This window comes from Triticum aestivum, chromosome 1D (assembly GCF_018294505.1).
Source record: "Triticum aestivum cultivar Chinese Spring chromosome 1D, IWGSC CS RefSeq v2.1, whole genome shotgun sequence".
Taxonomy (NCBI): Eukaryota; Viridiplantae; Streptophyta; class Magnoliopsida; order Poales; family Poaceae; genus Triticum; species Triticum aestivum.
Window position 1 is genome coordinate 476,677,142 of NC_057796.1, and position 144,179 is coordinate 476,821,320.

Genomic DNA, 144,179 nt, shown 5'->3' on the forward strand with positions numbered 1-144,179 from the left:
AGGCCGTGTGCTTTGTGTTTCGTGCACATGCCGTATTGGCGTATTACTGGGCCTCAAGCATTATGGGCTTTCAGGCTTTCTATTTTATTGCTGGGTTTATGCACCCAAATGTTAATGAAGTAATTAGACAGAAAACCATCCGGTTAGATTAATTAGTCCCACACCGCTTGCACTGCTCAGCGGAGTCGGTCGTACGTGTATAAGAGGAGGGGAAGGCGCCGGTTCAACTCATACCTTTCTTGGCCTTTTGGCTAAGATCAAGTGTAGTATCTTTTCTTATCAGTTTAATATATCTGATATGTGGATTACATGTTCACAACGATATTAAATTTATTTTTTGGTGGAGGATCCACCATAGTGGCTTGCCACTAGGGTCCTCAACTGTTCCTCGGGCATTGCACTATTGCCCGGGTGTAACGCACCCCAACCAAATCTAAATTAATATTTTCTTTACTTGGTATGTGATTTTTATCAAGACTAACCGTGGCTTAAAATATGTATAGTGAGCTGTTACAGTATTTGACGTTCGTGATTGTCGGCGTGAAGATGTATGAGGTGAGTACAAACTTCCTTTTGTATCACAACTGAATAATGAGCCGAAAGCTAGCTCACAAAAAATTGAATCAACATGAGTCAAACTAGATTGGTAGGTATGTTTTGATTGATGCATATAATGACGATGAAAATTATAATGATTTGTTATCTTTATATGTTTTGGAATTAAAAGTTAGTTCCCTTTTGCTCCCTCCGTCCCTAATATAAAAACGTTGTAGTGTAAAAAAATGCTTTTATATTATGAAACGGAGGGAGTAATAGGCAGACGTGAAATTGCCACAATTTGGGCAATCATGACACCGCATAGCGTGATCTTTTAGGACTTTTTATGTGCTATGAGATTGAGGCGAGTATGAGAGAATTATGCCACTCGAACTCTAGCCCAAGTCAAACCGAGCTCGCTCGCTTTGTAATATGAGTTGCATCGCATTTCTTCTCATTTTGGTAGCATAGCGGCACCAAATGATGTCCTAAAACCTACTAACTACAAATTGGGACCGTAGATCCGAAGACCCACATCGGGGGCGATTTTTAAAGACTTCTATCCTATTTGATCACCATTAGTAGAAAACAGGGCTTTGGTCCAGGCCTGGCCAGCCCATTAGTCTCGGTTCAGTCACGAACCGGGACCCATGGGGGCATAAGTTCCGGTTCGTGAGCCCAGGGGGCCAGTCGGGCCGCGTGGGGTATTGGTCCTGGTTCATCTGATTCCTTTGGTCCCGGTTCCAGACACGAACCGGGACCAATGGGCCTCGTTCCTGGCCCACAACCATTGATCCCGGTTCGTGGCTGTAACCGGGACGTACCGGGACTGGTCCCGGTTCCAGCCACGAACCGGGACCAATGAGGTGCCTATATATACTCCCTCGCCCGCGAGCAGAGCACTCCACTGCTCTGTTTTTCTGGCCGGCAAGGGGAGAGCTTTGTGGTGCTCTAGCTCACCTTCTATGCACATGAGGTGTTCGATGAAATGTCTGAGCCACACTACTTAAGCTTTCTCCTCTCCAAGCTCGACCTCCAAGCTCCATTTTTCTCAAGATTTGTCTAGATTTAGCCGTCCGTCACGTCACGTCCCCGTCTTCACCGCCGTCGATCGCCCGCGCCGATCTCGTCGCCGGTACCACCGTGGTGAGCCTCTTGTTCTTATCTTCTTTCCAAAAGAAAAAAAATCTTACTTGTATGGTTTAGATAGATACTTGTATAATTTTCTTACTTTTATTATTCTTTGTTATTATATAGTGCGATGGTTTTTGACACACTTAATTATATATAATGCACGCAGATGAACCGACAATGGATGTACGGTGACAGACGCACCTCCGAGTACATTAAGGGCGTGCATAATTTTCTCGAAGTGGCTGAGGCGAACAAGCAGAATGGTTTTATGTGTTGTCCATGCCCTATATATGAGAATAGGAAGTCTTACTCTGACCGAAAAATCCTTCACAGCCACCTGCTTTATAAGGGTTTCATGCCACACTATAATGTTTGGACCAAGCACAGAGAAAGAGGGGTTATGATGAAAGACAACAAAGAAGAAGAGGATGATGACAACTATGTGCCCCCTGAATACGGTGATGCTGCAACGGGGAAAGCTGAAGATCAAGAGGAACCAGACGATGTGCCCGATGATGATCTTCGCCGGGTCATTGTTGATGCAAAGAGACAGTGCGAAAGTCAAAAGGAGAAGCCGAAGTTCGATCGCATGTTAGAGGATCACAAAAAAGGGTTGTACCCCAATTGCGAAGATGGAAACACAAAGCAGCAAAGAAGGTTGTATGCCCTCTAGGATTGGAGGTGCAGAAGATACATGCATGCCCTAATGACTGTATCCTCTACCGCGGTGCGTACGAGGATTTGAACGCATGCCCGGTATGCGGTGCATTGCGGTATAAGATCAGACGAGATGACCCTAGTGATGTTGACGACGAGCGCCCCAGGAAGAGGGTTCCTGCCAAGGTGATGTGGTATGCTCCTATAATACCACGGTTGAAATGTCTGTTCAGAAACAAAGAGCATGCCAAGTTGATGCGATGGCACAGAGAGGACCGTAAGCAAGACGGGAAGTTGAGAGCACCCGCTGACGGGTCACAGTGGAGAAAAATTGAGAGAAAGTACTGGAAGGAGTTTGCAGGTGACGCAAGGAACATATAGTTTGGTTTAAGCACGGATGGCATTAATCCTTTTCGGGAGCAGAGCAGCAATCACAGCACCTGGCCCGTGACTCTATGTAACTATAACCTTCCTCCTTGGCTGTGCATGAAGTAGAAGTTCATTATAATGCCAATTCTCATCCAAGGCCCTAAGCAACCCGGCAATGACATTGATGTGTACCTAAGGCCACTAGTTGAAGAACGTTTACAGCTGTGGAATGGAAAAGGTGTACGTGTGTGGGATGAGCACAGACAAGAGGAATTTGACCTACATGCGTTGCTGTTTGTAACCATCAATGATTGGCCTGCTCTCAGTAACCTTTCAGGACAAACAAACAAGGGATACCACGCATGCACGCACTATTTAGATGACACCGAAAGTATATACTTGGACAAATGTAGGAAGAATGTGTACCTGGGGCATCGTCGATTTCTTCCGACCAACCATCAATGTCGAAAGAAAGGCAAGCATTTTAAAGGTGAGGCAGATCACCGGAAGAAGCCTGTCATGCGTACCGGTGATCACGTACTTGCTATGGTCAATGATTTACAGATAATTGATGTCTACTACGCAACCTTCTTCTTGTAGACGTTGTTGGGCCTTCAAGTGCAGCGGTTTGTAGGACAGTAGCAAATTTCCTCAAGTGGATGACCTAAGGTTTATCAATCCGTGGGAGGCGTAGGTTGAAGATGGTCTCTCTCAAGCAACCCTGCAACCAAATAACAAAGAGTCTCTTGTGTCCCCAACACACCCAATACAATGGTAAATTGTATAGGTGCACTAGTTCGGCGAAGAGATGGTGATACAAGTGCAATATGGATGGTAGATATAGGTTTTTGTAATCTGAAATTATAAAAACAGCAAGGTAACTAATGATAAAAGTGAGCGTAAACGGTATTGCAATGCTAGGAAACAAGGCCTAGGGTTTATACTTTCACTACTGCAAGTTCTCTCGACAATAATAACATAATTGGATCATATAACTATCCCTCAACATGCAACAAAGAGTCACTCCAAAGTCACTAATAGCGGAGAACAAACGAAGAGATTATGGTAGGGTACGAAACCACCTCAAAGTTATTCTTTCTGCTCGATTTATTCAAGAGTCCGTAGTTGAATAACACGAAGCTATTCTTTCCGTTCAATCTATCATAGAGTTCGTACTAGAATAACACCTTAAGATACAAATCAACCAAAACCCTAATGTCACCTAGATACTCCAATGTCATCTCAAGTATCCATGGATATGATTATACGATATGCATCACACAATCTCAGATTCATCTATTCAAACCAACACAAAGTACTTCAAAGATTGCCCCAAAGTTTCTACCGGAGAGTCAAGACAAAAACGTGTGACAACCCTTATGCATAAGTTCATGGAACTAGCAAGTTGATCACCAAAACATACATCAAGTGGATCACGTGATATCCCATTGTCACCACAGATAAGCACATGCAAGAAATACATCAAGTGTTCTCAAATCCTTAAAGACTCAATCCGATAAGATAACTTCAAAGGGAAAACTCAATCCATTACAAGAGAGTAGAGGGGGAGAAACATCATAAGATCCAACTATAATAGCAAAGCTCGCAATACATCAAGATCGTACCACCTCAAGAACACGAGAGAGAGAGAGAGAGAGATCAAACACATAGCTACTGGTACATACCCTCAGCCCCGAGGGTGAACTACTCCCTCCTCGTCATGGAGAGCGCCGGGATGATGAAGATGGCCACCGGTGAGGGTTCCCCCCCCTCCGGCAGGGTGCCGGAACAGGGTCCCGATTGGTTTTTGGTGGCTACAGAGGCTTGCCTTGGCGGAACTCCCGATCTATTCTGTCCCCCGATGTTTTCAGGGTATATGGATATATATACGCGAAAGAAGTCGGTCAGGGGAGCCACAAGGGGCCCATGAGGGTGGGGGGCGCCCGGGGGGTAGGGCGCGCCTCCCTGCCTCGTGGCTGATGTCTACTATGCAACCTTCTTCTTGTAGACGTTGTTGGGCCTCCAAGTGCAGAGGTTTGTAGGACAGTAGCAAATTTCCCTCAAGTGGATGACCTAAGGTTTATCAATCCGTGGGAGGCGTAGGTTGAAGATGGTCTCTCTTAAGCAACCCTGCAACCAAATAACAAAGAGTCTCTTGTGTCCCCAACACACCCAATACAATGATAAATTGTATAGGTGCACTAGTTCGGCGAAGAGATGGTGATACAAGTGCAATATGGATGGTAGATATAGGTTTTTGTAATCTGAAATTATAAAAACAGCAAGGTAACTAATGATAAAAGTGAGCGTAAACGGTATTGCAATGCTAGGAAACAAGGCCTAGGGTTCATACTTTTGATACGTCTCCAACGTATCTATAATTTTTGATTGTTCCTGTTGGAAATATGCCCTAGAGGCAATAGTAAAATGGTTATTATTATATTTCCTTGTTCATGATAATTGTCTATTGTTCATGCTATAATTGTATTAACTGGAAACCGTAATACATGTGTGAATACATAGACCACAACATGTCCCTAGTAAGCCTCTAGTTGACTAGCTCGTTGATCAATAGATGGTTATGGTTTCCTGACCATGGACATTGGATGTTATTGATAACGAGATCACATCATTAGGAGAATGATGTGATGGACAAGACCCAATCCTAAGCATAGCACAAGATCGTGTAGTTCGTTTGCTAAGAGCTTTTCTAATGTCAAGTATCGTTTCCTTAGACCATGAGATTGTGCAACTCCCGGATACCGTAGGAATGCTTTGGGTGTACCAAACGTCACAACGTAACTGGGTGGCTATAAAGGTGCACTACAGGTATCTCCGAAAGTGTCTGTTGGGTTGGCACGAATCGAGACTGAGATTTGTCACTCCGTATGACGGAGAGGTATCTCTGGGCCCACTCGGTAATGCATCATCATAATGAGCTCCAATGTGACTAATGAGTTAGCCACGGGATCATGCGTTACGGAACGAGTAAAGAGACTTGCCGGTAACGAGATTGAACGAGGTATTGGGATACCGACGATCGAATCTCGGGCAAGTAACATACCGATAGACAAAGGGAATTGTATACGAGATTGATTGAATCCCCGACATCGTGGTTCATCCGATGAGATCATCGTGGAACATGTGGGAGCCAATATGGGTATCCAGATCCCGCTATTGGTTATTGGCCGGAGAGGTGTCTCGGTCATGTCTGCATGGTTCCCGAACCCGTAGGGTCTACACACTTAAGGTTCGGTGACGCTAGAGTTGTTATGGGAAATAGTATGTGGTTACCAAAGGTTGTTCGGAGTACCGGATGAGATCCCGGACATGACGAGGAGCTCCGGAATGGTCCGGAGGTGAAGATCGGTATATTGGACGAAGGGTATTGGAGTCCGGAATTGTTTCGGGGGTACCAGGCTATGGCCAGCATGTCCGAAAGGGGTTTCGGAGGCCCCGGCAAGCGTTGGGGGGCCTTATGGGCCAAGGGGAAGGGGCAAACCAGCCCACTAAGGGGTTGTGCGCCCCTCCCAACCCCTCTCACGTAACCAGAGAGGTGGGGGCGCCACCCCTAGGGCAGCCGCCCCTCTCGGCTTGGGGGCAAGTTTCCTAGGGGGTGGGGGCGCCCAAACCCATCTAGGGTTTCCCCTGGCCGCCGCCTCCTCCTCTAGATCCATCTAGAGGGGTCGGCCCCCCCTCCCCTACCCCCTATATATAGTGAGGGGTGGGAGGGCAGCCGCACCCCCTGGCCTGGCGCAGCCCTCTCCTCCTCCAACTCCTCCTCCTCCGTAGTGCTTAGCGAAGCTCTGCCGGAGAACCACGAGCTCCATCGCCACCACGCCGTCGTGCTGCTGGAGTTCTCCCTCAACTTCTCCTCTCCCCTTGCTGGATCAAGAAGGAGGAGACGTCCCCGGGCTGTATGTGTGTTGAACGCGGAGGCGCCGTCCGTTCGGCGCTAGATCGGATCTTCCGCGATTTGAATCGCCGCGAGTACGACTCCATCAACCACGTTCTTGTAACGCTTCCGCTTAGCGATCTTCAAGGGTATGAAGATGCACTCCCTCTCTCTCGTTGCTAGCATCTCCTAGATTGATCTTGGTGACACGTAGGAAAATTTTGAATTATCACTACGTTACCCAACAGTGGCATCATGAGTGAGCTAGGTCTATGCGTAGATTCTATGCACGAGTAGAACACAAAGTAGTTGTGGGCGATGATTTGTTCAATTTGCTTACCGTTACTAGTCTTATCTTGATTCGGCGGCATTGTGGGATGAAGCGGCCCGGACCGACCTTACACGTACTCTTACGTGAGACAGGTTCCACCGACTGACATGCACTTGATGCATAAGGTGGCTAGCGGGTGTCTGTCTGTCCCACTTTAGTCGGATCGGATTCGATGAAGAGGGTCCTTATGAAGGGTAAATAGAAATTGGCATATCACTGTTGTGGCTTTTGCGTAGGTAAGAAACGTTCTTGCTAGAAACCCATAGCAGCCACGTAAAACATGCAACAACAATTAGAGGACGTCTAACTTGTTTTTGCAGGGTATGCTATGTGATGTGATATGGCCAAAAGGATGTGATGAATTATATATATGTGATGTATGAGATTGATCATGTTCTTGTAATAGGAATCACGACTTGCATGTCGATGAGTATGACAACCGGCAGGAGCCATAGGAGTTGTCTTAATTTATTGTATGACCTGCGTGTCAATGAAACGCCATGTAATTACTTTACTTTATTGCTAACCGTTAGCCATAGTAGTAGAAGTAATAGTTGGCGAGACAACTTCATGAAGACACGATGATGGAGATCATGGTGTCATGCCGGTGACGAAGGTGATCATGCCGCGCCTCGAAGATGGAGATCAAAAGGCGCAAGATGATATTGGCCATATCATGTCACTTTATGATTTGCATGTGATGTTTGTCATGTTTACATCTTATTTGCTTAGAACGACGGTAGCATAAATAAGATGATCCCTCACTAAAATTTCAAGAGATGTGTTCCCCCTAACTGTGCACCGTTGCGAAGGTTCGTTGTTTCGAAGCACCACGTGATGATCGGGTGTGATAGATTCTAACGTTCGCATACAACGGGTGTAAGCCAGGTTTACACATGCGAAACACTTAGGTTGACTTGACGAGCCTAGCATGTACAGACATGGCCTGGGAACACAAGAGACCGAAAGGTCGAACATGAGTCGTATAGTAGATACGATCAACATGGAGATGTTCACCGTTGATGACTAGTCCGTCTCACGTGATGATCGGACACGGTCTAGTCGATCCGGATCATGTATCACTTAGATGACTAGAGGGATGTCTATCTAAGTGGGAGTTCATTAAATAATCAGATGAACTTAATTATCATGAACATAGTCAAAAGGTCTTTGCAAATTATGTCGTAGCTTACGCTTTGGTTCTACCGTTTAAGATATGTTCCTAGAGAAAATTTAGTTAAAAGTTGATAGTAGAAATTATGCGGACTGGGTCCGTAAACTGAGGATTATCCTCATTGCTGCGCATAAGGCTTATGTCCTTAATGCACCGCTCGGTGTGTGAACCTCGAGCGTCGTCTGTGGATGTTGCGAACATCTGACATACACGTTTTGATGACTACGTGATAGTTCAGTGCGTAATGCTAACGATTTAGAATTGAGGCGCCAAAGACGTTTTTGAAACGTCGCAGAACATATGAGATGTTCCAAAGACTGAAATTGGGATTTCAGACTAGTGCCCACGTCAAGAGGTATGAGACCTCTGACAAGTTTCTTAAGCCTGCAAACTAAGGGAGAAAAGCTCAATCGTTGAGAATGTGCTCAGATTGTCTGAGTACTACAATCGCTTGAATCGAGTGGGAGTTAATCTTCCAGATGAGATAGTGATGGTTCTCCATAGTCACTGCCACCAAGCTATTAGAGCTTCGTGATGAACTATAACATATCAGGGATAGACATGATGATCCTTGAGCAACTCACGACGTTTGACACCGCGAAAGTAGAAATCAAGTAGGAGCATCAATTGTTGATGGTTAGTAAAACCACTAGTTTCAAGAAGGGCAAGGGAAAGAAGGGATACTTCATGAAACGGCAAATCAGTTGCTGCTCTAGTGAAGAAACCCAAGGTTGAACCCAAACCCGAGACTAAGTGCTTCTGTAATGAGGGGAACGGTCACTGAAGCAGAACTACCCTAGATACTTGGTAGATGAGAAGGCAGGCAAGGTCGACAGAAGTATATTGGACATACATTATATTAATGTGTACTTTACTAGTACTCCTAGTAGCACCAGGGTATTAGATACCGGTTCGGTTGCTAAGTGTTGGTAACTCGAAATAAAAGGCTACGGAATAAACGGAGACTAGCTAAAGGTGAGATGACGATATGTGTTGGAAGTGTTTCCAAGGTTGATGTGATCAAGCATCGCATGCTCCCTCTACCATCGAGATTGGTGTTAAACCTAAATAATTGTTATTTGGTGTTTGCGTTGAGCATAGACATGATTGGATTATGTTTATCGCAATACGGTTATTCATTTAAGGAGAATAATGGTTACTCTGTCTATTTGAATAATACCTTCAATGGTCTTGCACCTAAAATGAATGGTTTATTGAATCTCGATCGTAGTGATACACATGTTCATGCCAAAAGATATAAGATAGTAATGATAGTACCACATACTTGTGGCACTGCCATTTGAGTCATATTGGTATAAAACGCATGAAGAAGCTCCATGTTGATGGATCTTTGGACTCACTCGTTTTTGAAAAGATTGAGACATGCGAACCATGTCTATTGGTAGATATGCATGAAGAAACTCCATACAGATGGATCGTTTGGACTCACTTGATTTTGAATCACTTGAGACATGCAAATCATAACACATGGGCAAGATGACTGAAAGGCCTCGTTTTCAGTAAGATGGAACAAGAGAGCAACTTGTTGGAAGTAATACATTTGATGTGTGCAATCCAATGAGTGCTGAGGCACGCAGTGGATATCGTTATGTTCTTACTTCACAGATGATTTGAGTAGATGCTGAGTATATTTACTTGATGAAACACAAGTCTGAATTATTGAAAGGTTCAAGTAATTTCAGAGTGAAGTTGAAGATCGTCGTGACAAGAGGATAAAATGTCTATGATATGATCATAGAGATGAATATCTGAGTTACGAGTTTGGCACACAATTAAGACATTGTGGAAATTGTTTCACAACTAATACCGCCTGGAACACCATAGTGTGATGGTGTGTCCGAACATCATAACTGCACCCTATTGGATATGGTGCATACCATGATGTCTCTTATCGAATTACCACTATCGTTTATGGGTTAGGCATTAGAGACAACCGCATTCACTTTAAATAGGGCACCACGCAATTCCGTTGAGAGGACACCGTATGAACTACGGTTTGGAGAAACCTAAGTTGTCGTTTCTTAAAAGTTTGTGGCTGCGACGCTTATGTGAAAAAGTTTCAGGCTGATAAGCTCGAACCCAAAGCGGATAAATGCATCTTCATAGAATACCCAAAACAGTTGGGTATACCTCCTATTTCAGATCCGGAAGCAAAAGTGATTGTTTCTAGAAACGGGTCCTTTCTCGAGGAAAAGTTTCTCTCGAAAGAATTGAGTGGGAGGATGGTGGAGACTTGATGAGGTTATTGAACCGTCACTTCAACTAGTGTGTGTAGCAGGGCACAGGAAGTTGTTCCTGTGGCACCTACAGCAATTGAAGTGGAAGCTTATGATAGTGATCATGAAACTTCGGATCAAGTCACTACCAAACCTCGTAGGTCGACAAGGATGCGTACTACTTCAGAGTGGTACGTAATCCTGTCTTGGAAGTCATGTTGCTAGACAACAATGAACCTACGAGCTATGGAGAAGCGATGGTGGGCCCGGATTCCGACGAATGGCTCGAGGCCATAAAATCCGAGAGAGGATCCATGTATAAAACCAAAGTATAGACTTTGGAAGAACTACTTGATGGTCGTAAGGCTGTTGGGTGCAGATGGATTTTAAAAGGAAGACGGACAATGATGGTAAGTGTCACCATTAAGAAAGCTCGACTTGTCGTTAAGATGTTTTCCGACAAGTTCAAGGAGTTGACTACGATGAGACTTTCTCACTCGTAGCGATGCTAAGAGTCTGTTGGAATTATATTAGCAGTTACTGCATTATTTATGAAATCTTGCAGATAGGATGTCAAAACATTGTTTCCTCGACGATTTTCTTGAGGAAAGGTTGTATGTGATACAACCAGAAGGTTTTGTCAATCCTGAAATATGCTAACAAGTATGCAAAGCTCCAGCAATCCTTCTAAGGACTGGAGTAAGCATCTCGGAGTTGGAATGTACGCTTTGATGAGATGATCAAAGATTTTGGGTTTATACAAAGTTTATGAGAAACTTGTATTTCCAAAGAAGTGAGTGGGAGCACTATAGATTTTTGATGAGTATATGTTGTTAACATATTGTTGATCAGAAATGATGTAGAATTTCTGGAAAGCATACAGGGTTATTTGAAAAGTGTTTTTCAATGGAAAACCTGGATTAAGCTACTTGAACATTGAGCATCAAGATCTATAAGGATAGATCAAAAATGCTTAATAGTACTTTCAAATGAATACATACCGTGACAAGATTTTGAAGGAGTTCAAAATAGATCAGCAAAGAAGGAGTTCTTGGCTGTGTTACAAGGTGTGAGTATTGAGTAAGACTCAAGACCTGACCACGGCAGAAGAGAGAGAAAGGACGAAGGTCGTCCCCTATGCTTTAGACGTAGGCTCTACAGTATGCTATGCTGTGTACCGCACCTGAAGTGTGCCTTGCCATGAATTAGTCAAGGGGTACAAGAGTGATCCAGGAATGGATCACATGACAGCGGTCGAACTTATCCTTAGTAACTAGTGGACTAAGGAATTTTCTCGATTATGGAGGTGGTAAAAGAGTTCGTCGTAAAGGTTACGTCGATGCAAACTTTGACACTAATCCGGATGACTCTGAGTAGTAAACCGGATTCGTATAGTAGAGCAGTTATTTGGAATAGCTCCAAGTAGCGCGTGGTAGCTGCATCTACAAGATGACATAGAGATTTGTAAAGCACACACGGATCTGAAAGGTTCAGACCCGTTGACTAATAACCTCTCTCACAAGCGAGATATGAACAAACCCCATGGGTGTTGGATTCATTACAATCACATAGTGATGTGAACTAGATTATTGACTCTAGTGCAAGTGGGAGACTGTTGGAAATATGCCCTAGAGGCAATAATAAAATGGTTATTATTATATTTCCTTGTTCATGATAATTGTCTATTGTTCATGCTATAATTGTATTAACTGGAAACCGTAATACATGTGTGAATACATAGACCACAACATGTCCCTAGTAAGCCTCTAGTTGACTAGCTCGTTGATCAATAGATGGTCATGGTTTCCTGACCATGGACATTGGATGTCATTGATAACGGGATCACATCATTAGGAGAATGATGTGATGGACAAGACCCAATCCTAAGCATAGCACAAGATCGTGTAGTTCGTTTGCTAAGAGCTTTTCTAATGTCAAGTATCGTTTCCTTAGACCATGAGATTGTGCAACTCCCGGATACGTAGGAATGCTTTGGGTGTACCAAACGTCACAACGTAACTGGGTCGCTATAAAGGTGCACTACAGGTATCTCTGAAAGTGTCTGTTGGGTTGGCACGAATCGAGACTGGGATTTGTCACTCCGTATGACGGAAAGGTATCTCTGGGCCCACTCGGTAATGCATCATCATAATGAGCTCAATGTGACTAATGAATTAGCCACGGGATCATGCGTTATGGAACGAGTAAAGAGACTTGCCGGTAACGAGATTGAACGAGGTATTGGGATACAGACGATCGAATCTCGGGCAAGTAACATACCGATAGACAAAGGGAATTGTATACGGGATTGATCGAATCCCCGACATCGTGGTTCATCCGATGAGATCATCGTGGAACATGTGGGAGCCAATATGGGTATCCAGATCCCGCTATTGGTTATTGGCCGGAGAGGTGTCTCGGTCATGTCTGCATGGTTCCCGAACCCGTAGGGTCTACACACTTAAGGTTCGGTGACGCTAGAGTTGTTATGGGAAATAGTATGTGGTTACCGAAGGTTGTTCGGAGTCCCGGATGAGATCCCGGACATGACGAGGAGCTCCGGAATGGTCCGGAGGTGAAGATCGTTATATTGGACGAAGGGTATTGGAGTCCGGAATTGTTCCGGGGGTACCAGGCTATGGCCAGCATGTCCGAAAGGGGTTTCGGAGGCCCCGGCAAGCGTTGGGGGGCCTTATGGGCCAAGGGGAAGGGGCAAACCAGCCCACTAAGGAGAGGTGGGGGCGCCACCCCTAGGGCAGCCGCCCCTCCCGGCTTGGGGGCAAGTTTCCTAGGGGGTGGGGGCGCCCAAACCCATCTAGGGTTTCCCCTGGCCGCCGCCTCCTCCTCTAGATCCATCTAGAGGGGCCGGCCCCCTCTCCCCTTCCCCCTATATATAGTGAGGGGGTGGGAGGGCAGCCGCACCCCCTGGCCTGGCGCAGCCCTCTCCTCCTCCAACTCCGCCTCCTCCTCCTCCGTAGTGCTTAGCGAAGCTCTGCCGGAGAACCACGAGCTCCATCGCCACCACGCCGTCGTGCTGCTGGAGTTCTCCCTCAACTTCTCCTCTCCCCTTGCTGGATCAAGAAGGAGGAGACGTCCCCGGGCTGTACGTGTGTTGAACGCAGAGGCGCCGTCCGTTCGGCGCTAGATCGGATCTTCCGCGATTTGAATCGCTGCGAGTACGACTCCATCAACCGCGTTCTTGTAACGCTTCCGCTTAGCAATCTTCAAGGGTATGAAGATGCACTCCCTCTCTCTCGTTGCTAGCATCTCCTAGATTGATCTTTGTGACACGTAGGAAAATTTTGAATTATCACTACGTTACCCAACAGTTCCATGCTATTATATTATGTGTTTTGGATGTTTATGGGCTTTACTATGCACTTTTATATTATTTTTGGGACTAACCTATTGACCCAGAGCCCAGTGCCAGTTCCTGTTTTTTCCCTTGTTTCAGTGTTTCAAAGAAAAGGAATATCAAACGGAGTCGAAACGGAATGAAACCTTCTGGAGAAGTTATTTTTGGAAGGAAAGCAACCTGATAGACTTGGAGTGCACGTCAGGAAAGAAACGAGGGAGCCACGAGGTAGGGGGGCGCGCCCACCCCTCTAGGGCGCGCCCTCCACCCTCGTGGCTCCCCTGACGTATTTCTTCCTCCTATATATACCCATATACCCTAAAACGATCGGAAAACAGAATAGATCTGGAGTTCCGCCGCCGCAAGCCTCTGTAGCAACCAAAAACCTCTCGGGAGCCCGTTCCGGCACCCTGCCGGAGGGGGGGAACCCTCACCGGTGGCCATCTTCATCATCCCGACGCTCTCCATGACGAGGAGGGAGTAGTTCACCCTCGGGGCTGAGGGTATGTACCAGTAGCTATGTGTTTGATCTCTCTCTCTCTCTCTCGTGTTCTTGATTTGGCACGATCTTGATGTATTGCGAGCTTTGCTATTATAGTTGGATCTTATGTTTCTTCTCCCCCTCTACTCTCTTGTAATGGATTGAGTTTTCCCTTTGAAGTTATCTTATCGGATTGAGTCTTTAATGATTTGAGAACACTTGATGTATGTCTTGCCGTGCTTATCTATGGTGACAATGGGATATCACGTGATCCACTTGATGTATGTTTTGGTGATCAACTTGCGGGTTCCGCCCATGAACCTATGCATAGGGGTTGGCACACGTTTTCGTCTTGATTCTCCGGTAGAAACTTTGGGGCACTCTTTGAGGTTCTATGTGTTGGTTGAATAGATGAATCTGAGATTGTGTGATGCATATCGTATAATCATACCCACGGATACTTGAGGTGACATTGGAGTATCTAGGTGACATTAGGGTTTTGGTTGATTCGTGTCTTAAGGTGTTATTCTAGTACGATAATACATCTTAAGTTGATCACCAAAACATACATCAAGTGGATCACGTGATATCCCATTGTCACCATAGATAAGCACATGCAAGACATACATCAAGTGTTCTCAAATCCTTAAAGACTCAATCCGATAAGATAACTTCAAAAGGGAAAACTCAATCCATTACAAGAGAGTAGAGAGGGAGAAACATCATAAGATCCAAGTATAATAGCAAAGCTCGCGATACATCTAGATCGTACCACCTCAAGAACACGAGAGAGAGAGAGAGAGAGAGAGAGAGAGAGAGATATCAAACACATAGCTACTGGTACATACCCTCAGCCCCAAGGGTGAACTACTCCCTCCTCGTCATGGAGAGCGCCGGGATGATGAAGATGGCCACCGGTGAGGGTTCCCCCCCTCTGGCAGGGTGCCAGAACAGGGTCCCGATTGGTTTTTGGTGGCTATAGAGGCTTGCGGCGGCGGAACTCCCGATCTATTCTGTCCCCCGATGTTTTTAGGGTATATGGATATATATATAGGCGAAAGAAGTCGGCCAGGGGAGCCACGAGGGGCCCACGAGGGTGGGGGGCGCGCCCAGGGGGGTAGGGCTCGCCTCCCTGCCTCGTAGCTTCCTCGAAGCTTCCCTGACGTCTACTCCAAGTCTCCTGGATTGCTTCCGTTTCAAAAATAACTCTCCCGAAGGTTTCATTCCGTTTGGACTCCGTTTGATATTCCTTTTCTTCGAAAAACTGAAATAGGCAAGAAAACAACAATTTGGGTTGGGCCTCCGGTTAATAGGTTAGTCCCAAAAAATAATATAAAAGTGTTTAATAAAGCCCATTAAACATCCAAAACAGATAATATAATAGCATGAATACTTCATAAATTATAGATACGTTGGAGACGTATCAATAATCTTTGGAAAGGGTCCTGGCGGACTATCTGTTCCGAATGACGCTGAGGGACGCGCACCCATGTGGAAGAAGAAATCTATATTTTGGGACCTACCCTATTGGAAAGACCTAGAGGCCCGCTCTTCAATCGACGTGATGCACGTGACGAAGAACCTTTGCGTGAACCTGCTAGGCTTCTTGGGCTTGTATGGGAAGACAAAAGATACACCGGAGGCACGGGAGGACCTGCAATGTTGGCACGATAAAGAAGGCATGCCTCCAAAGCAGTATGAAGGTCCTGCCAGCTACGCTCTTGCCAAAGAAGAGAAGGAAATCTTCTTTGAATGCCTGCTCAGTATGAAGGTCCCGTCTGGATTCTCGTCGAATATAAAGGGAATAATAAATATGCCAGAGAAAAAGTTCCAGAACCTAAAGTCTCATGACTGTCACGTGATTATTACGCAACTGCTTCCGGTTGCCTGAGGGGGCTTCTAGCGGAAAACATTCGATTAGCCATTGTGAAGCTATGTGCATTCCTCAATGCAATCTCTCAGAAGGTGATCGATCCAGAAATCCTACCAAGGTTAAGGAGTGATGTGGCGCAATGTCTTGTTAGTTTCGAGCTGGTGTTCCCACCATCCTTCTTCAATATCATGACACACGTCCTAGTTCATCTAGTCGACGAGGTTGTCGTTCTAGGCCCCGTATTTCTACACAATATGTTCCCCTTTGAGAGTTTCATGGGAGTCCTAAAGAAATATGTCCGTAACCGCGCCATTTTGTTAAATCCCTTGTTTGACATTCATGAGAGAGGCGGTCCGGACGTCGGACATTCATCAGAGAACTCCGGTAACTCTTCAACATGAGGGGGACGTCGATCAACCCCCTCTAGCCCAACCAAAATAAGGAAAAAGAAGAAAAGAGGAAGAAGGAAGAAGGAAGAAGAAGAAAAAGAAGCATACATCATCTTTGCAATGATTTTCATAGCATTTTGTCTTTTTCATAGCATTTTGTGTGATTTTCTTTTGAGCAACATGCCTACTTAATTATCTTTCTGCCATGTCCAGTAAATTCCACTAAGTCCATGGTACCCAAGAAGAGGCCGACTGCAAGAGCTTTTCACCGTGCTCAAGAGCGATGGGAGGAGACTGTCAGCAAGTTCTGCAAGGGAGATGTAGAGAAAAGGGCGGACGTAGAGGAGATCTGCAATAGGTGTCACAGCTTGCAGATGTGCATCGACCATGCTAGGGGCCTCATCGCCGTGGCTACGGATGATGAGAAGAAGACGATGTTCCCCGGCGGCCGTGGAATTCCTCATGTCGCTGTTTTCCTTTGGGCTATGAATGAAGCGGAGAACTCACCAGATCCGCGTCAGCGTGCTAGGTGGTACGAGTACCGCTCCCGCCGTCGCGCCCCTCCAGCTCCAGTGGAAGGTCTCGTCGGCGTCGTGGTCGCTGTACCAGCTGCAGTGGAGCAGGTGATTGTCCACTCTGACAACGAGGGAGAGAGCAGTGAAGATGAGGAGCAGGAGGAGGAGGGGCATGAGTAGGAGGAGGATGAGGAGGAGGAAGAGTCCGGCGAGGGGGGGGGGAGGAGCCAGGTGCGGACGTGGTGGTGGAGGTGGAGGACGACAGCGAGCAGGAGAAGATGGTGGTGGAGGTGGAGGACGACAGCGAGGGGGAGGGGTGGCGCAACAGCTACAGCTGCCTGCCAACGGTGACCTATACATGGTGGCGCCGGGGATCCCGCAGCTCGGCGACAGTAGGATGCCAATCGAGGCGGAGACCTATGTCCGCGTTGGCATTCGCCACTCTGACCGCATCAAGAAGATGAAGGAGATGCAGAAATGAAGAAATGCAGAGTGTCGGTTAGTTAAGTGTCAGTGTTTAAATTGAGTATGCTTTTGCAGACAATGTTTAAGTTAAGTTATGTACTGAAGAACTGCATGTGATGTACTGAAGCAATGCTTGCCTTTTGCAGTCTGTTAAGTTAACTCAGATGGTTTGCCTCTTGCTGTTATGCAATGAGATGTTTAAGCAGAAATGTTTTCCTCTCTGTTGCATTCCACAAAATTATAGTAGCAGAAGAGAGGACACTTCTCTCTATACATATAGTAGCTAGTGTCGACCAAGCACGGAGATAAGAGAGGTCACAAAATTAGCTAGCTAACACAATATATGAAACCCCTAATTAAATTAACCCTCCAAAACCCCCAAACCCTCCCCCTTTAAAAAAAATCCAGCTCCTGAGCTGCTGACGCGTGGATGCTCTTTGGTCCCGGTTGGTGTTACCAACCGGGACTAAAGGCCCTCCTGTCTGGGCTCGCCGCAGCGGTCACGTGGAGCCACACCTGTCCCGGTTCGTAAGCGAACCGAGACTAAAGGTCATGGACTTTAGTCCCGGTTCCAGAACCGGGACAAATGGGCCTCTGGAACCGGAACAAATGGGTCTTTTTCTACTGGTGCACCTCTTGGCGTGCATTCCAATCTTCTTCCAGCGATATACTGGAGTATCTCCACCCCTGTCGGTGGAGCCATTCTCATGCACTCCGAAGGACAAATTATGGTTGAACCGTAGTTTCCATTTCTCGAACTGCGGTTCCCATTTCGATTCAGAATGTTGTGAGGTGGCGAACCAACCTGTGGTTGGATGGTTAGAGGGACAGTGGTATCCCCAGTCGACCAGGTTTCAAGTCCTGGTGTTCACATTATTCCTGAATTTATTTTAGGATTTCCGGCGATGCGCTTTCAGTGGGAGGCGTCTGTATTGATGTTTAAAAAAAGAGAATGTTGCGAGGTGATTGGTACACAATTATGTCCATGTTGAATTGTTGGATGATTTTTAGAGGCCATTCCTAATAACAACCTAAAGCGGGGTACATAATGGCACGGAGTTTGTACGTCCTCATTTCGGCAGCATGTCTCTTTCTCACAAAGGAGGCACCACTTCTCGATCGATGATTAATTAGTTAACTAGTACTCCACGATAAACACAAAGGCCATCACATCAAGGCATGATTGCACGAGATCGCTCCCCTGATCCAATGTGATACCCACCAACCATATATGTCGATGTGGATCCCTCTTGGCACCAACGTGCGCTGCATTTTCGGTAGTAGTATTCTATCAAACACACAACTGGACGCTGGACTTTTTCTCTTTCTTTTGAGACAGCTAGGCGGTTCATTTCTCAGTTTTGTGCCAGAGAAGAAAAACAAATCTTTTGATACTAGATAAAATTGTCCGTGTGTTGCATTTGGGTTATTTAAAAGTAAGATGTGCGACAGTTAAAGCATTTTTTAAGGGGAATCCCATACAAAATCAACAGTACCGAAAAGGAGGTGGAGTGAGGAAGGAGAGGGCAAACGGAAGAAAGTAACATAAGGGGAAATTACATATACTTCAAATAGGAGAGATTTTTTTTTGTGCATCTACATAGGAGAGATTTGACAGAAGACAAACAATTCATCATCTGCGTGGATGTAAACATTCTCAAAGTTAGCAAGGCTTTGCTCCCAACACAACGATAGAGAATGCAGGAGGAAAAAGACTTCGACACTCTAAGAATTTCGATGCATTTCTTAATTTCTATACGAGCGTTTTGGTATGTGTTTTTTCTCCTCATTGTTTACATTGCTTACCACATGTGTTATGTGGTTTTTGTAGGTGTTTATGCTACATATGCCTTTGGCCTTTAGCAAAAAAAAATACCTCTGTAAGCAAATATAAGACGTTTTATATTTAGTAAGATTTGTTAACACAATTATGGACATCGATTGATATACGGAGTATATGTATCGACCCACGAGTAGTCGTCGCTCAGAAAAATATACAGACGAGACAGGGAGATGTCGTAAGATAAGCACAAGTTGGGCCCACCACCTCTTCGTCCAGCTCAGCAGACCCCGGACCCGCCCGAGTGGCCGCCAAGTGGGCCCGCCCCAGAGCACGACCGGCGAGACAACCCACGTCTCTCTCCTCTTCCCCATTTCAACGGGAGGCGCAGCGCAGGGTCGCATCATCGTCTTCCTCCGATCTTCTCCCCCTCTTCTTCCTCCATCCCTCTCTCGCTCACCCATCCGGCGAGGCCGCGACCGACACGAGGAGAGCGCGCGAGGAGGGCGAGGCGCCATGAACGGCGGCAGCAGCGGCAGGGCCGGGGGAGGCGGAGGGGGAGGGTACGAGAGCGGGAGCGACCATGACACGCGGAAGCAGCCGCTGCTGGTGAACACGGGGAGCTGGTACCGGATGGGGTCGCGCCAGTCCAGCCTCACGGCGGGGACCTCCTCCATGGCCATCATGCGGGAGTCCCACGTCTCGGCCTTCCTCTGCACCATGATCGTCGCGCTCGGCCCCATCCAGTTCGGCTTCACCGGCGGCTTCTCCTCCCCCACCCAGGCCGCCATCATCCGCGACCTCAACCTCTCCATCTCCGAGGTGCGCCGTTTGTTCTCCGTTCATTCATTGCCCCTCTGTCTGGCTTGGCTCGGTATCTTGGATTCTTGGTACTAATTGACGCTCCCCGCGCGCGCTGCAGTTCTCGGTGTTCGGCTCGCTCTCCAACGTCGGCGCCATGGTCGGGGCCATCGCCAGCGGCCAGATGGCCGAGCACATTGGCCGGAAAGGGGTGAGATTTTTCTTTCTTTCTTTCTTTCTTTGACCTGCTTGGTCACTCCTCTATGCGGTTGCTGTTAGCTGTCAGTAGTATATCGTTGCCAGATGGATCAGTTTGCTGCTGCTTGTGGCCTGAAAGTTCAGAAGGGTCAACGTCAATGCTTGGTGGATTGATGCCCCCCTACAACCAATAGCAATGCAATCTTTTGGTTAATTCAAATCAAATCATATAAAGTGGGTGTGATTTTGTACTCTATCAAATGCTGATCATTTCATTTCGGTGACTTGAAATTATGCGCTCCAGAATCGCTGCCTTGCTGGCTTAATCTGCTACATTGGGGGTTTGACCTTATCATGTCCATGAGTCAGCACTTGATTCTGTATCTGTTTGGTATTCAAGGAATTGAAATGAACCAAATGTGGGGGGTGGAGCATTACTGATGTGCCAAACTTCTGAATTTTGGGCGTATCTTCGCAATGTTTCAGTAGCTAACTGAGCTAATGCTCTTCTCTTTACCTCTAACAAGCTTGCTCATGCATTTTACAGTCACTGATGATTGCTGCTATTCCTAACATCATCGGCTGGCTTGCCATCTCCTTCGCAAAAGTATGACAGTACATTTCTTTTTTCAAAGACTTAGTTTCACCATTTGCTGCTTCAGAACCTGTTGCTAGCCGGCGTTTTTTTACAGGACACTTCTTTTCTGTATATGGGACGATTGCTTGAAGGATTTGGGGTCGGTGTCATATCCTACACGGTTAGTATAAGAACACTTTGTGCTTGCTTTTTTTCTTTTCTTTTTTTTTTGCATTGAAGATCTATGTTTCCATATGTCTATCTAGTTAAGTTATTCAGAAAAAAAAAGGATCAACAGGGTGTCAGTAGTATGGGACAAAATGGATCATCGTCAGTATGATGTTTATTTGTTGTTAGAAGAATCTTGGACTAGTTACAAGACATAGTCCTGATCTGTTATTAACAGGTGCCAGTATACATAGCAGAGATTTCTCCTCAGAACATGAGAGGCGCCCTAGGCTCTGTGAACCAGGTCTGCTTATCCTCACAAGCAACTTGTCCTTTTCGTCAGACCAAGACTTCAGTTTATTTTTTTGTTGGACTCATTATGCAATTGTTTGCTCCGCAGTTGTCGGTAACGATTGGTATCGTGTTGGCCTATATTCTCGGCATGTTTGTTCCTTGGAGGATGCTTGCAGTGATAGGTAAAATGACTTGATGCTGACGCAGTACTGAACTTTGTTGTTTCCACTGTCAGTTTTCACTTAACCTCTGACATTTCAGTTCACAAGTTCAGTAAGAGTAAAATCCTGAGAAATCCTAAGCAAAAAATTTGATTTCACCTTTTAAAAGAAAATTTACTTGTGTTAGTAACATTAAACAATGCTGATTTCGCTAGTTCTTTATGGACTCAGAGCGAGTTTCAAAGCCTCTGACTGTTTCTGATTCAAATCTCTGGGATGACATTCCTCCAGGAATCTTGCCATGCACAATATTGATACCTGGCCTATTCTTCATTCCCGAATCCCCAAGATGGCTGGTTTGTATACCTAAATGTTGATACAAAGTGCTGCATCATTCTGATTTTTATTATTAACCACTTTTTTGCATCAATCTTTAGGCAAAGATGAACAAGATGGAGGACTTTGAAACCTCGCTACAAGTTTTGAGGGGATTTGAGACTGACATCACCTCAGAAGTGAATGATATAAAGGCAAGCACCTGCCCTTTTCCTTCTGGACTGACTAACTGCAAAAATCTATGTGCAGTACTTTTAGCTTAGGCACCAATGTTAATATTTGCGAACATTATGCAGAGAGCAGTAACATCAGCAAACAAAAGGGCGGCGATCCGTTTCCAAGAGTTAAACCAAAAGAAGTTCCGCATGCCCCTGATTGTAACCTCCTTACCTTGCCGGTTTGTATTTCATACCAAAATTCATAATGCATCCTGTAATAATGGTGATTGTGGTACAATTTGGCAGCTAGGAATCGGCCTGCTTGTTCTACAACAGCTAAGCGGAATCAACGCTATACTGTTCTATGCAAGTAGTATCTTCAAAGCTGCAGGCAAGTTGAACAATTTGTTAGACTGTTTTTTCAGAGTTACATTATAGCCAATTTTAGCTGCTAGATTTAACATGAAAAGCTCTTCAGGTATTACAAACAGTGACTTGGCCACATCTGGACTTGGAGGTATTCAGGTGTGTAACTCGACAGATTTTTTCTTGTCTCTTACTCCCTCCGTTCCGATTTACTCGTCGTGGTTTTAGTTCAAATTTGAACTAAAACCACGACAAGTAAATCGGAACGGAGGGAGTAGTACTGTACTTTACATTATGCTGCTGACAGCATTTGTCATCAGGTTCTTGCCACTCTAGTTACAACCTGGTTACTAGACAGGGCTGGCCGGCGCATCCTACTCATTGTAACTTCCTCCTCCCTGTGAAACTAATTTGTTACTGTAGCTGTCTGTAACTATAATCTAGCTCTCACTTCAACTACCAGATATCTTCTGCTGGGATGACTATAAGCCTTCTTGCGGTTGCCGTCATATTTTTTATCAAGGTATGTTCAGGTTTCTGTACTACAGGGTAACACAATAAATCACAGGGCCTCTACTGTCAATCTGCTGAACATTTTCTCATATTATCACGGTTTATTTTTTCCAGGACACTGTTTCACAAGACTCTCACTTGTATTACATATTGAGCATGGTCTCCTTGCTTGCTATTGTGGTACGTTCATCCGTCAGTTAAATTGTTTGGTCTGAAAAATCACATCGCAAATTCACAAGCTGTGCCTGAAATACTGCTAACTTGACACTTCATTCAGGCTTATGTTATCGCCTTCTCCTTTGGTATGGGCGCCATTCCATGGGTCATAATGTCCGAGGTACAGTGAACCTGCACACTGTATATAGCACCATAGCTCATCAAATGGTTTTGCCATGTCACCGGAGCATTCGCATAACCATACTTTGTGGACTGATTATGTCTGTAGATCCTCCCGGTCAGCATCAAGAGTCTGGCGGGGAGCTTTGCGACGCTCGCCAACTGGCTGACTTCATTTGGGATAACAATGACAGCAAACTTGCTGCTCAGCTGGAGTGCTGGAGGTTCATATTCTTACATGCTTTTCCCTCTTCTTTGAGAGTAGGATTATGTTATGAGCCCATGAACCTGACGAAAGTTATTTCTTTTTACAATGATCACAACAGGTACATTTGTGTCCTACATGCTCGTGAGCGCCTTCACGCTCGTGTTCGTCATCCTCTGGGTGCCGGAGACCAAGGGAAGAACGCTGGAGGAGATACAGTGGTCGTTCCGCTGAGCCCCGTAGTAATTCTTCCTGAATGGCATTGCATTGCAAGTTGGGCAATGTTTTTCTTTTGTGCAAGTCCAAGACGATTCTTCCTCGATGAAGGCCAAGCATTTTTTTTCCTGTCCATATCCATACAACGTTGTGTATATTCTTGTACAACATTGTTTCAGGCTTTGAGTTGGCTTGGTAAAGGGGGGCGGTGTAGTGACTCTCAACAGATTATACTTCGGTTTTGTGTTTCCTGTAGCGTCTCAAAAATAAAATGTAAGCGAGAATACTACTGAGATGGGTAAAAGAAACAGGAGACACATTCTTCTTGTGACATTTCCATCAGTGTGGTTGTAAGGCATTCTGACTTGGTTTTCAGATCGAGGGCATTGGAGATTGAAGACAGATGACGAAAGTTGATAAGATGCTGGCGCCGGGGGCGTGTGGGACAGCAGACGGCAGGACGGGGAGCAGGCGAGCAGCCGCGACGTGCCTTTTTGGTGCCGGTGGAAGGGAGTCAGCGACGACGGACGGACCAATGGAGCTGGATGGAGGGAAGTTCCCTCAGGGAAGGCAGCGACGACCAATGGGCCGAGGGTGCCATACTAAGGGCCAGTTCTTTTGAGCTGTGCTGTGAAAATAAGCTCATGTGGAAATAAGCTCAAGATAAGCTGCTGTGGAAATAAGCTCCAGATAATAAGCTAGCCAGTTCTTTTCAGTGCCAGTTTTTTCAGCTTCTGTGATATGATCAGTGAAAAGTCTGTAATACCCTTGGACTATACTATTGTTCAGATCAAACGATATTGCGCTATATTTTTTTTATCATTGTTGCCCATATGAACATAAATTTGACTGTAAAACACCACAACATGTTATAATCAAACGTAAGGAAGATCATTTTGTCGCATACGAATGCCATACATGCATCACTGTCTCATGTAGTACGAGTTCTTGAGAATAAGTACTGAATAAAAAAGATCTATAAATTATTACATGGTTATCCCAACAAAAGCGTACACCCTAGAGCTAACCATCAAGGGAAAACACTTGTAGCAATCGCATCACGGATGGAACCCATAGTACCATCATCAATGGGTGCATGGTGATGAGAAAAGCTCTCTTCATGAGCATAAGATCCACTCTCAACCATGTCAAAATGTTGATCACTTAGTTTGCTCTCACGAATGAAGTTATGAAGACACGCGCATGCAGTAATGATCTTTGTTTGCGTAGCAGGTTTGTACCGTGTGATGCCGAGGAGGATTCTCCATTTCATCTTTAGAACACCGAACGATCGTTCGATGACGTTCCGTAGTGATGAATGTATATGATTGAAGGTCTCATATCTTCCTCGCGGCGGTACTTGTTGGAAATCTGGTACATGGTAGCGTTGTCCTTTGTATGGTGCTAGATATCCAACTTTGTTTGGATATCCAGAGTCAACAAGATAATATTTTCCTGCATTGATAATAAAGATGGCCAAAACTAATTAGTTCACGCAAAACATTAGAGGAGAAGAATGCATGTACATACCGTCCGGAGGGTGTGGAAAATAGGAATATTCAGCTTGTGCATCATTGAGTACACGTGTGTCATGAACAGATCCAGGCCATCCAGCAACAACAAATGTAAATCTCATATCAAAATCGCAAATTGCCATGACATTCTGAGTTGTCGAACCTTTCCTGTTGCGATACTTGGGTTGCTCACTTGCAGGCACAACACATTCAATGTGTGTTCCATCTATTGCCCCAATGGCATCCTTGAAGTGAGGCCAAAATCTTGTTTTTTTAAGCGAGTCATGAACTTGGGTGAAAGATCGATCTTTCGGTTGAATGTAATCTCCGGCCATACGGTAGACACAGAACAAGACCTCCTTAAATTTTTTGTTGATGGTAGACCGACTGTGTTCAAATCGATCGGCGACATTGTCGGTGGTCTGGCGTGACCCCAAAGTCCACAAGAACTGTGCTAATGCCTCCTTGCTTGTCATGTTGCAGGTTGACTTTAAACCATACTTTTCAACTAAAATGTCATGTAGTGAGTAGAACACAGACCTTCGCATCCTGAACATAGAGTAGAATATTTGTGGTTGCTTCTCCTTCTCTTCCACCCACTGCAATCCTGTCATCATTGGTGCTCCCCTAGGTCCATATGGCAGTCTTTCTTTGTTTAGAAGATAATATGCCATTGCAACAACGAAAAATCAAGTTCCTCCTCCTCATCCTCCTGAACAGAGATGTCCATCTGTGATATAGAAATAGAAATATCATAAACATTTGTCCACAAGACAACAAATCACAGCTCCATCAGTACAAATTGGTTCACAGGAATACAATTAAGTTCACAACAAAGATTTATAGCAAGTAGATTCACAACAGTACAAATTAGTTCAAATCAATACACATGAGTTGACAACAAAGCAAATAAGTTCACAACACTACAAATGAGTTCCCAACAAAGCAAATAAGTTCTAATTTTTTTCATAAATGTTTCCCATGCCCTGTTGATCCATTCAAGCCTCACAGTTGAATCTTCCTCCTTTAGTGCACTGAAGACATCACGATGTTCCTTCTTCGTAAAGAGTTCTAGAGCATGAAAATACACTTCACTTCCAGGTTTACCTCCATCATTCACCACCATGTCCTTCATCTCCTTAATCTCATATCTCACAGGATCCTCCTTCATTTCAGATGTCGCCGAATTGCGGCTAGTCTCCCTCTTTTCCCAAAGGTCAGCAATACGCTTAAATTGCATTCTATCATCACTATCTTTTGCAATCTTTTGCACCATCGCAGGACTAGGTGAATAAGGACATGATCTCTTCTTTCGACCTTTAGCTTTGTTAGGTGTCACAAAAGTAGCATCTATTTCACATCCTGAACCAGCCACATCATCATCATCAATGTGAATTTGAGATGCATCAACTTGAGACGAGGGAGGTGCCGCCCTCGCGTACTCATTTGTCACACTAATATCATCAAATATAGCAATCAGTTTGATCTCATCCTCTAGTGGAGCAAATCGAAACTTGGCGGCAAGTTCATTTCTCTGGAAAAAAAAGCATATCAAAAATTAGTGCAAGAATTGGTAGACAAAGAAAAGTAAAAACAAATGGAATTGATATGACGATATGTATACATGTATCTCATTTGCCCACCATTCATCACTAGCCGCAATGGTCTTGGTAACAGGATCAAACCCAATGCCTGATGCCTTTTGGGTTAATGTCTTCCAAACAACATACTCTTTTTTCAGCACATCCCACTTATTCTTGAATTGCTTTTTGGTATATTCTCTCCTCGTGCGCTCAAAAAACTTTCTGACCACATTTTCATATCCAAGTGGTGACAATGTTCCTTCTTTGCCACGGTTATTGGCATTCACTTCTTCCACACAAATATCAATGAAAGTTCTAAGACCCACATTATCCCATTGTGCTTTCATCTATTTTTCATCATGTCAATAAAAAAGAATTGGAAGAATTAATAACAATATCTAGAATGCTTTTATGGTAGAAGTAGCTCGTTTAGATCAACATGAAATCATCACACTTCAGCAGTAGTACAATCAAGATGAAATCATCATCCTTCAGCAGTAGCTTACAACTAATATACATGAATTTTTTTACAAAAAAATTCACAGGAGCTGCTCACCTTGGTGGCTCACGGCCAGGAGGAGGGCAGGGGGAAAGGGGGTCGCCGACCGCCGGAGATGGGCGCCGTTTGCCGGAGAGGGGCCCTGGGCAGACCTGGCCAGGCGCTGCTCCTGGACAAAGGGGACGGAGGGGATGCGGCCGAGGGAGGGGTCGCGCCCGTGGGAGTTGGGGGGTGGAAGATGCAGCCCTATCCACATGCCATCTCGCTGGCCTCGTCGTGGTCCAGAGGATTGGAGGACCGGCGGCGACGGCGGCGGCGGTGATGGGAGGAACCCTAGGCGGAGCGGAGAACAGAGCAGGAGGAGTCGAGCGGGGGGAGGGAGGGGATCGAGCGCTGCTGTCTTTTGCGACCGGTGGTTCTGTGCGGGACTGGGGGTGGCAATATTGATGTAATAAGATCAAACTAAAGGGGCACGTCCCTATACCCTTTCGTTTTTAAGTCAGAAGCTGCGGGAAGCTGCCGGAAGCCACCCGACCCCAGCTTTTTCTCATTGTGAAGGAGGAGGAGGTAGAAATAAGCTGAGCTGGCTTCTCTAAAATGAGTTCTTTTCAGCTTATAGCTTTTTTTGACAATAAGCTGAAATAAGCTGCAAAAAGAACTGGCCCTAAAAGTCCAACTTCTGGATGTTTTTTTTTCATTTCATACCATACTCTATACTATCTTTTCTTTTTAATTTCCACTGTCATTTTTTCAAATTAGCGAATATTTTTTTCTAAATCGTGCACATTTATTAGTCATCAAACTCAAAAATTGTACACTGAATAAAAAAACCTAAAATCTAAAAAGTGCATACGCACTTTTTTGATGAACCGAGCGGCCGGCTCCTGGCCACTTGCTTTCGTGCGTACGTAGTCCAAGTGTCACCTGGTCTGAATCATATAGAATTGTTTTGGACTGTTGCGCTCTCGTATAGTGGACCAAGGAATATAATTAGAAGGAAAGGTAGCCCGTGATGTCCATTCTCTCTCTCCGCGCATGTGACTGATTTAGCTACCTTTTACAATAATTCAAAAAGTCATAACTTTTTAACCGCGCGTCGGAATTCAAATCCGTTTTCACCGTTGGAACCCTCGCGACGAGATCTTCAAAACTAGATCCCACATGGGTATGTTTTGATGAATTTTTTTGACGCCAACTTTGATGCTATATGGTGCAACTTTAGTAGTGCGTTTACTGCATGGTGCAACTTTTTTGAAAACAAAATTTTAGAGCTGCATGATTCAACTTCCTATGTGGTTGCAACCTAGCAACCATGACAACCTGATTTGCAACTAGTCTACTGCTCTGGTCAACTACCTAGTAGTAGATGTGCAACCACGACAACTTTGATGTTTACCTACACACATTGATGTTTAGTTGGCAGGACACTAGTTGCTCAGTTGGCTTGTAATTTAGTCTAGTTGCACACACATTGATGTTTAGTCGGCAGGACACTAGTTGCACACACATATGCTCAGTTGACGCGGCAATATTGTCTAGTTGCACAGACATTGGTGTTTAGTTGGCAGGACTATTTGGCACACACATATGCTCAGTTGGCGCGGCAATCTAGTCTAGTTGCACACACATTGATGTTTAGTTGGCAGGACACTAGTTGCACTCATATGCTCAGTTGGTGCGGCAATGTAGTCTAGTTGCACACACATTGATGTTTAGTTGGCAGGACTATTGGCACACACATATGCTCAGTTGGCGCGACAATCTAGTCTAGTTGCACACACATTGATGTTTAGTTGGCAGGAAGACTAGTTCGTCAAAACATCCCATGCGGGATCTACTTTTGAAGAGCACGTCACGAGGGTTTCAATGGTGAAAACGGATCTGAATTTCAACATGTGGTTTAGAAGATATGTCTTTTATAATTTGGAAAACCAAAAAATAATGCACAAGGAGCAGACATGACGAACATTAATACAATGGCATGCAGGTATCCATCACGTGAGAAGAGACAACATATGATAGGGACTAGACGTGTTGCCTTTTTTGAACCAGGCGACAGGCGCTTACCTTTTTTACCCGGTCGCTCGCGAGCGCTAACGGGCCGCCGGCCGCCAGCTAGACGCATCCATAAAAAAATCATCAATTTTCTAAAGATGTTCATCAAATTCAACAAATGTTTGTGGAGTACAAATGTGTTTGTGGATACAATTCAAATATATCATTTTTTTTCTTGGAAATGTTCATGAATTTAAAAAATGTTCATCCAATTCAAAATTTATTCATCAAATACAAAATTTATTCATTTTTATATGAATTTGTAAACATTATTTTTGAACTGGAGAACATTTCATGAAATGCATGAATATGTTTTCCAAATTAGTGAACATTTTCTCGAATTTAGTAAGAAAATAAAATTTTGTGAACATTTTTTGAAATTTAATGAATATTTTTTTAAATCCATGAAACTTTATTAAATTCAGGAACAGTTTCAAAATATGAGGAATTTTCAAAATTTATGAACATTTTTTCAAAGTCATGAACATTTTTTTGAAAATCTCCAATTTGATTCAAAGAAGCAAAATAAGGAAAATAATAAATAAAAGAGAAAAATGGAAAAGGGGCGCCTTGCACACAGATGGGCCGCCCCAAAAAGGTGCACACGTGGGTGGGGGTGGGTGAGGGGGTGCACGTCTTAGCGCTTGGCATCGCGCTGATCGGGCAATAGGGGCTCCCCTCTTATAACATGAATGTCAGCAGCGTAGCCTAGGCCCCCCGTTGTCTAGGCCTCCTATAGTTAGGTTGCAGAAGGCCTACACATATGGTACAGACCACAGATAGGAATTTCCCACCCATTTCGGGCTATGGTTTCATTTGGCCACAATTTAGATCTTGATTTTTCGGTATTAAAACCCTACAAATGCATTTAATGCCCTGAATATAGTAGGCTGACCCCGAAAAAGACAGGACCTTGCATGTGTCATGTAATGGTGTGTGTTGAGTGTAGAAAAATATTCAAAACCAATAGAGGAAGGGACCCGACACTTCGTGTGCAAACCTGGCACTTTCTCGCCATGATTTCATGTGTTCGGGTCCTTTTGCTATATTTACTAATACACATAACAAATAAAGAAAAGAAGAGACAGTGAAAATAAGAAATAGAGTAATATGAAAGAAAGAGGTAATAGGAAAATAAAGAAGAAAGGGAAAATAGAAGAAAGAAAAGAAGTAAGGAAAAAAAAGTAGAAAGAAAAGAACAAAGATAGAAAAACACAAGAAAGGAAACAAAGGAAAGAAATACACTTAGTTGCAGAGATAAAAGCACACATGCTTATCTGGGAGTTTGTTCCTGAGAAGTTTACGAGCGAGCAAAATAAGGTAGCAGATCGTTTGGCATTATATAGTCGTGATGAACAGGCCACGGCTATGTGGCTTGGTCAATGACCTCCTTATATACAGCAATTACTGCCTCTGGATTGTAACCATGTCAATATGAAATAAAACTCCCTTTTCCTTGCAAAAAATACAATGAAAATAATAAACAAACCAAAAATAAAATAAAGAATTTTTTTGCCGTCGCGTGCCATTTCATGGGTTCTCAACAAAGCTTTAGGGCACAAAAAACAGAGTGCACGCGTTTACCGAGCTCCTAACAGCCAGCAATCGGCAAATTGCCCCCGTCATAAAGGCTTCATCAAATGCGGCCGCGAGGGGCACATGGCAAACTCTTTGCCGAGCACTGGTTGTTTGCCGAGTACTTTTTCCTCATTTTACCAAGTGCAGATGGTTTCTCGAGCATGTTTTTCATGGTTCTCTGCAAAGTATGCTCTTTGTCGTATGTTGCGCATTAATCGAGTGTTTTTCAAATGATACTAGGCAAAGGAGTAAATTGCAGAAAACCACCACTTTAAAAACTAGGTTTGCAGAAAACACTATGTTACATTTTTAACACCATGTTTAGCGTAATCTTTTGGCAAATAACACTGATCGGCGTATTAGGGTCGTTTGAGCGCGCTTATGACAGGTGGGGCTCACTCGTCAGGAGCTGACTTAGCAAAAAAATGCCACATAGGCGTGTTAACTCTTCCTCCTCTCTCTCCCCTCTCTTGAGCATTACGTCAAACAAGTCGTGTGCGCTCACAGCGACGGCAGCCTTCGCCGGAGTCCGGCGAGGCTGCTGAGCCACGAGCTCCAAAGTGCTGCAGATCCGCACCCCGTTGTCCTCCGTCGCCCCACAGCAATAGGTTTGCCGCACGCCGCCTCCGCTGCATCCGTCCGGGGACGACGCAGAGCCACCGCAGGACCAGGTTGACATGCGCCGCCGCTGCGTCCAGCTGCTTCTCCCCGTCCCACACAGTCCGTCGACCGCCTGGCCGCGCTGGCGGCGACCAGCGGTGGTACGAGCATGCTCACGGACACGCTGCTCATCCTGGCGGCGGTGCTCTGCTTCATGCTCCGCATGGTCGGGCTGGCCATGGTGGCCCAGTGCTCCCGCGTGTGCAATCCCTCCGCCTTCTTCATCGACGCGTCGGGGCAGTCGCGACGTCGTGCAAGGGGATCAAGAAGAAGGCGCTGCAGTCGCTGCCCACGGACGAGCGCATCCGGCGGAGTTCGCATGCGGCGAGGAGGTGCATGTGCTCCCGACCTCTCGTCCTGGGACAGATGACCCTCCCCTGACGCCGCCGCCTAGCACGCCCCCTCCTCACCGCGACGTCGGTTCGCGCCCCTGCCGTTTCTGCCCCGTCCGTGATCTCAGGCCGGTTGGAGGTACGAGCTTGTTCGATTGCTATTGTCCAGCGATTAGCTAAGCACCCACTGACCTCCACGATTTCTGGCGGCACACGGCACCCCATCTAGATCCCTAGGTACTAACTAGCAAGGCGTCCAAGATGAGATTCCTGCGGAGTTTCTTCTGTTCATGTCACCGAGATGCATTTGGACAGCCGGCATCGAGCCGCAGCCGACGCACACCGAGTATGCATTTCCGACGAGTCTGGTGCAGGGCGGGGACGATGGAGATGGATGTCTCCGGATCCAGCTGGGGGTACGACGGTGGCGGTGGGGGCAGCGCCGGGAGGCACGGCGCGAGGGCTGGGACGCGAGGGGCACGCTGGGGAAGAAGGGATGGCCGGCGCATTTGTTTTTTCAGAGGGAGAGGAAAGAGTAGACTAGTCAACACGCCTATGTGGCATTTTTTTGCCAAGTCAACTTCTGACAAGTGTGCCCCACCTGTCATAAACGCGCTCAAACGATCCTAATATACCGATCGGTGTTATTTGCCAAAAGATTACGCTAGACATGGTGTTTTCTGTCAAAAATATGTAACGTAGTGTTTTCTGTAAACCTAGCCTTCAAAATGATGGTTTCATGCAATTTACTCTAGGCAAAGTGATTTTTGCCGAGTATCCGTGGAAAAACACCAGGCAATGAAATTTTTGTGTAGTGACCCGGCAAACATCAGTATACATCAGTATAATAGGGACACACAGTTTTTCTGTACTACTTAATGGGTTGTGCCTTTCTCATCGCATGGTAAACTTTGCCTCCCTCCGTTCAGGAATAAGTGTACATTTGACATTTAATTTTTTTTACAAAAGAGTATACTTCTATCTTCCCAATGCATAAAATGCTTCTTTCTTATCACACGATAACAAAGACCCATAATATTCAGCACATGGTCTTTTCATTTTCTACATGCACTTAGCTCATTGGAGATGAGATAATTAAAGAGTGGAGAGATGGTGGCTTGCACCTTCTCAATGCATTTTTTACTCCACTTCATAATGGCCTGTTTGGTTTCAAATAAGTCACCAACTTATAAGTCGAAAAGTGAAAAAAGTGACTTATTTTGCCAAACAGACCCAACTTATAAGTCACCCCAACTTAAAAACTTATAAGTCACCCCCTTTTACGTGGGTTCCATCACCTTTACATAAAAAAACAAGGTGGGAAGGTGTAGTTAGGGACTTATAAGTCAGATGACAACCAAACAGGCGTGATTTATAAGTCACCGGTTTTAAGTCACCTGACTTATATAAGTCAGGTGACTTATTGGAACCAAACATGCCCTAATCTATCCTAACATTTCTGTATGTCCACGTATTCATGGACAGAAAGAATAGACATGTAGATTTCCACCACGGTCTTGAAGGAAATGCTTTATTTAAATGATATGATTGTGAAGGTGCGGCACTTGCATACATGAATGCATGCATATATCCCATTCATTGTAAAAGAAAGGTAAAATATATTCCACAAATAAAATCTTGACTCGTAGGATGGATCTTTAGTATCATGGATACAGTTCAATGATTGAACGAAGCCCCATCGTCGGTGTAATCTTGTAGTCAGTGAATCCGGCTTCAATGAAAATCTTGCTCCATTCGTGCTCCTCTCGCTCGACCCCGTCTGCGGCCATCATGAAGACGTCGAACAAAACCTCAGTCTCCTTGGAGGCGATGCCCTGCTGTGACCCTGCAGATCCAATCACTGTATCCACGATTATCACCTTTCCTCCCACGTTCCTCGCCGGGATGGCTTCTTTGCACCGTCGCAATATTTTGACGCAATCTTCGTGTTGCCAGTCATGCAAAACCCACTGAAAAGCAAAGATCGGTGCAGTCAATTGATCTGAAGCCACGTACGTAAGTTCATATTTGCTGCTAATCTGTCAGCGGCGAGGCCAGCCTAAAGTATCCGTGGGGTCAATGGTATTTTTGATTTTTTTCTTCAATATGAACAGTAAGTAAACAGTGTTTCTAGGCTTATTTTCAAAAAAACTGTGGGGTCAGTTGACCCCACAGCTACACACGTAGCTTCGGCGCTTATCTGTGTACCTTAAGAAGAACAGCGTCAGCTGGTGGGACGTTGTCAAACATATCACCGCCAACGAAGGTCAATTTGTCATCGGTAGGAGCCGTGGCGACCACGTGGGGGAGGTCCAGCACGGTGCACTTGACGTGTGGGAACGCTCTCGCGATGGCCGCAGCAGCGGCGCCATGGCCGCCACCGACGTCAACCAGTGAGCCCCTCACGGTTTCGAACACACTGCCGCACTCCCGGAGGAGGTTCTCCATAGTGAAGCGGCTGTCGGCGGCCATGGCAGCGTTGAACGCGGTGCCGTCCATTGCCGCAGCCTCCCACAGTGTGCAGCCGTGCGCCACCTCGAACAGCGACATGGCCGCCGCCCGCTCGTCGGTGAACCACTCGCGCATGCTGAAGAGCGTGGTCACGGGGTACGGGCTCACAAACGCGGACACCACGGGGGACAGGTGGGTGCGCCCGCCAGCTCTGTCGACGACGAGGAGGCGGGAGACACGGGTGAGCTTGTACACAGCGCCGGCATGATCACCGGTGACGGAGAAGACTCCGGAGGTGGTGAGCACGCGCATGAGGCGTCGGAGGTTGGAGAGCTTCGTGGGGTGGATCCCGGTTTCGGCGGCGAGGTCTGACAAGGTGGCGGCGCCTCCGAGGTGCTGGATGGCATCCGGGATGCATAGGTCTGTGGCGGCCTTGAGCGCCAGTGATTTGACGAAGGCGAAAGAGTGGTGGTAGAGCTCCACCTGAGCTTGGAGCAACTCATCGGTGCTCATGGCGAGCTCCTTTTGTTGCATGAGTGCCGACATGGTATGTATATGATGTCCTAGCTATCTAGCTATGTTCTCAATTTATAGACTGATATGAAGGTTTGGTAGTGCCAAGATTTCCACAGAACTTCTTCTCAGATTTGCGTCATGTCATACAAATCAACATTGGGAACGGAAAAAAAATCGGAACTGTTGAGTACTGTACGTATGATTGAAAAAGTCCGAGTCGCCCTCCGAGTAAATAGCATAAAACTACAAAAATACCTTTCTACGCCCAAAAGCAAATGCTCCTGGTATGAACAGTAAAATCAAAAAAATATTCAAAAAATTCTGAAATTATTTTGTGACATATTTTTATAAATGTTTGTTGTACGTGCAAAATTTCATCGCGAAATCACATTGGTGGAAGGCGTGTAAAAAACAAAATCAGAGCTCCAAAATGCTTTTGCAAGTAACATTTTCAGAGCATCGATTTTGTTTTTTTCACCATGCCTTCCACCAATGTGATTTTGCGATAAAATTTTCCATGCACAATAAACATTTGTGAAAGTACGCCACAAAAAAATTTCAGAATATTTTGAATTATTTTTGAATTTATTTGATGTCACTGTTCACACCAGGGGCATTTGCTTCTGGGTGTAGAAACTCCACGTCCATAAAACTACTACTTTACAGGCTAGGGTTCCAGAAAACTGCCGGATTTTATTTTTTCTCAGATAACTACCAAAAGGGTGGTCGACTCAAAAAACCCAAATCGTCGAGTCTTTATCAGTTGATCACGATTATGACAAGTTGGGCCCAAACAAACGGTTATCTTACATGTGGGCCCAACCTGTCATAATCGTGATCAACTGATAAAGACGATTTGGGTTTTTTGAAATAGCTGACTACCCATTTGGTATTATCTGAGAAAAAATAAAATCCGGTAGTTTTTTAGAACCCTAGCCTGTAAAGTACTAGTTTTATGCTATTTAATCTCGCCCTCCCGAGTAGCCCCTGCAGGCGACGGGATGAATCCTAGCCGCCGCTGGGCGCCACTCCTCCCGCTCCTCCCCTCCCCTGCCGCCGCAAGAGGGCACGACCATGCGAAGCCCGGCCGGCGGCGGCGCCAGCAGGGCTCTCCGCCCCCTCGCGAGTGGATCCTGTACAGGCCGGGATCGAATGGCCAGGGTGTCGCGATGCGAAGGGTCGCGGCTTCGTCTGGAGGGGGGGGTGATGTGGCTAGCCTCTGGTAGTGGGGTGTGCCGGGTTTTGGTGGCGGCGGTGATCTGGCCCAGATCAGCACCAGGCTGTGGACGACGACGACTGGCGGCTGGCGCGGGTTGTGGATGACGACAGTCGGCGTCTAGCTCTGCCTTTTGGGCAGTGGTGGCCGACAGCGATGGTGGACCGGGGATGCGGTGGCGGTCCTCGGGGTTCCAACGGTTGCGTACGTCTCAACGGCAAGGCACCGCGCTGTTCCAGTCAGCTACAGGGTCGGGATGGCGCGATTGCCGGTGAAAATCGCGTCGACTTCGGTCTTGACTGACGATGGCGGAGTCTTTGAAGTTGTTTCCATCTTGAGGCATTGTCGTTGCAGGCCGCGTCATCTCGATCGGGTTGCTCCGGGGGAAACCTTAGATCTGGGTCTCCCAGATCTGACGATTATAGCACATTGTGCCGTTCTCCCTCACGGGGGAATCGTTTGGAGCAGGTGTTGACTAGGGGCTCTCAGGTGGAGCGGTGTTACATCTTCTGCATCGACGACGGATCTCGGCAGCATGCCGCATTGGAGTCTCGGGCTCTTAGCGTCGAATCCATGCTGATGGTCTTGCGTATGAGGATGGCGCTGTCCGGCGTCATGATGGCGTTGACGGCAGAGAGTCCTGGCAAGGTTGATGCATTGATCCCTCTTGAAGACGAGACAACGGAAGATGGCGGCGTCAGATCCTGGAACATGCACATGCGGTGTATGCTGAGAGTGAGCCGGACTAGTGTGTGACCCAGACCCGGTAATTAGGCTTGGTTGGGCCCTTCGGCTTTATATGTTGGGTTTTGGTGCGAGGTCTCGGTATGCAGCCCCCACAATCTGCACCCCTTCATCAACGGGATATGATTCCCTCAAAAAATAATCAACAGGATATGAGTAGCGACACATGGTGACTTTAGACTTATTAATGTATTATTTTGTAAGGTCTTGATGAATAATTAATAAAATGTCTGCATACAACATCCTGATGCAGACGCCGGAGGTCATCCTTCTAAAAAAACTAACAAGGAACGAGAAATGCTAGAGAAATTGCTTCACTTATGGACGACGCTTACGGAAACTTTCATACGGACAGATGTGCCAGCGCCTGGGGCATGTTTGGTTGCAGTTTGGAACAGTACCTGCATTACATGTCCATCTCAACCCAGCCTGGTTACTGAAATACAGCCTCATATGTAGCAGATGCAACCTGTTTGGTTGCATGCATCACATGGAGAGGGATTTACCCTCCTGCTGTTTGGTTGCCGTTTTTGTGCTTAGGGTGTGAGTAGATGCAAACTTCAGCTGTTTGGTTGCAAACAGCGTTTGTGTTCTGCTCACCCCATTCAAATGTGGTGGCCTTACCACCACACATGATCAGCACAACAGCAACAGCAGAACAACAAGATCAAACAAAGCAAGCAATGTAATGACAGCAAACTTAACACAGCAAGTAAGGAAAAGACAGCAAACTACTTAACTACATAGCATAAGTCTAGATTAAAGGCAGGGGCATCCTCCTTTCCTGCTCCATGCCAGGGTGCTGCTCCTGGCCAAAATATGAACAAGTTACCAGCACAAGTCTCGCCACACACCATAAAAGTTCTCCACTAATACCTTACTTAAGTTAACTACATAGCCTGATCGATGTTACCAACGCAATTGTGCCTGCTACAACGAAACCTGCACATCACCGAGGTGTCGTGGTTGTAGATCTGAACCTTCAGTCCGAGTCCTGAGATGCGCACAACGACGAGGTCGCCGGGGACGATCCGGTGGCGGCGGCAGAAGTAGTCCTAGCCCCGGCCAAGCACCATGTGCCCCTCGAAGTTCTGCACCTGCACCCAGAACACGCACCGCTTGTTCGCCGACAGCCTGACGACGCGCGGGAGCCGCTTGATGACCAGCCAGGTGTTCATCACCTCCACGAACTTGGGAGGCACGACGAGCATGGCGAGGTCCTCGTTGTCCTTGATCTGCTGGTAGAAGCGCATCGGCTCCCTGGCCCCCTCCTCGTGGCCCTGCCTTGGAGATCGTCCCCTTGAACGAGGTACGCTCATGAAGGCGATCCTGCCAGGCAGGTCCACCTTCCTGAGCCACCTGTTCGTGGGGATGAAATCCTCGGCGCGCTCAGCTCCGTCCACCACCTGAGCTCCTCCTCCCGGCACATCCCAGTCACTCTTCAATACCTTGTCAGATAAGATGACAAGTATTAGTGCATAAACTCTTTGCAAAATGGCACTGATCAGGGACATTTGCCCAAGAGCAAATGACACCGATTAGTCCACAAACTCTCTGAGGAAATGTCAGTTATCAATGGCACTTGCTGTTGGGAAAGTCCACTGATCAGTGCCGCCAACAGCAAGTGCCATTAATAAGTGGCATTTTGCCCAACAGTAAGTGCCATTGATAAGTGGCAATTGCCTAAGGGCAAATGCCACTTATCAATGACACTTGTTGTTGGGCAAATGGCACTGATCAGTGGCACTGGTCAGTTGACTTGTTGTTGGACAAGTCCACTGATCAATGACATCTTCTTTGATGCAACTGGCACTCAACACTGCACTATCCTAAACATGGTAACATCTAAAAATAGCAACACCAAGTGCCAATAGCACCCATGTGCAGCCATGCAGATTTGGCACCATCCTAAAATGCTCCTACTACATGCACGTATAACGTTCAACACAAACCCTAGCTAGAACATGTATGTTAGCAACATGAAACATGAACATGATCCTATCTAGAACATGAACATGCCATCAGTCAACATGATTCTAGCATTCATCACTCAACATGAAGAACATGAACATGCCATCAGTCAACATGATTCTAATATTCATCACTCAACATGATTCTAGCATGAACACACCTACTAGCATGAACACAAATCATATGACACACAAGCAGTAGCACAAGAAAAATTATCCTAGCAGACATTGTACAAAACAAGAACAGATCAGTCCGATTGGATTCGATTGGGATCGCATCCAATCGGATCTGCTATAATCCTATCTAATCCTATCGAATCGACTAACTACTACCACATGCCTAAGAAATAAACATTTAATCTACATCTAGGAGCAAAGATTGACGGGTTTGACTCACCGGAGCACGCGCAGCCGCGGCGAACCGAGGCCGGGGTGAAAACCCCGGCGGGAAGGAGAGAGGGGGCGGAGTAGACGAGGAGCCGGCCCCGGCGACGACATGCGGCCTCGGCCCCGTGCTCAACGCCACGCCGGAGGTCGAGAAGGACGGGCCGCCGACCGGAGAAAACCCTTGGACGGGGGTCAAGAAAATCCCCGTGGCCAATGGGGTCCCAAAAAGGGGTGGCTCCGTCGGTGGCGCCGGCGCCGAGCCTAGGACCACGAGGTCGGGAATCGGCGGCGGAGCAGGAGCGACCGGCACCGCATTGTCCGGCGCTCGTGGTGGCCGGCGCGCGCAGCGTCGACGCCAGGTCGCGGCCCGAGTTCTGGAGCCCGGCCAGCCAGCGCTCCTGGATGCCGGCGATGCGCTGGTCGACGGGGGTTAGAGGGCGGTGCGGCGGTGGGCGTGGCGGAGCCATCGGAGGAGAGGAGAGGGAGGGGTGTTGAGGGAGAGAGGGAGCGGTGGGAACAATGCGTCTGGGCGGTGACAGGAGAGTGGGGGGGGGAGTAATGAGACGTCGCCTCCATCTCCCGCGCTGCCCGAGGCGTGCAACTGCCTCGCACGCGTGGCCGCGTGCGGCCAGGCTCGCGAGAAACTGCCGATTTGGCAGTTTCCGCCGGACCAGGTTGCGGGCTGCTTTAAGGTCCATGCGGGCCTCAAACCGCATGCAACCCAGGCAATCAAACAGGCCGCACACATCCCGCGCGGGCCTGGTTGAGCTGCATGCGGGCAACCAAACACGCCCCTGATTCATCTCTCGCCCATGATTTTCGGGGGTGGGGCCCACCTTCTCTCAATCTAATGATGCTACTTCAGTCCGTAAGTTTAAATCCGTAGAAAGTTGCCTGTAACTGTAGCATTTCTTCCAGGGAACTATTCAGTAAGGTACGGACGAGCACGCTTGCACGACATTTTCTCCTTGCCTAATATGTGTTCTGGTCAAGGTACAACACTTCTTATTTTTGCTGGTACGTGCTTTCGTGTTTCAAGCTTCTCCTTTTATTGTCTTTGTTTACTACTTATCAAAGAGAAATAATTTTGGCATAAAAACATCTTTTTTCCTTTTCCATTTCGTTTTTTCTGCCGGAAGTTTTTTTCTCCTATTGTTTTGGATGAGGGTCGCCATGCATGAAGAGTGATGTACTCCCTAAGACATCGACGGATAAAAGTAAAGGTTCGGTATTGCTAAGATTTCGATGAAACTTCTCAGTTTGCGTCTGGAACCAGCGGCGAGGCCAGCCTAAAGTATCAGTGGGGTCAATGGTATTTTTGGATTTTTTTTCTTTGATATGAACAGTAAGTAAACAGTGTTTTTAGGCTTATTTTCAAAAAAACTGTGGGGTTAGTTGACCCCACAGCTACACACGTAGCTTCGCCGCTGTCTGGAACTGAAGTGCTTACGGAAAAATACACCCTAAGACCTCGACGGATTTCCTATGTCCATTTTTCTCAACGTTGCTTCCACGATGTGATCTGTTTTTATTGAATTATTTTAACATAGTACAGACGCAAACGCTCATATATACGCATGCACTCTCCTCTATGAACGCACACACGTACATCCCTATGAGTATCTGAGAGACTGAGTCGGCATATCATCTTGAGATTTATAAAGTCACCGTAGACACCTCCTCGTCGACGGGACGTCTCCTACCACTGAACGCACATCGCCAGAAATCTTAAAATAAATCCAGTAATAATATGAGCACGGACTTGAACCCTGATGAACTGGGGATATCACTGGGCGCTAAGGCAGGCACTAGGGTCAGGATCCTGGTTGTTTTGCTAGGAACCCATCCAAATCCGGGAATCCAGCTGCTATCTACTCCCCCATCTATGAATAAGTGTACTTCTAACTTTTGTCTTAAGTCAAAGTTTTAAAACTCTGACCAACTTTATAGGAAAAAGTAGCAACATTTATGACACTAAATTAGTATCACTAGATCCGTTTTGAATTGTACTTTCATAATATATCAATTTTATGTCATATATGTAGTACTACCTCTCTCTCTCAGTTTACAGGGCGTACGCGTACCCCTAGGTCGTCAATTTGACCAATCTAATACAAGTCATATATTACAAAAAATATACCAACATAATCTTCGGAGTTTCTACTTTCAAAAGATATAATTTTTATGTTATATAGTTTATATTAGGGTGATAAAATTGGCAACCTAGGTATACGCGCAGGACTTGTAAACTGAAACGGAGGTAGTACTACTCTTTTGTATATAGTTGGTCAAAATTTTAAAAACGTTGACTTAGGACAAAGGCTAGAAGTACACTTATTCGCGGACGGAGGGAGTATGCCATAAGAGTCGTCGGACGCTAACTCAGTTTCCTCTTCTATTTTTCTGACTACAGCGCTCATACATCCAGAACTATGTTAGTTGGGAGCTCCCGAGCGTTCTCAGAGTTTAGATCATTCTGGCCGTTCGATCGATTTTTTGATGCGTTTTGCACCGTTGGATCAAGCCACTGGTTGACATCGGCCATCGGATCGAGCCCGTGACACTGCTACAATGAACAATTTCACCCCCCGCTGTAAAGATCTCGTGCCACCGCCATTATTCCCGTGCCCTGCAGAGGGTATTTTCGTCTTTTCACATCTTAGGTCAACATGTGCCCTTCTCCTATTCGTTGCCTCATCCCCAATCGGTCGATCTCTCCTCCACTTCCCTCTCCCGCACATCTCTCTCCCATCCTCCCCGTCCGCCGCCGCCACACCATCGCCGCCGCCTACCCTCGGCGGGCGGCCCACCCCTCCTCCTTCTCCACCGTGGCACGGTGCTCCGCGGCAACCTCTCGCTGGTCTGGTCCGATTTGAGCCACTTCACGCTGACCCCGACCCCCTTCTTCCAAGCCGGCGCTGCCACCATCGACGGCGAGGGCCGCAGCAGGAGCAGGAGCACGGCGGGAAGGAGGAGAACGACCAGGGCAGGTCGAGCCGCCATCCGTCACCGGCCGTCGACACCTCCTGTTCGACCACACAGCGGGAGCACCGGACCGTTGTCCTTGTGTTCATGCTCCTCCAGGAAGAAGACGACCCAAGGTGAGCCGCCTCCGATCCATCTTGCGGAGGCAGCGGTGAGCGCCCTCTCCACTCCCCCGATTCTCTCTCTTTCTCTCTCTCTCTGACCGTTGCTTCTCCCGAACTGCAGGAGTTCTCCTCCTCAAGGTGTCAACCGTCCTCGATCTACTGCTCCTCCTAGGTCTTCTGCGATGGCTTCCTCGCGTGTCGGCGCTGGTTGAGATGCTTGTGGGATTCTCGCAGTTGATTTGCTAGGTTGCTTTTGATATGGTCACGGGACTCACGTTCGATTTTGCTGCAGGTTCCTTCCTGTCGTTGTTTGCATTTGTTGCGGATCAAGGTCGTCCTGACGTCTGCTACTGCTGTGAGGGAGGAAGAAAGCTTTCTGGTCGTGAGCATTTCCTTTATTTCCTCATAATTCCTTTGGATGCATTTGGTGCTCGGATCTGCTTCGATCCCTGGGGTCTTTTGTTGCTTTGCAAACAACTCAATGGCAAGCCCAGATTTATAGTTTTTTGTTTCTTCCTTCTTTTGTCCGTTGGCTATGGGTTTGGCATGTGCTGCTGTTGTTTGATTATGCAGGACTACAATATTTGGCTGGCCTCACTGTTACCTTGGGTTATTTGCTGGTTTAGGTGCCTGGCTTGAGGATTAGTTGCTGGATTGTGTCAGTCTAAAGTGTGTCCCAGATTTGTTGGTTTCGGTGTTTAGCTTAAGTTGGGCTGATTAGTCTCTGATTTGGTTCTTTGGCTTGACGATTAATTGCATAGATGGCGTGGATTTAGTTCGGTTAGTCCTGGGTTTAGGTGCTCATCTTGAGGATTGCTTGCTGGATGATTTGGCCATTTAGCTAGTGAGAGGGTTAACCGCATGGATGGCATGGCTTGTTAGTTAGGTTAGTCCCTGGTTTAGGTGCTCACCTTGATGATTACTTGTTGGATTAGGTGCTTACGTTGAGGATTGCTTCCTAGATTATATCAGTCTGAAGTGTGTCACATATTAATTGGTCTGGGTGCTTGGCTTAAGGATTGACTTTTGAACTGGTTAGTCTCTGATTTGGTTCTTTGGCTTTAGGATTCACTGCACGCTGAATTATGTAAGGCTAAAATGTGTCCCAAATTTGTTGGTTCGAGTGTTTGGCTTGAGGGTTGATTGTTGGTCTGGGTTGGTGTCTGATTTAGTTCTTTAGCTTAAGGATTGATTGCATGGCTGGTTAGTATAATGAAGATTAATTGTTGGTCTGGGTTAGTCTCTGATTTCGTTCTTTGCCTCAAGGATTAATTGGGTGGATTCATAGCTGCTATGACATCATTATAGTGGTGATGGATACTGTTGGTTGTGAGCTATTTCTAGGCTAGAAATTATTCCTTTTCTTATGAAGGTTAATTATATTCACAACATCATATTTTGGAAACGAGCGGTTATGAATTTGTTTAGTGTCAGGAGTGCAGTGGATTATGATCAATTAAGACAAATCTATGGACAATCATTACAAATGAGATTATTTAATTGCCCGCAAATTTAGTACGTACTCTTATTTCCAGGATCGTTGGTTGGTTCTATTGCTATTTATTGTGCAAGGACCCTCTTTTGCTAGCCTCGGTCTTCTGCACTGTGTACCCTCTTTTGTTGGCATCAGCCTTTGAGATGATTTGCCAGTGTGTGTGTGTGATCTTGGTATAATGATGTGATGAACTCATTGATCCTACTTAGAACATTTGATATAGTCTTCTTCCACGAATAATAAATCATGCATGTGTGGGAGGGTGAAGGGGGACAGGAGATAGGATCACTATTTACCCTTATTATCGCGATTACATGTTCTTCTGGTGGGTTTCTGACGATTTGGCTCTTGGATGCAGGGTGGGAATGAGGAGATGAGTCTCGTGGCGGTGAGCGGAATGGAGACAAGGATGGCGACTTGATGTTTTAGGATGTTTTGGTGGTCTGATGCTTTTAGTCACCGCTCTCGTTCCCGAGGTGCTCCTTTATCTTGACCATGACTCTGATTTTTAGTTAGACACCATGTTTGCAGATTCAAGTTCCAAAATCAGGGTACTGTTTTTTATTTTTGGTAAGCTTTAGTGAGCTGAAATATGTAGAGTTTGGATTGGGGATATAAGCATTGTTAAACTAGGTTACATACTAGATTTTTCTAAATTTCTCCTCCTTTTCTGGTTCATTGCTAGAACATAGCTTCTGGTTTCCTGCAAGTGAGCTATAAAATTAATATAGGCTGTTATCATTGCATGCATGTTTATTATGAACTTTAGCTAAATTTGGTTGTGTATTGTGCAGGTGGTGGCCAAAGGCAAATGGTATAGAGCCTCCATGAGATTTTGAATTCTGCTTGATGCATATAGGAAAGGGTATTGTGAACATTTGGTTCATTTTGGTTGTGGATTGACCTATGCTGTGCAAAGGAAACATGTTGTCACGCCTTCAAGTGAGATTCTATCCGATAAAAATGTGCACTCTTGACATGCTTAATCTTTGATGTTTTCGGCTTCAATTGTGAGGCTGCACTGCAATCCAAATCTCCTTTTGGGTATTGTGTCTTTGTAGCATAGGATACCTTCATGAGATATGGCTGGCCATATGTACTTATGGTTTCCCTGGTGGTTTACTTCCTGCTTAGTGCTTTGGGAGAGATATATGCATTTTGGTTCATATCCATGTCTGTAGGGTGTGCCCAATTTTCAGTGCACCGCAATACGTGTTCTGGTTAGTGATTTGGCAGAAATATGTGCAGCGGGTAGTAGTTGCTGCTTCCTAACAGAGGAAGTCTGCCTACACAGATAATTAATCTATGTGTTCCAGAATTAGACCGCCTCCTCATTGTTTATAGATTCACCAAGCAATGATTGATGCTTGCTAATTATAGGAATGGTTACTGCTTGCATAATTAATCTATGGGTTGCATAGTCCATTAGGTCACCTGCTTATTGTTTATATACAAAAAAATAACAGTTCCTCCTTGCTGATAAAGGAAAGTTGGGTAGGAAGAAATCTAGGTAGACAACTTTCTGATTGTTTTTATATGCATCAAGCAATAGTTGGTACTCGTTGATTGCATTAATGGTAACTACAGAAACCTTTCCATGCTCAGCATTATCGGCGACCTCTCAGATTTGGAGTTGTACTTCGTTATTGTGAATGATGAATATGGTCAACAATCTGAAGAAGAGTCACCTTCTGCCGAGAGAGTGATGCGTGTTACTGCCGGGAGAGCCGCTTCTTGCCGGGAGAGTGATGTGTGTTACTAATCTCCTATTTAGCATTGCTCTAGGATCAGTAGTACCATATGAACGATCAAACATTTCATCCCTCCTTTTGTTCTAATGCAAATGCTTGCTTATGTGGTTGCAGATCGACTTGCGATGTGTTAAGCGGATGACTGTGTAACTGAACGATCAATCAAAGAAGAGTGTTTTTTCCACCCAAAGTGAGGTGAGATGTTTCTGTTCATCTTGGTTGTACTTAAGATAAGATTTAGCTACAGATAATCATTAATCACCTAATGTATTTTTTTGCCAAGTGTGTAGTTAGAGCTAATGTGTCACTGGTTATTTTACATCCTTTATTCTTATTCCCTTTAACCTCCAAATGAAATACTCTACGAGATTTGTTGGTGCTCCATTAACCAAATATCGCTGACAAAATGTGGTTCTCATTTCAGTTGAGAGAAAAATTGCATACTTTGTGAACCAACCGGAGATTCATCTTTAATATTATTCTTTAATCACTAAATCATATTGGAGATTCCTTTGGTGCCCCATTAACCAAATATTAGTATTACTAAAAGAACTAACAAAATGTTATTCTGGTTGCGACTGAGCCCTGCTGAGGCGAGGTCGCCCCTTTTACCCGGTTACATCCTCAATCGGTGAGTCCCTGACACCCCTCTCTTTATTGATTGATCCATATATCGCCAGGAAAGAATGGCCATCAGTTCAGCAACTTCAGCTACTGTTGGACTATGAATTATTGTTTTTCAGGGAAATTAATTACTCCTTGGAGAATCATAGATCCATGTTCTATTTTGTCATGTAAGTTAGGTTATAACTATGTAGTTACAACCACATATTTAGAATTGCAATAAAAAATAATTAATAATAGAAACAAGTCAATTATGCGACTCGGTTGCGTCTTTCTACATATCAATCTTGGTTTAGGTCATTTATTATTTGATCCAGTGATTGTGTTGATGGCTTAGTTTCTATTTCTTCAGAAAGGCACAAATAGGATCACCTCTATCCAATTAAAGTTTAATCACCTCACATATACATGCTTTTTTTTCAATATAGAGTTGTATTCAATTTGGCTAGGATGTAATCCCAGTGCTCCTTCAGTTATTCCCCAAGCAATCACATATTTGCAGTGTTCTTTTAGAAGAAATGTCTTCCTGCACAATACTATGTATGGCTAGCTGCTAGCTGTTGATTTATATTGATTTCTGTCAAAGCGATTGCAGTTATATAAACCTTAATGAGACATCTTTGAAGAGAGTTTAGCCATTTCATATTTCTCTTTCGGGCATGTGTTGGCATGAGATTAATACCAGCGACTCATGTGGTGGTTTACATGAGAAGTGTTACATGTCTTGGCATGATTTTATATAAGCCAGTAACACCGTTTTATTATCTGTCTGCCATAATTTATCAGTTTGGTTGTTATAAATCTGTTTTTCATCAAGCTCGTATCACTGTTTATTTGAATTTCTTGCATTTGTGATTAGCTGACGGTATAAGCATTATTTATCAAGTGAATTTGTAGACTGATGTACTTGCAGACTAATAATAGTATTGACATTTGCTTACTAACTAATGTCTCTGTAGCAGGCCAATTTGTGTGTTTTTGGTTGTGGCAGACCATTTTCAGTCAAATTGAGAAACAACCGCCTTTTGATCTCGGCCCATAACCAGCCGTGAAAGATGAGATGTTTATGCTGCCCTTCTACCTTCCTCCCTATCCCTACTTTTCCCCATCACGTGTTGGGCTCTCTGGAGTAAATTAAACAGGAAACTATATGCTGAAAAGTGGGGTGATAAATATCCAGTTACTAAATTCACTAAATTTGTGATCCCAATATTGTGAGCAAAATAGTGAAATGTCAGGGTTTGCTCTACTGCAAATTTGCAGTTTACTTTAACTTTGTTGTGATGAGCAATTCTGGTCTGACCAAACTAATAAATGCATGTGCTTTCCATGTTTTGTTCCCAGTAAGAAGTTGATTTTGTATTTTATGTATTTGTTGTGAGCTACTTTTAACTCTGATAAAGAATGTACATTGGATTGTTGCTTGCTGGTGTTCTTACATCTTTGAGCTGATGCTTTATTACCGGGTTGGGAGTGATCGCACGCGTAGGGGTGCGGTAAGCCACAATTTCTATCTGGTCTACGTTAGGCCTGTCGAGATGACTTCAGCTTCTGTCGTCATTTCTACCATCCAAGGATTTATCAGTTTGGTTGTTATAAATTGTCTGTAAGCTACTATGTGCTGTCGAATCTTTTATGCCTGAGATATTTAGTGCTAAACCTAACGGCGAAACATGCTTTCTATGTTCATGCATTGTTCAGAGGCTTCTTATTGTGTGTATATAAACATTTGGACGGGCACCCCGCGCCAAGGCGCGATCCCGATCTAGTGGCTCTTAGTGTTGGAAGTAGGGACTCTTAGCCCATGCGCTAGGAAAAGAATACTATTTTATTTTCAATCAAGCTGTCTTCCATTGAAAATGCCACACAGCGGCGGAGCCAACGTACAAGCGTTGGTTCTGAATCCAACGGATTTTGCTCCGTACGTGCATGTAGATGCATATTTACTGAACGTGAACCCATTAAAAATTTGTGACTGACTCCATCAATGAAAGGTTGTCACGTGAGCGACTAAGTAAAGGGCCCAAAAATGAACAGTCGACGACAGGTCCTTCACTCCTTGCCGTAATTAACCACAGTAATTTTTTAACACAATCACCGTGATTTGTTACCTACGCAGCCGCACGCCTCATCGTCTTTCCCTTTTCCAATTCGCATCTGATCTCTCTGTCCTCTCGTCTGTTCGTGTTCCTTGTTAGAGTTGTGTCGAATATTATGTACAAGATAGGTTACAGTTGGACTTGTAGTTGTATTGTGTTTACATAGGATGTTGAGTTGTGTCCAAGTAGGACACTTGTATCCTAGTCCTCTTATATATAGAGGGGGTAGACACACGATGTAACCTATGCCAACATAATAGCACAGGCACTCAAGGGGGAGCCGGCGACGTGTGCCGGCGCCCGGGTGACCGGTGTGCGGTATTATGACGGTGTCACGGGGAGGAGCGCCCGTAGTCAGGCCCCGGGATGTAGCCATATCGGTGAACCTCGTTAACAAATCTCGGTGTCGTGCCCGTGTGATTGCTTGGTCCTCGGATGATCGGCGGTATGCCTCGGATTTATTTTAACAAGTGGTATCATGAGCGAGGTTCGATTTGAGGCTATAATGTTGATTTAGAGGAAAGCTCGACGTGGATCAATGGTGTTCGGATAGAAACATGGAAATTGATCCGGAGGAATCGGCGAGTACTGGAAGCGGTCACGGCAAGACAACATAGCAGCAGAAGTTCTCGGCGGCGCACAGGTGTACAGCAGGCAGCGGGAGTCTCGGTCGGTAACGTGCGGAAGCGCTGCAGCATGCATGACTCGCGTCGCGGTCCAGGAAGCTGCGTCAGGCGCGTACACTACGCGGTCCGAGGCTCGGCAACAGTGCAGGCCGTGGCTCGAGCGGTGGGAATCCAGCAAGGCAAGGCAGTGGCGCAGGTGGCGTGCGGGCGTTGCGTTGGTGGGGCTGACCCATGAGAAGCAGCAGCGGCCTCAGAGCGTTAGGCCAAGATGCTGGAGATCAGGCCGTGTGGGCAAGGGACGTCCGTGGGCAAGGGAGCTAGTCAAGGTTGGCAGCTGGTTGACCGTGCGTGAAGCCAGGAATTAGAGCTGCTTGTGAGATTTGTTTGATTAAAATAAAAAGGGAATTGCCAAAACCACGAGTGCGTACATGGGCAGTTTTCTGCTAAACTGCATTGAGAAGCTACAACAACAAATAGGGACAAGGAAAATTGTGCAGGTTGCATGAAAGTTTTTTGGGGTCGATTTGCTGACAAGGCTTGGAACACGTGGATAGGCTATGGAGGCGCGCCCAAACAAGCGCGTCATGAGGATCATGTTTAACAGGGCGTCGAGTAATGCATGGTATGTGCTGGTTGACACGATGTAGGGTGAATCATGATTGCAGTCGGATATGTTCGGCTGGGTCGGACTATATAGTCTGACGGATCGACGCAAGTCGGTTGGTACAGAAGACGGTGGTGGAATCGGCGACGACGATATAGGGGCGTGATGCTGATGATGACCGACTTCTGGGCGTGGAAACACGTGGTGCACATGCCCGAGGCTTGTGCGGCTTCGACAAGACTATGGCGCGGGATTGATTCAAGGTGGTGTATACACGGAGCTTGAAGTCGATGAGGCGCAGGGGTGGACTGATCATCTACCATGGAGTCATGTTGAAGGTGGAGCTGGATTGAGGGGCTACGGTGTAAGGATCCAGAGAATCAAAGCCTATTCAGTGGGATGGAAAAGCGAGGAACACGTAGTTCGGACTGGAGCCCAGTGGTCTGATGGAAGCATGAAACTCGTCATCGGTCGGTGATGATCGGTGGTACGCTGCAGTGGGGGTTGAGTGGTGTGGGTATGCGACCCTTGAGACTCGACCGAGACAGCAGAGGCTCGATGCAGTAATAGCGGCGAGGCGTGCGGTATGCACGGGACATGGAGACGGGCCAGGGCTCTGGTGGTCATACATGTGGTGAGACAACTGCGAATTTGACTCGGGATAACTACAAGCAACGGTGAAATTCCTTCAAGTTTCAGATAGACGGTCAAGAAAGGAGCGGTGATGTTGAGTTCATTTGGGAGCGCAAACTAGAGTAATGTGGAACTTAATTTCGCTCGAGTGTTGGCTGTGGTCAAGAAAAGAAGGGACTACAAGTTGTAGGTGGAGTCACATAGAGTTTTGGAGTAGCAGCGGTACTCATGGGATAAGCTCAAGTCCAATATACATGGAAGTTTGACACATGGACAAATTCAAGGTGATGAAGAATATTCGCTAAGGTGGAGTTTGTTAGAGTTGTGTCGAATATTATGTACAAGATATGTTACAGTTGGACTTGTAGTTGTACTGTGTTTACATAGGATGTGGAGTCGTGTCCAAGTAGGACACTTGTATCGTAGGCCTCTCATATATAGAGGGGCTAGACACACTATGTAACCTATGCCAACATAATAGCACAGGCACGCAAGGGGGAGCCGGCGGCGTGTGCCGGCGCCCGGGTGGCCGGTGTGCGGTATTGTGACGGTGTCACGGGGAGGAGCGCCCGTAGTCAGGCCCCGGGGATGTAGCTATATCTGTGAACCTCGTTAACAAATCTCGGTGGCGTGCTCGTGTGATTGCTTGGTCCTCGGATGATCGACGGTATGCCTCGGATTTATTCTAACATTCCTGGTGCCTCGCCGCGACGCCGCCTGTGCCGGCCACAGCTAGATCGACAGCGGCAACAATTCTACCCCAAATTTGGAGGTAATTAGATTTCATTGTCTCATCTTCTCTCTCTTATGCATGTTCTATCTAGTCTGATAGCCTAGTAAGATTTTTTTGCCCTAGTTTTTTGATTTGTTTTTCTCGAGGGACTTTCATTGTTCTAGGCAATGAATCAGTATTTTTCGAAGAAAACTCGGTCACCAGATCAAGGTAATGATACATACATATCAAGGGCACCCATAAGACGTAGGCTAAGTGCATCCAATGTCACTGCAGCTAGTCTTCCAAAGGCTACTATTCATACAGAAATTAACTTAGATGAGTTGCCTTATGTATGATCCGGGTGATCGGAAGAGAATTTCAGCGTACACAAGAAATCCAAAGAAGCAAGATGCGATTCGGCACAGATATTCAACGAAGGGACCTTACAGGCCACCGTCTAATTTTGATTACCCGCAGAGGGAGATTTGAGATAATCAACAGAGATTTAGTCTAGATTGGATTGATGAATATGATCGTTGGCAAAAAAACAATAACAAGACAAATCTTCAACATTACCAAAGTGAGTGTCTTAATTATGTTATTGATTGGCAACTTCAACATTACCGAGATGTTGTCAAAAAAAGGTTGTGGTACGAAATGGGTGATCAGTTCATTAGTGATTGTCTAATTTGCTATGTCGAGAAAGATATGTTTTCTACCATTACTAATGATGAAGTGTTCAATCTTTTTTAAGGCGATGAAAGATCGGAAGGGGACACTCTAAAATATGAGTGCCTTTACAAAATTCTTTCGCTTGATAGTACTTATTTCCAAACTTCCCAAACTAAGCTGTCCCTTTTTCATACTACTCCATTTATAGGATGTAAACACGTGATTTTATAATTTTAGTGAACCGGTATGTCTTGCACTCTTTAGTTTAATCGCAACTCAATGTGTGATATGTGATACCATATTTCTATTCATTATATTGTCTTTGGGTGCAATATTTTTGTTGTAAGATAATTTAAAATTAGACTTTGCATATCACATATTAGTACCAAATTCTCACAATGAGTCATGGAGTGAACTCAATGGCCAAATTTTCTGGCTCCGCCCTGCAACCACATGTTGGTTCCTGTTTATATTGATCTTAATCGCCCATTGTACTGGTGAACTTGACTTTACTAGTAATCATGAAGGTTAATGCACGTTAATATTAGGTAATATTAATAGCATTGCATACTAATATTTGGCGAGATGTTAATTGTATGTTTATACTAGGTATTCTCCCTTTCCCAAAATAACTAAAGTCTTAGAATCGTCCTAAGTCAAACTTTTTGAAATTTGACGAAGTCTATATAAAAATATTTCAACATTTAGATGCCCTAATTTATTTATTATATTCGTTGTGAAATATGTTTTTTTATTATATACATTTGAAATTGTAGATCTTTGCGGATTTTTCTACAGACTTTGTCAAACATAGAAAAAATTGACTTAGAAAATCCTAGAACTTCAATTATTTTGAAACGGAGTGAGTAGGATATAATTAATTGGTCAGCGTTGATGCTGATTTGAGAGATATTATTAATTAGAGGAGGATGCTAACCTTGTTTAGTACTAAACATGATTAGCGCTAAACATGAGGACAACATACACCGTTGGATAGACGCAGTTGAATAGGTGAGTTGCGTTGGATCTCCGCAATTCGCTCTTTTTATATTGGAATAAACATTTGATTTTACTTTGGACATGTCATATTTGATTCATTCTTGAGGTTACTGGCTCTCATGTTTCAAGCTCCGACTTTTATTTTACTTTATTTCTAACATATAAATGATATAAACATTAGGACTTTCCTTTTCCTTTTTTTTCCTTTTCATTTGTTCTACCAGAGCTTTTCTTTTCATATTTCATGCCAAAAATGCAGTACGCCAACATAATACTTTCCTTTTCCTATTTTTCCTTTTCATTTGTTCAGGTGTGAAGGAGTGTAGCTACTTGCTCTAGGTGAAGTTCAACCTTAACAGGTCTTCACTAAAACACTGGTATATTGAAACAGTAATTGGAACAGAGGACACAATGGACCCTCGAGATCTGGTGGGGGATTGCTGAAATTTGAGATGGGCTCTAGGCCCATATAGCAACTTCTGAAAAATCTCTAAGGGCCCATGTGGGTTATATGGCACTAGGTGTAGTGGGAAGTTTAGTCCCACCCCGGAAGTGGAAGAGGAGTTGGACCTCCTTATAAGGGTTTCTCTTCTACATGCTATTGGAGCTTGAGAAGAGAAGAGGCCCTCGCGCACTCCTCCGCCGCCCGCCACGCCTCGTCACCACGCGCCGCGCCACGGGTTGCGGGATTGAGCCGAGCCGAGCTCACACCCACGCGCTTATTTTTGCTAGTCACTAACGGAGAGTTCTCTGACAGCTGGGCCACGATCTGAGACCACGAACAGATCACATCTGCTCCACGCGCACGCCCACCGTCGTTCCCCTGCTGCTGCTGCCGCCGGTGACTCCATCCCGTCCGCCGCGTACACGGTCGACGGGAGAGCAGGTCTTCGAAACCACGCCCTTCTGGTTCCTGTACGGGGTGAGGGGCGAACAGGTTTTTGGGCAGCGATTACGCGACTGCTCACTTCCGATCGTCTACTTCCTCTACGTCTGCGTCGCCTTCATCATCACCATGTCCACCGACGCCGAACGTGCCGCCATCGAGAAAGCTGAAGCCGACAAGAAGGCTGCCGAGGACGCCGCTGCTGCCACCAAAGCCGCGGCCTCTGCATGGCCTACTGGAGGGTATAACTCGTTTATCCCGCTCCTACTGTTTTCTGTTTTAGCCATGCTAGCATTATACGTAGATCTTTCTACAATTAGCGTAGTATGTGCTAGCTTGACTGAATATCAGTATGCGTTTATTTGTGTCAATGCCATGGTAGTGATTCACTCGTCGATTAATTTAATCGAGAAATTGCCTATTTACTCAACAATCCAAAAACCTATTACGTGTAGGAATTTTTCGGCAAGTGGCTTTGCCGCTGCACTGAAACCGGATAAGTTTATCGGTACATACTTTAAGCGTTGGCAGACTAAGAGCACGTTATGGCTCACGGCTATGAACGTGCTCTGGGTTACCGGTGTCTCCACGGGAACGATTGCTCCTGAACAGGAGAAGGCGTTCAAGGAGGCTACCGTTGTGTTTCTCGGAGCAGTTCTTAGCGTGATCGGAGATAAACTGGTCAACGCATATTTACATGTGCATGTCGCCAAGGACTTGTGGGAGGCGCTCGAATCTAAATTCGTGGCCGCCGATGCAGGGAGCGAGATGTATGTTATAGAGCAGTTCCACGATTACAAGATGGTTGAAAACCGTCCTGTATTGGAGCAGACTCATGAGATAATATGCATTGTTAAGGAGCTTGAGCTTCTCAAGTGCGAGTTACCGGGCAAGTTTGTCGCGGGCTTCATAATCGCTAAGCTCCCTAATTCCTGGAGGAACTTTGCCACCACTCTGAAACATCAGAGGCGTGAATTGTCTGTAGAGGATGTCATTGGCCATCTGAGTGTTGAGCAGAATTCAAGGGCAAAGGATTCGCACGGAAAAGGGGTCGAAGGAACTTCTGTTGCCAACATGGTGAACCAGAGGAACCATAACTCCCACAAGCCCAAGGGAAAGAACGGTGTCCAACACAATACCGACTTTAAGAAGAAGGGTAAGAAGACCTTCAAGAAGAACAAGAAGGACGAGGGCTGCTTTACTTGTGGTTCGGTTGAACATTGGGCCAACAAGTGCCCAAACAAGTACAAGAAGTCAGGACAGGACTCCAAGTCTGTCAACATGATTGTGGGCAACAATGAGAATGGTGCATCTGGGTACGGTAATTTATTTACTGTTTTTTCAGTGTTTCAGCCTACCGATTGGTGGGTGGACACAGGTGCAGGCGTTCATGTGTGTGCTGACATTTCATTGTTCACTTCTTACCAGGTCACAGGTCACGGCTCCGTATTGATGGGGAATGGCGCGAGTGCTTCTGTTCATGGTGTTGGCACGGTCGATCTGAAGTTTACTTCGGGAAGGATCGTGCAGCTGAAGAACGTGCAGCATGTCCCCGCCATCAAGAAGAACCTCGTTAGTGGCTCCCTTCTATGTAGAAGGGTTTAAGTTGGTTTTCGAGTCTAATAAATTAGTTGTTACGAAATATGGACTCTTTGTTGGAAAAGGTTATGAGGGCAGAGGGATGTTCCACATTTCCCTCACAGATTTTTGTAATAAAGCCGTGAACCATATTCATTCGAATGTTAATGAATCTGAAGTTTGGCATTCACGTCTTTGTCACATTAGTTTCGGTGTTATGACGCGGCTAGCCAAGTTGGATTTAATCCCGAGTTTCACTTTAGCCAAAGGTTCTAAGTGCCTTTCATGTGTGCAAGCTAAGCAACCTCGCAAGCCTCACAATGTCGCGGAGGAGAGACACTTGGCACCATTAGAACTCATACATTCTGATCTTTGTGAGATTAATGGTGTGTTGACTAAAGGTGGAAAGAAATACTTCATGACATTGATAGATGATTCCACTAGATATTGCTATGTGTATCTATTAAATACTAAAGATGAGGCTCTACACTACTTTAAAATCTATAAGGCAGAAGTTGAGAATCAACTTGAAAAGAAAATTAAACGAGTCCGGTCAGATCATGGTGGAGAGTACTTCTCGAGTGAGTTTGATTCCTTTTGAGCGGAACACGGCATTATTCATGAGAGGACGCCTCCCTATTCACCCCAGTCAAACGGGGTTGCGAGCAGAAAAACCGTACTCTAACTGATTTGGTTAACGCCATGTTAGATACATCGGGTTTATCCAAGGCATGGTGGGGGGAGGCTATATTGCCGGGATGTCACGTCCTGAATATAGTTCCGACAAAGGATAATGAGATCACTCCCTATGAGAAATGGGCGAAGAGAAGAACAACACTCTCATACTTGCGCACTTGGGGTTGTTTGGCGAAAGGCAATGTGCCGATCCCCAAAAAACGTAAGCTTGGACCCAAGACTGTGGACTGCGTTAATTTGGGCTACGCTAAGAACGGCGTTGGCTATAGATTTCTAGTAGTGAAATCTGAGGTACCTGACCAGAAGGTCGGTACAATTATGGAGTCTAAGGATGCTACATTCTTCGAGGATATTTTTCATATGAGAGATATGCAAAGCACTTCTAAACAGGAATCTGAGGAGACTCCTGAACCTGCCACCCCTATGGAATATTATGAACAAACACATGATGAAAATCCTGAGGAGGATGACGAGGAAACCCTTGGTAGGGGCAAGAGACAAAGGACTGCAAAGACCTTTGGTGATGATTTCTTCGTGTACCTCGTGGATGATACTCCCACTTCTATTTCAGAAGCGTATGCCTCTCCAGAAGCTGATTACTGGAAGGATGCGGTCCGTAGCGAGATGGACTCCATCATGGCTAATGGGACATGGGAGATCACTGGCCGTCCCTATGGTTGCAAACCTTTAGGATGCAAGTGGGTGTTCAAGAAGAAGCTTAGGCCCGATGGTACAATTGAAAAGTACAAGGCTAGGCTTGTGGCCAAGGGCTATGACCAGAAAGAAGAGGAAGATTTCTTTGATACCTATTCACCTGTGGCTAGACTGACCACCATTCGAATATTACTCTCGTTGGCGGCCTCGCATGGTCTTCTCGTCCATCAGATGGATGTTAAGACGGCTTTTCTGAATGGAGAGCTAAACGAGGAAATCTACATGCAACAGTCAGATGGCTTTGTGATAGATGGTCAGGAAAGAAAGGTGTGTAGGTTGCTGTAATCTTTATATGGCCTGAAGCAAGCACCTAAGCAATGGCATGATAAGTTTAACACAACTCTGACATCTGTTGGTTTCGTTGTAAATGAGGCTGACAAATGTGTATACTATCGCCATGGTGGGGGTGAAGGAGTTATACTGTGCTTGTATGTTGATGACATACTAATATTTGGAACAAACCTCAAAGTCATTGAGGAGGTCAAATCGTTTCTATCTCAGAACTTTGAGATGAAAGACCTTGGTGTGGCTGATGTTATCTTGAACATCAAGCTACTGAGAGATAATGAGGGTGGGATTACACTTCTGCAATCCCACTATGTTGAGAAGGTGTTGAGTCGTTTTGGATATTCGGACTGTGCACCATCTCAAACACCATATGATCCTAGCGTGTTGATTCGAAAGTCCAAAGGCACGGCTAAAGATCAATTGAGATACTCTCAAATCATTGGTTCACTGATGTACCTAGCGAGCGCAACGAGGCCTGACATCGCGTTTGCTGTGAGCAAATTAAGCCGGTTTGTTTCCAAACCGGGTGATGTACATTGGCATGCTGTTGAAAGAGTTATGCGCTATCTGAAAGGTACTATGAACTACGGACTTCACTATACTGGAGACCCGTCGGTACTTGAAGGGTATAGTGATGCGAATTGGATCTCTGATGCTGATGAGATGAAAGCCACAACTGGGTATATGTTTACTCTTGGAGGTGGCGCTGTTTCCTGGAAGTCTTGCAAGCAAACGATCTTAACGAGATCGACAATGGAAGCAGAATTAACAGCATTAGACACATCTGGTGTTGAAGCAGGATGGCTTCGAGATCTTTTGATGGACTTGCCATTGGTTGATAAATCGGTTCCGACTATCCTTATGAAGTGTGACAATCAGACTGTCATCACCAAGATGAAGAGTTCAAAGGACAACATGAAGTCCAACAAACACATAAGAATGAGATTAAAAGCTGTCAGAAAATTAAGAAACTCCGGAGTGATAGCGTTGGACTATGTCCATACGGCTAAGAATCTGGCAGATCCCTTTACGAAAGGGCTATCACGTGTTGTGATAGATAATACATCGAGGGAGATGGGTATGAGACCCACGTGAGTTGCCATAGTGGTAACCCAACCTATGTGATCGGAGATCCCGTGAAGTAGGACCTGGGAAAAACAAGCCAGTGGTGAACCGAGGAGAGTAACTATACTAACCCACTCCGTTGGAGATGCAATACTCTCGATACTGTATGGTAGGATGACTATTGTCTTAATGTGTTCCAAAGCTTATGAAAGCAAGATGCTATCCTACAGAGCGATCTTTGGAGGAACACACCTATATGAGCCCGACTGCTGGTCACAGTCTATGAGATTGGGGTGATCTCTAGTAAGCTTATGAATAGGCCAGGAGTGTGACTTATATGCTCCACCCGAGGGGTCAGCCTTCGGCAGCCTAGTACTAGTAAGACATGTGGTGAAACTTCTTTACGCCAAACTGACAATTCAAGGCATAGTCCATTGTTCAGTTGTGAAGGAGTGTAGTTACTTGCTCTAGGTGAAGTTCAACCTTAACAGGTCTTCACTAAAACACTGGTATATCGAAACAGTAATTGGAACAGAGGACACAATGGGCCCTCGAGATCTGGTGGGGGATTGCTGAAATTTGAGATGGGCTCTAGTCCCATATAGCAATTTCTGAAAAATCTCTAAGGGCCCACGTGGGTTATATGGCACTAGGTGTAGTGGGAAGTTTAGTCCCACCCCGGAAGTGGAAGAGGAGTTGGACCTCCTTATAAGGGTTTCTCTTCTACATGCTATTGGAGCTTGAGAGAAGAGAAGAGGCCCTCGCGCACTCCTCCTCCGCCGCCCGCCTCGTCACGACGCGCCGCGGGTTGCGGGATTGAGCCGAGCCGAGCCGAGCTCACACCTACGCGCTTATTGACAGCTAGGCCACGATCTGAGACGTCGGATCGTGGGCTGTCACGGACTCGGACGTGGGTCGAGCCCTCGTCTCTCCATGCGGCTGCGCCTATATAAGTGTGTGGTGTCTCCTAACCCTAGCCGCCACGAACAGATCACATCTGCTCCACGCGCACGACGGTCTACTTCCTCTACGTCTGCATCGCCTTCATCATCACCATGTCCACCGACGCCGAACGTGCCGCCACCGAGAAAGCTGAAGCCGACAAGAAGGCCGTCGAGGACGCCGCTGCTGCCACTAAAGCCGCGGCCTCTGCATGGCCTACTGGAGGGTATAACTCGTTTATCCCGCTCCTACAGTTTTCTGTTTTAGCCATGCTAGTATTATACGTAGATCTTTCTGCAATTAGCGTAGTATATGCTAGCTTGACTGAATATCAGTATGCGTTTATTTGTGTCAATGCCATGATAGTGATTTACTTGTGGATTAATTTAATCAAGAAATTGCCTATTTACTCAACAGCCGCCGGCGTCCAAATCAAGCCAAATTCTGGTTTGATTTCCTCACCGGCCACGGGCCACGAGCACGTGTTGCCCTTGGGTATGCGCCGCATGCCATGTGCATCCACCGGTCTCTAGAGGAAACATTGGACTACCTTTGTCGCAGTCGAACTGCCAGGATTCATTAGCTTACCTATGGTCGTACTCCACGTGGTACCTGTCGCTATAAATATTAAATAATGATTGGAAAATCTAATCAATGACAACGCCGCACTAGGTCCCTCTTAGTCCTGCGAGAATATCATATGACACCATCGTTCAAGTGATACCATGATACTAGTTTAAAAAATTCAATTTCAGATGTGTCAAATCTTTTTTAACAAAGTTTCATATATGTTCTTCACATATTGTCTACCTCCCTAAAAAATTCAGATCAAAATGTGAAATATACAAAGAGAAACAAAAAAGACAAATCTAAATGTGAATAGTGTCGTTTTTGACACTATTTATCCTTTTGTCTTTATTGACACTATTTAGGTTGGATTTTTCTTTTTTGTTTCTCTTTGTGTATTTCATATTTTGATCTGAATTTTTTTATGGGGGATAGACATATATATGATGAATATTCATAATTTTTTTTGAAATTTTTTGACAAATCTAAAATTGGATTTTTCAAACTGGTATCATTGTATCACTTGAATGATGGTATCATGTGATATTCTCCCAGTCCTTCTCATGCGGCGGCTTGCACCCAGCGCTGCTAGCGTCCTTTTTCTTCATGCCGTTACTGTCCAATGTTCAGTGGGATTTTGCGTGTAGAGAGAGTGGACATGCACTACCTCATGCTGACACCACCATATTGAATGCTTTTTTGGAATTTTTAAAATGATTTATCTCACAAATCAATAATTCGATTAGTCCGTTAAGATAAATAAGTTAGTGAAAATGAATCTCTTAGATATATAGGATTATAATTTGGTCAAGTCTATTTATAATGTAACAATAATTTTTAAATAAATTCCAGAGGTGCGCGTAGTACATTAAGAAATGTGGAAGTTCTAGTCACACCCGCGGTAGAGGGTGTGGTAGACCACCAAATAAAATGGGTCATCGCACATATCACTATTAAGAAAATGATACATATATGCACGCTCCTCTGTTGGCATTCGCCACGCATCTCATGCACGTTCTGTTTTGTCGATGATTTGGATTAAGACATATGTCACGTTTGTGTTTTTTCTTTTCTTTTTGCCACCAATAATGGAAGTCGAAACATTTTCTGTATTAATGGAAGGCGAAACTGACGGGCACAAATTGGTTCTCTTCGTCTCCCTAGAGGTACATGTGCACCATTCGACACCCATGCATGTGCCTTCCAATTTTAGAGCTTTATGCGACCTAAGTCTTTCCCACTCCGCTTCACAGCGTGCACGGCAAACTGTACGGGTTTCAGATGCACGATACTCACCGAACAGCAGGACACGTGTCATCATCTGGGTAGCCCTGGCTAGTCATTGCAGCAGTGTTTGCCATTGCATGTGCCCGGCAAAGCCCTATGCCGAGTATTAGGAGAAGACACTCGGCAAACACCGAGGCCACATGGCGCCCCATCGTGCACCCGTTTTTTTTTCAAGTACACACGGAGGATACTCGGCAAACCGAAGTGCCACGTGGCGTCGACGTTTCAATTGGTTGGCCATCAAGGCACTTTATTGTGCCGAATACCCTGTCCTGACACTCGGCAATGGCTTGGCTTGCTGTCAGGCACTTGGCATACCCCACTTTGCTGACAGGTGTATGTCGAGCGGTCTTTGCCGGATGTTTTTAGTCTTCGCCAAGTATCCACCCTATAAAATTTTGCATGACATGCACTGTACTGGACAACATGTTATTCTGAATGATTTCATGCAAAGCGTAAACCTAGAGAAGACAACTTCAAATTACCTTGACTTAGTTTTTGATTTTATCTCAGATCTTTATTTGTTGTTTTGTTTTTATATGTCTTCACTAGTAGAAAAATGGTCATTTGTCCCGGTTCATAAGGCCCATTTGTCCCGGTTCGGGAACCGGGAGTAAGGGGTCGGTACTAAAGCCCTATACCTTTAGTCCCGGTTCTTATACCAACCGGGACAGATGGGGCTCCACGTGGCCGCTGCGGCTTGCCCTGTCAGAGGGGCCTTTTGTCCCGGTTGGTAGCATCAACTTGGACCAATAAGCTACCACGCGTCAGCAGTTCAGGGGCTAGGGTTTTTGTTTTTTTTCTGGAGGGGGGGGGGGGGTGTTGGGGGTTTTGTAGGGTTAATTTAGGTGTTTCATATATTGTGTTAGGTAGCTAATTAATAGAGAGAAGTGTCCTCTCTTATCTCCGTGCTTGGTCGACGCTACGTACTATACATATAGAGAGGACTCGACACGCTAGCTAGTAAGCAAATGAAGGAAACCATTAAGTACAGAAGATCGTCATGAACATATTATACAGAGAGAAGTGATATCGACCTCTACTTCTCCGAGAGATTGGTCGAACAACAAGTTTTCGTATATCTGTCCAACGCTACTGACTACATATATACAATATAAGATCTCTTACAATCCCTAACATCTGAATTCAACTTCCACATGGTATTCTCCGGCTTTATTGATGACGTGATCAAGAAAAAATCCCGCCAATTCATCTTGAATTGCTTTCATGCGATCTTATGCTAGGAGTTCATCCCACATCTGCCACGTCTAATTTGAAGAAGGGGGTCAATACATATATATGAATGAAACTCAACACAAATGATGGTAACAAAATGAAATTGTGAATATTATTGTTTACGCACATCATATTGTCTTTTAGAGTAGCCCCGCTTATTCTTGGCCGTTGCGTTGTAGATGAACTCGCAGACGTAGTATCCGAGTAATCATTCCCTTGTTCCTGCCACAAGCACTTTACGAGAAAAAGAGGTCAATCAAACTGATAATGAAGCATCATTAATGGCATTGATGAAAGTAGCTAGAATCAACGGGAGATGCGCGGAACTAGCTAGCTAGTAGTACTTACTTTCGGGTATGTAAATCGCAGCTCCCCGGCAGTCCCGGAGCTTGTGCGGTGAATAGTTTTCAAACCCTGCGAGACAAAGAAAACAATTACTTGATATCAGGAAATGAACAAAAAGTTGCCGATATGGTGCGATAATGATCGATTGAACTTACTTCTTGAGCATTTTAGTCATGTCCGCATATTCCTCTGGATCTTTTTGTCTCGAGTCTAAGACGGTTACTAGTCCCTGCTCAAGCTTGATCTCTAGAAGAATATAGTGAAAGCTGTGCACGCATGCATAACTCATCAATTACATTACTATAACCTCGAGTAATAAGGGAAACCGAATATGCACGAGACAATAACACTCACTTGAAGTTGTAAGGAAAGAGTGTTTTATCTTTGTTTTGATTTATTATCAACGATCGTAGCAAGTTGGCCTCAGTGTATTTGGCATGAAATTTAACTGTAAATTCATCTATGAGATTTGTGTTAATGAACCCAATATCATAGATTTGTGCTTTTCTGCATTCGACGATCTTCAATCTGCATAATATAGTGAGGATAATTATATATACATGCAATGAAAGAGCTGAGCTATATATTGAGACTTAATGACATAAGTAGTACTTACAGACAGTAGCAAGTGACCGTTAATTTATCGAGGGTCTTTTGATTGAAAAACTGGAAGAACTCCTCAAATGGAACAGTCAACAGTTCAATTCCAACGAGGTCGCGCTCCTCTTTAACTCTCAGCGTCAAAGTATCCTTCCCCCAGACTCTCTGCAGGTTTTCATATACCAATGATGGAATCTTCGCATCATCATTGTTAGAGGAGGACTTCCATCTTTGACGAGAGGCTTCCCGTACTGGTATTTGTGTTCGTCCACCTCCATTATATCAAAATGTGCATCTTCGTCGTGCATGTAATCTGCAGGATTGGTACCGGGGAAGATCCCCGGATGATTAGCGACGATATCGCTAGACACCTTGGGCGGGGGGCATGATTGGTTCGCTTGTTCGCCAAGCTGGGCAATTTTTTTCCCAGCTCATCGTTCTGCTAACCTTCGATCACTGCAAGTACTTCCCGACCGCTCCGCTTCCTGATATGTCCTCTCAATAATGCGCTCATAATTGTTTTTTGACGGAGACGGTGGTGTTTTCTTCAGGGCATCGATAGTGCGCTTTGCTTTCACCGCATCTATCTTCTCCTCCGGAGGTGGATGTTTCTTAGCTCTTTGCGTTTCAAAGAAGTCCCTCACTTGGGCTTGACAGATCTCCGCGTTTTCCTTGTCGGTCATCTCGTATGGTAACTTCTCGAGAGGCTTGAGAGATGGACCGAATCTGTATTGCCTCCCGAATCTGGCTGTACTGCTACATGCTGGAGCAGACGGAGCGTCTGTCTTCTTTCCTTGCTTACGAGACAGAGGACTACGACGCGCCGGAGCAGCCGGAGCGGCGGCAGGTCTCTTCCGCCCTTGCTGACGAGGCGGAGGAGGAGGCGGGCTGCTCGGAGGCACCGACGCAGGCTGAGAAGGAGGCGGAGTTCCGCCACGCGCCGGAGAAGGTGGCGGAGTGCCGCCACGCGCCGGAGAAGGAAGGAGGCGGAGTGCCCTGATCACTCGGCGGAGGAGGAGGCGGAGTGCCCTGACTCGCCGGAGGAGGAGGACGAGGAGGCGGAGGCGTCCAGTTAGGAAGGTTGATGAACTCCTTCCGCCATAGGCATGGAGTCTTTAGAGAAGAACCCAGCCGAGTCTCCCCTTCACCGGTAGGGTGGTCAAGCTCTAGCTCCTCAAATCCCGTTATTTCATCCACCATCACCCTAGCATATCTTTCTGGAATCGGCCGGCAGTGAAAAGTTGCGCTGGGTTCAGGAGGTGCAACAGAGCCGACAGTCGCCTTGACTTTGAATTTCTGCCATTGCATCATAAGGTGGCAATGTTGAGACTCCGTGATAGCATCCACGGGGTAGCTAGCAGGAGCCGTCAAGACAGGCTCCTGAAGCAGCTCGGTGGAAGCCACGCTGCTTCTCCGCTGAGATGGCGGGGTAGCTTCGGCAGGTCGCTTGCTGTGAACTGCTTCTCGTTCCTCTAGCGCTTGTACCCTTGCGTGCAGCGCCTGCAGTTGGGTCAGCTCCACATTCCTCTTCCTCTCCCGTCCTTTGTAACCGCCTGCGTCGGGAAACCCAGCCTTCCAAGAAACAGAGCCTGGCGTGCCTCGTGTCCGTCTAGGGTGCTCAGGATTCCCGAGGGCCTGTGTGAGCTCGTCGTTCTCTCTGTCGGGAACGAACGTCCCTTTCTGTGCTGCGTCGATATACTCCTGAAGCCTCGTGACGGGTATTATCAGTTGCTCGTTCGTTCAAACGCACTTCCCTGATTCAGGGTCCAACGATCCCCCAACCCCGAAGAACCAAGTCCTTGAATGGTCTGGCCAGTGCAATGTCTCTGGTTCGACCCCTTTATCAAGCAGGTCATTCTCAGCCTTGTCGCACAACGGCCGGGCACTGAGGTAGCCACCTGACCCCGTGCGATGGTGATGCTCCTTCTTTGTAGCATTTCTCTTGTTTGTCGCTGACATCTTCTTACTCTTCTCCGATGTCTTGTGGGCGACAAATGTGTCCCAGTGATCTCTAATCTTCTCAAATCGGCCGTTGAATTCTGGAGTCTTGTCATTGTCGACAAACGTTGATTTCAGCTCATTCTTCCACCTCCTGAATAGATCAGCCATCTTCTTAAGAGCATGAGCCTTGATCAATGGCTCTTTAGCTGGCTTCTCCGGATCCTCCTCTGGCGGTAGGGTGAAATTTGCCTTCAGCGCGGCCCAAAGATCATCTTTCTGCCTATCGTTGACATAAGACACCTCAGGGTCTTCCTTCTTAGGCTTATACCATAAGTAGATGCTGATCGGGATCATGTCCCTAACAAGAACCCCGCACGGAGCAGAAAATGCTTCCTTGGTCTGGAGGGGTGCAATCGGTTGGCCATCGCGCGCGATTTCTGTGATCGTGAACCTTTCATCCGAGCGCAACTTTTTCTTCGGGCCTCATCTCGTTACCGAAGTTTGGCTCGATCCGGAGGGCTAGAAAAGAAGAAAGAAGAGAGTTAATATGTGTACATACCAAAATAATTAATGCATCAATGAGCTATAGTCAGCACAGGCTTAATTAATATATATACCTGGCCGGACTCTGTTCGGTCACCGGACCCGTCATCACGGTGGCCTTCTTCCACCGGCATTCGGTCACCAGAGCCATCATAATCATGTCCTTCCTCCTCCATTGTTCGATCACCATAGCCTGCTTCTTCCCCTATCCCTCCAGACCATCGGTGTCGTTGAGATACGACAAGACATCAGCTCCGGCTGCGATTATGTCCCCCAACACCTGTTCTGCTTCCTCGTCTTGGCCGTGCTCCATAGTTTCTGCATATATTACAACATGGCAATTATTATACAAAACATGACAGATGGATATATTAGTGGCAAACGTAGACCTAGCTAGCTAATCACAACAAGGAATCATATTAGTGGCCTCGACGCTTCTCTAGGGTTTGGGGTGGCCTCGGCAACGCTTCTAGGGTTCGGGGTGGCCTCGACGACAACGCTCTTTTAACTTGGTAAATTTGGGTGGCCTCAGCAGCGCTTGTAGGGTTTGGGCCGGACCGCCCCTCTCATGATAGTCCGATGTCCAGACCAACAAATTTGGACCCTCCACCCTAGACCGCTCGGCAATCCATGACCCTCTATACCCTAGTTCCCGACCCTCGACCCCCTCATGTCACGTTTGTCTAGTGTCAAAGGATTCAACAAAACCATGTCTTCATCATTAGGTGGAAGTAACAGGCGCATGATGGTACGAAGTTCTCCAAAGTTGTTTTGGAACGGAGTCCCAGATAGGATAATTCGCTTTTTGGTACAAAGTTCAGCAAGAGCCTTCCGAATATCGCTATTTGGAACGCTTTGCTGATATTCGTACCAAAATAAGAATTATCCTATCCGGGACTCCCTTCCAAAATAACTTTGGAGAACTTCGTACCATCATGCCCCGGTTACTTCCGGGTAATGATGAAGCCATGGATTTCTTCAATACTTTGACACTAGGCAACCTCTCGACCCCTCGGCGATCCTCGACCCTCCACCCCTCGACGACCCTCGAACCCTCGACCCTCGAACCCTCGGTGACCCTCGACCCCTCGGTGACCCTCGACCCTCTACCCTAGCTAGTTCCCGGCCCTCGCCCCTCCTCATCCCGAAGATATCGGGGAGGGGGGTATATCGACCCCCCCTCATGTCGAAGTTATAGGGGAGGTGGTATATCGACAATGACATACCCGATAAATAATAAGAAGAGGAGGAAGAAGAAAGGAATAGAGGAGAAGATCGAAGAAATAAAGAAGAAAAAAAGAGGAGAAGAAGAACGAAATAGAGGAGAAGAAGAAAAAATAGAATATTATTTTTTTCTTCTTCTCCTCTATTCCTTTCTTCTTCTCACCTTTTTTTTCCTCTTCTTATTTATTTCTCCTCTTCTTACTCTCCTCTTCTTCTCCTTTTTCTTTTCCTTCTTCCTAAACTAAACATAAACTAAAATAATCCTAAAACTAAACGAAACTTCTCCTCCTCCCTTTTTTTCTTCTTCTTTTTTACATCCTAAAACTTTATGAACAAAATTACAACAGAAAAAAAATAAAAATTCTATGAACAAAATTACAACAGAAAAAAATCATAAAAATTCTATGAAAAAATGACATATTCTTTGCATATGAACATACAAACATTTGCATATTGTACAATAATATCACCAAAAAAATCTATTAACAGAAAAAATTCCTAACTTTTGCATATTCTTTGCATATGAACATACATACATACATACATCATCATCATCATCATCATCATCATCATCATCTACTACTATAATATGAACAGAAAAAATCTATATATGTGAACAGGGCCTTCGTCGTCGGCGTCGGGGCGGGCGGCGGCGTTGGGGCGGGCGCGCGGCGGCGTTGGGGCGCGGGGGGGGGGGGGGGAGGAGGAGAGGAGGGGGAACGACGCGGTGAGTCTCACAGTGCAGGGGAGCGACGGCGAGGTCGGGGCAGGGCCCTCGGCGTGCGCGACAGCGAGGTCGGGGCAGGGCTCGGCAACGGCGAGGTCGGGACAGGGCGCGTCGACGTCGGGGCAGGGTGCGGCGAGGCTGGGGCAGGGGCGACGGCGATGACGGAGACGGCGGACGGGGGCAGGGCAGCTTGGCGGCGTCGTCGGGGGGCAAATGGTCGATGAAACTGAAAAATTTACAAGTCCTGCTTATATAGACAGAGCATTGGTTCTGGTTCATGGCACCAACCGGGACCAATGCCCCCCTTTAGTCCCGGTTGGTGCCACTAACCGAGACCAAAGGTCTCTTTTCAGCAGCCCAAAGGGCGGGAAGCAGAGGCCTTTGGTCCCGGTTGGTGGCACCAACCAGGACTAAAAGGGGGGCATTGGTCCCGGTTAGTGACATGAACCGGTACCAATGCACCCCTTTAGTCCCGGTTGGTGCCACCAACCGGGACCAAAGGCCTTGTGCTGCCCGCGTCGCGGCCAAAAGTTTAGTCCCACCTCGCTAGTTGAGAGAGCTCGAGAGTGGTTTATAAGCGCTGTTGCGCCCACCCTCTCGAGCTCCTCTCAACTGCAGGCTTTCGGGCCTAATCTGTCGCTATGTGCCTGTGGGCCTACTGGGCCTGCTGCGGGCTTGAATCCTGGCCCATGGTTTGGTTTCTAGTTGTATTCAGGTCGTGGTGGCCCAGTAGGTGGCACTTTTTTAAATTTTTTTGTTTTATTTGCTGCTTTATTTATTTTACTTTATTAAAGTTTATTTTGTTTCTACTTATTTATTTTATTAAAGTTTATTTTATTTTATTTTATTTCTACTTATTTATTTTATTAAATTTTATTTTATTTTGTTTCTACTTATTTATTATAGTTTATTTTGTTTCTACTTATTTATTAAAGTTTATTTTGTTTCTACTTATTTATTAAAGTTTATTTTGTTTCTACTTATTTATTTTATTTCGTTTTTGCTTTTTTATTTATTTTATGAAAATTCCTTTTGCTTTTAATGTTTTGAACATAAAATACTTTGATAATTTTAGTTGCATAAATTTTATATAATTTTAGTTTCAATAGTACTAGAGGTTTATAAAAGCTTTTTAGTTGATTCCTTTAGTACCGGTTCTAAGGCTGTTACAAAGGCATTTCATTTAGTACCTGTCCTAAGGCTCCCCACGAACACCTTTAGTACCGGTTCGTGGCATGAACTGGTAATAGAGTTTTTTCGTTGATTCTTTCTGCAGCTGTTTTTTAGTCCCACATCGCCAAGCGAGAGGCACTCGCAGCGGTTTATAAGACCTGAGTGCAGAGACGATGAAGGAGAGGCGCAATGCTCACCTTCATGTTGCTTAGCTTCAGGCCTTGAGGAAGTGGTGTAGACTACACTATTAGCTCCGTGCAGTCTACACTATTTCCTCAAGGCCTAAAGCTAGGCAACGTGCATGTGAGCATTGTGTCTCTCTTTTATTTTTAATAACTTATTACAACTTCGGACTTCTTGTGTGTTCAAAATGCACCATTCAAAGCCCCATCATCAATTTACCCTTTATGACTTCATTTGTTATTTTTCATGCATTTACTGATTTTTTGAGCTATAAGACCCTGAAATTGAAAAGCACTGCAAAATGAACTTTGAAAAGGTTAAACTTGGCATGGTATCATCATTTCACCCACATAGCATGTGCAAAAAAGTTGAGGGTTACGGCAAAAACTGGATGCACTTCGTGTACAAAACGGACAATCTCTTTCGAAGTATCAGGGTTTCATATGGAAACTCGTCTGTTACAACAGGCATTTCATTTTTTTGAACTCATTTGAGCTCCAGACTTCTTGTGTGTTCAAAATGCACCATTCAAAGCCACATCGTCAATTTTCAACCCTTTCTAACTTCATTTGTTATTTTTCATGCATTTACTGATTTTTTTAAGCTATAAGACCCTGAAATTGAAAAGCACTGTAAAATGAAATATGAAAAGGTTGAAACTTGGCATGGTATCATCATTTCACCCATATAGCATGTGCAAAAAAGTAGGGAGGGTTACGACAAAAACTGGATGCACTTCGTGTACAAACGGACAATCTCTTTCGAAGTATGAGGGTTTCATACGGGAACTCGTCTGTTACAACAGACATTTCATTTCTTCACATGTAATTGCAGTGATATTCTAGATCAAAGGCATCACCATAATAGTTGTGGAGAGAAAGTCTTCACTTTTTCTTCGCTTGTGTCCTTTTCTTATTGCGCCGTGACTATGGATAATCTTCATCCTTTATCAGGGTGCTTGGGTCAGCCTTGACTTTGAAGGGAGGAATTTCATGAAACTTTTCATAATCTTCAGACATGTCTGTCTTGCCCTCCACTCCCACGATGTCTCTTTTTCCTGAAAGAACTATGTGGCGCTTTGGCTCATCGTATGATGTGTTCACTTCCTTATCTTTTCTTTTTCTTGGTTTGGTAGACATGTCCTTCACATAGAAAACCTGCACCACATCATTGGCTAGGACGAACGGTTCGTTTGTGTACCCAAGATTGTTCAGATCCACTGTTGTCATTCCGTACTGTGGGTCTACCTGTACCCCCTCTTGACAGATTGACCCATTTGCACTTAAACAAAGGGACCTTAAAATCATGCCCATAGTCAAGTTCCCATATGTCCACTATGTAACCATAATATGTGTCATTTCCCCTCTTGGTTGCTGCATCAAAGCGGACACCGCTGTTTTGGTTGGTGCTCTTTTGATCTTGGACGATCGTGTAAAATGTATTCCCATTTATCTCGTATCCTTTGTAAGTCAATATAGTCGAAGATGGTCGCCTGGACAATGAGTACAGCTCGTCACAAACAGTGTTGTCACCTCTGGGACGTGTTTCCAACCAACTGCCGAAAGTCCTGATGTGTTCACATGTAATCCAATCGTCAGACTGCTCCGGGTGTTTGAAGCGCAGACTGCTCTAGTGTTCATCGACATACGGGGTCACCAAGGTAGAGTTCTGTAGAACTGTGTAGTGTGCTTGAGACCAAGAATGCCCGTCCCTGCATATTATTGAGTCCCCTCCAAGCGTGCCTTTTCCAGTCAGTCTCCCCTCATACCGCGATTTAGGGAGACCAATCTTCTTAAGGCCAGGAATGAAGTCAACACAAAACGCAATGACATCCTCTGTTTGATGGCCCATGGAGATGCTTCGTTCTGGCCTAGCGCGGTTATGAACATATTTCTTTAGGACTCGCATGAACCTCTCAAAGGGCATATTGTGTAGAAATACGGGGCCCAGAATGACAATCTCGTCGACTAGATGAACTAGGACGTGCGTCATGATATTGAAGAAGGATGGTAGGAACACCAGCTCGAAACTGACAAGACATTGCGCCACATCACTCCTTAGCCTTGGTATGATTTATGGATCGATCACCTTCTGAGAGATTGCATTGAGGAATGCACATAGCTTCACAATGGCTAATCGGACGTTTTTCGGTAGAAGCCCCCTCAATGCAACCGGAAGCAGTTGCGTCATAATCACGTGGCAGTCATGAGACTTTAGGTTCTAGAACTTTTTCTCTGACATATTTATTATTCCCTTTATATTCGACGAGAAGCCAGACGGGACCTTTATACTAAGCAGGCATGCAAAGAATATTTCCTTCTCTTCATTGGTAAGAGCGTAGCTGGCAGGACCTTCATACTGCTTTGGAGGCATGCCGTCTTTTTCGTGCAAACTTTGCAGGTCCTCTCGTGCCTCCGGTGTATCTTTTGTCTTCCCATACGCGCCCAAGAAGCCTAGCAGGTTCGTGCAAAGGTTCTTCGTCACGTGCATCACGTCGATTGAAGAGCGGACCTCTAGGTCTTTCCAGTAGGGTAGGTCTCAAAATATAGATTTCTTCTTCCACATGGGTGCACGTCCCTCAGCGTCATTCGGAACAGATAGTCCGCCGGGACCCTTTCCAAAGATTACGTGTAAATCATTGACCATAGCAAGTACGTGATCACCGGTACACATGGCGGGCTTCTTCCGGCGATCTGTCTCGCCTTTGAAATGCTTGCCTTTCTTTTGACATTGATGGTTGGTCGGAAGAAATCGATGATGCCTCAGGTACACATTCTTCCTGCATTTGTCTAGGTATATACTTTCGGTGTCAGCTAAACAGTCCGTGCACGCGTGGTATCCCTTGTTTGTGTGTCCTGAAAGGTTACTGAGAGCAGGCCAATCATTGATGGTTACAAACAGCAACGCATGCAGGTTAAATTCCACCTTTTTGTGCTCATCCCACACACGTACACCGTTTCCATTCCACAGCAATAAAAGTTCTTCAACTAATGGCCTTAGGTACACATCAATGTCGTTGCCGGGTTGCTTAGGGCCTTGGATGAGAACTGGCATCATAATGAACTTCCGCTTCATGCACATCCAAGGAGGAAGGTTATACATACATAGAGTCACGGGCCAGGTGTTGTGATTGCTGCTCTGCTCCCCGAAAGGATTAATGACATCCGCACTTAAACCAAATCATACGTTCCTTGGGTCACCTGCAAACTCAGCCTAGTACTTTCTCTCGATTTTTCTCCACTGCAACCCGTCAGCGGGTGCTCTCAACTTCCCGTCTTTCTTACGGTCCTCACTGTGCCATCGCATCAACTTGGCATGCTCTTCGTTTCTGAACAGTCGTTTCAACCGTGGTATACCACATCACCTTCGCAGGAACCCTCTTCTTGGGGGGCTCGCCGTCAACATCACCAGGGTCATCTCGTCTGATCTTATACCGCAATGCACCGCATACCGGGCATGCGTTCAAATCCTCGTACGCACCGCGGTAGAGGATGCAGTCATTAGGGCATGCATGTATCTTCTGCACCTCCAATCCTAGAGGGCATACGACCTTCTTTGTTGCGTATGTACTGTCGGGCAATTCGTTATCCTTTGGAAGCTTCTTCTTCAATATTTTCGGTAGCTTCTCAAATCCTTTGTCAGGCACAGCATTCTCTGCCTTCCACTGCAGCAATTCTAGTACGGTACCGAGCTTTATGTTGCCATCTTCGCAATTGGGGTACAACCCTTTTTTGTGATCCTCTAACATGCGATCGAACTTCAGTTTCTCCTTTTGACTTTCGCACTGTCTCCTTGCATCAACAATGACCCGGCGGAGATCATCATCGGGCACAATATCGTCTGGTTCCTCTTGATCTTCAGCAGCTTCCCCTGTTGCAGCATCACCGTATTCCGGGGACACATAGTTGTCATTGTCCTCTTCTTCTTCGTTGTCTTCCATCATAACCCCTATTTCTCCTGCCTGGTCCAAACATTATAGTGTGGCATGAAACCCTTATAAAGCAGGTGGGTGTGAAGGATTTTCCGGTCAGAGTAAGACTTCGTATTCCCACATATAGGGCATGGACAACACATAAAACCATTCTACTTGTTTGCCTCGGCCACTTCGAGAAAATTATGCACGCCCTTAACGTACTCGGAGGTGTGTCTGTCACCGTACATCCATTGCCGGTTCATCTGCGTGCATTATATATAATTATGTGTGTCAAAAACCATTACAGATTCACATGGATAGATAAGTGACCAAATTAATAGAAGTTCATCATCATATTAAAACCAAAGTACATACATAGTTCTCATTGAACAACATATAGCTCTCCAGAGCATCTAACTAAACCATACATTGAAACTATGTAAAACCTTTCAATGCAACAACAAATGCGATCATAATCACAACCAAGGTAACAATTGATCCAACGGCATAATGATACCAAGCCTCGGTATGAATGGCATATTTTCTAATCTTTCTAATCTTCAACCGCATTGCGTCCATCTTGATCTTGTGATCATCGACGACATCCGCAACATGCAACTCCAATATCATCTTCTCCTCCTCAAGCTTTTTTATTTTTTCCTTCAAATAATTGTTTTCTTCTTCAACTAAATTTAACCTCTCGACAATAGGGTCGGTTGGAATTTCTGGTTCACATACCTCCTAGATAAATAAAATATATGTCACGTTGGTCGGCATAATTGTCATAAACAATAAATGAACCAAATAGTTTTAAAAGATAATATATACCACATCCGAATCATAGCCAGGACGAGGGCCGATGGGGGTGGATACCAAAACCATCGCACTATATAATAACAAGCAATAATAAAAGTAAGAAAATTAGACAAGTATCTATCTAATCATACAAGTAAGAATTTTTTTCTTTCAGAAAGAAGATAAGAACAAGAGGCTCACCAAGGTGGTGCCGGTGACGAGATCGGCGCGGGCGATCGACGGCGGTGAAGACGGGGGCGGGACGTGACGGACCGCTAAACCTAGACAAATCTCGAGGAAAATGGAGCTTGGAGGTCGAGCTTCGAGAGGAGAAAGCTTAACTAGCGTGGCTCGGGCATTTCATCGAACACCTCATGTGCATAGGAGGTGAGCTAGAGCACCACAAAGGTCTCCCCTCGCCGGCCAGAAAAACAGAGCAGTGGAGTGCTCTGCTCGCGGGCGAGGGGGTATATATAACCACCTCATTGGTCCTGGTTCGTGGCTGGAACCGGGACTAAAGGCCCCCCTTCTGTCCCGGTTCTAGGCACGAACCGGGACCAATGACTGTAGACCAGGAGCGAGGACCATTGGTCCCGGTTCGTGCCTTGAACCGGGACAAGTGGGTCCAGACGAACCGGGACAAATGCCCCACAGGCCCGGCCGGCCCCCTGGGCGCACGAACCGGGACGTATGCCCCCCATGGGTCCCGGTTCGTGACTGAACCGGGACTAATGGGCTGGTCAGGCCCCAACCAAAGCCCTGTTTTCTACTAGTGCTTTGATGTGATATACTTTGTTTGAATGATCAATACCATCACATCATCTTGCTTCAAAAATCTATTTGGGATGATGTGCCACTTAACTTGATTCATGATCACTTTGGCCGAAAAATACTATTTTAAGTTCCTGAAATCATTTATCACCAGGTTCTTGCCACTCTAGTTACAACTTACAACCCTGGTATTAAAAACTAGACCGGACCGGTAGTCCGACCAGAAAAATGTTGAACTGTCGCCGTGCCTGGTTTTTTAAGGTGTACCAGTCTTTTAGTAGAAAAAACCCAGAAAATATAAAAAACGGTGCATCAACAAGTAATCAAACACCTATCCTTCAGGCAAGACATGCTAAATGCCAAATAACCAACTAGGCTAATAACACTTTGTGATTTATTGATGGTTTACATTCAATGTTATGTGCATTCATTTGATGTGAGGTCACAATTTTGAAAACTTGCCTTAAATATTCCGGTTTTTTGTCACCAATGAACCGATGAACCAACGGTCCGACCAGTAAACACCTAAACCGAGAGCCTCACCGATGTGGTCATCTCTTTGGCTCTAACAACCTTGCTCATTCATTTTACAGTCACCGATAATTGCTGCTATTCCAAACATTATCGACTGGCTTGCCATCTCCTACGCAAAAGTATGACAGTAGTACATTTTTCAAAGGTTTAGTTTCACCATTTGCTGCTTCTGAACTTGACGCTTCTTGGCTTTTGTTTCACAGGATACTTCTTTTCTGTATACATGGGACGATTGCTTGGAGGATTTGGTGTGGTCACTATAAAACGCTCCTTTTTCTGCCTGATTATCTTTTGCATGTTTCGATATGTTGAGAACTTATCTGATCAAGTTCTTAGATAAAAAGGATCAATTGGGATGTGAGTGTTTTGGGGACAAATGGACCATTGCATATATAAATTTTATTTTTTGTCAAAAGAACTTTCGACTATATTCTCTTCAGGATATGGGAGGCGCTCTAGGATCTGTGAACCAGGTAGGCCTATCCTCAAAAGCAACTTGTCTTTTCAAAACCAAAACTTAGCTTGTTTTTGTTGAACTCGTTATGCAATTGTTCGCTCCACAATTGTCAATGTCAATTGGTATGCCTATATTCCCGGTATGTTTTATTCCTTGGAGGATGCTTGCGGTGATAGGTAAAATGACTTAACCGAAAAAGGCTTTCGCCCCGCTTTATATATAAAGCAAAGATCAACCACAACCCGGTACAAACGCACTCCACCACAACACACACCCAAGACAGGATACATAGGCGCTGAGCGCAGCAATACGACCACTAGCACTACAAGAGCAACCGGGGGCTCCAACAATGAACATGTCACCGCGAAGATATGAAGCCACATATGACGAACCATGGACTCCAAGACGGTGCCTTCAGGAAGGTTACGACACCGGAGTGCCGACACCGCCTGATATGAGGATTAGAGTTTCCGCTGGAGCCACACGACGGGCAATGAGAGCCACGACAACGCCCTCAAGAAGGAAACAAGCTACGCAGCCGCCGGTCCGTCCGAAGATAGAGCAGATTTTCACCCCGGCCAACACTCACTGCCACCGAACGCCACTCCCCGACAACCACGCTGCCCATGCGTCCATGGCCATTGGGCAGCACCGAGCAACGGGCTCCGCCCATGAGCACCGCGCTACCACCACCAGGGTTGCCGCCCCGGCATCCAAGACCTAGATACCGCCTCACCCGATACCCGCCGCTACCCCAACCGAAGAGATGATCGGATCCCGGGGCAAACAAGCCTCCATCGATTCGTCCAGCAACAACGGGCGCGAGACGAGCATGGTCTTGCTGCCGGGCACGAGACAAGCTCGGTCCTGCTGTCGGGCACGAGACGAGCGTGGTCCTGCTGCCAGGCGCGAGACGAGCATGGTCCTGCAGTCGGGCGCGAGACAAACTCGGTCCTGCAGCCCGAGCGCGAGACTAGCGATGGGCCGCAGCTGAGAAAGGGCCATCCCTTCAACGGAAATAGCATCCGGGCGACGAGGAGAGAAATCGAAGGCCGACAGAAGCCGCCAACGGACGAGCCGACGCCGGAACATGCCCGCCGCTGCTGCTGCCGACCTGCCAAGCTACCGTGGAGCCACCCACGGCCAGAGCCACAACCACACTAAGCCACGGCCCAACCCGCGCCGCCCGGCGAGCTCCAAGCGTCGGAGCCGTCGGGCACGCACCCGCACGACCAGCCGCTGCTGCAAGCCGCCACGGGGCCATCACCACGCCGCGCCGCAACAGATTTGCGGCACCGGCCCGCCACCATCCACCAACGGACCGGCGATGGGAGGGAGTAGCGCCAAACCCAACACCGGCAGAACCACCTGCACCATGTAGAGGCCACTTGCACGGGGAAAGCAGCCGCCCCAGGCAGCACCACGCTAGCCAGGGCACACCACAGAACCTCGCCAGACAAGCCCGGCCGAATAGGCCGTCTCCGGCCAGGTAGGATGGGATCAGCAACTCCAGCCACCGCCAACCAGAGCCGTCGGGGCCTCCACCACGCGCGTCCGCCCTGCCACCCACGTGGCCAGGACGGCCAGCACTGCCGCATCTCGACGACGATGTGCGCCCACCGGATCCGAGCAAAGGAGCCCAGATCCACCGCCAAAACGGCCAGCCGCCGCTCCCCACGGCGAGGAAGACGGAGAGGAGGCGGGGGCCGCCGCCGCGCCGCAGAAGAGGCCGGAGAGCCAAATCCGCCGCGGTGCGCAGCTCCGGGACGCACGCCTTGCCGCCCAGGGCCGGCCTCCGCGCGCGACCGAAGAGAGAGGCCCGCCGGCGGCGGCCGCCTCATGGGCTTTGCCCGGCGGCGTCGCCCGACGGCGGCGAGGGGGGCGGGAGTTTTTTTTTCAGTAGGTGGGGGTGGCGGCAGCGGCATTAGGTTTCACCCAAGCCGCCCCCCCTGGAGAGCGACGCGGTTGGGGTTTTTTTTCCTCTCTCATCGTAAAATGACATAATGCTGATGCGTTACTGAACATTGTTGTTTTCACTGTCAGTTTTCACTAAACCCCTGATATTTCAATTCACAAGATCAGTAATAGTAAATGCCATGTTGGCAAATATGACTACAATCCTGAGATGTCCTAGGAAAATATTTCATTTCTGCTTTCGAAGGAAAAGTTACTTGTGTCAGTAAACAATATAATGCTGATTTCGCTAGTACTTTGTATATGTGTCTAGTTTCTAAACCTCTGACTAGTTCTGATTCAAATCTCCGGGATGCCATTCTTGAAGGAATTTTGCCATGCACAATATTGATACCTGGCCTATTCTTCATTCCAGAATCTCCAAGATGGCTGGTTTGTATATGCAAATGTTCATATATACAAAGTGCTGCATCATTCTGAAATTTTTATTAACCACTTTGTGAGTCAATCTCCAGGCAAAGATGAATGGAGGATTTCGAAACCTCACTACAAGTTTTGAGGGAATTTGAGACTGACATCACCTCAGAAGTGAATGATATAAAGGCAGGCACCGGTCTTTCTTCTTCTGGATTGACTAACTGCAAATCTATTTGAAGTATTTGTGTGTGCGTCTAGTTGCTTGTGAGGAGGAGCAAACATTGGCGACTGAGCTGAGAGTACTTTGTGTATTCTATATTTAACATGAAAAGCTCTTCAGGTATTACAAACAGTGACTTGGCCACATCTGGACTTGGAGGTATTCAGGTGTGTAACTCGACAGATTTTTTCTTGTCTCTTACTCCCTCCGTTCCGATTTACACGACAAGTAAATCGGAACGGAGGGAGTAGTACTGTACTTTACATTATGCTGCTGACAGCATTTGTCATCAGGTTCTTGCCACTCTAGTTACAACCTGGTTACTAGACAGGGCTGGCCGGCGCATCCTACTCATTGTAACTTCCTCCTCCCTGTGAAACTAATTTGTTACTGTAGCTGTCTGTAACTATAGTCTAGCTCTCACTTCAACTACCAGATATCTTCTGCTGGGATGACTATAAGCCTTCTTGCGGTTGCCGTCATATTTTTTATCAAGGTATGTTCAGGTTTCTGTACTACAGGGTAACACAATAAATCACAGGGCCTCTACTGTCAATCTGCTGAACATTTTCTCATATTATCACGGTTTATTTTTTCCAGGACACTGTTTCACAAGACTCTCACTTGTATTACATATTGAGCATGGTCTCCTTGCTTGCTATTGTGGTACGTTCATCCGTCAGTTAAACTGTTTGGTCTGAAAAATCACATTGCAAATATGCAAGCTGTGCCTGAAATACTACTAACTTGACACTTCATTCAGGCTTATGTTATCGCCTTCTCCTTCGGTATGGGCTTCATTCCATGGGTCATAATGTCTGAGGTACAGTGAATTTGCATACTCATCATAGTTCATAAAACTATTTTGGTATGTCACATTATCACTGGAGCATTCACATAACCATACTTTTGGACTTGTTATGTTTACAGATCCTCCCGGTTAGCATCAAGAGTCTGGCGGGAAGCTTCGCGACGCTCGCCAACTGGCTGACTTCCTTTGGGATAACGATGACAGCAAACTTGCTGCTCAGCTGGAGTGCTGGAGGTTCACACTCACTCTTGTGCTTTCTCTGTTCCCCTAGAGTAATAGAATTATTATGAAGCCATAGCCTGACGCAAGTTACTTATGTTTTACAATGATCTCTGCAGGTACCTTTGTGTCCTATATGCTCGTGAGCGCCTTTACGCTCGTGTTCGTCATCCTCTGGGTGCCGGAAACCAAGGGAAGAACCCTCGAGGAGATACAGTGGTCATTCCGCTGAGCCCCGGAGGCCGGAGTAATTCTTCCTGAATGGCATTGTTCTGCAAGTTGGGCATTGTTTTTGTTTTGTACAAGTCCAAGACGATTCTTCCTCGATGAAGGTCAAGCATTTTTTCTGTCCATACAAAGTTGTGTATATTCTTGTACAACATTGGTTCAGACTTTCAGTTGGCTTTGTAAAGGGGGCCTGTGTAGTGACTCTCATCAGATTATACTGCGGTTTTGTGTTTACTGTACCATGGTCAGCCGAGATTTTTTTCGAAATAAAATGTAAGCGAGAATACTAGTTTCTGAGATGGGTAAACGGCTCTTCGAGCGCCGGGGGAAACCCCAGATCCAGTTCCTTGAGTCGGACGACAGCGGCGTCACGGCGTCGTTCCCTTTCATAAAGGCGCCGTCTTGCTGGCTTATGCCGTGTCTGGTACTAGATTCCGAGTGTTAGGGCGTTGTCTTAGTTTGGGTTGTTTTTGTTGGTCTGGGTAGTTTAGCGCTATGTTGTACCTCCTGTTTAGGCTGAGCATCCCATGTCTCTTTGCTTTGGGCACCTTGTTCACGCCATCGTGCCATGCGATGCACCCCTCTATATTCTCATTTCAACTCCTTCTATCAATGAAAGATACGCAAGCTTTGTGTATTCGCGAAAGAAAGATGGGTAAACGGAACAGAAGACACAATCTTCTTGTCACATTTCCATCATTATGGTGGCAAGGCCTTCTGACTTGACTTTCAGATTGATGGCCTTGGACAATGAATTTCAGGGTGTCTATACTCATACTAGATAATTGCACGTGTGTTGCAACTGCAGCATAAATATTCTAGGAACTGTCTAATCATCGGCCGTCTGTTCATTTCGGTTTAGGTCGGTTCTTTGTCGTGTGGGAGTGTGAAACGTGTCTTTGTTGGCTTTCCAGTTCAATCCATAGCTCTGAAAAATTCAACTGATTTCGTTTAGGTGGTCTGCCTGCAGTGTTTTCGGTTTTCCACCTCGATTACCGTACTAACGGACCGGATAGCAAAACCCTTTACCCACTTTTTTTTCGAGGGGGCCCAGTTACCTACTCGCACACATAGTTTTGTTCGTGTTCACGGCGAAACCATTAGTTAAGGAGTACTCGTTACAAAGATCACTCCCACCTTCCCAGGTTACGACAAGTGGCGCGCTTTATAGTTTTCCCCTTTTTCGTAGATCTGTTTATTCAAAATGTTTTATCTCTTAAACCGTGTGTCCAAATCTCGAACCGTTTTCATCGTTGGATTCTTCGCGTCGAGATCTTCGAAACTAAATCCCATGCTGATAGGTTTGACGAACTTTTTTCACGAAAAAACTGAACCGGGAGCACGGGTTTTTTCCCTTTCCGAAAGAGGCACGTCCGTGCCTCTCGCGAAATCACAACCGTACCTCTCGCGGAAGGAAAAAAAACAGAAAACTTCCCGTTTCCGAGAGGCACGGCCGTGCCTCTCGCGGAAGGAAAAAAAACAGAAAACGTGTTTTTTTTCGTTGCCTAAAGGCACGGCCGTGACTCTCGCGAAAGCGCAACCATGCATCTCGCGGAAGCAAAACAGTGCCTCTCGCGGAAGCAAAATCGTGACTCTCGTGAAAAAAATGCGTTTTTTTCGGGCAAAATTTTTTTTGGACCCAAAAGCTAAGGAAGACCGATGGAAAACCAAAACATTGAAAAAAACCAGAAACATTTTGTTTTAAAAGCCGAGAACGTGTGCGGAAAAAGAAAAAAAACAAAATCCGGAGGGAGCGCCCAGAACGCGACACGTGGCGAGCGGCGGAGAGCGCGCCAAGTGGCGCCGATCGTTGCGAGGCTCCCGAAGGAGCGCTCGTTAACTAGTTGCTCTCTGTTCATGGGGTGGCCTATCCCCCCATCCGTGACTGGGCCAGTCCAGAAGAAGTGCAGAAACAAAGTCTATCCTGCTCCAGTGTAGATCCGGTCTTCTTATTCAAAAAAAGAAAACACACACACACCTGAGGGAGTCCTGGATTAGGGGGTCCTCGGACAGCTGGACTATATACTTTGGCCGGACTGTTGGACTATGAAGATACAAGATTGAAGACTTCGTCCCATGTCCGGGTGGGACTCTCCTTTGCGTGGAAGGCAAGCTTGGCAATTCGGATATGTAGATCTCCTCCCTTGTAACCGACTCTGTGTAACCCTAGCCCCCTCCGGTGTCTATATAAACCGGAGGATTTAGTCCGTAGGACGACAACAATCATAATCATAGGCTAGCTTCTAGGGTTTAGCCTCTACGATCTCGTGGTAGATCAACTCTTGTAATACTCATATCATCAAGATCAATCAAGCAGGAAGTAGGGTATTACCTCCATCGAGAGGGCCCGAACCTGGGTAAACATTGTGTCCCCCGCCTCTTGTTACCATCCGCTTTAGACGCACAGTTCGGGACCCCCTACCCGAGATCAGCCGGTTTTGACACCGACATTGGTGCTTTCATTGAGAGTTCCACTGTGCCGTCACGATAAAGGCTTGATGGCTTCTTCGATCATCGGCAACGATGCGATCCAGGGTGAGGTTTTTCTCCCGGGACAGATCTTCGTATTCAGCGGCTCTGTACTACGGGCCAACTCGCTTGGCCATCTGGAGCAGATCGAGAGCTATGCCCCTGGCCGTCAGGTCAGGTTTGGAAGCTTAAACTATACTGCCGACATCCGCGGAGACTTGATCTTCGACGGATTTGAGCCCATGTCAGGTGCGCCGCACAGTCACAACGAGCATGACTTAGCTCTGCCGTCGGACAGTGTTCGGGAGATCACACCTGTGGCTACTCCGGCCCTCAATCCGGAGCAGATCGCGCCGTCCGAGGACGGGCGGATGGACCCCGCCACGGAGGCCGCACACTCAGCGGCGATAGAGCCGAATACTGAATTCACCTCCTATGAGACCTGTGTTGCCGGACCCTTGGATTCGTCCCCGGCCACGGGCTCCGAACCGCCTGCGTCCGTGCCTATCGAATCTGATTGGGCACCGATCATGGAGTTTACATCCGCGGATATCTTTCAGCACTCGCCCTTGGGCGACGTGCTAAATTCATTGAGGTCTCTCTCCTTGTCAGGAGGCCCTTGGCCGAACTACGTCCGGCTTGAGTGGGAAGCGGACGATGAAGAAATTCGTTCCCCACCCACCACCCACTTAATAGCCACTTTCGACGACTTAACCGACATGTTCGATCTCGGCTCCGAAGACATCGACGGTATGGACGACGATGCAGGAGAAGAATAGGAACCACCGCCCACAGGGCGCTGGACAGCCACCTCATCATATGATATATATGGTGGACACCCCCAAAGAAAGCGATGGCAATAAGGCAACGGAGGATAAATAAAGCAATCTAAGCACCGGCGTCATCGGCGCCGCTCTAAGCCCCGCCATAGCTAAAGCAGCGATACCGGCACAAGAGACAATAACGCTGCGGATAGTGCCGAAGACAAATACAATCCCCTCCAGCCAGGCTTCGAGCGGGAGGATGGGCAAGCTAGCCCTAAGGAACAGGCGACAGACGGAGAATCAGAGGATGACACTTACATGTCCCTCTCCGAAGACGAGGTGAGCCTCGGCGACGAAGAATCTATCGTGCCTGAGGATCCCGTCGAGCAGGAGCGCTTCAAGCGCCGGCTTATAGCCACAGGAAAAAGCCTGAAGAAAAAGCAGCGACAACTTCAAGCTGATCAAGACCTGCTAGCGGATAGATGGACCGAGGTCCTGGCAGCCGAGGAATACGAACTCGAACGCCCAACCAAAAGTTACCCAAAGTGCAGGTTGCTACCCCAACTCGAAGAGGAATCATTAAAGCCTACACTACCAACGTATGATGCGGCTGACCGGCCACCTCGTGGCCGAGACAAAGCGGCATATCAGCCCGAAGTCCAGCCCGCACCCTATGGCCAGTCAAACAAAAACACCAAGGCCCGGGGCAACACGCAGGACCTGCGAGACGTATTGGAAAACAAAGCAGGACATAAAAGATCGATCTATGGATCACGGGGGCGCGCCCCAACGCGTGACGACGACCGTCACGCCGGATATACTAAAAGCAAATCCGGCCGGGCCGAATACAGCAGACAAGACTCGTATGAATTGCATCATGATATAGCCCGGTACAGAGGCGCCGCACACCCCCTATGCTTCACTCATGAAGTAATGGATCATGAATTCCCAGAAGGGTTTAAACCCGTGAACATTGAATCATATGATGGTACTACAGACCCCGCGGTATGGATAGAGGATTTCTTCCTCCACATTCACATGGCTCGGCATTGGCTGAATAGCTTGCCGGCAAACTCTATCGAAAGTTGGGAGAACCTGGCAGACGCATTCCTGGACAACTTCCAGGGCACTTATGTGCGACCACCGGATGCTGATGATTTAAGTCACATAACACAACAGCCCGGAGAGTCAGCCAGGAAATTCTGGACTCGGTTCTCAACTAAAAAGAACCAAATTGTCGACTGTCCGGATGCCGAAGCCCTAGCGGCCTTTAAACATAACATCCATGACGAGTGGCTCGCCCGACATCTCGGCCAAGAGAAGCCAAAATCCATGGCAGCCCTCACGACACTCATGACCCGCTTTTGCGCGGGCGAGGATAGCTGGTTGGCCCGTAGCAACAACACAGCAAGCAACCCTGGCACATCAGAGGCCGGAGATAGCAACGGCAAACCCCGACGCAACAAACACAAGCGCCACAAAAATGGTGAAAACGCCGAAGATACGGTAGTCAATGCCAGATTTAGTGGCTCTAAGTCCGGTCAGCGGAAAGGGCCATTCAAAAATGACAATTCGGGTTCATCCAGTCTGGAACGCATACTTCACCGTCCATGCCAAATTCTTGGCACCCCAGGAACACCAGCCAATCATACCAACAGAGAATGTTGGGTCTTCAAACAAGCCGGTAGGTCAGGCGCCAAAAACAAAGATAAGGGGTCTCAAAGCGATGATGGCGACGAGGAGCCCAGATCACCGAATACAGGAGGGTAAAAAAAAATCCCCCGCAAATCCAAACGGTGAACGTGGTAAACGCCACCCACACTCCCAACCCGGACCGGATGCGCACCCTCAGGGATGTCGACTTATCGGAACCAGTCGTCCCACAATACAAACTAGGGTCGATCACCTTCAACCGCACGGATCGTCCGGTTAACACCAATCAGGGCAATTCAGCCGCACTAGTCCTTGACCCAATAATTGACGGGTTCCACCTCACACGAGTCCTTATGGACGGAGGCAGCAGTCTAAACCTGCTTTACCAGGACACAGTGCGCAAGATGGGCATCGATCATTCGGTGATCAAGCCCACTAAAGCCACCTTTAGAGGTATTATACCAGGTGTGGAGGCCAGCTGTACAGGCTCCATCGCCCTTGAGGTAGTCTTCGGATCACCAGACAATTACCGTGCCGAAGAGTTAATCTTCGACATCGTCCCCTTTCGCAGTGATTATCAGGCACTGCTCGGACGAACCACGTTCGCTCGATTCAACGCGGTGCCACATTATGCCTACCGTAAGCTCAAGATGCCCGGTCCGCGCGGCGTCATCACGGTTAATGGCAAGGCCGAACTTTCCCTTGTTACAAAAGAGTATACTGCTGCTTTAACAGCAGAAGCAACGAGTGGCACCTTTCAATCGAACCTCGAGTTGACGGCCAGGCTCCCGGACACCGCCAAAGGACTCCGAACTACTTCGCGGCAGGATAGCCCGGCTCGTCCAGAGCTCAATTAAACACTCCGGCGAAGGCCAGGACATGCCACATACCGCGGCTCAACCGCTCTGCGGCACACAAGCATTTCTTACATTTTCTTTGCAGGTTCAACTTTGTGCAGACCAGGACTGGCGATATGGAAGCAGCTCGAACGTGCAAGGGAATCCTTAGATATTCCCCGCGATGACCATCCGACTATACTCCGGATCCGCACACAGCTTCTCCCCCCTGGTCTCAGCAGGTTCCACAGTCATATTTCCTTTTTATCACATTACCTGTACTCATACGCATCGACGTACTATTCAAATACAACATGTGGATTTATATGACGCTTATCTGCTGTTATTTCTTATTAAAATTCTTTTGTCAGGTGGCATCCGTACACCGCGATATGCCTTAAATATGCCAGGGGCTTCGTTTTACCCATAATACGGCAATAAAGTCCGAACACCTTCATGGAAGTTCGGCACCCCGAACTTATAGCATTATATGCATCAGCTCCGAATCATGTCTTGGGTCAAATGTTGGGTTTGCCCGGCTCCCATGTTTTGCTACCTTACGTTCCGCTATATCGGCTAAGGCGGCACAGGGAGAACTACTGTGATTGTGTCCCGGTTCTTCCGGACGAGCACCTCAGTAGAGAAAGCCGAAAACTGACTGTCATGATACGGCGAGAGCTGGTCAGCTGTTCGAGAGGTTGTAAAATCTTTAAGGATTCCTCCCGCATAATGCCATAACCAATGCAGCGTGCGATGGATCGGCTTTTCTTCCGATCAGGTGCTTATAGAGCCCCTTGTGCGGTCTTCCGAACACCAGGGGCTGCGCCTACCTTCCTTTTCTAAAGCTCCTATGGCTAAGTGAGAGTGATAAAGCCCTATAGTCCGATTGCCTGGTTCATTGTGCTGAACACCTCCTTCGAAGGACCCAAAACTGGGATAAAGAGTGATCAGGTTTATCCCGAACACCCCCGTACTTCCTACGTGGGGGCAGAAGCCGACGACTGACCAACTCTCAGGATTAATATATAAAACGGCCGCGCAGGAGGATAAACTTTTATATATCAGGCAATAAATAATAGAAATGACCTTGTTCAACATTACAAAGGACAACGTGATTGTATTCATGGAAATATAATGTCCTTGGTGCATTGCTCCGCCGCAAGGCAGGATCCTTTCAGGACACTTTCATAATATAATTCGGGATTGCGGTGCTCCTTCCCCTCTGGCGGTCCCTCGGTCATCAGCTTTTCAGCATCCATCTTCCCCCAATGCACCTTTGCGCGGGCGAAGGCCATTCGCACACACTTTATACAGATCGACCGCTTGATGACGTCAAGTCGAGGAAAGGCACTCACAAGCCGCTTCACGGGCCCAAAGTAGCTGCTTGGAATCGGCTCGGCGGGCCATAGCCGGATAATCAAATCCTTCATGGCTAGTTCGGCTTCCCTATGCAGTTCGATCAGCTGTTTCAGTTGATCGGCAAAATGCACCGGATAATTCGGTGCCAGATACTGCGACCAGAAGAGCTTATCCGCAGTGTTCCTTTCTTCGGCTCGGTAGAATTGGGCGGCATCCGATATGCTGCAGGGCAGTTCCGCAAATACCCCTGGAGAAATCCGAACTCAAAATTAGAAACATGATTTTCTCCTCAAATACTTGCTTTACATGGAAAAAAGCCTTACCCGCCGCGATCTTCCTCGCCTCTTGGATCTCCTGCAGGGCGCCTTGGGTTTCCCCCCGGGCATCGCGCGCGGCCTGATGAGCCCTGGTGAGTTCGGATTCTTTCTCCGTTAAACTCTGCTTCAAGGTCTCGCATTTCTTCACGGCCTCTTGAAGCTCTTGCTCAGCTTCAATAACCCTAGCCTCGTGCTTCTCACGAAGAGCCTGCTCTGCGGCTGCCTTTTTCTCGGCCTCGGCAACAGCCTTCTTCAGAGACTCGACTTCGGTCATCGCCCCTGGCGCAAAACATGAAACATATTTTATCATACTGGAAATTCGTTCGCACTGAACGCGAACAAGGCTTGCGCATACCTTGTTTATCTTCCAACTGCCTTTTCAACTGGCCAAGTTCTTCTTTGGCCCGCTCCAGACTTTGATTCAGTCTGGAGACCTCCGCAGTATGAGAGGTAGCAGTCGCTATAGACGTCTGCTTATAAAAGAAGAGAGATAGATGTCATCAAGTGAGTCTTCCTGCGAACATAAATTTGATCCTCTGTCCGGTTCTTTCTTTCACCGAACAGTGTATCAGGGACTACTATCCATACTATGACACTCTTCGAAACCTCCTAAAACATACCTCAAAGCCTCTTATAAGGCTGATACAGGCTTCATTCAGTCCACTCTCAGCAGACTGAATCTTCTCAATCACCGCACCCATAAGGGCACGGTGTTCATCGACGTTGGAGGCGCTCTTCAGCGCCGCCAACAAAGCATCCGGCACCTCTGGTTGGACAGAGGTTGCCGGTGGAACAGGCACACCCCCTCCAGCCGTGGGAGGCCGCATGCTTGATTTTGGAGCCGTATTGGTCTCCGGAATTGCGTCCGGCTGGGGGCCGAATTCAAGATGGCCCCCGCCGTCGACTCCCATAGGAATCTTCTCCCCCATGTCTCCGGCCCCTGAAGTTTGACCTCCAGGCGCCGCCTTCATGATCTCCCCCCCCCTCCTTGGCCTGGGTCCTTCTGGGACGAAACCTCGGTGTTATTCACATATTTGGGGGGAGGGGCCTTCGGGGGCGTCCCGTTCTCCATAGCATCCGAGCTCAGCAAATCCTCTGACGAGGATTGTTCGGTGCGGGACCTCGCCGGACTACAAAAAAGTATGGCTCAGGTTAAAATATTATGCTATGATGAGTCTGGGCACATAAACGTGTTCGGATTTTATATACTCACGAGTTCACCAGGGGCTGGGCCCTGGGATCCCACTCCGGGCTGCTGTCGGCGGCGGCAGTGAACTCCTCCGGAAGAGGAGTTTTTCCCCTTTTAGGCGACTCGGCCTCCAAGTATATGGAGGCCGTCCTCTTCTTTCTTCCCCCCGCTGGGGATTCGTCTTCCTCCTCCTCCTCGTCCTCTTCGGAGGCAGAACGGGCATTGGAGCCTTCGGATATTGTGTCCGAAGTGCCGCGGCGACGAAGGCCGCCCCGGGCTTTTTGGCCACCTTCTCGGCCTTCTTCTTCGGCGCCTTGTAAGGCGCCGGGACCAGCATCTTCGTCAGAAGTGGGCCGGCCGGTTCTTCTGGCAGCGGGGCCGGACAGTGGATCCGCCCCGCCTTCTTCATCCAGCCCTAGGAGAGTTGTGGAAAACACATTAAGCATTTCCCTTGGGTTATGCGGATAAAACGTATAATGACTTACCGAGCTTGCAGGGCAGGACAGTTGGTACCCGCGGTCCTCGGCTGAGTCCGGCCATGATTTGCCGGACTTGAAAAGCACCTTCCAGATGTCTTTGTGTGAGGAGCCAAAGAGCTCTCGCAGGGTCTGGTGCTTGGCCGGATCGAATTCCCATAAATAGCAAGTCCGGTGTTGACAAGGCAGGATCCGGCAAACTAACATCACCTGGACTACATTGACATGTTCGATATTCTTGTCTTCCATATCCTTAATGCGCGTCTGGAGCATCGACAGTTCGTTGGACGAAGACTAGTCCAGGCCCTTCTTGGGCCAGGACGTAAGCCGCAGAGGGGCTCCGGATCGGAACTCAGGAGCAGCGGCCCATTTCGTGTCGCGCGGCTCAGTGATGTAAAACCACTGCTGTTGCCACTCTTTGACGGAATCATTAAAAGTACCTGTTGGCCATGTGACGTTGGGCATCTTGCTCACCATAGCGCCCCCGCACTCGGCGTGCTCGCCGCTCACAACCTTGGGCTTCACATTAAAGATCTTTAGCCATAAGCCGAAGTGTGGCGAGATGCGGAGAAAGGCCTCGCACACGACGATGAATGTCGAGATGTTGAGGAAGGAATTGGGGGATAGATCATGAAAATCGATCCCGTAATAACACATGATGCCGCGAACGAATGGGTGGAGGGGAAACCCTAGCACGCGGACAATATGAAGGAGAAATAAAACCCTCTCGTGGGGTTCCGGAGTAGGGACGATCTGTCCCGCCGTCGGGAGACGGTGGCTGATTTTCTTGGCCAGATACCCGGCCTCCCGAAGCTTTTTGATATACTTCTCTCGGACGGTAGAGGCCATCCACTTGCCTCCTGCTCCGGATCCGGACATTTTTGGAAGACCTTTGTGGGTGGAGAAGACGAACGCTCGGGCGCTGGAGCTCGAGCGAAGGGGAATGGATGAGGAAGGAGAAAGCTTGGGTGCAAAAGGGAGTCCTTATCCCCTTATAAAGGCAGCGGGGATTCTGCGCCTCCCCACTTTCCTAGTAAACTCGCTTATTCCCCAAGCGTCGTGATTGATGGCGCGGTTGGGTTACCCACACCCGTATTGATGAGAATCCCGTGATAAGGGGACACGATCTCTGCTTCGACAAGACGTGCCAAGAAAACCGCCTCGCAATATGTGCAGTAGCTGGTTGAGGAAAACGGTTCGAATAATGACTGGGCCGTTGCGTGGTGTCACGCTATGAAATTTGTCAGCAGATTAGATTTGTGGGATATTGTACTCTCTACGGTGGTATGTGGGATTTGTTTTGCAGAGCCGGACACGATCCTTGTGTTCAAAATCTTCTATGGAGTATTCGGAGGAGGAACCCGCCTTGCAATGTCGAAAACAATCTGCGCGCCGGACTCATCGTCATTGAAGCCTGGTTCAGGGGCTACTGAGGGAGTCCTGGATTAGGGGGTCCTCGGACAGCCGGACTATATACTTTGGCCGGACTGTTGGACTATGAAGATACAAGATTGAAGACTGCGTCCCGTGTCCGGGTGGGACTCTCCTTTGCGTAGAAGGCAAGCGTGGCAATTCGGATATGTAGATCTCCTCCCTTGTAACCGACTCTGTGTAACCCTAGCCCCCTTCGGTGTATATATAAACCAGAGGATTTAGTCCGTAGGACGACAACAATCATAATCATAGGCTAGCTTCTAGGGTTTAGCCTCTACGATCTCGTGGTAGATCAACTCATGTAATACTCATATCATCAAGATCAATCAAGCAGGAAGTAGGGTATTACCTCCATCGAGAGGGCCCGAACCTGGGTAAACATTGTGTCCCCCGCCTCCTGTTACCATCCACCTTAGACGCACAGTTCGGGACCCCCTACCCGAGATCCGCCGGTTTTGACACCGACAACACCCACCACATGAGACATGTATAGTAGTAAGAGCATCTCCAGGCGGCGATTTTACGCGCCCCTGGGGGCGAGCCGACGCTAAAATCGGCGCGGAGGCGAGCGGGTTCCCAGCCGCTCGCCCCAGGGTCGCCCCAGATGCGTTTTTTTAATTTCAATTCGGCAAAGTTCGGCTAAAATTCGGCAAACTTGATATTCATATTGAACATGTTCGGCGTTTTACATAAATTATTTTCAAAAAGTAAACTACGGGGCGAAGAAGTCGATCAGCGCGGCGAAGTCGCCGGCGTCGCCGCTGTCCTCGTCGTCGTCGTCAGCCTTCTCCTTGATGGTGCGGCCGCCCTTGCTGGACCCCTGCCCGCTGTCTCCATGGCGGACAGGCGGTGGCGGCGCGTCGTCTACGTCGTCGCTGTCGTCGAGGACGACGATGCCCCCCTCGTCCCGGCCACGGCGGCGAGCTTCGAACCGCCCGAAGGCGGCGCGCTGGCGCTCCCTCTCCGTCTGCACCCAGTCGTCACGCGCCCATTTGAGGGCCGCTTCGTCGTCGAGCGCCTCCTCCTTGACGGGCTCCGTCTTCACGACGGGGAGCCCCAGCTCCGGCTTGACGGCGGCGAGGCCCGGCTCTGTCTTGGGCTTGACGAAACGCGGAGGAGCCGAGGAGGTGGCATGCCGCCGCCCTCGTTGATGACGATGCCGGCGCTGCGGGTGCGCCGGCCGAGCGGCGTCTCCGCGGCGGGCTCTGCCTTGACGCCGAAGAGCGCCGGCGACCGGAAGAGTGGGAGCAGGAGCGGGAGGAGGAGGAAGAGTGGGAGGAGGAGGAGGCGGCGGCGAACCTTCTGGGCACCCACGGCCCGGCGCTCCGGCGAGGGCCCGGCACGGCCACCGCAGCGGGGTACGCCAGCGGTGGGTTGTTGCCGCCCTGGAGGTGTGCGATCACCTCGTGCAGGGTGTGGCCGGGGACCCCGCACCAGACGAGGCGACCATCGCTGTTCTTTGTGCCGCCGACCACCGGTGCCCCGTTCGTGGACGCCAGCCTCTGCGCCTGCCGCCGCTGGAAATATTCCGTCGAAGCCGCGTGGTTGTCGGCGGCGTACTGGGGGAGGGCGCGCTGCTCCTCCGAGAGGGACGACCGCACGCGGTCGACCTCGGCGGCGAAGACGCCGGGGCGCGCGTCGACGTCTGGAACAGGGGGGATGGGGCCGCCGCCGTTGCTGAGCTTCCACCCCGTCGGCCCGGCGCGCATGTCCGGCGGCGCCGGGATGTTCGCCTCGAAGAGAAGCCAGGACTCGCACTCCTGGAGCGTGCGGCGGCCGAAGCCGTTGGCCGCCGCGGCATCGCCGGGGAAACGTTCGGCCATGCAGAGAGAAGGGAAAGGAGAGGGAAGGGGAGAGCGGCAGAGCTCGGCGGCGGAAGGGAGGGACGGCGGCTGGTTTGGGCTCGGCGGACTCGGGCTGTTGTGGCCAGCGGCGAGGGAAGCCTCTGTTTTATATAGCCCAGGCCGTGTGAACGCGTGGCAGAAGGGGAGGCGTCGCCGCGCCTGCCCGCCCGTGAGGAATCAATGGCAAGGCTGACCGGCGGCAGCCTTGCCATTGATTCCCCGCGGGAAACCGAGGCGTTCTGGGGAAGACGAGGCGCGTGCCGCTGACTAGGCGGGCCCGCCGAGCTTTCGCGCCAAAACCCCTCGCCCCGGCGCCCCCGAGCGCCCCCCCAGCGCGCCGGGTTCGGCCTGGGGCTGCCGGCGCCGATTTCGGCCCAAGCCGGCGAAAAAGGGGTCCTGGAGACGCGACTGGGCCGAATTTTGGGCGCCAGCGCGGCAAAAACGCCTGGGGAGGGCCTGTTGGGGCCGCGGCTGGAGATGCTCTAAGCAATCAAATAATTAAAAAAAACACCCAGCGATGCAGTCGACAGGGACTACCCCCCAGTCAATGAAGTGACTCTCCACAGATTACTTTGGTGTTGTATTTATTATTGTACCATTACCGTCAGCCGTGATGTTTGCAAAACTAAATAAAAACGTAAGCAAGAACACTGATTTTTTTAGATGGGTAAACAGAAGAGGAGATACATTCTTCTTGTCAACATTTCCAACATTGTGGTGGTACGGTAAGGCCGGTTGAGAGCCTTGGGGACACCGTTTGCTGTCTCTGTGAAAATACCAAAATTGCTGTCTCTGTGAAAATACCAAAAGGAAACTAGTTCCGAGGCTAGCTCTCCAGCTGAAACAAGGAGAGTGGGTGGTGCCTCCCTCCCTCTCTCTCGACTCTGATCTGAGCAATGCGCAAATCAAATTAAAAGGACAAAAGATATCGAACTAACCGAGGTTATTTGCACTCGTTAAGTACTCCATGTACTACGTACTTTGGCCATATCCACGGCGCGCGGAGCGCATCATCACCATCAGTCTGTCAGGACGCAGGATCGATCGAGGAGAAATTACTGGGTGCGCTGGACCGTAACTTCAGGTACTAAATCTTGCTAACTAATTAAGGCGCTAATTAACCATAATGTCGTTTGTATCTTAGGTAGATCTTTTTTGTAAGCATGCCTGATTCGTTAACCAGGAGCTATTTAACCATCTGATGGAACTGTTCATTTCACTGCAGTGCTGATGTACGTATAGATTGTAATGTGTGCAAATTGTCAGTATTACCATGGTGCCAATGCAAACTTGGGTATCGGTTTTGTATTTTAACCATTAACGGTGCTAATTTTCATGTGCAAATAAAAGACGCAATTAGGACAACGTTTATCATGGTTTCTGGCGAGGTTGGTATGGTCATTTCACTATGGTTTAACCGATTGACCTGCGTCACATTGATGAGAAAGCCTACTATACCTTTGTTTGGAATGGTGCATCTTGGTGATAATTTCCCAAATAATAATTACACTTCTGCTTCGGTAGACCCCCCTAAACACATTAACGGTTGAGATTACCTCATACCTCTTCATAATAAAAGACATGATGGTCATTTTAAAAATACATCTCGTTTTTTTAAGTAATTACCCAGCACGGATACGGTGCATAACTGGGCCGGCCCACCAGGCTGGAGGCCACGTGCCATTTGAGTGCGCGCGAGGTAAAATTGCTGTAAAAATTAAGAAAACTAGAACGAGGGGTCCAACTCATAACCTCGTCCTCCATTTCGGGGCAGCTAACCACTAGACTACGACATCACTGCTGTAAATGTAAATCACGAAATTTACTATAATTTCTCCGTGTAGTACTTTGTACTACTCAAGTTTCTTTTTAAGAATTTTTGTATACTACTCAAGTTGTTCAAGGGTTCTGTGAGTGTGTATTTATTTTGTGTAGAGGAACGTAGTAAGTACTACGTGGATGCATGTGCAAATTCCAAATCGATTTGTGCAAGCTATACTTGTACACGTGTGTGCGCGCATGTCATTTCTGCTGATTTCTTCGTGATAGATTCATGCATGTAGTCTAGTCTATGTGTATGTGTCTCCAAACAGCCATTGTATCATGTATGTACGTTCCCATTTTTTATATTTTTGTTCCCAAATTTAAAAAATGATTGCTTTTTTAAGAAGTTGATAATTTTTTTAAAAAAGTATGTAGTATACAATTTGTCTTCAACATAAATATTTGGAATTCGTTAACAATTTTGAAAAATCTTCAATTTATAAATTTTTCATACACAACTTAAAACATCAAAATTATTGACAAAATTTCAAAAAGTGGTTACGATATGAGAAAATATTCATGTTAATTGATAATAAGAAAACTGCAAATAACTAAAGCATTCAAATTAGGAAAAACTACATGCTTAGAGATCCATCCGTCTGGCCTAGTCTAGCACACTCCTCTCAACTGGTGTTTTTTTGGACCATGGATAAATAACTCCAACTTCTCACAGCAGCCTGACACGAACACATGAGGCATCCGAGCTAGGTTTAAAAGACTTCCGCCACTGTTTGCACGTTGCCATACGTCCGGCAAGATATCAGACCCTTTTCACCGAGAAAACTCCAGAAAATACAAAATTTGTCAAGAATCCAAACAACTTTGCATAATGCCTTGAATTGGTCACATAAGTTGGTGAAAAAAAACTGGGGCCATTTGACAGATGTGGAAAGACAACGTGCTTTAAAACAGACTCTTCTAGCTACGAAACACCCTCTGTTGAACATGATCTAATTTGGACATTTTTAAAATGGCCTCAACTTTTGCAAGCAGGTGGGCATGCCCGTGGTAGACATCCATGCCTGGTTTAAATTATTTCTGACACCATATGCAAGTTGTGACATGTCCGGTCATTTATCTGCCTTTTTGACTTAGAAAACTCAATGCAAAAAATGTCAAAAACCAAAACAACATGGCATGGTGCCTTGAATTAGTTATAGAAGATGGTGGAAAAATATTCGGGCTATTTGAATGATGTCGAGAAACGATGTGCTCTCACACGGAGGCTTCTGGCCAACATAAACACCCTCCATTGAGCATGGTCTAGTTTTGGACATTCTTGAAATGTTACCAACTTTTTCAAGGAGGTGGGCATACCCATGGTAACCATCCATGTCAGATTTGAACGATTTCTAACACCGTATGAAAGTTCAACATGTGTGACCATTCATTGGCCTATTTTGACCAAGAAAACTCTAGAAAAGGCAAAGTTTGTCGAAACTAAAACAACTTGACATGATGCCTTGAATTTGTCGTACAAATTCATGGAAAAAATTAGGGTCATCTAAAGGATGTTGGGAAACAATGTGCTCTGAGGCGGAGCCTTCTAGCCTAACCGAACACCATCCATTAAACATTGTCTATGTTTGGACATTCTTCAAATGACCCCAACTTTTGTAAGCATGTGGGCATGCCAATGGTTGGCATCCATGTCAGGTTTGAACGATTCCCGATACCGTATGCAAGGTTGCGACACGTCCTGCCATTTATCGCTCTTTTTTGACTGAGAAAATGTCAGAAAATGCAAAAATTTGTCGAAAACCAAAATAACTTGGCATTGTGCCTTGAATTGATCATACAAGGCCATGGAAAAGTTGGGCCATTTCAAGGATGTCGAGATACAGGGTGCTCTCAAGCGAAACCTTGTGGCCACCCGAACACCCTCCGTTGAATTTTATTTTTTTGCCATTCAAGAAATGGTCTTAACTTTTGCTACCAGGTGAGCATGCCCATGATAGGAATATATGCCAGGTTTGATGTAAAAATATATTTAAAATTACTATCTAAAATATATTTAAAAAATAAGGATTCGGAAAAAGTTCACAGATTTGGAAAATATTTCATAAATTTAATAAAAGTTCACGGTTTTTAAAAAGAAAATAAAAATGGAAAAAGTAGAAAACAAAAAAAGAAGATGAAAACTCGGCCCAAAAAAAAAGGAAAACCACTGCGTATTATAACTAAGATAGCTGTCATACCTACAAGTGTCACAACTACTCACGTGGTCTGTTGGTTACGTTGTTGTATAGTCTAACGGGAGGTCTCTAGTTCGAACCTTAGTATTCTAATGTTTGAATTTGTCAACCAGGTAAATATATATCATGCACGGAAATTCAACCGAGGACTGCACTGATGATGAATTGCGTTTCTTATCCAAGCATGTGAGAGGGTTCCTATTGGGTGTCGATGCTCTCCTAGTGCTGAACACCATGTTGATGGGAGTCATAGCCGGGATAGGCGCCTACGGGCATCGCTATCGCCACCATCCTTTGATCCGCTTCCTCTATCTAGGAGCCACCACCTTGTTCCTTCCCATTATCTTGCCTCCACCTTAAAAAGTCCTTACACCTTCAACATTTACATAAAATCCAATCGAGTCATAACGGCTGAATGTGGAGCGTCCGAGCATGTGATCCTGGTCATGTTGTGGATTGGTCTTGTACAGATCGTGTGTACCAATGCCAACGCGACCGTGGCTGGTGATTCAAGAGAAGGTCGAAGCATTGCACCTCCTTTAGTGCAACTTGTTCAAGCAATATGGACATCCTACATTGCCTACATCATCATAGAGTCGGGTGGTAGTCCATCTGGATATGTCAAATGGAATAAAGATAATATGCTTTATTCGTTCATATATCTCATCTTTGCAATACCATATGCTCTTATCCTGGCCAAATTGCTTTTCAAATATTATGCATGGTACAAAGCTAGGCGATCATTAGCGCTTGGACGCAATCCCCGTCTCATTGTTGGATATATGGAGCAGATGCAGTATGGAACCCATCATGCTGAGCTAGTAAGTCAACATGTACCTCCTCCACTTATAGTTATGAGAGAGGGCATCGTTTTGGTAGAAGAACAACCTCATGGCTACAACTTGATAGGGATGAGCAATAATGGCCTAGTGACCATCGACCAAGTTTGGAAGTTGGATGACATGGTGCTTCCAAGGCCAGCAGAGCAACACAAGGTTTTGTGCCTTTCATTTGCATTATTCAAGTTGTTGTGTTGTCGGTTTGCAAGGTACACAATTAGTGAGGCTGGGTGTATGGAAGTTAGCAACTTTATACGACATGTGTTGCTCACGGATAGTGATGATGAAAGGGTCCTTGGAGTGATTGAACGTGAGCTTTCATTTCTTCATGATTACTATTATACATCCCTCCCAATATCATATTCACAGACTTGGCTACCCATATTGGGTGTGTCTATTTCAGTCCCAAGTATCGGCTACTGCTTATTTGTCATCGTGTTTTGCGTATTGTGGTTCCATAGTGAACGTTATGAGCAGATTGGTTATAAAAAAGTGTTTTGCCATTCTACATTGGGCCGCATATTCATCGAGAGAGATCTGGTGGGTTTTCTAGGATTTTATCATGGAACATTATTGTTTGACCTCCTTTCGATATATCTACTTGCTGCGCTAGTCGTGCTTGTTGAGGTGAGGGAAATCACATCTTACATCTGCTCCAACTGGACCAAAGTAGCCCTAATCTGTGGCTACGTAAAGCACACATCTTGCCAGCAATCTTTGATGGTTCGTAAATGCATTGACCTCGTACTGAGCACCAGATGCATGCTGTCGGGGCACTGGGAGGACAAGATGAACCAATGCTCAATCCTAGCGCTTCACCCAAGTATAAATGTAGTGTCTCTTCTTCGACATATCCTTAATCTCCCTGACCACAAGGAGAAGGTGCCAAGGGTGGTAAAAGTCGCCATAGTTGACGCGGTGAGAAGGTTCGACCAAAGGAGAATCAGGCACAGAAGCAACCTTGGTGCAACTCCTCTTCAACTACGGGCCGGCAACGAACTCCTTTGGACATTCCATGGAGCCAAAGGAGTAGCTGATGCCATCCTCATGTGTCACGTCGCCACAAGCATCCTTGAAATGGCGAGTTCACAACGTCAACTTCTCTCCGACCATGAGATCGTCGCCACTCACTTGTCACGATACTGCGCCTATTTGGTGGCGTACTCTCCCAAGCTACTCCCCGACGACGCCGTGTGGTGCAGGAGCTTGTACAAGGCCGTCAAGAAGGATGCCGAGCGCTCCCTTGTCGGCTGCGGCATTACAATATCAACGGACTATGGGCGGGTGGTCGAGCTGCTGAGCACGCGGTCAAAGCACCATGTGCTTAGGGATGGTGTGGAGCTTGGGTGGCGGCTGGCGGAGCTGCCGGAAGGAGAGGAGGTGGCGTGGAAGGCCCTTGCCGAATTCTGGTCGGAGACCGTCGTTTGCATCGCCGCTTCCTGTGACGACATGGACGAGCATGCAGAGGCCATTGCCCGGGGCGGGGAGCTGATAACGCTCCTCTGGGCGTTGCTTTACCATGTCGGGAGTGTTGACGATGCAACAACTGCTGCCACTCATGGTGCTCCTGATGATGTTGTTTAACTGTGCTGCGTACAATTGTACGTGCGTACTTGCTCTTCCTTTTGTTATGACATTGAAAGCGCTTTTGTGTGTAGTGCTCCCATTTTGAACAGCATGTAATGATCTTTTTAGTTTTTCATGTTAAACAATCTTCTGTCACGTTACATGTTCAGAAACTTGGCGCACAAGTCTAGATAGTTAGGGAGATCTTTTTTTATGTTTATCTTTGTATCTCTCTACTCCCTTATCTCCATGTATCTCTTCTGGTTGTTGCAACCGAATCATGTATGCCTCTGCGAGAGCTGGCCTCGGCCCAATCAATATATAACCGCCGGCTGTCATGTATGACAGTTGAGACGCTTCTACGAATCCTAACATGGTATACAGAGCCTCCCTCTTCCATCTCATCTAGCCATCATCTTCAACTTTCGCCCATCTCTCATCGCCATGTCTTCCTCCAGCCAAATCATCTCCTCTGGCCTAAACAATACAATCTCAGAAGCTCTTACTCGCACAAACTATGTTTTGTGGCGAGCCCAAGCCCGATCTCAGATCATAGGGGCAGGTCTCTTCGGATACCTTGATCAAACAGTCCCAGAACCACCAGCCACCATTACCTCCAAAAACGCAGAAGGAAAAGATCAAACCATACCAAACCCAGCCTACTCCGCCTGGTTGATTCAAGATCAACAGCTTGTGGCATATCTGCTCCGCAACCTCTCCAAAGAAGTCCTAGTACAGGTCGCTTCCCTAGAAAAATCCCATGCCATCTGGTCTTCTCTCGCAAACATGTTTGCGGCTCAATCCAGATCACGCGCCAACAATTGCCGTGCTGCCCTTTCCAATGCCCAAAAGGGCTCCCAATCTGCCGCAGCCTACTTTGGTCAGATGCGCGCGCTTGCAGACGAACTTGCCATGGCTGGAAAGCCGCTTCTCGAGGGGGGGTTAATCTCTTTCCTCATCTCTGGCCTCGATATGGACTATCAACCTCTTTATATCTGCATTAGACGTCCGCACTAAGCCTCTCTCCGTCGATGATCTGTTCGGCATGGTGTCAAACTTTGATGAAAGGGTGGAGATGTTCCACGGCTCTGGATTGGGTGCTTTCAAAGCATCCGCCAACGCCGCCTCTCGAGGGCGCGGTGGCTTCTCCAAAGGCAACCGCGGCGGCTTCCCCAAGGGCGGCAACAACAATGGCAACAGCGGCGGTGGCTATGGTGGCTACCGCGGCGGCGGCGACGGCGGCTACAACAACAATCACAGCAACGGTGGCGGCGGCCACCGTGGCGGCGGTGGTGGAAACTACAACAACAACTACGGCGGCGGCGGGGGCTACTACAACAACAACGACCCTCCGCGCCCTTTCTACAACAACAATCAAGGGCGCCGTTTTGCTGGGTATGAAGAGTACGAAAATAAATGTCAGATCTGTAAAAAAACTAACCATATTGGAAAAGAATGTAAATGGCGCTATGCAGAGGACAACTCCCAGAAGAAGCGTGTTGCCGCTGCAGCTGATATCTCCTATGGTAGTGCCGACTCAAACTGGTATGTTGATTCGGGCTCCAACGAGCACATTACCTCAGATCTCGAGAACCTGACCATGCATGAGAGATACCACAGCAAAGATCAGATCAACACGGCAGAGAATGCTCCAGGTATGATGATAAGTCATGTTGGTCAGTCTACTGTTAAAACCCCACATTGTGATATCCAGCTTAAAGATGTTTTACATGTTCCCGCTGCACAAAGAATCTCGTTTCTGTTCATCGCATCACTCTTGATAATGGTGTCTTCATAGAATTTCACCCGTTCTTCTTTATCATCAAGGATCAGGTCACGAGGAGGGTTCTCTATCGCGGTAGATGTGTGCAAGGTCTCTATGCGTTGATTCCCAAGTTTTGCAAGTTCAATAAACAAGTTCATGGAGCCTTCAAGGTCTCTTCAGAACGATGGCACAATCGTTTAGGCCATCCGTCCTTTTCTATTGTTTATCAAATTCTTAGCACACATAAGCTCCCATTTGTCGGTGAGCATGATCGTGAAACTATTTGTGATGCTTGTCAGAAAGCAAAAAGTCATCAATTGCCTTACTCTATTTCTACTAGTGTGTCAACAAAACCCTTGCAACTTATTTTTTCCGATGTGTAGGGTCCTGCCCCCTCTTCCGTTGGTAGACACACATATTACGTAAGCTTTATTGATGATTACAGCAAGTACACGTGGATTTATGTGCTTAAAAAACGTTCCGATGTCTTTCAAGTATTCCATAACTTTCAAGCCCTAGTTGAGAGAAAATTTGATCGCAAAATCATTGCCATGCAATCGGACTGGGGTGGTGAGTATGAGAAGTTAAATTCCTTCTTTCAACAAATAGGAATTTCCCATCACGTGTCTTGTCCCCATGCTCATCAGCAGAACGGTTCCGCTGAACGCAAGCATAGGCACATTGTTGATGTAGGTTTCTCACTTCTTGATGATGCATCTATGCCGTTAAAGTTTTGGGATGAAGCCTTCCTAACTGCGGTTCATCTTATAAACTTGTTACCTAGCCGAATCATCAACAATGAATCCCTGACCGAACGTCTTTTTCATACCAAACCAGATTATGCCTCTCTCCGTGTGTTTGGGTGCGCCTGTTGGCCAAATATACGTCCTTACAATAATCGCAAACTCAGCTTCCGGTCCAAACAGTGCGTCTTCCTTGGCTATAGTGCCCAACACAAGGGGGTCAAGTGCCTTGATGTTGCCATGGGTAGAATATATATCTCTCGTGATGTGTATTTGATGAAACAAAATTCCCCTTCGAAACCCTTCATCCCAATGCCGGTGCCCTCCTAAAACAGGAAATTCTTCTTCTTCCAACTACTCTTTCCGGTGTTGATCATGGGGGTGAAAACAATAGTACTGATCAACCTTTGACTACTCATCACATTTTGCCTGAGTATATTGCTGCAGATCCATCTTCAGAAGAAAATTTGGCTCAAACAGTGCAAACAGCAGTGGAAATGGCCATTATTTCATGTGTACCCCGGCTGGGAACAACGAAGCACGAGGTAGATCCGCCCCGGGATCACAGCTGCATGCAGCAGGTCGATCTGCACACCTGGTCCCTCTTCGGTTTCTGCACGTACGGACGTGGACAGCGGGACCGCGGGCGGCCGCATGCAGCCCACCAGCTGCAGACGCAACAGCGCCTAGCCGCGCCAACAGGAGGACGGCGCGTGGCGGGATGGGACACGCGGTCCAGCACCAGATTCCTCTGGTTTCACATCTCCTGGCCCCGCCAGCGTGGACCGGTCGCCCGAGCCGCGTTCGCCCGCTCCTGCGACAGTGACACGATCCCCTTCGGGATTGGGGTCGCCAGCACCTGACGCTGACGCAGAGGAGACACCACCTCCTGGATCGCCTGCGCTGCAGCATCTTGTGATCCCTCCTGTGGCGCCACGCACCAGGCTACAAAGGGGAGTTACTTCTCGCCTAAATTATAAAAATTTCTCTAAATTTGGAATGGAAAAAAGTCCATTTTACTACCCTGAATAAAGTGGGTGGTTCACATTACCCCCTGATCTATTTTTCGGTTCCTTTACCCCCCTAAACAATCTCATACCGGACAAAAAAACCCTAAGTGGTTTACCCAGACCGGATGGTGGCGTGGACATGGTCAAAGGTGGTATTTGACCTACAGGTGGGTCCCACTCACAGTTTTAAAAAAATTCAAAGAAATAGAAGAAAAAAGGGGCGGGCCCCTACTGCAGTAGCAGCCGGCCACAACGGCGGCGGCCGGTGCAAGTGGAGTCGGCAGGCGGCTGGGCCGGCCGGGGTGGGCAGAGCCAGCGCGCCGAGCGGGGGAGGCCGGGCGCGGCCAGGCGCATCGACACGGGCGCAGCCAAGTGCAGAGCGATGGGCGGCCGGAGATGGCGGCGCGAGCAACGCGCGGGGACGGATGGGGACGATGGCGCAAGCTCGGGGAGAAGACGGGGCGGCGCGCGCGAGGGCAGAGCGGGGGTGGTCGGAGCCGGCAGGCGGGCGGGGACGACGGCGCGAGCAACGTGCGGGGGCGGACTGGGACGACAACGCAAGCTCGGGGAGGAGGCGGGGCGGCGCAGGCGCGCGGCCGGAGCGGCTATGGGGTGGACGACGGCGGAGCCAACACCGCGGAGGGCGATGCGAGGCCGAGCGGGGTGCGGCGACCGGGGCGAGCTCGTTCGGGCGGCGGCGGATCTGACCCGAAGAGAGAGAGAGAGGGAGAGAGAGAGACCTGACTAGGGGGCCCCACCCAGGTCAAAACCGCCGTTGACTAGTGCCACATCTGCAGCGAGTGGAGACAAACCAGCCTGGGGGTGTTTTGTCCGGTTTTGGTTTGTTTGGGGGCTAAAAGAAACCGAAAAATAGATCGGGGGGTAAAGTGAACCACCGACTTTATTCAGGGTAGTAAAATGGACTTTTTTCTTTGGAATGTTGTGTACTACTGGTGAACCTAACACTTTGAAAGAAGCTCTTGATGACTCCAGGTGGAAAGCAGCCATGGATGATGAATTCAGGGCACTGAAGAAGAACAAGACATGGCATCTTGTTCCTCCTCAGCAAGGCAGAAATCTGATTGATTGTAAATGGGTGTATCGAATCAAGAAGAAATCTGATGGTACCATAGATCGATACAAAGCAAGACTTGTAGCCAAGGGCTTCAAGCAAAGGTATGGCATAGACTATGAGGACACCTTTAGTCCGGTAGTTAAAGCTGCAACAATACGTCTGGTACCGTCAATTGCTGTGTCCAGGGGATGGAGTCTTAGACAGCTAGATGTACAGAATGTGTTCCTTCATGGTGTTCTGGAAGAGGAAGTGTACATGAAACAACCTCCTGGGTTTGAAGACAGAAATGCACCATTCCATGTATGCAAGCTTGACAAGGCCCTGTATGGATTAAAACAAGCACCTAGAGCGTGGTATTCACGGTTGAGTATGAAGCTTCAAGCACTTGGGTTTGTTCCATCAAAATCTGACACCTCCCTGTTTATCTACAGCAAGTATCAAACCTTTATATTTGTTCTTATATATGTTGATGATATCATCGTCACTAGTTCCTCGAATGGGGCAGTATCAGCCTTAGTCAAGGATCTAGGGTCTGAATTTTCTCTTAAGGACTTGGGAGACTTGCATTTCTTTTTAGGCATTGAGGTGAACAAAATAAACAATGGTATTCACTTGTCACAAGCAAAGTATGCAACCGAATTGTTGAGTAGGATTGGAATGGAATACTGCAAGCCTACACCAACACCTTTATCCAGCTCAGAAACTCTATCCTTGACAGAGGGAGAACCTTTGACTCAAGAGGACATCACTGGGTACAGAAGTCTGGTTGGTGGTCTTCAGTACTTGACTCTCACCAGGCCTGACATTTCTTTTGCAGTTAATAAAGTGTGTCAATATCTTCATGCACCAACCACAACTCATTGGACAGCAGCCAAGAGAATTCTAAGGTACATAAAGAACACTTTGACCACAGGTCTTACCTTCAGACGATCATCTTTCACACTTGTCAGTGCTTTCTCAGATGCTGACTGGGCTGGCTGTTTAGATGATAGAAGATCAACAGGTGGTTTTGCTATTTTCTATGGTCCTAACTTAATTTCATGGTGTGCCAAGAAACAAGCTACTATTTCCAGGTCAAGTACAGAAGCAGAATACAAAGCCTTAGCAAACGCAACAGCAGAAGTTATTTGGATTCAGTCTATGCTCAAAGAGCTTAGAGTGCCACAAGCCCAACCTCCTTGTTTATGGTGTGATAATCTTGGTGCCACCTACTTATCTGCTAACCCAGTTTTTCATGCCAGGACCAAACACATTGAAATAGATTTTCATTTTGTAAGAGAACGGGTTGCAAACAAACAGCTTGATGTCAGATTCATTCCCTCCAAGGAACAAATTGCAGATGGACTTACCAAGGACTTGCCAACCAGAAGTTTTCAGGAATTTAGACGTAATCTCAACCTAATCCAGTTGTGATTAAGGGGGAGTGTTAAACAATCTTCTGTCACGTTACATGTTCAGGAACTTGGCGCACAAGTCTAGGTAGTTAGGGAGATCTTTTTTTATGTTTATCTTTGTATCTCTCTACTCCCTTATCTCCATGTATCTCTTCTGGTTGTTGCAACCGAATCATGTATGCCTCTGCGAGAGCTGGCCTCGCCCCAATCAATATATAACTGCGGGCTGTCATGTATGACAGTTGAGGCGCTTCTACGAATCCTAATATTTCAAAGAGTTTATAGTTGTAACTGTGACAATGTCGACGATCATCAGTGTCCAAGTGGAGGTTGCGTAGAATGACCTAGACGGCTCCTGGTCAGAGATGATCATCAGTATCGCCGTTAGACGATACTGTTTGTATCAATTGTAACCTCAACCACCTGTGTCTCTATCCCGATCGATGAAGGCCAAGCATTTTTTCTGTCCATACAACGCTGTGTATATTCTTGTACAACATAGTTTCAGACTTTCATTTGGCTTTGTAAAGTGGGCCTGTGTAGTGACTCTCATCTGATTATACTTTGGTTTTGTATTCTGTAGCATAGGCAGCCGGGATGTTGCAAAAATAAAATGTAAGCGAAAAGTGCAATATTGATAAAGGTAAAAGGGATGTACATGAGTTGGGGCAACATACTGAAAGTGTAGTTTCTCGTACTATAGTTCAGGTGTCGTTTGGACCAAAACCGCCGATGGTTATGCTAAACTGAATATTGGTGCCTCTTAGATTGGAGCCTTGGGAACTGGTGCAGCGGGTCTAGCGTGCAGGAATGATCCGCCCGACCCGGACACCTTGTTGCATCCAACTCCATGCATCAAGCGCGGTCCGAACATCGATGTCTGCGGCCCGGTTCTTCGAAATCTCATAAATGCATCAAACGTCTGTGACCCGGTCTGAATGTTCAAAATCTCACAAACCTCATGCCGCTAGACGAGACCGATGTCCGCCTACAGCATTCGTGCCGCCTATCGCCATGAAGGAGGAGGAGGCGCCCTCCCTGGTGTTCGCCAACGCGCGATCGCCTCCTCCACTACCTCGGCCACGACGGCGCGTGCCATGTCCTCTTGCAATAGAGTGAATTGCAAAAAACCATCACATTTAAAGTTCTCATCCAAATTTGCCACCACATTTCTTGAGCGCCCAAAAAATCTACTCCCTCCGTCCCATAATGTAAGACGTTTTTTGATACTACACTAGTGACAAAAAACGTCTTACATTATGAGTCGGAGGGAGTACCTATTTTCTTGCTAATTTTCACAATAAACACTGATGACCGATCTGATCCAAATTAACCCGATTTCTGACGTATCGGGCCTGCTGGTCAGGTCCACGTGGCACTATATGGTCAACATAAACAATATTGACTGTTAATTTGAAGGAGGGACCTCCTGTCAGGGTCTTATCCACCCCTCATCCACCTTCTCTCCTCCCCTGCCACACCTCTCATGCCCGCACGCACTCGCCGCCATGGGTCCTTCGCCGCTGCTTGCCACCGGGGATACTCTGTTGCTGCTTCTCACCGACGACTTGTTTCAGCATGGGCCCGAGGCCACCCATCACCTTCGTTGCTCCGTGGGATGCCGAGATGGCGCCGCCACCCCTTTGAGCAGCGCAACATGAGTTGCTCCGCGGCCGCGCCATGGCTGCCAGCCGAACACCCGCTCTGAAGCTGCCGCCCGTGTTGTGCTCGTCGCCGTCCATGGTCTGCTGCTCCGGCGGTGCGCTGCACCTGCACACAATGTGCTTGAGGAAAGCCACAAACTGGTGGGGCCCATGTCTAATTTGACGTTCAACAAACGATGTTGACTATTTTATGCCCTGTCAATGGTTACAGGCGGCCCCCAGCTGTCAGAAATCGGATTAATTTGGCACAGATCGCTCATCAGTGTTTATTGAGAAAATTAACAAGAAAAGAGGTAGATTTTTGGGGTGCTCAAGAAATATGGTGGCAATTCCGAATGAGAACTTCAAATGTGGTGGTTTTTTGCAATTCACTCCTTCAGTGGGACGGCACCCGACAAGGCGCTAGTAGATGAGGCGCGCTTGAGCGGTACAATGTGGCGCGTCGGACAGCGTTGGTGGCGTCAGACGTGGCGCTTAACCAGATCATCGCAGACCCAGACCTCGCGTTGGCCTGAGGCCTAGGACTGGTCCAGAACAACCGCGCAGACATCCTTCCGCTGTCATTATCGGATCCATGACCAACACTACAAACTGGGGTTGACTGAGTCCGAGCACTTGGCCCAGCGCATCATCGACAAGGGCAAGGGCGGGCGGCGCGGGCCAGAGTCCGTTATCGAGCATCTGCGCCAAGCAAAGGTGGCCGATCAGGGTTGTCGGGACCCTCGGGAGGCCTTCAGCCGCTGGAAGGACAGTTGTGACGACGGAGGTGCCGGCGGCCTCGGAGACCATGCCTGCAAGGACACCGTGTAGTTACCTGGCTTAGGTTTAGTTTAAAATTTTGTTTGGTTTAGTTAAAATTTGTTAATTTCTTCTTTTTGGTTGGTGATATATCTAAATTTAACAAATATTGTCCGGTTTGCATGAATTTTGTGACAGATCACCGGAATGAGTGGCCGACTCGTCTATCGCTGTCCACGAACACGTTCGAGTTAGATGTGTTCATGAACATTTGATGTGTCTGTTTTACTGCACGGTGTTAAAGTTGCCCTGAGCAACCGAGTAGCGGATGAGCTGGGTGCGTACTCGAGGATTCATAATGGTTTCTTCCTCACCGGCAATACTGATATGGACACCGGCGATCGAAGCGAGCCGCAAACATCTAGTCACATTTCAAACGGAATTTAACAAAAACAAATAAATTTGATGTAAATTTAAACAAACTGGATGATTTCCATTTGAACTTAGACAAATTTTACATAAAACAGGATGAAATAACTAAAACTAAAAAAAGAACCTAAACTGGCGGTGACCTCGTACGCTTGGTCAGGGCTCTGGGTGGAGGCGGGTGGCATCAATGTCGGCCACTGCGACTCTTAGCCGGCATAAATGCGGCGCACGAAGTCGTCCGTTGAAGCGAGAGCGCGGGAGGGTTTTGGGTGGGACTTGGGTGTTGGACGCTTACATAGGAGCGCTTCAGATGCCTGCAAAGCCCAGTTGCTTCTGGTCTAGGGGAAAATGGACGTCCGGACCGGTCCGTGACGGATGGGGTATCGCATTGGATGGTAAAATGTGTCTGAACCACTTGGTTCGGCCAGATGTGGACGGTTTAAGGGTCCACGTCTCTCTTGGGACAGCGGTTGGCTCTCCATGCACCCGGTGCAGGGGCTCAGATGGGCTAGCCTACTGTTTTTTTAGGGCAATGTTTTTCTTTTGCACGGGTGGGCAACGTTGTTTCGACCGGGGGTTCAAGGCGGTAGTCACAGGTCTTGGGGGCTTGGGGCGACACCGCCCAGGTGTAACAGGCACGGGTGGTGAAACTGTTCGATACGGTGTTGCAAAATGAAAAATTGCGCCGTACAGCTAGGTACCGGCAATGCTCTAGCCAAGCAGCTAGTACCACCTAACGTCGTATATTTCTCCCCCATGTTGTATCGTTTTCCCCTATGTTTAAAGAATATTAGTATGTCAGTAGCTGCCCCCACCACTGTACTTTACATGACATCAATGAGGCAGAACACTCCCTCTCTTCTCCCATTGTAAATCCAACTATTTCTTTCACCTTGTCTAATTTAAAATATTTATATCTTTTAAATCATATTCAATTTTAAAACATTTTATATTTGTAGTCCTTGCATCAAAACTTTCAAATGAGATACATCTTGGATATTTTTCAACCATGTTTCAATTCGGACGTATATTTTACATTTCAAAAACCCAGTTTTCACAAAGATACATTACAGCTTCACCTTATGTAGTTACTATTTCACAATTCAGACGTATATTTCACTTTTCACTGGTTTGTTTCACAAAAAACAATCTATTTCAACAGCGCATTTTTCAAATAACATATTTCACTGTTTGAAATAAACTATTACATACTTACATAATCAGTTTCACAATGATGCATTACAATTTCACTTTTTGTAGCTACCTTTCACAATTCAGAACCTACATTTCACTTTCCACTAGCTTGCTTCAGAAAAATCACATCTAATTCCTTTTTGTAGTTACTGATGCATAATTTAGAACGTGCATTTCACACTCAGGAACAGGCCAAAGTTAACAGTCAACCTGACGCATCGGCCAACCCAGTTGCATGATAGATGATCATCAGTTTATTTGGTGGTCCACATGGCCTGGCCAATCTCTGTGGATTTGGCGGTGCTCGTGGACTTCGGCTGAGGCGCTCTCGTTAGGGGATTTCTTTGCGATGTAGTAGTGTGGAGGTTGATGGTCATTCTGTGTTGGGTATGTTTGTAGGGTTGATCGTGCTTATGGGGTTGCATGCTCTTTGTAGTCCGCATGTGGTTGGTTTGTATCGGTTTTCGTCTGGTTTTATGTTAATTAACCAGACAATTCTCTTCTGCTTAATTAATCAATGAGTCAAATCTTTTGCCTCCGTTTAAAGAAAACACATTTAAACAAGCCAAACCGGGCACTTCTTTGACAGGGTAGATTTTTCATAAAAAAAGAATTAGTCGTAGAGTGATATTTTTGGCAAAATTTTGTAAAGTGGTAATTTTTCGTGAGGGTTAGTCGAATTGTGGTAGTTTTTTGTTAAATACTCCTTCCGTGCCAAAAAGCTAGTGTTAGATACATATGTATCTAGATAAATATAAGACAAGCTTTTTATGATGGAGGTAATACTTTAGGGTGTGCAAAACCAAACTGAAAACCAAAAACCGAACCAGAAATTTTATGATGGAGGTAATACTTTAGGGTGTGCAAAACCAAACTGAAAACCAAAAACCGAACCAGAAAACCAAACCAAATTTTGGTTTTTCCAGGTTTTGGTTTTAGTTTTAGTTTTGAAATCTGAAAACCATTTGCATTTCGGGTTTTTGTGGTTAGAAACTGAAAAGCATTTGGTTAAACCGAAATGGATATTTCTTTGTTCAAAAGTGTAATGGGTTGCTATAATATAGTACTTTCTAGCCCATTTAGTGCTTCAGTTTACGTGGTTAGCCTCACTGCTTATCTAACGTCAATTATTTATCCATTTTCTAATTGTTTTTGTCGACATTATGATATATATCAATGTATTTACACATGGAAAAGTTATGTGTTGGCTAAAAAATTTGCGTCAACTTTGATTATTACCGTAGAACCGAAAGTGAATTGTTATTACGGAAACCGAACAGTATATCATATAAAACCATACAAACCGAAGTATAAAAACCATATATATCATAAAATCGAAATATACCGAATGCACACCCTGATACTCAGACATAAAAAATACTACAACCCTTAAGGCCGAGACGGAGCATCAGGCGAGAAGAAATCACAGCAACAAAGGGAATCATGCTGATTAACTAATGTCATGATTTAATCGTCAGGGGGAGGGGGTCTTGGCCGGCGGTGAGGGAGGGGTTGTGACCGGTGGTGGAGGTGGAAGCGGGACGAGACTCGTTCTCGGCGGTGGAGAAGGTGAAGCCGGCGGTGGAGGCTGAAGGTGGATGCAGGTATTTGGCGATTTGGGGGTTAGTGGTGGTCATGCAGTGGGGTTAGGGATTTTGTGCATGTCAAATTACAATGTTGTCCCTCCGTACGATACTGATGGAAGAATATCTTTGTGTAATTTTCAGGAACCTTGATAGGCAATATGGTCAATTCAATCTGGTGTTCTTTTTGCCTTGGCGCGGGTGGAGCGAAAACTATGCCTCACGTGCGTTTTCTTGCCGCCAAGCCAATTTAGAACATTTAGAGAATTGATATCTCCACTCAAAGAGAGAGAGAGAGAGAGAGAGAGAGAGAGAGAATTGATCTAAAAAAAACATTCAAGTTTATGACATATATTTAATTACACACTATGTATTTATGAAATAAGTACTAGCAATTATTTATGAAATAATAGCACCGTCCAGTCTGACGCGAGATGAGCCATGTAGATAAGGCGTGATCTGTGTCTGAAATATCTCTTGAAGCTGGATCGGAACTAGGGCGGTGAAGATGGCTCGGCTTCGTTGATGTTGATCTAGTAGTCTTTGCTTTTATTCATGTTCCTATTTAGCGGTTGGGGAGCTCTGTCTTTCCTTCCTGTATCTGAATTTCGGGTTGTGAAGATGGCAGGCTCGATGATGCAGAACATGAAAAGGCGATAAGGAGATTAAGGCGATAATACAATGCATAAACCCACAATCACGCGCATACACCCACACCTATGAACGCATGCATGCACACACGTCCCTACCCTCTACGAGCACCTACGTAATACTGAGTCGGCACTACATCTCAAGATTTATAAAGCCACCACATGAGCCTTCATAGTCGATGAGGACAAAGTATGGAGAGGCGATTGGCGCCAAGCAACCCAGATTGGTATGGCAATAGTTGGCATGCCAGGCATAGCCTAATGGTGGGAAGGGGCTGATGCCTTCCCACCCACACAGGTTCAAGACACGATACTTAAAATTTGAATTTGTTGCATCAATCATACTGTAAAGGGTTCCCTTATAGTCTTTCTGTCAAAAAAAAAACAGTTGGCATGCCAAGGAGGACCACGAAAAGGCACTAGGGTGGCCCACATTGGGAGGTCTTGATCCGAGGTCGTATGTAGCCTCGGGGTCCCAAACACAAACAGCTATCTCAGGCCCTCATGTAAAGCGAGTTCGGTTAGCCCATAGCCGATGTACTTCCTGACCGGCAACACCCATGTGTGTGTGGAGGGGTGCTGTGTTCATCGACTCATGGTACTATATGTCATCTATGTTCCTTAGTTCTTAGAGCATCTTCAGTCGCGCCCTCAATAGGCCCTCTCCAGGCATATTTGTCGCGTCGACACCCAAAAATCGGCTCAGTCGCGTCCCCAGTAGCTCGGTTTTCGCCGGCTCGGGCCGAAACTGGTGCCGGCGGACCCAGGCCGAACCTGGTGCGCAGGGGGGCGCCTGGGGACACCGGCACAAGCGAAAAGGGGCGTGGGGCCGCTCTGTCGGCGAGTCGACAGCCTCTTCCCGCCGTTTCTTCCCGCTTTTCCCCCACTCCCCTCCCATTCTCTCCATTCCTCCCGCCAATCTCCCTCCCGCTTGCCGTTCCGTCCCTCCCGCTCGTCGTCCGGCTTGGCCGCCATGCCGCCGAAGAACTACGTGATCCCCCGCGCCGCGACAGCCTCCGTCGCCCAGCCGAAGCAGAGGAAGCCGAGGGCGGCACCGTCCAAGCCATCGGGCATGACGAACGCCGAGTGGAGGGCGGAAGTTCAGCGACGGGAGGCTGTCACTGCCGTCCGGCGGAACAGGGCAATCGCCAAGAAGGCCCGTGACAACGCGGCGCGTGCGGCGGCGGAACAAGCCGACGCCGAGGCGACTCACATGGGGATGATGAATCCACCCGGCGGCCACGCCCAGTACGCGCCCTGGAGCCAGCAAAGCGTTGGCTCTCCGTCCGGCTTCTCGTCGTCGCCGCAACCATGGGGATGCACGCCGTCGCCGGGCTACTCCGACGGGGACGCCCACAGTGGGTTCAACCCCAACATCACCTTCCCCCATGGGCACCCGGCCCAGCGCACGCCCTCGTCCGCCTTCGCCGGCGTGTAGTACCCTCCATACAACTACTCGCCACCGGCTTACGCGTCCCCGATGCCCCATCTCCGCCGTTGCGCGCTGCCATTCTCACAAGCTTCCACATTGCACCTCGGCGCCGTCGACGCGACCGAAGGGGACATGGACGACATCATCACGGTAGGCTCGGCCGCCGCAGCCGCGTCCCCCGGGTTCGCTACCCAGGAAGAGACGATGGACCTCGACGGCGACATGGACGGCGAGCTCGAGTACGGCGAGGAGGAGCCGGACGAGCAGGAGGAGGAGGACGGCGACGGGGAGGAGGAGGAGGAGGAGCCGACGACTGTTCCGGCGAAGAGGCGCAAGAAGAAGAAGAAGGGGGCGGTCAGGACCGGCGATCCACGCATCAAGTGGGCGTCCAAGGAGCATGAATGCCTCGCCGAAGCGTGGAAAGTCGTCTGCCTCGACCTGACCACCGGCACGAACCAGAGCATCGACACATATTGAGAGCGCATCAAGGCCGAGTTCGACGAGCGCAAGCTCGTCGACCCCTACTTCAAAGGTGTCTACATGCAGCGCGGGGCGAAGGCAATGGAGAACCGTTGGGGGCTCATCCAGGCGGCATGCAACAAATGGCATCGGATCGTCGAGGAGGTCGCGGCTCGCCCGGAGAGTGGCACTAGCGTTGAGGATCAGGTATGGCACGCCGGTCTCCCGCTTCTCTTCGCCGTGTGCGCCCGCCAACTGTTTGTTCCTCCGCAGCTTGTGCGCATGTTCGCCATATATCGCCAGACCAACAGCAACCAAGAATTCAAGTACCTCCACTTTTACAAGCGCATTGACAAGTGCGAGAAGTGGGCGGAAGTCCGGCGCACCCTCGACATGGCCAAGGAGACCTACAAGCCGGACGCACCTACGCCGGGTGCGTCAGAAGGGCGGCCTGACGGCAACAAAGGGGCCAAGAAGGGGAAACACGCCGACGCGGCCACCGCGCGAGTGCAGGAGTCCATCGAGCATTGCCTCGCCGACGCACATGCCCGGGCCGCCTTGCGTGAAGAGAAGACAGAGGCGCGGTGGTCGGCGTTGATGTCGAGCAGCGTCGTCAAGCTCGACCTACTCCGGACCAACGTCGCCGCGAAGAAGAGGAACACCGACCTGGCTTTTCTGCTGGGCGGGGCGGACATGCTCCAGAGCAACGACGAGGCGGTCAAGGCCTGGTACTTGGCGGAGCGTGGCCTCATCCTGAACCAGCTGCCGTCGACGGCGCCGCCGACTCCCACGCCCACGCCGGCGCCGCCGCCAAGCCCGAGCGATGATACCAGCACAGAAGCGACGCCGACGCCGCCCAGCACAGAAGAAGCTCCCACCCCGCCAAGCCCGCGCACGCCGACTCCGCCGACGCCGGAGGCCGACCTCGCCGTCTGATGCGATGCACGCGCGTCCTTTCTTTTTTGTACGCCGAACTTTTATTTGATCGCCGAACTGTGGCCGCTTGATCGCCGGATTTGTGGCGTCTATTTTGATGAGCGGGAATGTACGTTTGAATTTGCCGCGGCTTGGGGGGCGGCGCCTGGGGGCGTGGCTGGGAGCTAGGTCGCCCCCAGGGGCCGATCTAGCGCCGGTTCGCCTCCAGGCCGCTCTTTTTCGGCATCCTGGGGGGCTGAACGGCTGAAGATGCTCTTATACATAACAAAAGGAAAATTTTGTTTTTGCCACTCTAGATTTTGTCAATTTTCCTTATGCCACTCTAAATTTTGACATTTCACTTTTGCCACTCTTAGTCTTTGACAATTATCACAATTGCCATTCTGTGGCAAAAGCGAAATTATTTCATTTCATTTTTGCCACTCCTAGCTTTTGAAAATTATCACAATTGCCACTCTGAAAACTTTGCTTTTGCCACCGGAATGGCAATTGTGATAATTGTCAAAAATTAAGAGTGGCAAAAATGAAATGTCAAAATCTATAGTGGCATAAGGAAAATTGGCAAAATCTAGAGTGGCAAAAACAAAATTTTCCCCATAACAAAACTACAGGGGGAAGGTTTTCATTTTTCATAGTTTTTTGGGAGGCCCCGATCAACAATAGGTCGACAACTGTTTTTCTACAGTATATTGGTTCGCTGCGTTTTTTCCACCGGCTTGATCGGGGCTGACAGGCCGTTCCGTTCCAGTAAATTTGAATACTTGCATTTTCAAAATAACCATAGAGAATCTGTAGGACCAACACCATTCGAAGGTTGATGGTCCGCCAGCCTAGAGTAGGAATCTTTGAGTAAACCAAAACATATGCTATCTACACTACGTAAGTATCTAAAACTGCAACCAAATTCCTGTAGAAATATTAGTTCAAATTTGAAAATATTGCAAAAATAATCGGCTCATTTGGATCTGTGGTTTAAAAGTTACAGCTAGTCAAAGTTTGGTCAACAAAATTACAGTTTTCAGGAAGGGCCTCGTCAATCACGTATTTCAGAAAAATACGCCATCCATCGTACCTGTTCGGGTGCGGTTATGAGAGACTGGCTGATGGGGTCACTACCCATCTCGTATTCCTTTCAGACGACGCAGGGACACGACGGCGGCGGTGCTAGGCTCACCGGCGGCGACGCGGTCGTCGGAAGCGACGGTAGTGATCACATGGAGGTATAGTACGTCGATACGCGTCGATCAGTGGTCGGCATGCATTGGCTCCTGGGTGGACGGACGGCGACGGCAGTTTCCTCTCCAGCGGCGGCGAGGGGTCGATGCCGAGCGTACGGGATGCAATGCAATAGATGGATATGTACAGCGTTTGACCTCAAGAGAGAATAGAGAGGGTGAGAAGCGAGAGGAAATAGATGGGGAGCTCGGGAACTGAGCGCACGGTCTTGGAAGCTTTCGGCGGAGCTACGGCCGGAGTCGAGGAAGACGAGTTCCTCTGGGCCTCGCTTGCGCTGGGGCGTCGATTGGAGGAATCAGGCGGCCAGGTGACTTCCCGGGACACGTGGAAGGCCATGGGGAATTGGACGGTGCCGGACCCTGGGATGTACCTGAGCCCTGGCCGCGTGCATCGCGCCGGCCGGGATGGCGGAGCAGCTTCGTTCGGCTCCTCCAGGAGGGAAATGAGCGCGGGGGCGGAAGCGGGCTACAGGCGAGAGGGGTGGGCGAATAGGGGGCTGGTTCGCTCGTGGCGCTGTCGGCCGCCCCACAGAGCGCCGTTATTGCATGCCGGGTGGGTGGTCACCACGCACTCTCCCGCTCCGTGAATTCGTTTAAGAAACCGACCGTGTCACAGTGTGTTTCTATGCTCAATTAGGGTATACGGAGGAGATAGGCGTCAAAGGCTAAGGATAGGTTCACTGTTTGGATGAAAATCAGTTCCTGCAGAAAACTTTGATGGATGATACACTGGCCTTCCATAGGGTATTTTGCCCAGAGGTTTTGGGTAGATGGCCAGGGTAGTAAGGAGTGTAAGTCTGCCAAGTTACACGGCCAGGACTGGTGGCTAGCATGTGGTTGCTTCACAATGGTCTAGAATGGCCGGTATTAGGTTTTGGAAGATGACATCTAAACTAGACACAAGGAACTTGATTTTAGGCGATATAAAGAACATATATGAGACATAGGAATTTCAGGAATTATTTTTGACAACAGCAGGTACATACATTGTCAAGCATCAGAACACGCTGACAGACTAAAACTCTCTTTTTTTAGATAAACAGGGAGGAGCTCCCCGGCTCCATTTGACAGAAGCCCTCAAAAAAACTGGTAAGGTTTTACAAAATTCAGGTCATTCAAAGCAAGCTACCCTCAAACTAGCTCGGAGGTTTAGAAGACTACAAACTAAAAATCTGTTAAGGCAAACAAGATAAAACTACAGATACTGCCATTCTAATCCTCTAACTCAGCCCGACCTCCAGCATCCACATCACCATTACTCTGACCGTGGTGACTGTGCACTTGAGCTTGCAGCACAACCGTTTTCTCGGCACCTCCTTCTCAGCCCAGTCACCAACGCCTGTCGAATATCTCAAAATTAGAAATGTATGCAAACTGTAGATATTCGACAGCATGTGAATAGAAAAGAACAGAACAACTTGAACCTTTGCTCTTATACACAGAACAACTTTGCCATTTGGTACGTACATTGACTACAGAATTTAGTCTTGAGAGATTGAGCTGAGAAAACAACTCTCTCCTATACTATACAAAACTGAGAAGAAAAAATACTGTAGGAAACAGCAGTAGGTCATGTACTGAACAAAAACTCCATGTAATGCATAAACACCTCACTCTCTTTTGTAATGCACTGAATAAGAACAGCATGTAGCGCATAAACAGCAACTAAATAAAGAATTCAGATAGTACCTTCTACATTAAAACATCTACTCGTCATTGCTGTCGACATCCATGGCACCTCCTTCGTCTTCGCTGCAATACTTCAGACCCGTATCATCTTCTTCCTCTTCGTTGCCATCTTCAAACACTTCTGTGTTTTTTCTTTCATCAAACGGGCAACTACATCAGCTTCAAAAACAATGTATTGCTCATCATCTCTATGCAAAGGCTTCTCGGATGTAAGGTTAGAAACATACGTTCTCCTACCCTCCTTATCACAGCACTCGTCCTCTTGATATGCAGGACCACTAAAAGGTACACCCTTAGTTCACTAATATTGAAGAGATGCCTATATCCAAATGTTTACACAACTTGCCAATTCGTCCCATACTTCGTGTCTGGCAAATAAAAGACGTTTCTAGCCTGCGTAGCCAGAATCAAAGAATCGTCCTTGTACCACATACTTCCAACATTTATGCTTCTGGAAAAACCATCATTTTTAAGCTCAGTCTTCTTTCCATCAAGTTTAAACCAGTCACATTTAAACAAAACAACTGATCTGCCGTCCAAGTTGTAGTCTAACTGAATGATCTCTTTGTGGTTCCATAAAAATTTATGAGCTTACGGTCATGTTCACCTTCAGTCATTGTTAGAGTATATAGGCATATCTTTGTATATGGTAGACTATGATTTGTAATCATCTCCTGCCTTATTATCTCTAGGAGAGGCTTCTTGCCCTCCAAGCCTTGTACTCTATATAAACCGCCCGAGAGGCTCACTACAAAATCCATCATATTCCGCACCAAATCTCTCTCTCCCTTCTAACATGGTATCAGTTTCCGGGTTCTAAACCCTAGCCGCCGCCGCTACCACACCCGCGCGCCGCCCCCGGGGCGGTCGGCCTCCATGACCGCCGCCGGGGGCCGCGCCGCCCGTACCGAGGATTCGTCCGCCGGTTGTGTTGACCGGCTGCTCTAGAGAGTCTTTTTCCCGAGCCCTTGCTCTCTGTTAAGGCATCTTCAACACGGACCCCTGAAACGGACATGATGTTCATCTGTGGACCGGTTTAGACAGGTGTTTGGATACTGATATGGACACCGGCGATCCAAAGCTAGCCGCAATTGTCCGGTCACATTTCAAACAAGATTTAACAAAAACAAATAAATTTGATGTAAATTTAAGAAAACTGGATGGTCTTCATTCAAACTTAAACAATTTTTACATAAAACCGGATGAAATAAGTAAAACTAAAAAAAACCTAAACTGACGGTGACCTTGTACGCGTGGCCAGGCTCTGTGTGGAGGTGGGTGGCTTCAATGCCGGCCGCTGCAGCTCTGGACCAGCATAAGAAGTGGCGCATCCGTTGGAGCGATAACACATGAGGGTTTTGGGTGGGACTTGGGTGCTGGACGCTTACATGGGAGCGGTCCGGACACCCGCAAAGCTCCCAGTTGCTTTTGGTTTATAGGAAAATGGACTTCTGGACCGGTCCGCGACGGATGGGGTATCGCATTGGATGGCAAAATGCGTCCGGACCATTCGATCCAGATAGATGCGGGCGATTTAAGGGTCCATGTTGCTCTTGGGACGACGGCTTACTCTCCACTCACTCGGTGGACGGGCTCAAATGGGCTAGCCTGCGGTTTATTGAGGGCAATGGTTTTTTTTGTTTGCACGGGTGGGCAACGTTATTTCGACCCGGGGTTCGAAGCGGTAGTGACAACGCTTGGGGCGATACGACCAAGGTGGAACAGGCGCGAGTGGTGAAACTGTTCGACATGGTGTTGCAAAATGAAAAATTGCGCGGTACCGCTAGCTACCGGCGATGCTCTAGCCAAGCAGCTAGTAAAAATATTTTGTATTTCAGTAGCTGGCCTTCACCACTATATTTTTTTTTGCGGGGGCTTCACCACTATATTTTACATGCATGCATGGCAGCAATGCGGCAGAACACTCTCTCTCTCTTCTCGCACAACAAATCCAACGATTTTCTTTCCCCTTGTCTATTTTACAATATCTATATCTTTTAAACCATATATTCATTTTTAATCTTTTTTTAATATTTGAACTCCTTGCACCAAAACTTTCAAATGATATCAATCTTGGATATTCTTCAACCAAGTTTAAATTCGAACGTATATCTTACATATAAAAAAACAGTTTTCACAATGATACATTACAGTTTCATCTTATGTAGTTACTATTTGACAATTCAGAACGTACATTTCACTTTTCACTGATTTGTTTCACAAAAAACAGTCTACTTCAATAGCCCATTTTTCAAATATCATATTTCACTCTTTTAAAATAAACTATTACATATTTCCAAATGACCAGTTTCACAATGATGCATTATAATTTCACGTTTTATAACTACTCTTTCACAATTCAGAACCTACATTTCACTTTCCACTGGCTTGCTTCACAAAAATCACATCTAATTCCTTTTTTATTGTCACTATTGCACAATTTAGAACGTACATTTCACATTTCACACTCAGGAGCGGCCAAACTTAACGGCCAACCAGACGCATCGGCCAACCCAGCTACTTGATGGATGATCATCAGTCTATAGGGCGGTCCATATGGCCTGGCTTGTCTCTGTAGATTTGGCGGTGTTCATGGACTTCGGTCGAGGTGATCTCGTTAGGGGTTTCTTTGCAATGTAGTAGTGTGGAGGTTGATGGTCCTTCCGTGTTGATATGTTTGTAGGGTTGGGAGTGCGCTTCTGGGGTTGCATGCTCTGGGTAGTCCGCATGTGGTTACTTTGTATCGGGTTTCGTCCAGTTTCCGTTAATTAACTGAGCAATCCTCTTCTATTTAATTAATCGATGAAGCAAATCTTTTGCCTCCGGTTTTTAAACGAGCCAAATCGGGCACTTCTTTGACATGGTATGTTTTTACCAAAAATAGTCGTAGAGTGATAAATTTTGGCAAAATTTTGTAAAGTGGATGTTTTCGTGAGGGTTAGTGGAATTGTGGTATTTTCCGATAGAGCATCTACAACCGGGTGCCCTAAACCCGCCTCAAACGCCGGATGGAGGTGGAGTATCTGGAGGAGGTCAAGGCGGAGCAGCAGGAGAAGGAGTTGGTGCTGGCTCCGGGCTTCAACATGGAGGACGCGGAGGCGGAGTTCGTGGTCGCCCAAGCATCCGAGATGGCACAGCATCTTGCCATCCTGGAGTCCATCCAGGATGTGAGGCCTATGCGGAGACCAATCGGCAGTTCATCCGGCAGGAACGGGCGACGACCGACGCGCTCTTCGATGAGGTTCAAGCAGAGATGGACGCGGATGCCGATGCGGAGGAGCCGGAGGTGCTGCTGCCGCCCAAGTACCCGGTGCCGGGCATCGAGATAGTGGACATCTCCGACGAGGATTAGGATAGTATAGGTTATTTGATCTGCGTAGTAGGTGGATTCCATCATTTGCATGTTTTTTTATGGATTTAAGGTACGAGGTATCTAGATACAGATGAAGAAATTTGAGGCCTGACCAATAACTGTCCGCGAACGCGCCCGCTGTCCGCGAACGCGCCCGGGAGCATCCGCTGGCTTTTGAGGGTTCGGATTTGCTGCCCGCGGCTGTAGATGCTCTTAAATTTGTCTAGATATAGATATATGTAGACACGTTTTAGTGTTAGATACATCCGTATCTAGATAAATATAAATCAAGCTTTTTAGGATGGAGGTAATACTTCAGGTTGTGCAAAATCGAACCGAAAACCAAAACCAAACCGACAGAATTTTCAGTTTTTTAGGTTTGGTTTCAGTTTCAGTTTTGAAATGTGAAAACCATTTGCATTTCATATTTTTTGGTTACAAACTCAAAAACCATTTGGCTAAACCAAATTAACCCAAATTGATTTTTCTTTGTTGAAAAGTGTAATGGACAGCTTAGTATAGTACTTTCAGTTTACATGATTAGCTTGACTGTCCAATCTTTATCCTTTTGTAATTGATTTTTCCTCATTTCGGTATCCGCATTGAAATCTCAAAAAGGACTTATATTTAGGAATGGAGGGAGTATATCATGTATTTACATGCGGAAAAATTAAGTGTTGACTCAAAAATGTGCGTCAACTTGAATTAATTTGGTTATTGCCGTAACCGAACCGAAACTAAATTGTTATTACCGAAACCGAACCGCAACTATGTATAAAATCATATAAACCGAGGTATAAAAACAATATAACTCATAAACCGTATAAATCAAACCGAATCAAACCAGAAAAACGAATGCACACCATGAGCTGATACAGTGCTCGGACAGAGCAATACTACAACCCTTACGTCCATTCTTTATCCTTTTTCTAACTGTTTTTTCTTCACATTATGATATATATCAATGTATTTACACGTGGAAAAGTTATGTGTTGGCTTAAAAATTTGCATCAGTTTTGGTTATTACCAAAGAACCCAAAGTAAATTGTTATTACTGAAACCGAACTGTATCTCGTACAAAACCATCTAAACCGAAGTACAAAAACCATATAAATCATAAAACCGTATAAACCGAACGGAATCAAACCGAATGCACACTCGGACAGAGCAATACTACAGCCCTTAAGGCCGAGACGGAGCATCACACGAGAAGAAATTGCAGCAACAAAAGGAATCATGCTTCTGATTAAGTAATGTCACGATTTCAGCAGAGTTCATAGCTTCCAAAACAGTAATCAATGTCGACAGAATTCATAGCTTCCACAGTTTATCGGAAAATAGGGGATGCATAACAACTAAACTAAACTTCCTATCTACGGTAAACACTGTTGGGAATCGTAGCAGAATTTTAAAATTTCCTACGCATCACCAAGATCCATCTATGGAGTATACTAGCAATGAGGGGAAAGGAGTGCATCTACATACCCTTGTAGATCATGAGCGGAAGCGTTCCAATGAACGGGGTTGATGGAGTCGTACTCGTCGTGATCCAAATCACCGATGACCGAGTGCCGAACGGACGGCACATCCGCGTTCAACACACGTACGGAGCAGCGACGTCTCCTCCTTCTTGATCCAGCAAGGGGAAAGGAGAGGTTGATGGAGATTCAGCAGCACGACGGCGTGGTGGTGGATGTAGCGGGGATCTCGGCGGGGCTTCGCCAAGCTTCTACGAGAGGGAGAGGTGTTGCAGGGGGAGAGGGAGGCGCCAGGGGCTGTGTTGTTGCTGCCCTCCCTCCCCCCACTATATATAGGACCCCTGGGGGGGGCGCCGGCCCTGGGAGATCAGATCTCCAAGGGGGGGCGGCGGCCAAGGGGGAAGGGGGGTGGCTTCCCCCCCAAGCCAAGTGGGGCGCCCCCCACCCCTAGGGTTTCCAACCCTAGGCGCAGGGGGAGGCCCAAGGGGGGGCGCCCCAGCCCACTAAGGGCTGGTTCCCTTCACACTTCAGCCCATGGGGCCCTCCGAGATAGGTGGCCCCACCCGGTGGACCCCCGGGACCCTTCCGGTGGTCCCGGTGCAATACCGATAACCCCCGAAACTTTCCCGGTGGCCGAAACTGGACTTCCTATATATAATTCTTCACCTCCGGACCATTCCGGAACTCCTCGTGACGTCCGGGATCTCATCCGGGACTCCGAACAACTTTCGGGTTTCCGCATACTAATATCTCTACAACCCTAGCGTCACCGAACCTTAAGTGTGTAGACCCTACGGGTTCGGGAAACATGCAGACATGACCGAGACGCCTCTCCGGTCAATAACCAACAGCGGGATCTGGATACCCATGTTGGCTCCCACATGTTCCACGATGATCTCATCGGATGAACCACGATGTCGAGGATTCAATCAATCCCGTATATAATTGCCATGTACTCCGCTTCACATGTAGATCCCGCCACGACGCTTTGCTTGCAACTGCACCAGCTTACTGCCCCTCCATTCAAAATATACACGTATCCGGTTTGTGACTTCGAGTCATCCAGATCTGTGTCGAAGCTAGCGTCGACGTAACCCTTTACGACGAGCTCTTCGTCGCCTCCATAAACGAGAAACATATCCTTAGTCCTTTTCAGGTACTTCAGGATATTCTTGACCGCTGTCCAGTGTTCCATGCCGGGATTACTTTGGTACCTCCCTACCAAACTTACGGCAAGGTTTACATCAGGTCTGGTACACAGCATGGCATACATAATAGACCCTATGGCCGAGGCATAGGGGATGACACTCATCTTTTCTCTATCTTCTGCCGTGGTCGGGCATTGAGCCGTGCTCAATTGCACACCTTGCAATACAAGCAAGAACCCCTTCTTGGACTGATCCATATTGAACTTCTTCAATATCTTGTCAAGGTATGTACTCTGTGAAAGACCAATGAGGCGTCTTGATCTATCTCTATAGATCTTGATGCCTAATATATAAGCAGCTTCTCCAAGGTCCTTCATTGAAAAACATTTATTCAAATAGGCCTTTATACTTTCCAAGAATTCTATATCATTTCCCATCAATAGTATGTCATCCACATATAATATGAGAAATGCTACAGAGCTCCCACTCACTTTCTTGTAAACACAGGCTTCTCCATAAGTCTGTGTAAACCCAAACACTTTGATCATCTCATCAAAACGAATGTTCCAACTCCGAGATGCCTGCACCAGCCCATAGATGGAGCGCTGGAGCTTGCATACCTTGTTAGCATTCTTAGGATCGACAAAACCTTCCGGCTGCATCATATACAATTCTTCCTTAAGAAAGCCGTTAAGGAATGTCGTTTTGACGTCCATTTGCCATATCTCATAATCATAGAATGCGGCAATTGCTAACATGATTCGGACGGACTTCAGCTTCGCTACGGGTGAGAAAGTCTCATCGTAGTCAACCCCTTGAACTTGTCGATAACCCTTAGCGACATGTCGAGCCTTATAGATGGTCACATTACCATCCGCGTCTGTCTTCTTCTTAAAGATCCATTTATTTTCTATGGCTCGCCGATCATCGGGCAAGTCAGTCAAAGTCCATACTTCGTTTTCATACATGGATCCTATCTCGGATTTCATGGCTTCTAGCCATTTGTCGGAATCCGGGCCCGCCATCGCTTCTTCATAGTTCGAGGGTTCACCGTTGTCTAACAACATGATTTCCAGGACAGGGTTGCCGTACCACTCTGGTGCGGAACGTGTCCTTGTGGACCTACGAAGTTCAGCAGTAACTTGATCCGAAGCTTCATGATCATCATCATTAACTTCCTCCCCAGTCGGTGTAGGCACCACAGGAACATCTTCCCGCGCTGCGCTGCTTTCCGGTTCGGAAGGGGTGACTATCACCTCATCAAGTTCCACTTTCCTCCCACTTACTTCCTTCGAGAGAAACTCTTTCTCCAGAAAGGACCCGTTCTTGGCAACGAAGATCTTGCCTTCGGATCTGAGGTAGAAGGTATACCCAATAGTTTCCTTAGGGTATCCTATGAAGACGCATTTCTCCGACTTGGGTTCGAGCTTTTCAGGTTGAAGTTTCTTGACATAAGCATCGCATCCCCAAACTTTTAGAAACGACAGCTTAGGTTTCTTCCCAAACCATAATTCATACGGTGTCGTCTCAACGGATTTCGACGGAGCCCTATTTAAAGTGAATGCGGCAGTCTCTAAAGCATAGCCCCAAAATGAGAGCGGTAGATCGGTAAGAGACATCATAGATCGCACCATATCCAATAGAGTGCGATTACGACGTTCGGACACACCATTTCGCTGAGGTGTTCCAGGCGGCGTGAGTTGTGAAACGATTCCACATTTCCTTAAGTGCGTACCAAATTCGTGACTTAAATATTCTCCACCACGATCTGATCGTAAGAACTTTATTTTCCCGTCACGTTGATTCTCAACCTCACTCTGAAATTCCTTAAACTTTTCAAAGGTTCCAGACTTGTGTTTCATTAGGTAGACATACCCATATCTACTTAAGTCATCAGTGAGAGTGAGAACATAACGATATCCTCCGCGAGCCTCAACACTCATTGGACCGCACACATCGGTATGTATGATTTCCAATAAGTTGGTTGCTCGCTCTATTGTTCCGGAGAACGGAGTCTTGGTCATCTTACCCATGAGGCATGGTTCGCACGTGTCAAATGATTCGTAATCAAGAGACTCCAAAAGTCCATCTGCATGGAGCTTCTTCATGCGCTTGACACCAATGTGACCAAGGCGGCAGTGCCACAAGTATGTGGGACTATCGTTATCAACTTTACATCTTTTGGTATTCACACTATGAATATGTGTAACATCACGTTCGAGATTCATCAAGAATAAACCATTGACCAGCGGGGCATGACCATAAAACATATCTCTCATATAAATAGAACAACCATTATTCTCGGATTTAAATGAGTAGCCATCTCGAATTAAACGAGATCCAGATACAATGTTCATGCTCAAAGCTGGCACTAAATAACAATTATTGAGGTTTAAAACTAATCCCGTAGGTAAATGTAGAGGTAGCGTGCCGACGGCGATCACATCAACCTTGGAACCATTCCCGACGCGCATCGTCACCTCGTCCTTCGCCAGTCTCCGCTTATTCCGCAGCTCCTGTTTTGAGTTACAAATATGAGCAACCGCACCGGTATCAAATACCCAGGAGCTACTACGAGTACTGGTAAGGTACACATCAATTACATGTATATCACATATACCTTTGGTGTTGCCGGCCTTCTTGTCCGCTAAGTATTTGGGGCAGTTCCGCTTCCAGTGACCACTTCCCTTGCAATAAAAGCACTCAGTCTCAGGCTTGGGTCCATTCTTTGACTTCTTCCCGGCAACTGGCTTACCGGGCGCGGCAACTCCCTTGCCGTCCTTCTTGAAGTTCTTCTTACCCTTGCCCTTCTTGAACTTAGTGGTTTTATTCACCATCAACACTTGATGTTCCTTTTTGATCTCCACCTCCGCTGATTTCAGCATTGAATATACCTCAGGAATGATCTTTTCCATCCCCTGCATATTGAAGTTCATCACAAAGCTCTTGTAGCTTGGTGGAAGCGACTGAAGGATTCTGTCAATGACCGCGTCATCCGGGAGATTAACTCCCAGCTGAGACAAGCGGTTGTGTAACCCAGACATTCTGAGTATGTGCTCACTAACAGAACTATTTTCCTCCATTTTACAGCTGAAGAACTTGTCGGAGACTTCATATCTCTCGACCCGGGCATGAGCTTGGAAAACCATTTTCAGCTCTTCGAACATCTCATATGCTCCATGCTTCTCAAAACGCTTTTGGAGCCCCGGTTCTAAGTTTTAAAGCATGCCGCACTGAACGAGGGAGTAATCATCAGCACGTGATTGCCAAGCGTTCATAGTGTCTTGGTTCTCTGGGATGGGTGCTTCACCTAGCGGTGCTTCTAGGACATAATCTTTCTTGGCAGCTATGAGGATGATCCTCAGGTTCCGGACCCAGTCCGTATAGTTGCTGCCATCATCTTTCAGCTTGGTTTTCTCTAGGAACGCGTTGAAGTTGAGGACAACGTGGGCCATTTGATCTACAAGACATATTGTAAAGATTTTAGACTAAGTTCATGATAATTAAATTCATCTAATCAAATTATTCAATGAACTCCCACTCAGATAGATATCCCTCTAGTCATCTAAGTGAAACATGATCCGAGTTAACTAGGCCGTGTCCGATCATCACGTGAGACGGACTAGTCAAGATCGGTGAACATCTCCATGTTGATCGTATCTTCTATACGACTCATGCTCGACCTTTCGGTCTTCCGTGTTCCGAGGCCATGTCTGTACATGCTAGGCTCGTCAAGTCAACCTAAGTGTATTGCGTGTGTTCCGAGGCCATGTCTGTACATGCTAGGCTCGTCAACACCCGTTGTATGCGAACGTTAGAATCTATCACACCCGATCATCACGTGGTGCTTCGAAACAACGAACCTTCGCAACGGTGCACAGTTAGGGGGAACACTTTCTTGAAATTATTATAAGGGATCATCTTACTTACTACCGTCGCTCTAAGCAAATAAGATGCAAAACATGATAAACATCACATGCAATCAAATAGTGACATGATATGGCCAATATCATTTTGCTCCTTTGATCTCCATCTTCAGGGCGCCATGATCATCTTCGTCACCGGAATGACACCATGATCTCCATCATCATGATCTCCATCATCATGATCTCCATCATCGTGTCTTCATGAAGTTGTCACGCCAACGATTACTTCTACTTCTATGGCTAACACGTTTAGCAATAAAGTAAAGTAATTTACATGGCGTTATTCAATGACACGCAGGTCATACAAAATAATAAAGACAACTCCTATGGCTCCTGCCGGTTGTCATACTCATCGACATGCAAGTCGTGATTCCTATTACAAGAATATGATCAATCTCATACATCACATATATCATTCATCACATCTTTTTGCCATATCACATCACAAGGCACATGCTGCAAAAACAAGTTAGACATCCTCTAATTGTTGTTGCAAGTTTTTACGTGGCTTCTATAGGTTTCTAGCAAGAACGTTTCTTACCTACGTAAAACCACAACGTGATATGCCAATTTCTATTTACCCTTCATAAGGACCCTTTTCATCGAATCCGTTCCGACTAAAGTGGGAGAGACAGACACCCGCTAGCCACCTTATGCAACTAGTGCATGTCAGTCGGTGGAACCTGTCTCACGTAAGCGTACGTGTAAGGTCGGTCCGGGCCGCTTCATCCCACAATGCCGCCGAAACAAGATAAGACTAGTAGTGGCAAGAAAATTGACAACATCTACGCACACAACTGCTTTGTGTTCTACTCGTGCATAGTAACTACGCATAGGCCTGGCTCATGATGCCACTGTTGGGAATCGTAGCAGAATTTTAAAATTTCCTACGCATCACCAAGATCCATCTATGGAGTATACTAGAAACGAGGGGAAAGGAGTGCATCTACATACCCTTGTAGATCGCGAGCGGAAGCGTTCCAATGAACGGGGTTGATGGAGTCGTACTCGTCGTGATCCAAATCACCGATGACCGAGTGCCGAACGTACGGCACCTCCGCGTTCAACACACGTACGGAGCAGCGACGTCTCCTCCTTCTTGATCCATCAAGGGGAAAGGAGAGGTTGATGGAGATCCAGCAGCACGACGGCGTGGTGGTGGATGTAGCGGGGATCTCGGCAGGGCTTCGCCAAGCTTCTACGAGAGGGAGAGGTGTTGCAGGGGGAGAGGGAGGCGCCAGGGGCTGTGTTGTTGCTGCCCTCCCTCCCCCCCACTATATATAGGACCCCTGGGGGGGGCGCCGGCCCTGGGAGATCAGATCTCCAAGGGGGGGCGGCGGCCAAGGGGGAAGGGGGGTGGCTTCCCCCCCAAGCCAAGTGGGGCGCCCCCCACCCCTAGGGTTTCCAACCCTAGGCGCAGGGGGAGGCCCAAGGGGGGGCGCCCCAGCCCACTAAGGGCTGGTTCCCTTCCCACTTCAGCCCATGGGGCCCTCCGGGATAGGTGGCCCCACCCGGTGGACCCCCGGGACCCTTCCGGTGGTCCCGGTACAATACCGATAACCCCGAAACTTTCCCGGTGGCCGAAACTGGACTTCCTATATATAATTCTTCACCACCGGACCATTCCGGAACTCCTCGTGACGTCCGGGATCTCATCTGGGACTCCGAACAACTTTCGGGTTTCCGCATACTAATATCTCTACAACCCTAGCGTCACAGAACCTTAAGTGTGTAGACCCTACGGGTTCGGGAGACATGCAGACATGACCGAGACGCCTCTCCGGTCAATAACCAACAGCGGGATCTGGATACCCATGTTGGCTCCCACATGTTCCACGATGATCTCATCGGATGAACCACGATCTCGAGGATTCAATCAATCCCGTATACAATTCCCTTTGTCAATCGGTATGTTACTTGCCCGAGATTCGATCGTCGGTATCCCAATACCTTGTTCAATCTCATTACCGGCAAGTCACTTTACTCGTACCGTAATGCATGATCCCGTGGCTAACTCCTTAGTCACATTGAGCTCATTATGATGATGCATTACCGAGTGGGCCCAGAGATACCTCTCCGTCATACGGAGTGACAAATCCCAGTCTCGATCCGTGCCAACCCAACAGACACTTTTGGAGATACCCGTAGTGCACCTTTATAGTCACAACGTTTGGCACACCCAAAGTACTCCTACGGCATCCGGGAGTTGCACGATCTCATGGTCTAAGGAAAAGATACTTGACAATGGAAAAGCTCTAGCAAACGAACTACACGATCTTTGAGCTATGCTTAGGATTGGGTCTTGTCCATCACATCATTCTCCTAATGATGTGATCCCGTTATGAATTACATCCAATGTCCATAGTCAGGAAACCATGACTATCTGTTGATCAACGAGCTAGTCAACTAGAGGCTTACTAGGGACACGTTGTGGTCTATGTATTCACACATGTATTACGATTTCCGGATAACACAATTATAGCATGAACAATAGACAATTATCATGAACAAAGAAATATAATAATAACCATTTATTATTGCCTCTAGGGCATATTTCCAACAAACACCACATGGGCGGTGAGTACGAGGACGGATACTCGGGCCTTCCTACATACAAATGGTGGTCAAGCGGTGGCCACCCAAAGGCACAGTGGTTATCCCGCCTGTACCGACGCTGATCGGGGTCCTCCGCTCGGATGATGGACATGTCCCGAGCATCTCTGTCGTCGAGGTAGTGAATACCTTCGCGCAGGTTCCTCATGCTGGAAGGGAGGTGGTCGAGGTCCATCGACCTGGAGCAGCCCCTCCCGACGAAGACAAGCCGTCCCGTGAGCTCATCGCCCGGCAGCGGCGTCCAGGTGGTGACCCCCTCCTCGGTGACACGACGGTAGATGGTGAGCCGCGTCGCCAGTCCGACCTCTCTCCAGCGACGTGGTACGCGAGGATCATCGATCGTATAGTGGACCACCAGGCACAGCTCTCCCCTGGATATGACGAGGTAGCGAGCAACAACTCGTTGCCGATGATGATGCCGCTCGGCGGCCCGCCGACACCTGATAAGCTGCTGGTGAGTGACGAGGACCTGCCCCTCGACCCCCACGTGCACCGCCACCAGATCCTCCCGACTCGTCAGCAAGTAAAGCACTCCATTGTACCAAGCAACGTCCTCCAAGACAAGCCCCTCCTGCAGTCCGGCTCCGGCGTCCTCGACGTTGAATCCACGGGCCACAACGCGAACTGAGGCGGCCGGTTGCCGTCGGGGACGAAGCCGCCCACGTGGCCGATGGCGGCAGCCAAGCAGGCGCCGTGGTGACCAAGCGGCTCGGCGGAGAGCGCCGCGGCGATCAGAATCATGGGACGCACGGTATTGTCGGCGACCACCACGTAGTCGGGAAACAGGAGCCGGGTCCCTGAGAAGATGTTGACGGCGGCGTGGCCGAAATGCTGCCCGACGGCCAGAAAGACCCATCCTCCTTGGTAGGTTCCAAACATCCGGCCACTGTTGAAGTCCGCGGGGAGCCGGAGCCGGTGCTCCAGCCCGTGGCGGTGCACCATGAAGCTCCGTCCCCGGCATGTCAGGCAAAGGAGCGAGACTGTGGGCGCCATGCCGGGGGGGAGATCCGCCACAAACCGCGCTGGCATCATCAGCCACGGGACAGGAGGACGGGGGACTGGAGAGAGATGGGTCCTCCCACCGCCTCCGCCATGGCGGCGCGGTCGGACTGGCAAGTGAGTCGGCGAGCGATCTCGGTGAGAACCTCGCCCGGTAGACTCTGTAAAGAAGCCATAGGGGGAGCGAGGCAGGCGAGGAGACGCCAGCGAGGTTGGGGATGGAGTGGGGAGGAGTTCTTGCAATTTTTGGAGGAAGCGGGGCAGGACCTCGGGACGACGGCGAGGGTGCTTGACGGACGGGGGCGGAGAGGGGAAGACCACTTCCGGTTCTTGGAGGAAGGAAGCGGGGGAGGAGCTTGGAGACGACGGCGGCGAGGTTGCTAGACGGGGGCAGAGTTCTTGGCGGAGTTCTTGGCCGTCGGTGGGTTGGTTGCTCTGTTTCCGTTGGTGCTCTGCTTTCTTGGCGGGGGATATATGTCGACCGTAGCGGGCCGGCCCATTAGCTCGTGCGCGTCAGGTCCCTGCGCATTCGATCGGTCCAGTTGGTTTTTCTTCCGTTCTCTTTGCTTTTTCTCCGGGTTTTTTTCAACGTTATGTTTTCGGTTTTCTCCGTTTTTCTCCGTTTTCTTATGTTTTCCTTCCTTTTTCCTTCTTTATACTTTGGTTTTGTTTGTTTGTTTCTTTTTTTGTTTCTTTTCTTTTTCTTTGTTGGGTTTTTCTTTTTCTTTTTTAGGTGTGACATACTTTTTTTGAACATGTGAAATATTTTCCTAATTATACGAACATTTGTTACACTTTGTAAACATTTTTAAGTTTTATGTAAATCTATTTTGGAAATGTGTAACATTTTTTAATTGTCAAAAAAATCATGTGCATGATTAACATTTAAATATATATTTTCATTCACGTTATACATTTTGTGTTCATCATAAATATTTTTCTATCTCAATATTTCGAATTATAAAAAAAGTAAACAACACATAAATGAAAATGTGAAGGAAAAAGGAAAAATACAAAAATATAAACACGCATGATGTCATCGTTACTGGGGCGGCCCAGTTTGGGCCCCCTTTAGGCGAGTCTTACCTAGGCATCGCAAGAAGAGGCACATAGCGACACCCTATTTTTTGGGGTGTTTCGGCCACGACGACTTGCTCGGCTCGTCAAATTGCATTATCAACTGATTTTTTTGGCATGTCGTTACGACCACGATGAGTAGCTGGGCTCGTTGACTTCAATTCTGAAAGAGCATGGTGCCCACATGTTTGGTTTTAGTAATTGATGATAATCCCTATTGATTAATGGTTTGTCCATAGGCAATGCTCGAAAACCATATGTTGGCTTCAAGGTCGAAAGAAGGAGATTATGTGATGACCAAGGTGTTATTCATAGAGTTATCCAAAGATTAATCTTATGAGAGTTTGAGTCTACTGCAGTCATGTCTTGAAGAAGAAGATTGTGTGAATATTCATGTTTACCTTCCAGACGTCATCTTAATGCAGAGAGAAATTATGACACAAGGTTGAAGATATACCGAGTGGGAGCAAGTGATCCCATGGTATGGTAAGCATTGTTCATTACACTCTGTGTGCTAACCCATGATATATATGAGGTTTCTATGTGGGGTTAGGTACCATTTTCTGGGTTTGCATCAAAAGGAAGATCCCATATAATCCATGTAGGATGACATCAAGTGGTGATTGCCATCAAGCTTGCGATGTGCAAGTTCAAGAAGAGCATCACGAAGAGATCATATGCTTGAAGCTTGCCGATCATTTGGTGATAATGATTTTATGAAGATGTGCCTAAGACTGGCACTCCCATAGTGGAGTATAGGGGAGCAATTCACTAGTCTTCATCGAGTCAGCGCAATCAAGAAAGGTGGTCCAACTTGAGAAGATCAAGATCGTCATCATCTAGCTTAAGTGGATTATGCGCAAGGCAAATGTTGGACCTTGATAGGTTTTCTATTTTACCGATCTCATGATGCTAGTTGGGAGATCGGGTTATAGGATTGATTTCCGTACTATTAAGGGAGGCTCTCGAGTGAGTAGCTTGATCGTATCGTTCATAGAGAGCTCAAACCATTGCATCCTTGGCATCATCTTTATTTATTCTTATTTGTGTTTTCTCTTTGAGAGGTTTTAGAGTTCGTGTTCATCTTCTTGTCAAACTCAAGCTCATTGAAAACGGAGTTCGTATGCATCTTCTATTATGTTTCCGGTTTTCTCCGTTTTTCAATGTTTTCTTCTGTTTTTATTTTTCTTCTTCTTTATACTTTGGTTTCATTTGTTTCTTTCTTGGTCTTTTGAGTTTCTTTGCTTTTCTTTTGTTTTCTTTGTCGGTTTCTTTCTTTTTCTTTTTCCAACACATGTCTAATTTTTCATACACATTGTAAATTTTTGTTATATGTTCAAAAAAATTCTACATGTTTAACATTCTTTTGCAAAAACATGTTTGAATATTATTATTTTTCAAAACCTTGTAAAACATTTTTTTTCCAATACATGTTGATACAATTTCTGCATGGTAAAACATTTTTCTGAGCTATAAATACGTTTTTGTACATAGTACATACAACTTTGTAAAATGTCATGAACACATTTTTGGAACTTGTGAAGATTTTTTTAAGTGTGAAATACATTTTTTGACTGTGTGAAATATTTTTCTAATTATACAAATATAAACATTTTTTAATTTACGTACATCTTATTTTGATATGTGTGACATTTTTTAATTCTCAAAAAATTCATGCATATGATTAACATTTATATTATTGTTTTCATTCACGTTATACTTTTTTGTTCATCACAAATATTTTCTATCTCAATATTTCGAATTAAAAACAAAGTAAAGAAACATAAATGAAAATGTGAATGGAAAAAAGGAAAATACAAAAATATAAACACGGATGATGTCATCATTACTAGGCCAGCCCAGTTTGGGCTCCCTTTAGCCGCACCCTACTTTTTTGGGGTGTTTCGGCCACGACGACTTGCTTTTTGCATGGTGTCGGCCACGATGAGCAGCTATGCTCGCTGAATTCAATTCTAGAAGAGCATGGTGCCCCCATGTTTGCTTTTGGTAATTGATAATAATCCCTATGGATTAATGGTTTCCTTGAGTTGTATTTGAAGGGTTTGTCCATAGGAAATGCTCGAAGACCATATGTTGGCTTCAAGGCTGAAAGAAAGAGATTGTGTGATGACCAAGGTGTTATTCATGGAGTTATCCAAAGATTGGTCTTATGAGAGTTTGAGCCTATTGCAATCATGTCTTGAAGAAGAAGATTGTGTGGATATTGATATTTACCTTCAAGACATCATCTTAATGAAGAGAGAAATTATGACACAAGGTAGAAGATGTACTTGGGATCAAGTGATCCGATAGTATGGTAAGCATTGTCCATTACGCTTTGTGTACTAACCCATGATATATGTGAGATTTCTATGTGGGGTTAGGTATCATTTCATGGGTTTGCATCAAGTGGTGATTGTCATCAAGCTTGGGATGTGCAAGTTCAAGAGGAGCATCACAAAGAGATCATATGCTTGAAGCTTGCCAACCATTGGTGATAATGATTTTATGAAGATGTGCCTAAGACTGTTTCTTCCATAGTGCAGTATGGGGAGCAATTCACTAGTCTTCATCGAGTCAGCGCAATCAAGAAAGGTGGTCCAACTTGAGAAGGTCAAGACCGTCATCATCTAGCTCAAGTGGACTATGCGCAAGGAAAAGGTTTGACCTTGATAGGTTTTCTATTTAACCGGACTCATGGTGCTGGTTGGGACACCAAGTTATAGGATTGATTGTCGTACTATTAAAGGGGGCTCTCAAGTGAGTAGCTTGATCGTATCGTTCATAGAGAGCTCAAATGATTGTATGCTTGGGATCATCTTCATTTATTCTTATTTGGTTTTTCTATTTGAGAGGTTTTAGAGTTCGTGTTTTGTCGTGGAATTGTCACGGCAGATGTCCTTAGTGTCAGGACTTAGTCGCGAGGCCAGCGCATCTATGTGGTAGCTTGAGAGGGGTTGATTGGGATGAGAAACGCAGGGCAGTTCAACGCACAAGACAAGGGTTTAGACAGCTTCGGACCCCGGGAAACATCATCCGGTAATAGCCCTACATGCTGTTTGAGGCTAGGTCTCATTATGCTCATGAGAGAGTCGCCGGTAAGCCGGCTCTTTGTGTCTAGCCTTAGAGATTGTTTCTTGTTGCTTGTCCCTCTTTGGGGTGCCCTGCCCCTCCTTATATAAGTTAGAGGGGCGGGTTACATGTGGAGTCCTAGTAGGACTAGGACTAGTCTATCTTCTCTTACAAGTTAATTACAAGTCCGGGTCTTGTTTCCTTGTAAAGGAAATATTCATCATCCCTTTCCTCTTAATCCGGCCCATCATAACATGAGCCGGCCTTCTGGGCTTTGAGCCTAGTTGTCCATCTGACCCGCCCGCCGGGTTACTAATGAGTCGCCAAGATCGGGCAGGTTATCTGTGAATCGCCAAGCTCCGGGCGGGTCACCAGTGAGTCGCCAATTCCGGCCGGGCCATAACGCAGGATATATCCCCGACATTAGCCCCCAGTTTAATTTGGATTTATCAATGTTAAACTGATCCTGTAAAATAAACACAAGAACAAACTTGATAGGTTGTGCTCCGGGTTAAATTTTGTAAGCCGGCACCTGATCATCTTTAAATCCTTGTCATTTCTTTCTTGATACATGCCCATGAACTCATAGAAAATCTCCTTTAGTAGATATGTTCAAACTTTGTGAATGCAAAAAATCCAGATACTTCTTTTGAGAAATCCGGGTCAATAGGCCAGCTTCAGAGTCAATTTGCTGGCATTGGTCTCTTGTAGAGAAATATTGTAAGAAACAATCCACTTGAATCGGCTTTCAATGCTCTGACTTGACAAAAATATTGGTCTTCAAATATTCAACTTATATTCATCCGGCTTAAAGATATAAAACTTGCAGGTTTATGAGTACCAAAATTTCCGGGTTATAAATAGATGATGCCAAGTCATAATTGTCGCCGACGCCGGTTTATGATTGTTAATGACGCCGGTTTACAGACACAGGGTCATAATGATTGGTGACACCGGATCAATCTGGTTTTTCTCAAAACAGAGAAATTGAAGATATTTCTTTGATAATAATATAATACCTGTAGCCCCCAAGTCTTGAGCAGAACAAAGCGATGGCTTAAGACTTGCTTCAATATGAATACTGCCACTTTGAAGAAATCCATGTTGTTCATCCTAATTACTAGTAAAAACTGAATATTCCATATTATGTAGCCCCCAAGTGCCGGGTTGTCATGCTTGCAGCAACCTGGGACTTGTAATTGCCTGATTCTCAAAAACTTCAACCAGTGTAGCCCCCAAGGGCCGGCTTAATAAGATAATACTGAGCTGGGACTTTTCATTCAAAATAATCATATGATGTAACCCTCACCATGGGGCTTGAACCCACGTCCACAAGGTTAAGAGCTTTGTGCTTTACCAACTAAACAGTGGATCCTTCAATATAATGGATTAAGACTTATGTACCTTGAATTGTTGACAGGAGCAATTGGTAGCCCCCAATGGCCGGTTTATCATAATATGATGAGTCGGGTCTTCAACAAGGCCAATAAAAAGTAATCTTGCATTAGCCCCCAAGTGCCCTCGTGCATGCTGGCAGTGACATGGGACTTGCACATTTGATGTAATCTCAATTTGAATAATGTAGCCCCCAAGTGCCGGGTTGTAAGCCTGCAGCGACTCGGGACTATTCCTTCCATTGTAGAATAAATCATATCCATTGATAAAATAATAGCCATTGCGCTGAAGCGACTTTGAAAACCTCAATCATAATATTAGTTTCTGATAACCATAATAAAAATCCAGCCATGTTGGCTATTAAAGATCTGACTAACCCGGTTTGAAAACCTCAATCATTCAAATCATAATGAAAATCCAGCCAAGTTTGGCTATTTAAAGATTCCAAATACCTTATCTGTTGACAAGTAAATCCGGAGTTTAAATACCCGGCGACCCTTGGCTGACGGCGATTTATTGTTGGAAATATGCCCTAGAGGCAATAATAAATTGGTTATTATTATATTTCCTTGTTCATGATAATCATTTATTATCCATGCTAGAATTGTATTGATAGGAAACTCAGATACATGTGTGGATACATAGACAACACCATGTCCCTACTAAGCCTCTAGTTGACTAGCTCGTTGATCAATAGATGGTTACGGTTTCCTGACCATGGACATTGGATGTCGTTGATAACGGGATCACATCATTAGGAGAATGATGTGATGGACGAGACCCAATCCTAAGCCTAGCACAAGATCGTGTAGTTCGTTTGCTCAGAGCTTTTCTAATGTCAAGTATCATTTCCTTAGACCATGAGATTGTGCAACTCCCGGATACCGTAGGAATTCTTTGGGTGTACCAAACGTCACAACGTAACTGGGTGGCTATAAAGGTGCACTACAGGTATCTCCAAAAGTGTCTGTTGGGTTGGCACGAATCGAGACTGGGATTTGTCACTCCGTGTAAACGGAGAGGTATCTCTGGGCCCACTCGGTAGGACATCATCATAATGTGCACAATGTGACCAAGGAGTTGATCACGGGATGATGTGAGTTACGGAACGAGTAAAGAGACTTGCCGGTAACGAGATTGAACAAGGTATAGGGATACCGACGATCGAATCTCAGGCAAGTAACATATCGATAGACAAAGGGAATTGCATACGGGATTGATTGAATCCCCGACATCGTGGTTCATCCGATGAGATCATCGTGGAACATGTGGGAGCCAACATGGGTATCTAGATCCCGCTGTTGGTTATTGACCGGAGAACGTCTCGGTCATGTCTGCATGGTTCCCGAACCCGTAGGGTCTACACACTTAAGGTTCGATGACGCTAGGGTTATAGGGAAAGTGTGTATGTGGTTACCGAATGTTGTTCGGAGTCCCGGATGAGATCCCGGACGTCACGAGGAGTTCTGGAATGGTCCGGAGGTAAAGATTTATATATGGAAAGTTGTTGTCCGGGTTCCGGGAAAAGTTCGGGTTTTTCGGTATTGTACCGGGAAGCTTCCAGAAGGTTCCGGAGGATTCCGGAGGGGTCCGGAGGTCCGGAAAATGTTCCACCACGTCCAATACAGCAGCATGGCCTGTAAGGGGGCGCCCTAGCCTTAATGGGCCAAGGGCACCAGCCCCCCCAAGGCCCATGCGCATGGGAGAAGGGAAACCCTAAGGGGGAGGGCCTCCACTTGACTTGGGAGGCACTCCTCCCCCCTTTGGCCGCCCCCCAAGCCCCATCTAGGGCTGGACGCACCCCTTGGGGGGGGGGGACCCTAGATGGGGGCGCAGCCCTCCCCCTCCCCTATATATACTTGAGGTTTGGGGCTGCCATACGGACACGAGAACGTCTCTCTTTCGGCGCAGCCATACCCCTCTCCCTCCTCCTCTCCCGCGGTGCTTGGCGAAGCCCTGCGGGATTGCCACGCTCCTCCACCACCACCACGCCGTCGTGCTGCTGCTGGACGGAGTCTTCCCCAGCCTCTCCCTCTCACCTTGCTGGATCAAGGCGTGGGAGACGTCACCGGGCTGCACGTGTGTTGAACGCGGAGGCACCGTTCTTCGGTGCTTAGATCGGAACCAACCGCGATCTGAATCGCTACGAGTACGACTCCTTCATCCGCGTTCTTGCAACGCTTCCGCATCGCGATCTACAAGGGTATGTAGATGCACTCTCCTTCCCCTCGTTGCTAGATTACTCCATAGATTGATCTTGGTGATGCGTAGAAAATTTTGAATTTCTGCTACGTTACCCAACAGTGGCATCATGAGCTAGGTCTATGCGTAGTTTCTATGCACGAGTAGAACACAAAGTAGTTGTGGGCGTCGATTTTGTCAATTTTCTTGCCGTTACTAGTCTTATCTTGATTCGGCGGCATCGTGGGATGAAGCGGCCCGGACCGACCTTACACGTACTCTTACGTGAGACAGGTTCCACCGACTGACATGCACTAGTTGCATAAGGTGGCTAGCGGGTGTCTGTCTCTCCCACTTTAGTCGGATCAGATTCGATGAAAAGGTTCCTTATGAAGGGTAAATAGAAATTGGCATATCACGTTGTGGCTTTTGCGTAGGTAAGAAACGTTCTTGCTAGAATCCCATAGCAGCCACGTAAAACATGCAACAACAATTAGAGGACGTCTAACTTGTTTTTGCAGGGTATGCTATGTGATGTGATATGGCCAAAAGGATGTGATGAGTGATATATGTGATGTATGAGATTGATCATGTTCCTGTAATAGGAATCACGACTTGCATGTCGATGAGTATGACAACCGGCAGGAGCCATAGGAGTTGTCTTTATTTTTTGTATGACCTGCGTGTCATTGAATAACGCCATGTAAATTACTTTACTTTATTGCTAAGCGCATTAGCCATAGAAGTAGAAGTAATCGTTGGTGTGACAACTTCATGAAGACACAATGATGGAGATCATGATGATGGAGATCATGGTGTCATGCCGGTGACAAAGATGATCATGGTGCCCCAAAGATGGAGATCAAAGGAGCAAAATGATATTGGCCATATCATGTCACTATTTGATTGCATGTGATGTTTATCATGTTATGCATCTTATTTTCTTAGAACGACGGTAGTAAGTAAGATGATCCCTCACTAAAATTTCAAGAGACGTGTTCCCCCTAACTGTGCACCATTGCGAAGGTTCGTTGTTTCGAAGCACCACGTGATGATCGGGTGTGATAGATTCTAACGTTCGAATACAACGGGTGTAGACGAGCCTAGCATGTACAGACATGGCCTCGGAACACATGCGAAACACTTAGGTTGACTTGACGAGCCTAGCATGTACAGACATGGCCTCGGAACACAAGAGATCGAAAGGTCGAACATGAGTTGTATAGTAGATGCGATCAACATGGAGATGTTCACCGATGATGACTAGTCCGTCTCACGTGATGATCGGACACGGCCTAGTTTGACTCGGATCATGTATCACTTAGATGACTGGAGGGATGTCTATCTGAGTGGGAGTCCATTAATCAGATGAACTTCATTATTATGAACATAGTCAAAAGGTCTTTGCAAATTATGTCATACGCTTTAGTTCTACTGTTTAAGATATGTTCCTAGAGAAAATTTAGTTGAAAGTTGGTAGTAGCAATTATGCGGACTGGGTCCGTAAACTGAGGATTGTCCTCATTGCTGCACAGAAGGCTTATGTCCTTAATGCACCGCTCGGTGTGCTGAACCTCAGCGTCGTCTGTAGATGTTGCGAAACATCTGACATACACGTTTTGATGACTACGTGATAGTTCTAATGGTTTAGAATTGTGGCACCAAAGACGTTTGTGAAACGTCGCAGAACATATGAGATGTTCCGAAGACTGAAATTGGGATTTCAGACTAGTGCCCACGTCAAGAGGTATGAGACCTCTGACAAGTTTCTTAAGCCTGCAAACTAAGGGAGAAAAGCTCAATCGTTGAGCATGTGCTCAGATTGTCTGAGTACCACAATCGCTTGAATCGAGTGGGAGTTAATTTCTCAGATGAGATAGTGATAGTTCTCCATAGTCACTGCCACCAAGCTAGTAGAGCTTCGTGATGAACTATAACATATCAGGGATAGTTATGATGATCCTTGAGCTATTCGCGATGTTTGACACCGCGAGAGTAGAAATTAAGAAGGAGCATCAATTGTTGATGGTTAGTAAAACCACTAGTTTAAGAAGGGCAAGGGCAAAAGGGATACTTCATGAAACAGCAAGTCGTTTGCTGCTCCAGTGCAGAATCCCAAGGTTGAACCCAAACCCGAGACTAAGTGCTTCTGTAATGAGGGGAACGGTCACTGAAGCGGAACTACCCTAGATACTTGGTAGATGAGAAGGCGGGCAAGGTCGACAGAAGTATATTGGATATATGTTATATGAATGTGTACTTTACTAGTACTCCTAGCAGCACTAGGGTATTAGATACCGGTTCGGTTGCTAAGTGTTAGTAACTCGAAATAAAAGCTGCGGAATAAACGGAGACTAGCTAAAGGTGAGATGACGATATGTGTTGGAAGTGTTTCCAAGGTTGATGTGATCAAGCATCGCATGCTCCCTCTACCATCGAGATTTGGTGTTTGCGTTGAGCATGATTGGATTATGTTTATCGCAATACAGTTATTCATTTAAGGAGAATAATAGTTACTCTGTTTATTTGAATAATACCTTCAATGGTCTTGCACCTAAAATGAATCTCGATCGTAGTGATACACATGTTCATGCCAAAAGATATAAGATAGTAATGATAGTACCACATACTTGTGGCACTGCCACTTGAGTCATATTGGTATAGAACGCATGAAGAAGCTCCATGTAGATGGATCTTTGGATTCACTCGTTTTTGAAAAGAATGAGACATGCGAACCATGTCTATTGGTATATATGCATGAAGAAACTCCATGCAGATGGATCGTTTGGACTCACTTGATTTTGAATCACTTGAGACATGCAAATCATACCACATGGGCAAGATGACTGAAAGGCCTCGTTTTCAGTAAGATGGAACAAGAGAGCAACTTATTGGAAGTAATACATTTTGATGTATGCAGTCCAATGAGTGCTGAGGCATGCAGTGGATATCGTTATGTTCTTACTTCACAGATGATTTGAGTAGATGCTGAGTGTATTTACTTGATAAAACACAAGTCTGAATTATTGAAAGGTTCAAGTAATTTCAGAGTGAAGTTGAAGACCGTCGTGACAAGAGGATAAAATGTATGTGATATAATCATAGAGATGAGTATCTGAGTTACGAGTTTGGCACACAATTAAGACATTGTGGAAAGTGTTTCACAATTAATACCGCCTGGAACACCATAGTGTGATGGTGTGTCCGAACATCATAACTGCACCCTATTGGATATGGTGCATACCATGATGTTTCTTATCAAATTACCACTATCGTTTATGGGTTAGGCATTAGAGACAACCGCATTCACTTTAAAAGGGGCACCACGCAATTCCGTTGAGACGACACCGTTTAGTGAAACCTAAGTTGTCGTTTCTTAAAAGTTTGGGGCTGCGATGCTTATGTGAAAAAAGTTTTAGGCTGAGAAGCTCGAACCCAAAGCGGATAAATGCGTCTTCATAGAATACCCAAAACAGTTGGGTATACCTCCTATTTCAGATCTGGAAGCAAAAGTAATTGCTTCTAGAAACGAGTCCTTTCTCGAGGAAAAGTTTCTCTCGAAAGAATTGAGTGGGAGGATGGTGGAGACTTGATAAGGTTATTGAACCGTCACTTCAACTAGTGTGTAGCAGGGCACAGGAAGTTGTTCCTGTGGCACCTACACCAATTTAAGTGGAAGCTTATGATACTGATCATGAAACTTCGGATCAAGTCACTACCAAACCTCGTAGGACAAAGAGGATGCGTACTACTTCAGAGTAATGCGTAATCCTGTCTTGGAAGTCATGTTGTTGGACAACGATGAACCTACGAGCTATGGAGAAGCGATGGTGGGCCCATATTTCGACGAATGGCTCGAAGCCATGAAATCCGAGATAAATGGATCTTTAAGAAGAAGACGGACATGGACGGTAATGTTACCGTCTATGATGCTCGACTTGTGGCAAAGGGTATTTTCACTAGTTCAAGGAGTTGACTACGATGAGATTTTCTCATCCGTAGCGATGCTTAAGTCCGTCGGAATCATGTTAGCATTAGCTGCATTTATGAAATCTGGCAGATGGATGTCAAAACAAGTTCCCTTACCAGTTTTCGTAAGGAAAGGTTGTATGTGATACAATCAGAAAGGTTTTGTCGATCCTAAGGATGCTAAAAGGTATGCTAGCTCCAGTGATCCTTCCATGGATTAGAGCAAGCATCTCGGAGTCAGAATATACGCTTTGATGGAGTGATCAAAGTTTTTGGGTTTATACAAAGTTTGTTAGAAACTTGTATTTACAATAAAGTGAGTGGGAGCGCTACAACATTTCTGATAAGTATATGTGAATGACATATTGTTGATCCGAAATGATGTAAAAATTTCTGGAAAGCATAAAGGGTTGTTTGAAAGGAGTTTTTCAAAGGAAGACCTGGATAAAGCTGCTTACATATTGGGCATCAAGATCTATAGAGATAGATCAAGACGCCTGATGATACTTTCAAAGAACGCACACCTTGACATGATTTTGAAAGAGTTCAAAATAGATCAGCAAAGAAGGAGTTCTTGGCTGTGTACAAGGTGTGAGTATTGAGTAAGACTCAAGACCTGACCACAGCAGAAGAGAAAGAAAGGACGAAGGTCGTCCCCTATGCTTTAGACATAGGTTCTATAGTATGCTATGCTGTGTATCGCACATGTAATGTGCCTTGCCATGAGTTGGTCAAGGGGTACAATAGTGATCCGGGAATGGATCACATGACAGCGGTCGAACTCATCCTTAGTATCTAGTGGACTAAGGAATTTTCTCGATTATGGAGGTGAAAAGGAGTTCGTCGTAAAGGGTTACGTCGATGCGAACTTTGACACTAATCCGGATGACTCTGAGTAGTAAACCGGATTCGTATAGTAGAGCAATTATTTGAAATGGCTCCAAATAGCGCGTGGTAGCATCCACAATATGACATAGATATTCGTAAAGCACACACAGATCTGAAAGGTTCAGACCCGTTGATTAATAACCTCTCTCACAAGCATAACATGATCAAACCAGAACTCATTGAGTGTTAATCACATAGTGATGTGAACTAGATTGTTGACTCTAGTAAACTCTTTGGATGTTGGTCACATGGTGATGTGACCTGTCAGTGTTAATCACATGGTGATGTGAACTAGATTATTGACTCTAGTGCAAGTGGGAGACTGTTGGAAATATGCCCTAGAGGCAATAATAAATTGGTTATTATTATATTTCCTTGTTCATGATAATCGTTTATTATCCATGCTAGAATTGTATTGATAGGAAACTCAGATACATGTGTGGATACATAGACAACACCATGTCCCTAGTAAGCCTCTAGTTGACTAGCTCGTTGATCAATAGATGGTTACGGTTTCCTGACCATGGACATTGGATGTCGTTGATAACGGGATCACATCATTAGGAGAATGATGTGATGGACGAGACCCAATCCTAAGCCTAGCACAAGATCGTGTAGTTCGTTTGCTCAGAGCTTTTCTAATGTCAAGTATCATTTCCTTAGACCATGAGATTGTGCAACTCCCGGATACCGTAGGAATGCTTTGGGTGTACCAAACGTCACAACGTAACTGGGTGGCTATAAAGGTGCACTACAGGTATCTCCGAAAGTGTCTGTTGGGTTGGCACGAATCGAGACTGGGATTTGTCACTCCGTGTAAACGGAGAGGTATCTCTGGGCCCACTCGGTAGGACATCATCATAATGTGCACAATGTGACCAAGGAGTTGATCACGGGATGATGTGAGTTACGGAACGAGTAAAGAGACTTGCCGGTAACGAGATTGAACAAGGTATAGGGATACCGACGATCGAATCTCGGGCAAGTAACATATCGATAGACAAAGGGAATTGCATACGGGATTGATTGAATCCCCGACATCGTGGTTCATCCGATGAGATCATCGTGGAACATGTGGGAGCCAACATGGGTATCCAGATCCCGCTGTTGGTTATTGACCGGAGAACGTCTCGGTCATGTCTGCATGGTTCCCGAACCCGTAGGGTCTACACACTTAAGGTTCGATGACGCTAGGGTTATAGGGAAAGTGTGTACGTGGTTACCGAATGTTGTTCAGAGTCCCGGATGAGATCCCGGACGTCACGAGGAGTTCCGGAATGGTCCGGAGGTAAAGATTTATATATGGAAAGTTGTTGTTCGGGTTCCGGGAAAAGTTCGGGTTTTTCGGTATTGTACCGGGAAGCTTCCAGAAGGTTCCGGAGGATTCCGGAGGGGTCCGGAGGTCCGGAAAATGTTCCACCACGTCCAATACAGCAGCATGGGCTGTAAGGGGGCTCCCTAGCCTTAATGGGCCAAGGGCACCAGCCCCCCCAAGGCCCATGCGCATGGGAGAGGGGAAACCCTAAGGGGGAGGGCCTCCACTTGACTTGGGAGGCACTCCTCCCCCCTTTGGCCGCCCCCCAAGCCCCATCTAGGGCTGGCCGCACCCCTTGGGGGGGGAACCCTAGATGGGGGCGCAGCCCTCCCCCTCCCCTATATATACTTGAGGTTTGGGGCTGCCATACGGACACGAGAACGTCTCTCTTTCGGCGCAGCCATACCCCTCTCCCTCCTCCTCTCCCGCGGTGCTTGGCGAAGCCCTGCGGGATTGCCACACTCCTCCACCACCACCACACCGTCGTGCTGCTGCTGGACGGAGTCTTCCCCAACCTCTCCCTCTCACCTTGCTGGATCAAGGCGTGGGAGACGTCACCGGGCTGCACGTGTGTTGAACGCGGAGGCACCGTTCTTCGGTGCTTAGATCGGAACCAACCGCGATCTGAATCGCTACGAGTACGACTCCTTCATCCGCGTTCTTGCAACGCTTCCGCATCGCGATCTACAAGGGTATGTAGATGCACTCTCCTTCCCCTCGTTGCTAGATTACTCCATAGATTGATCTTGGTGATGCGTAGAAAATTTTGAATTTCTGCTACGTTACCCAACATTTATTACGCCTCCATTGTAAGCCGGAATTTTTACAACCCGGCGGCTTATAGCCTTTGAGAAAATCAAGAATTGATAACCCTTTTGAGACACCAATTTCAATCTTTGATGATGGGCTTTGAACTTAATCATTTATGTAAGTCATAGCCCTGTAAATTCTGCAGAGAGTTTAAACAACATATGCCCTGGCGACTTAACGTTAAAAGCCAGGGCGGGTAATCACCCAAATGTAGTCTTATCCTGCACACAAGTAGATCACAAGATCCCTTGGCGGTTTACCGCAGGGCGGGTCATAATATCTCACATATAACCACTGTGATATTGATTTTGTACTGCCGGTTTTCATGACCTATGCAGTAAGGGTGATAACCCAATCCTTAGAAGCCAATGCTTCCACACAGATGATGATTGTCATAAGCTGGCGATTTACCATTGAAAATCAAGCCGGGTTAAATAACAACCACTCATATATACTTTAGATATGAAAAAGAGCTTCCAATAAAATCCAAAAATTGTTTGCAAAAAGAGACTTCAAAATTTTTGAGGCTTCTGATTCGAATACGATCAGAAAACCGTCCCAAAGGGGTTAAGCTAAGATTCGAATACG

The 144,179-nt window shown here is 46.8% G+C and overlaps 3 protein-coding genes, 1 non-coding gene and 1 pseudogene across 4 annotated transcripts; 4 read left to right on the forward strand and 1 right to left on the reverse strand.

Annotated features, from left to right (window-relative positions):
* The first annotated feature begins 230 nt into the window (after nucleotides 1–230).
* On the forward strand, nucleotides 231–427 carry LOC123183712 (U2 spliceosomal RNA). The gene has a single exon (XR_006492746.1). It is a non-coding gene; the product is annotated as a U2 spliceosomal RNA (small nuclear RNA).
* Nucleotides 428–19,562: 19,135 nt separating this feature from the next.
* LOC123183176 (sugar transporter ERD6-like 4) lies at nucleotides 19,563–23,854 on the forward strand. The gene is made up of 17 exons (XM_044595924.1): nucleotides 19,563–20,014; nucleotides 20,115–20,204; nucleotides 20,739–20,798; nucleotides 20,884–20,949; nucleotides 21,175–21,240; nucleotides 21,337–21,412; nucleotides 21,683–21,747; nucleotides 21,829–21,921; nucleotides 22,024–22,104; nucleotides 22,192–22,276; nucleotides 22,364–22,410; nucleotides 22,572–22,634; nucleotides 22,715–22,774; nucleotides 22,879–22,944; nucleotides 23,042–23,101; nucleotides 23,210–23,324; nucleotides 23,427–23,854. Exons 1-17 carry the CDS (start codon nucleotides 19,709–19,711, stop codon nucleotides 23,537–23,539), a joined length of 1,512 nt encoding a protein of 503 aa, XP_044451859.1. The 5' UTR covers nucleotides 19,563–19,708; the 3' UTR covers nucleotides 23,540–23,854.
* Nucleotides 23,855–33,306: 9,452 nt separating this feature from the next.
* LOC123183178 (acetylserotonin O-methyltransferase 1-like) lies at nucleotides 33,307–34,739 on the reverse strand. The gene is made up of 2 exons (XM_044595926.1): nucleotides 33,951–34,739; nucleotides 33,307–33,712 (listed from the first exon to the last, which is right to left on the reverse strand). Exons 1-2 carry the CDS (start codon nucleotides 34,737–34,739, stop codon nucleotides 33,407–33,409), a joined length of 1,095 nt encoding a protein of 364 aa, XP_044451861.1. The 3' UTR covers nucleotides 33,307–33,406.
* A 4,500-nt stretch (nucleotides 34,740–39,239) lies between these two features.
* On the forward strand, nucleotides 39,240–77,204 carry LOC123161076 (sugar transporter ERD6-like 4; annotated as a pseudogene).
* Nucleotides 77,205–77,307: 103 nt separating this feature from the next.
* Nucleotides 77,308–78,883, forward strand: LOC123183179 (sugar transporter ERD6-like 4). The gene is made up of 7 exons (XM_044595927.1): nucleotides 77,308–77,516; nucleotides 77,643–77,705; nucleotides 77,786–77,845; nucleotides 77,950–78,015; nucleotides 78,113–78,172; nucleotides 78,280–78,394; nucleotides 78,499–78,883. Exons 1-7 carry the CDS (start codon nucleotides 77,454–77,456, stop codon nucleotides 78,609–78,611), a joined length of 540 nt encoding a protein of 179 aa, XP_044451862.1. The 5' UTR covers nucleotides 77,308–77,453; the 3' UTR covers nucleotides 78,612–78,883.
* Nucleotides 78,884–144,179: the final 65,296 nt, after the last annotated feature.

Bases quoted from the DNA above. Each gene is read 5' to 3' on its own strand.
- LOC123183176 (XM_044595924.1), top strand. From the start codon at position 19,709: ATGAACGGCGGCAGCAGCGGCAGGGCCGGGGGAGGCGGAGGGGGAGGG. The intron at 20,799-20,883 runs GTATGACAGTAC...GTTTTTTTACAG, and splicing joins TTGCCATCTCCTTCGCAAAA to GACACTTCTTTTCTGTATAT. The intron at 22,105-22,191 runs GTAACCTCCTTA...ACAATTTGGCAG, and splicing joins AGTTCCGCATGCCCCTGATT to CTAGGAATCGGCCTGCTTGT.
- LOC123183178 (XM_044595926.1), bottom strand. From the start codon at position 34,739: ATGTCGGCACTCATGCAACAAAAGGAGCTCGCCATGAGCACCGATGAG. The intron at 33,713-33,950 runs GTACACAGATAA...TTTGCTTTTCAG, and splicing joins CTGACGCTGTTCTTCTTAAG to TGGGTTTTGCATGACTGGCA.
- LOC123183179 (XM_044595927.1), top strand. From the start codon at position 77,454: ATGAAAAGCTCTTCAGGTATTACAAACAGTGACTTGGCCACATCTGGA. The intron at 78,016-78,112 runs GTACGTTCATCC...CACTTCATTCAG, and splicing joins TCTCCTTGCTTGCTATTGTG to GCTTATGTTATCGCCTTCTC. The intron at 78,173-78,279 runs GTACAGTGAATT...TTATGTTTACAG, and splicing joins CATGGGTCATAATGTCTGAG to ATCCTCCCGGTTAGCATCAA.